The 118,781-nt window shown below is 37.3% G+C and overlaps 3 protein-coding genes across 5 annotated transcripts; 1 reads left to right on the forward strand and 2 right to left on the reverse strand.

Moving 5' to 3' along the window:
• Positions 1-31,357: 31,357 nt before the first annotated feature.
• LOC145995374 (allergen Tha p 1-like) lies at positions 31,358-34,237 on the reverse strand. Its single transcript, XM_083131979.1, has 2 exons — positions 34,051-34,237; positions 31,358-31,497 (listed from the first exon to the last, which is right to left on the reverse strand). Exons 1-2 carry the CDS (start codon positions 34,235-34,237, stop codon positions 31,358-31,360), a joined length of 327 nt encoding a protein of 108 aa, XP_082988105.1.
• Positions 34,238-36,827: 2,590 nt separating this feature from the next.
• LOC145994621 (uncharacterized) lies at positions 36,828-59,985 on the forward strand. Of its 3 annotated transcripts, none has more exons than XM_083130690.1 (10): positions 36,828-37,036; positions 38,892-39,474; positions 44,216-44,349; positions 45,356-45,524; positions 48,357-48,528; positions 51,827-52,101; positions 52,625-52,806; positions 53,745-53,943; positions 55,232-56,587; positions 58,082-59,985. In XM_083130690.1, the coding sequence occupies exons 2-10, from the start codon at positions 38,977-38,979 to the stop codon at positions 58,178-58,180; spliced, it is 3,084 nt and encodes a 1,027-aa protein (XP_082986816.1). In that variant the 5' UTR covers positions 36,828-37,036; positions 38,892-38,976; the 3' UTR covers positions 58,181-59,985. The 3 variants fall into 3 exon arrangements, with proteins under 3 accessions (XP_082986816.1, XP_082986815.1, XP_082986817.1); XM_083130689.1 differs by lacking the exon at positions 36,828-37,036 and adding an exon at positions 37,049-37,256; XM_083130691.1 differs by lacking the exon at positions 36,828-37,036 and adding an exon at positions 37,890-37,922.
• Positions 59,986-61,243: 1,258 nt separating this feature from the next.
• LOC145994622 (GON-4-like protein) lies at positions 61,244-101,148 on the reverse strand. Its single transcript, XM_083130692.1, has 16 exons — positions 100,889-101,148; positions 100,331-100,476; positions 99,562-99,709; positions 97,638-97,768; positions 96,352-96,493; positions 94,964-95,095; positions 93,053-93,218; positions 90,393-90,470; positions 86,597-86,769; positions 80,723-81,004; positions 78,483-78,619; positions 72,359-72,385; positions 71,689-71,853; positions 69,985-70,177; positions 64,168-64,320; positions 61,244-63,268 (listed from the first exon to the last, which is right to left on the reverse strand). Exons 2-16 carry the CDS (start codon positions 100,456-100,458, stop codon positions 62,108-62,110), a joined length of 3,216 nt encoding a protein of 1,071 aa, XP_082986818.1. The 5' UTR covers positions 100,459-100,476; positions 100,889-101,148; the 3' UTR covers positions 61,244-62,107.
• Positions 101,149-118,781: the final 17,633 nt, after the last annotated feature.

Raw genomic sequence — 118,781 nt, forward strand, 5'->3', positions numbered from 1 at the left:
TGTGTTGCTATGAACTTTGAATTTTTGCTTCTCAAGTCTACCTTTTAGTAATAGTGACTCGTGTGGTAGAGAGAGGGAGTGGATATTTGATTGTTGTTACTTAGCGTTGCTTTTCTGCCACATCTACCTAATCGTGACAATGAGTGATGACGTGAAATTGAAGATGAGACATTCAGAAACAGTGCCGCAGCCACAGGGGACATTGTCTCCCCGAACTTGGACGAAAGTTCGAAAGGGAAAGCAACCATTGAAGTAAAAGAAGAACAAGACTAGGAGAATCTAAGAATAAAAGGACAATTGAATATTCATGATGGAATTAGTTTCCACGTGTTCGTAGCATTTTTCTTCCAGACGGGCAAGGGCACTTGAAAGAGGCACGGAGGGGAAATTGCCCCCACCCCCTCGATTTCAAATTTTATACAAATAAAAATACATTTTGTAAAATTTTCTTGCTCCCTCCGCTCGCAATGTCTGCTATTCTTATAGTCCAAGTTCTGAGCCATAGCTATGGGACGGCAGGAGTGGCCCTGGGAGACAAACGATCTATATGGGGAAAAAATGTTAAAGAGAATGCCATGGCGTCCCGTAAAATTATTTGCTCCCTATTAAAACAATTTCTTTCTATGAAACTTAATATGAAATATTAATGATGACACTGTAATCCAAGAAGTCATTGATCAATCAAGGGATTCCTATTTGTTTGTCGGGTGTCAAAGACATGTATTTCAAAAAAGGTAAAGTGTTCCCCTGTGCTTAGCACCACGGCATGAAGGCGTATAGGGGGTGTGGGGACAATATTTTGTAAAATGGTTACCGTAACAAGTACGTAAACATTGTCTGTAGTGATGTAAGAGTCTTCCCTTTGAAGGAAATAGATTCCGTGGTGGACTAAGGGACCCATGTTTTAATGTTTTAGCAAGTACAAAAAAAGTATTACAAATTTTTACACAATTCATCAAGTGTAGATAATATGCAACCATTATTATATAATTAATTCGATTTTTCTTGCATAACAACACAATGGTGTTGTTGGATTGTCCTTAGATTCCTTTGTGCGTAAAAAATCTTGCGTACTGGAAACTAAAGGGAATCATTATGAAGCATGATTTATAAAGGGCTCCCAGTTCTGCAGAGAGGCCTAAACCTGTTGGTACACATTAATCGCCCATTAACATTATAGACCTGTAAATATCAAGTATATACAGTCCCTATTAGCTTATTTAGGTTAAACTTTATATTCTTTGGTAATCTGGAAAGGTCATTATCGAAATATTGCTATTTGATGTTGCTCGAAGTTTTTTTTGTTCGTTGGAGTTTCAAGATATCATCCCTTTTCTGTTGCTTATCTCTTTTATTGGGAGGGGGCAAGTGCCTCTGTGTACCCTGCTATATCTGCTAATGCGAGACAATATATTAAAAATTTGCCCCCTCTAGAATTGACTTCCCCTCCTACAAAAAATTCCTGGCTACGGGCCTACTTTGGATTTACATTAGTTTACCGAATAAGATAGCGAGAATCGTAGCAAAATATGGCGAGGGATAATACATATTATTAATAATTAATTATATTTCATATTTAAAACTTGAAGCATAAAACTTGTGATCGAGTTAACTCTTCTGTGACTACAAGTATGTATTATAATACAAGGTGTCACAAAAGTCATCACCTGATTTTCTTAGCCTATAGCTTGGGTTTTAAATTAAACAAAGTAGGTTTTTTTGTGCTAAACTTTTATTGATACTTGTAATGTCAAAAGAAAGGTCAGTTCAAATAGGATGATGACTTTTGCGCAACTTTTTATCGTGCACTTTTCCCTAGGTGGGAGTACAAAACATACAGGAAGGATATCTAGAAAAACCAAACAAATAAATAAAAACATTCACATTACTAGCAAATAAAGGCAGACAGTTGAAACTTTAGCAACTGTAAATGTCTAATTTTGGCGTAACTTGCTTTCCGAATCTAAAACGCTAAAATTACATTTCAAATGTTTTTGCTGCTAGGTTGCTTCACTCCATGAGGCATTAGGCCTTGTTCCTGTCCAAGGGACGGCGCTAGTTTCACGCATACTTCTTGTAGCCTGTTAGTGTGTTTTCCATTTGTAAAGAATTTGTTCCATATTTTTCATAATTGTCGAATAAATTAAGCAATATACTCTAATCTGCTACCTAAATGTCAACCTTTCTTCCACGTTACACTCTGGACTGTATTTTGCAGACTAACGAGACTCTGGCGTCTGTACTCACATCCGGTATAATCCTCTGTGGACCTGTTTTGTGACTGTCCTTTCATCTATTTCATCTTATCACAATTCATCCTCATCTTTGCGATTAGCCAAAAATTAAAGAAAACCGAAGTCAAAATAAATAAATCAATTAATCTAATCTATGTTATATATAGTCTATGTTAAATTTCTTCTTAATTGAAAGAGATAGGACAAAATATCCACTTACAAACCGAAGTACACAGTGAGCAGTTGAAAGGCGTGGGCAGGGAGATACAATGAAAGGAAAGTGACACAAATGAGAGAAATAACGAAGGTTATATCAAGATTGACACGGGGAAGATAGGAATAATAGCCAAGCGGCTTTACAACAGGTGACGACAAGGAGTCACTTCCTACTCTTTCCTAGATTGGAGTGGATAAAGGGAAATTTAATCAGAACATTTGGCGAATTACCCGTGCGCGCGCATGTATGTGTGTGAAAGCGCGAGAGGGAGAGAGAGTGAAAGGGGGGTAATACATTCAGAGAAAAATGGTGGAAAAAGAGAAATAAGACATTCAACAGCAAAGAGAAAAGGCGAAAGAAATACAAAGGAATGCAGGATAGTGCGAGAGAGTATACGTGTCTCTGAAAATCGTACATTTTCTATCTAATTTATCAATATTTGGCTCCTGCCCACCCAGACAAAATTTTCTGGCGCCGCCTCTGATTCTACATGAAAATTACACATGTCATATGTACATAGTACACAGTAAATAGTATGTTCGTCATTTTGTCTTTCAAAAATACAGTTTGTGTGCTTGTTTTCCATTATTAGTTATTGTGAAATTGAACGTGTTTAAAAAATTCCAGAGAAAAATGCCAATAATAATAATAATAATAATGCCATTATCATTATTATTATTATTATTATTCCAATTATTATTAATATTGGCACGATTATCCTCCTGGTACTTGCTCCCCCACCCCAGACAAAAATTTGTTGTTACGCCTCTGCGTGGTTGCATACAAATAGATTAGAAGATGTCGTTCTTTAAAGATTCGTAGCAACATTAATTGGCTGTGTCAAGTCCATTTTATGCACAGATTGACTAATCGTGAATTTACCGAACCGGGTACCGAACCCGGAACCCCTGGCGTTGTAGCGCGCTCTGCTAACCACTCCGACACGGAGGTCGACCACTACTACGCCATCGGGGAGACCGTCGAATATTGTCATAAAATAGGCTGATAACCCAGAGACTGAATCCAGGCGGACTCGAACCCATGCCGTCCCGCAATCGGAGTCCAGAGCCTTAGACCTCCCGGCCACGGAGGAAGACTAAAATAGAGAATAACTGATCACTAATTTCACAGTTTAGGCAAACATAGTACCACATTAGGCTTTTGTGAATATTTTTTAGGGAGTGTATCACAAAATGCTTGACGGACGTGTTAGTTTGGGGTTGATAAATCACTGACGTGGGTGAGTGCCGGAATAAACTTTGGCAAGAGCGGCCAGGCCGCTGGCAAAATTGATTGATTGATTTCTATATTATAGACATATCAGTACATAGGCTACTTTTGGCCGTCATACAATACGGGGATAAGCCCCTTAACTAAAACGAAATTGATGCCATACCTCTAACAAGTTTTAAAAATATTTTATTAACTCATTCATTATTTAACAAAAACTGAAACTAGACTGTTTCCGAGGATAAAATCCCCTTACCTATTTCTAAAGCTAAGGCCGCAAAGGGACACTCAGCACACACAAGGACAAACACAGGACAACACGACTCCTCAGAGTCCTTCTCCTGGCTGTGAATCTACTCGCCAGAGACTCGTTAGCCTATAAGAAGCAGTTACCGGAATGTACTACGTGGAAGTGAGGTGACAAAATTAAATAGTAGAAGTAATAAATACAATAATAATAATTATTATTATAAAATAATAATAATGATATATTATTTGTATTGTCAACATATTGTTATTATTATTAATATTATGATATCCTTGTGGAGAGATCTACATGAGTGATTATCTAGAACCCTTCTTTTCCTTATATTTTAATTTCTAATTCTTACAATTAATGTCCTGAAATGAATAGTTATTCTATTTTGTTATTGACTATTACACATCTCGTTCAAGAAAAATTGTTGGAAGTTAGGGGGAAAATTTAGGCATAGTGGTTAGGTTGTGTGACCTCTCAAATAAAAAAATGAAGTTTTGAATTTGATTTTATATTTGAAGGGCCAGGGGGAAAAACGATGAATGTTCATTCGAGACAATTTGCCAGGAAATGAAAAACAAAGTATTTCTTTCCATAAGAACGTTAATATATGCCAAAATAATAATGCGTTTTTCAGGCACTTCTCATCGTTTCCCAACCAAGGCCGTTCTCATTCTTATAGTACAGCTTCTGAACTATCAGATTGCGTTGCGATCTCAAAATGGGCGAAAAATCGACATTCATCGTTTTTCCCCCTGGCCCTTCATTTGCATATGCGGGGTTCAACCTGAAGCTGTTCTGTGACCTACCTCGTGTCAGTAACTTATATTTCTGATTTGCGGTTGCAATATTGATATAATATAAAATTTACTAACTACTGATCAAATAAATAAAATCATTAAACAAAAATGGTAAAAGAGACAAATGCAAAAAAATAAAAATGAAGATATAAATAAAAATCTTAACATAAGTTTTGCCGTAAGTTACGTCATAGTGTTTGAACACAATCTGTGTTCTGCTTACAAGAAATTATTTAGTTCATTTTTAAAATATTATATTTGAGATATATTTGACATACTCTAAAGTACGGTATTCCAGGTTTTTGCAGCCACAAATGAAAACGAGGACTGATATGCCTGTGTGTTAAAGAGTGAGAGAATAAATTTAAAATTGTTTTTTTGAATGGTACAATTACTATTATTTTTTTATGTAATGCAATATGTATGCAGTAATCCTATTTAGGTTATCCTTATCATTAATGAAAGGTAAAATATGCTCACTTAGGATTTAAAATATGAACAGCATGCAAGCATTCTCACAATTTTGAATTAATACTTACAAAAGTTTTATTTATTCTACCAGAGTACACTACGTAGATAAGTGTTTCAACTAATCTCTGCTTGATATTTGATGATAGATAATAGTTTGTTATATATACGGTATAATTGTTTCGAAATTCGAATAATTTATTAACTTGTCGGCTAACGTGCTCATCCCGTAACAGATGGGATGAGAACATTAATTCATTCAAATCATCAATCTGACAAATTGCCAAGTTTGTCCATTGACTATTTACTACAGCACAATGTTGTCCCGAACGAAGGGTATAATATCACTTTGCAAGTGGAAAAACTTCACTATTTTGTTAAATTGTTCTCATCTTTAAAAACATCATATATACCTAGGTAGTAGCAGAAGCAGTTGTATAGTAGCATTCTTGTTGGCTCATGATCATATATATATATTGGTTTTCTTTATTTGGATGAGTTTTATTTTAAGTCCACATTATGCACAGAAGAGCTCATCGGAACTGGACGTACAGTTTAAAGTAGGATCCAAACTACTATGTGTCTCCACCGTGTATCGAACCCGGCCCTCCTTGATTACAAGACAACGACGTTGCCACTACGGCATGGGGGAGACCCTCATGTAGGGAAATTTGGAGCAGAACGAGGTACCCTGCGTAAAAGTTCTGGTAGATGCTGCATTCTTTGGAGACTGCAATTTTCCTTATTTTGTTCTGTTGCATCATGGGAAGTCGCCATTGTAGATTCGTTCGTTTACGAGGATTGTGCTTTTCGCACCCTTTTTGTGATTTTTTATAATTTTCAAGAATATCTGCTTGCAGGTAAGCTGAATTGTGTTAATAGAATTGCAGGAGGTAAATCCCAATAGTTTTAGCTCTATATTATGATGATAAATAGTTATTAATAAGTTATTACTGATTTTAGTTACCATAGCCAAAGAACAACACCCGGGCCAGAACGAGGTAGGAAAGTAAGAATATGAAAGAATAGGAAAAGAATAAAAAACTTTTCCAAGAACGAAAATATAGAACAATTGCAAAATAAAACTGGTGAAGAAGAAAGTTCTAGTAGAAAAGTGAAGATGATGATCGGTAAGATACGGTATGTCTTTACTTGTACTCTACGTCGACGGAAGGCTGGGTGTCGTGCGTTCTACGTATGTAAAAAGTGGTCACACAGTTCGTGTGCTACGAAGCGGTACTAACTTGTGAATTGTGTGCATCATAAAAATGCATTTTTACATTATACCCCGTTCTACCTCGGTGAGAAAGCAAAGAGACAATTTGCATTGCGAGCAGTGCCGTGCCCAGGATTTTCTAAAGGGAGGGGTTACGTACACTTTTTCTGGTAGTCAGCTCTGATTTTGCTATCTTTTCCTACCTTTTACGTTCTTTTTTTAGGAATACTGGGGAAAAGGGGGGGTTATAACCTCCACCAACTCCCCCCCCCTTGGGCACGCCACTGATTGCGAGTGTCCCATAATTCATTTCATCATATCATCTCTCATCTTCGTCTTCGGGATTAGCCAAAAAGTGGATGAAAATAAAAGTAAAAATACACCAAATCAACCAATCAAACAAGCCCTTTTAGCTTAAAATTGGGTCCGAATTTCCCTGCAAAATAGAATTTTCTTACATGTGGCAACACTGAGATCAGTTCATCGACTATCGACAGAAGATAATATAAATGACCCTTCCTTTAAGGCCAGCAGGTTCGGGAATAGCTTCCTTTTCTCTACAAGCGTTTAGGGATTTCTTCTGGGTCACCGGATGACTTCAATTTGGCGGCTGCGAATCAACTCCTGAAGCCGGACAACTTCCGTTGACTTTGTTCATCACGCTCCCAAAGTTTCGTAACCCAAGGTTCGAATTTAGTGTCACGGATCTGTTACTGACCTCAGACAATATAACCTCTCCTGGAATGTCAAGGAGCTCTCCTCCTACGGAATTTGCCAGAATTAGAAGCCGTTATTTCTTGCACGGTACTCAAGTTCTGCGCTTTCAGACGTAAACCATCCTCGGTTAGCATCCAGCATTCTTGACCCAAGGAAAGTGAATTGAACCTATCGGAGGAAATTTCAAGATCCCTCACCAGGCTGCCAAGGTCGTGTTGTGTTTCCGCTCGACGTCCGCACTTGCGTCATAAGGTTGCCATACTGGTTTGGAAGCTAATATTTCTACTTCGTTTTGTTATACGTTCTTATTTGACAGAACCGCAAGGACAAGGTACGGATGGCGAGAGACAGGGAAAACCATGGCTGGGTGCAAGATGTTGCTGCTTGTTCGAGAATGGATAGCTTTTTCATGACTGACAGTAACCTTCTACTTCCAAGATGACAAAAGAAATGTGTCTTAAAGTAGTGTTAAGCAGTGTAAAAAGTTCTTGTGGTCCATGAATAGAGAAATGGGACACAATTATAAACACACACACCACAATTCATACTGCCAATATACCAGATTTCATACCATCTAAGTCATAGGTGTGCGCATGGGAGGGGGGTTGTCAGGGGTACCTGGGTACCTCATAATGTATCCTCAAGATATAAAAATTTAGAAAATACCATTAAAATAATGAAAATAATAAAAAATGTTTAAAAAAAGTGCGTAATTTCCTTTCCTTTGACATGCACTCTCTCTCTCTTTCTCTCACTGTCCTCCAAAAAGGTACGCTTTCGACTTCGTGCGAATGGTCCCGGGTTCTATTCCCAGTGGAGTCCCAAACATTTTGATTTTGACCCAGCATCCTGAGGAAAATTGGAGAGCTGATTGAAAAGAGATATTGGTATCGAAAGCCAGAAAGAGCGTTGGTGGAATTCGATGCGCTGACCACATGTCACCCAATGATTTATAGCATAATTTATTATTATCAAATAGTAGCCTACATGAAGCTTGAACATATCTCGTGACAAAAATTTCGAAAGGTGTTCTACATCTTGAGATCTGTACATATCACACAGTGACTAGTTCAGATTCCAACGCTATATTATCGGGTATTTTCGTATATTGGAGTGTATGCTACAAGAATCTGGTTCGAGGTTGCAAAACTCTACAACTGAAATTCGTATTCAAACAAGCATGCTTTCTAAGAATGTTGTATGCAATTTTTGAATAGCTGTGACTATTAAAGGTTTGATTTAATTGAATTTTGTTTTCTGAGTCTTTGAAAAATGATGGAACATGTATGTATATCCACTTCTTCAAAAGCCCCTTGGGCCGATTTACTTCCCGTCTGGGCAAAAGCATATAATAAGCAATCTCGCAACGTGTTTCGATTACACATTACTTCATGCACAACCCCTAGCTGCAACTTGTTTCATTAAAAAAACTCATTGTCAAGGGGTCATTAACTTCTCGCCAGGTCAAAGAGTCCAGAAAAGAAGTTGGAATTTCCCATCCGTAAAGAAAGTTGTTTGAGAAAATCTGGAAAAGATAGGAGGATAGAAAAATCATCAAATACTTGAGTACAACGTTTTTTTCTGAACCATTACTTTAGTTGCATCTTGCCCTTAATATTTTCATGCAACCTCTAAATCTGGAAGGAGTGAGTAATACTATGCAAATATACAACGATACAGTGAAGAGTTCGAAATTTAGAATCGACATGAAATCCTTCTCGGGAATTTTCTGTAAGAGAACCTTGACTTCAGATTCCTTTTCTATTTACATCAGGATCTGACATCAGACTACATCAGGACTGTGAATTAAGTGGTAGCATGGACCTCCGTAAAGGGGCAAGTGGGCCACACCAGTGGCGTACTCTCCCACGTAACCTGGTTTACCGCCGGGCGCCAATAAACCAAATATTTTCATACATAAAGAAATTGCCGGAAAATTTTAGGTTGTCGGACTTCTGGTTTTATTTTATTTGCATGCCTGCATTGCTGTTTTCTAATTATGTACATAGTAATATTGTGTAATACATATATACAATTAATATAAAATAAATAAGATTTGTTGGGGTAAACCAGGTCAAATTTTCATAATACGCCACTGGGCCACACCCACCCTGGAAAATGAAAGTGAACAATAAGTTATATATTTCATACATATACAGTAGAGTCTCGTTTATCCGACCTTCGCTTATCCGACATTTCGACCACCGGAAAAAAATCATCAATCGGCAACAAGAACTGCAAGTTGCGAGCGTGAGCGTAGTTTATTTTTAGTTCAGCAACAAGAATAAGCTACAGGAATCGACATAATGATGTTGCAAAGGTGGCGAGACTTGGCAGCGTAGAAACGGCAATCGTCAGGAAAGCAGACTACGGTCAAAAATTTATTTCAATCATTACAGGACTGAACTTTTGAAGTACTGTACGTACGTACTGTGTTTAACTTCAGACAATTCTGTAACTGTAAGTTCATTTTCCAGTTATTTTTTTCTGATTGTTGTAAAACATGATTACTGTATTAGGTTCGTAATGTGTAAAATTATAACATCAGTTTGACGTTTAACAGGCATTTTCTTAACACCTCCCTATTATCCGACATTTTCGCTTATCCGACGTTCTGTCGGCCGGATAAGCGAGACTCTACTGCAATGTATTTTCAGTCACAGTAATACTTGTATAGTTATATTAATTATTGCGAGGGCGTTGCAGGAACATGATAACTCCAAACTGATGAACTGCTTTTTGAGGGGACAAGGGTATGTATTTATTTTGTGGGAAAATGTGCCTCCCCTGAAGAAAATATCTTTGCTTTTCCCTCCGTGGAAGAAATCCTGAGGACATCCATGAGTGGTAGAATACGAAAACACATGGAGTTCTGACCTGTCTACTGCACTCATTTCTGTCTCTCTTTGAGTTACATTTTTTCTTTTTGGCTGTTCTGCTGGATTGCTAATTAACTGAACTATATTCCCGAGTCCCGCACACGCGACAAATAGATAGGCAAATTGGGACTGGGATCCGAACCATAGCACGGTACTCTCACGGAAATCGAACCCGATACCTCTTAATTTCAAGGCGGCAAGATATCCGCTACGTTTTCGGAAAACTCCCATTTGTTTATTACATTTCGCAACAATAAGCACCCCTTTTTTATGGAGGGCAGAGAAAGTTTCAATCATTAGTGCCAGAGGGGATGAACTGACCTCGCTCGCACTAGCGGTGTCTCATGTGAGTAGTTGCATTTCTGGATTGATCGCTCGCGTGTGTCAACATATGTGAAATTAGAAGGAAAACGGGTGTCGGACGGTGGAAATCATGCCCTTGCGTTCGCCGTCCGAGAAAAGAAACTCAACGTTTTTATAGGGTTGTGCAATTTTGTTGAGAAACGTCGAGTTAACCGAGGAAGACCAGGATTTTAAGTCTTGAATACCTTGAAATCAATCACTTCCTGTCGTCGATTCCATTTCATTTTGATGTCGCAACGAAAAGACATTCTTGACCACTATTGCCGATGCACCCAAAAATGTTAACTCAATCAATCACTCTCGCTTGTTTTCATTCCCCGTGTGTGTCTGTTGCTTCTTTATTTTTCTCCTTCCTTTCTCTCTGTCTTCTGCTCCTATTTCTCTTCGTTTCTCCATTCTTGTTTCCTCTCTCACTTATAATATTTCCTTTCAATGCCCGGCCCGATTTTCTTTACTTTTGACCTTCTTGGAAAATCTTCTGCCAGCCCCTATGAATTATATTTGTATTATTTCATTTAGAATCCAAAGCACTATGTGCCTCCAACAGGTATCGAACACGGGACCCCTTTATTGCTATCTTGCGGACTGCTAAGTGAAGCGAGTGTTACATTCTACTTATCCTTTTGTTCAGAAATTAGAATGATAATCGACATAAAAAAAACTAGCTCTGACAAAGTGACTACACATTGAACAATAGAAAGTAGGTTGAAAAAATTGCAGTACCTGCTTGCTACAAGGCTGTTAAGATTGAATTTATCGTGCCAAGGATAGGGAAGGACGGAAAGAGTGTGTTGCTACCAGACTAAGCCTCCTGGAGTTTTAATGTCAGAGTTAGTTGGCGTCTGTTTCCTGAGATGAAAATTTCATACACGATGATTTAATTCTTGACGCTGATTTTTAAAAGGCTAAGAAATATTAAGAAGGAAGACAATATCTTGTGTGCATATCATAACGGACAAAATTTGTATTTGTCTCAACTCCTAATTAGCTTCAGGTTCTTACGATTTCCTCTGAAAACCACAGCTTCATTGTTTTCTAAAATTTTCTCATGCTTTCATGTCAAGAGGTGGGTGTTGTTTCCCATCTACCTGCCTTAGAAAAGTGCCTTCCCTAGTTAGATATTCGAAATATGGTGAAATATAGTATTGTACTTAAATTAGGTAATACACCCTTCTTTTGCAGTATTCCTGAATATGTTACGAACAGGGACCGAAATCATGGAAGATTGGTTGGGGGGAAATACACGTGAATTATTATGATACACATATTTATTTTATTATTATTAATACATATAAAAATCAAATCAATAATTATTTAAAATATACCTGTATTATTATATATACATACAAAAGTACATATATCTCAGATATTTATAAAGTCGCGAATCAATTCCTTACCAACTGGTTAAAAATGTCAAATATTACAAAATAGTTCCATTGGATTATTATGTATATCATGGAGAATTTAGTTTTTACTTTCTGTCAATATAAATGAATTAGATATCATATTTATATTTGTCTTGCATTCTTGTTTTACTTCTATTGTGCATGTATTGTTATTGATGTAGATCGGTTAATGGTATCTTGAAAGAGAGAGATATAAAGAGGAAACATGCAATACTCACAAACACAAAGACACACACTATCCTTCGTTCTTTGTGTGTGTTTCAATATTATCCTTAATAAAGTATACTTCAAGTCAAAACTAAATATTTATCTTTGCCTCCGGAAATATTTGGTGGGGGCATTCTTTAGACAATATTGTTAAGGGGAAGGGGAAACCTCTCCTGTCCCCACAGGATTTCGCACCCTGGCTACGAGTCCTTATGACTCACCGCTTCAATTTTACAGAATGTGACAGAACAGGAGAGAAACAATACAATGGAGGACAACCGCAAAAACCTTGAGATTCCAGATTCCATTTCTTTATTAGCTAGCAAATAGTGGACGAGAGGATGAAGAGCACTCACCTTGGTCATGCTCCACAGACCAGGCCTTGAGAGAAAGACGCGAGTTCTCTCCTCTACAGTGTTATAGCAATGCATGTTCCAACTTCTGACGGAAATTACGCGACTATTATCCGATGTCATAAGTATAGGGTAAGATATCTTTCAGAATCGGATAATTTTAAGACAGCTCGGCCATAAATATGTAGCTAGAACTTCTTAGTCATGTCGTTATTGCAGCATCTCTTCGCGGATTTAAGTTGAATTCTCGTGCCGACCAGTTGTTTCCTCACTACTCTGTATTATCGAGTAACAACTAAAATACCTGGAATCGGTTCTTGATTATGACCGATTTTTATGTCAGGAGAAAATTGCTATTGCTAATGAGTCATTAAAACACACACTAAAACTTATATTATTTGTGCAGCGTGCTCATAAAGTACCGGGTGTCCCAGAAGTCTTTCCCTTATTACAAACTTTATTCATATGCGCTATGCAAGGTAGAGATGTGAAAGTGGTGCCAAAATGCTGGAAAACTAACAAAGTTTTTTTGTTGCAGGTTTGAGTAACGTGGCTGTAGTGTAGCAGTGTCAGTGCCCAGAAAATCGGAAATGTTCACAAATCAGGAAAAAGCTCAGCATGTCCTCTGGTATCACGAGACCCGGTCAACAGTGCAGAGAAACTTTCAAATGTACAGAATTCTTTCGTCTAGAATATCTGCCATCAATAAGTTGGTACTTAAAAAATGGAATTTATCTTCATTCCCAAATCCTGTCACGTCCAAGAAACATTGTATGGAAAGATGCCACCCGATGTCAAGAGTATTAATTCCGGATTCCTTGGCACTGACACTGCTACACTACAGCCACATTACTGAAACCTGCAACAAATAAACTTGGTTAGTTTTCCAACATTTTGGCACCACTTTTACATCTCTACATTGCGTAAAGCGGATATGAATAAAGTTTGTAATCAGGGAAAGACTTCTGGGACACCCGGTATTTCTATGGCAAGGAAAATTTGGAACTTGTAAACTGTAAGAGCTAGGAACAGGTGGTTTGCGACAATTGTGATGCAAGTTTATATTCCTGTACAGTATTTCTGTTGTCATATGTGATTGATTGATTTGATTAATTTTACTTCGCTTTTCTTAGACTTCGGTTGATCGCGAAATCGAGGATGAGTGATGATATAATGGAATTGATGAAGGGACAGTCACAAAGAACACCATGCCCAGGCCTGCCCGGGACGCTTGTAGCCGTAGTGTGCTGTGCTAACCTCTCCGCCACTGGCCAGAAAAGGTGGATTGGCTAACTTATTGAACTTGGATTGAATTGTTGTTTTAAGTCCACTTTATGCACAGTAAGGCTAATCGGGACTGGGCCTACAGTTTAAAGTGGGATCCGAACCACTATGTGCCTCCACCGGGAATCGAACCCGGGACCTCTTGATTACTAGGCGACGACGCTACCACTGGGCCACCGTGGAGGCCAACTTATTGAACTAAGGAAATGGAACTCTGAAATCATTGCTCTCCGTTTTCAACGACGATAGTAGAGCAGTATATGAGTACTCTACTTCCAAACAGTTGCAAAATATGCTTTTTCAAATCTCTATGCTGTCTTCAATGCCATTTCAATGTTTTTTAAGGAAAGGAGCATCTGCCAAGTGTTTGTGCCATATGCTGGTTCAGTATAACATGCAGGCAGTAATTTAACTACACATTCTTTAACGTTGCTCAACTTCCTTTAGCTATTTTCTGTAATTGTTAGAAAATGACGGGAAACTTTCAGGTCTTGCGTCTTGTTCGCTTTAATAACTAACCTAACTTAATCTTTCTTAGCTTAATTATGTTCGGTATTTTAGAACAAAAATAAAAGGAATAATGGTGGCATGAGTGACTTGCTGGGGGAATTACGTTCCGTGGCACTTAAGAGCGAAAAAATGCAAAAAAAAATTGAGGTATTGGGGAAGCACACACACACTGATTGTACCTCTCAGCAGTTTTAGTGTCCAAATCCAACATGCAAGAAAAATAACTTTGGGAGAGGGTAATAATTTACGTCAAGCTCTTCTATTTAAAGATTATTGATTAACATACTTGAACATCGGGTTCGTGCACATTAAAAATTTCCAACAAGTAAAACGTGTGGTAATATAATGTTCATATTTTTTTCAGTGTCTGCATTGACGTCAGAGATACCAGCACATATAAAAAGAAGGAAAAAAAAGTTGTGCCAAAACTTCTCCGTCTTGTCCTTGGAGTCAGTTTGCAGTCTCTGTAGAATCTTGTATGCACATCCTGCAAGAGAACGTGCACAAGTACGTAAAACACAAAATTGCATGTTTTACACTCCCCACTTCGGTTCTGGGAATTTTCGATGGTAAATCACGTAGCTTAATATCCGCAGAAGAAAATGAAGGGGCAGGGGACACGTTACACGCAAAATCCAGTAATTTCACAACGGTGGGGGACTCAACTCGTTTGCCCTGAGTTCCGCCAGCAGAGGGAGAGGGGAAGATCTCTTAAAAAAGACAAGGAAAAAAAGATAATACACCTGATTAAATATTTTCCGCACTGCTAAGACCAGGGTGTAATCGACGGGCCTCGTTGCCATTGGTCGAACGTAATGACGTCAAGGTCCTTGCATTGAATAGGAATAAGTGGCGATATATATTTGGAGAGGCTCTCCCTGTCCCCAATGCAGTATTTACAAGGGACAATCGCAACGATGAGGACTTTCGTTGTTGTTTTCTGTTTTCTCGTGCTGAGCTTGGCTCTGGCCTCCTCCTTCAGGCTTCGTCGTGCGGAGACTTACACTTCGAGGTTTGACCAGGTGGACATAGACAGGATCCTCAGGAGCAAGAGGCTGGTGCAGTATCATATACGATGTTTGCTGGGGGAAGGTCCCTGCAATGCTGAAGGCTCGGAACTCAAACGTAAGTTATTGTGCATCGTCATCATAAAATATCAATACCTTAAAACGAAATTCCAGTATACAAAACTCAACAGCACAATCTCCAAAACATTTTACAAACATATAGACAAAAACAGTTGTATCAAACTTACAGTACTTGAGGATCAGCATTTTAATCTTCAAACCAGTCTGATTTAGTGACACACACAGTTCGAAAACAAAACTTTCTGGTGTCCTGTCCTTGTGTATATTTAAAATGTCATTCTAGTGCTGCAATAAGATTATTTTAATAAGATTTCGACTTAGAAAAGATATTATTAATATCTATTTATCACACTCTCTAGTGTGCTCCCCTTAAACGAAAGAAAGATCTTGAAAAGAACAATAATCAACAGAAATTATGTGTAAGTTATAGTACATTGTACAAATGGACTATTATGAATATCGGGAAATATTTTCGTGAATACCCCTCCCCCTTTTCATTGCCTATTCTATCGTCCATTTTAAGAGTCACGATAGCTTCCTGCGGAGGGTAGTGCTCTGAACTATACTTCATGCCATTCGTGTTTTATATATTTTGGGAGAAACATGTGCGTGTGAGTATTGCAGATCTATGAATTGCATCACTTGAGATCCGAATAGTGAAACTGACCACAAGTCCAACCTGGGACCTCATTCTTACAAGATGAAAATATAAGAAAGTACATGAAGAAAAGAAGTGTTTCTACATCTGTTTGAGACACTGCTTATCTTGACTTTCACGATGCAAATTTTCCTGATGGCAAAAAAATATTATTATTTTTTATTTCAGCACAAAGCTTGCGTAAAAGTTATATTTTATTTATACCAGGCTATCATCACACGATCTGTATTTAGTATAAGTTAAAAGAAAAAAAACATACAGAAAGAAATGAATGTTCCAAAAGTAAAATATGTATTCAGTAAGTAGTAATAATACAGCGAATGTAAGTAACGTGAGAAAATCTGATACATCTAAAAAGTAATCCAAACTTGAATGAAAATACTCTTCATTTGCACGTATTTATCTTAAAGATTCGGATGAATTTGTTGCTCCCGGCACCCTTTCCACGCACACTCATACCAAAAGGTTATCATGTTTGTTTTCTTGCAATTGAGAACAATGCCTCAGCATTCCTTGGTGTTCTCAAGGTCCGGCAAAATAAGTATTTTCAGGTGGGAGCCTGCTAAGATTATTTTCCCGTTCTCTCTTTGTACCTATCCCTCTTGTTCTTCCTCTCTCTTATCTTTTCCCCTCTGTTTCTCGTTTTCTTTCTTTCTCACTCTCTTCTACTGCTTCTCTCTTATCGGTTTCTCTTTGCTCTTCCTTTCTCTCCTTTCCAACCTTCATTTTTCTTTCTCTTTCTTTGCATTTAATTTCTCCTCTTCCTGTTTCTCTTTCTTCTTTCACTGTCTCCTCCAGCCACTTGCTCCCATCTTTTATTTCGCTTTCTCATTCATTTTCTTTCTGTCTTTATCTCTCCTCGCACGCCTGTGTCATGGGTGTCGAGAGGGCAATTAAGCCTTTTGCTTTTGGGGAGGGCGATGCCCACTCACTGCTGTATTTGTGGATTTCATTTCCCGGGGGGGGGGGGTATTTTATTTTTAAGGTATACAAAATTTGTATGTTACCTGTTAGTAAACTCGACCATTGCCTTCCAGTTCTAAGTAGCTAGGACATTAAATCTTATGATAACGATTAGACGTAATTTAGAAGCACCCTTATATTTACATTCCAAGAAACCCCAAACCCACACACACAAAGAGCTATTAAACTAGTAACACCGAGAAAACTTGACCAAATATCTATTGAGCGTTCAACACACTGACGGCGTGCGGCGAGAAATGTGATCTACGTACTACCTCCAAACGAATCAAGCTGACGAAATCAGCTCTTCTTGCCATGGCGGTAGGCTTTCGTAGTTTTTTTTAAAAAATAGATAGAGCAACGGCGTTACTCTGGGAGCTTTTAGTGAAACCTCTGCACCCGACGATAATAAGTAAATAATCAATGAGCTATTGAAAAATAGAACTTCAGACGCGAAGTAGGATGCAATTGTTTAAAATGTTAATTAACTTTTTCCCGAATGATTTTCAGTGGTGTTTGTTTCATAGATGCTTTCAATTTGATTTTCTTTGGTGAGGATAGAAACATCCCTGGCAGGGATTAAATTTTTCTTCTTCTGCAGGGATAACATTTTGGGAGGGGGGTTCCCAGGCACCCCTTCCCCCCCGTTACTTCGCACACTACCGACAGGTGTGTATAGACCAGTGTTTCTCAACCTGGAGTCAATTATACCGGGCCTTGGCGTCAATTATAGCGGGCCGCGAGAGATTCTCCTCAACTTTGCGACTTGAAGCTCAAGCTGGCAACCACCTAGAAAGATGACCTTTGGTTCGGAGTTCACCAGCGATCAGAGGAAATCCATTCTTGCCAGTGGTGAGAAATCACCCGCTAGGAGCGGATTGTCACCCGTGCAGAATCCAAATTCGAATTTTTAACGGTTGGGTATTTCTAGAGCTTGAGATCGACTGCGATATCAGGAAATGGTTACGCGACAGTAGCGTTGAGCGATCAAATGATGTGGCCGGGGGGGGGTTTGCTTCCCGACTCCAAATTTGGAGGTTGACGGACAGGCACTGCGGTCAATTTAGTTTGGGCAACAATTTTCATTAACAAATATATTGAAATGAATATATTTTGATTAATTGGAATTTTTGGGGGGTCCGAAATACGTATAACAAGCCAGTGAAAAGCAGCACTTGCTAATTATACAGGCCGGAGGAAACTAAAAGATCCTGTCGTTGCCAACTAATATAAACCAAATTTTATAATTGTCAACAAGACCAGACGTAACCGAACTAATACTCTCTATGATTATGCCATAATTTATTTGTTAATATTACATTTCAATAATAATATTAATTAGTCTATGAAGTTAAAAGAAATGGAAACCCTTTTACGATTAAAATTGTTGGAATCGGGGAATCTACTTTTAAAAAACTAATTTACCGGACCACAGGCTCACGAAGGTTGAGAACCACTTGCATCGTGGGTGTGCCGATTTAAACATTTTGACCACGCTATTGTAATTATTCCGTTAACAAAATTTACCCAACATCAGAATTCTCCCTCGGGGGGTGGGGGTGCGTAAATATCTATTTAGGGGGTGTAAGGATAACCTCAGAGCCAAAATGACCATAAATTTGGTGTTTGAGGATAATTTTGAAGAGGTTTTGAGAGGAAATCTATCTGAGGTGTTATGTTGTGTGGATAAATCACTCGTAGCATATTCTTTTAGTAATTGCGTGCGATATTAACGGATTGAAAGGAAGCATGTTTCCTGCTGCTAATACTAGAAAAAAAAGCATTATAACAAAACTGGATTAGCACAGCCTTCGCCACCAAACGTCGGCACGTGTTGAAGACATGCGACAGGACTTCTCAATTAGCTTGTGGTGAAAGGGATCCTCGAAACCGAGGCCGGGGTATGAAGTTCAATGTCCAGTCACGTTTGGCGAGTTCAGTAACATGGCTCCATCCATTGTATTCCTTGGTGTCCACCATGCAGCCATTTTTACACGTTGCCCTTGAGCTACTGGCATTGAGGTCAGCGTGGAAGATCGGACACGCTTGGACATTATATTGGAGAAAGTAAGCCCCCTATTTTCAAATTTCTATGAGGAGCGGGATAAATGTTAAACACTGATCGTTTATTGTTGGGACAACAATTGACGGGTTTCGATAAAATCCGTGTGCATTACCCCCGATTAAATAGCAATACCAGTGGCATCGCGCCAGGCACGTATCTAGAAATATATTTGATGGGTCCACACAAAGTGTCTCACAAATAATAATAATATAATATAATTATTATATATAATATATATAATATAATATAATTATTATTATTATTATTATTTAAGTGATGAGCACCGTTTGACAACCAGGTACATTACTATGTCAAAATAGGTGATACGAAATTACAAAATTGAATACATAATTATAAAATAATACAATGGATCTTACAATCTTATATATCATCATAAGTTCATGTTGTAGTTTCCCACAAGTTCAGCTATTAAACCTCTGCCATTTTTTAGGTATGTTAAAATTGAGACATTCCTCTGGGAATATCTGGGAATTTTATAAGATATATTATTCAAAAAGTATTCACTATATTTTTGGAAAGTTAATACAAAACTGATCTTTTTGTTTTTCTTCTTTCTTCTAAAGTAGAATACTGTGTTAAATATTCAGAAAAATGATGTTCATAGTAATTCTTTTTAAACTTCGTGCATAGTAACCTGATAAGTAGTTTTTTAACTGATTCAACTTTTTAAAGGTGATTATTGGCTGTCAGAAACCATAATTCATTAGCATATTCAAGAATAGGACGAACTATCGTTTTATACAAAAATATTAAGGTGCTTTCTTTTTTAAAGACTTTCCATGAGAAAAATATATAACCAAACATCTTCTTGGTTCTTTTGCAAATTTCTGAAATGTGTTCATCAAATATGAGAGGAGTTAATTTCTATTTAATTTATCTTACACCAATATGTCATTCTATCAAGGTCAGCCTGAAGTTGAACGACATCATTATTTGTTAAATAAAACTCTTAAAATGATTATATCATCTGCGTATAGTAAACATGTGGAGGGACAATGTTGAGATAGACCTAAAGAAAATCGGTAGGGATGGACAAGAGTATATAGATCTTGCTCAAGATAGGGGCAGATGGAAGGCCTGTGTTGCTGCAGCCATGAACCTTCGGGTTTAAGAAGGCTAGAGAGTTATAGTGGAACCACGAGCAAAACAACCTGCGCAGACCCGGGACTCCTGTACACCGTACCCCCGCGAGTAGGGGAGGGGGAGAGAGGACCATGCTTTCTTATGGCCCTAGGTGGAGGGAAGAAGGGAAAGTTGCGCGGGGACTTTTCGTCCCAAGGTTTTTTTCCTTATGGTCGATCTATAGTTAGATTTAATAATAATAATTATTATTATTATATTATTATTACTATTATAATAATGATTACAATTAGTACGTTAATACGTTAATACAATTAAAGGGTCTATTGATTGATTGATTGAGTTTGTGTTTTAAGTCCACTTTATGCACAGTAAGGCTAATCAGGACTGGACCTACAGTTTAAAGTGGGATCCGAACCACTATGTGCCTTCACCGGGTATTGACCTCTTGATAACAAGGCGATGATGTAAAGGGTCTATTCATAATAATATTAATTAAATTATGTAAATTAATTAATATTGTTATTATCAACTGAATAGGTAAAAGACGATATAAGGATTGATATTTAAAGCACGTATTCATTATCTAGCTTACGTTAAGATTCCTAAAGTATGCATATTCCTAGCAAGGAGATTGATGTCAAAAAATAAAAAGTCGAATTTTTATTGAATAACAAAAGAGAATGTTAATGAAAAATAAAGTATATGTATACTTTATACATATCAATCTAAGTAGTAGTGTGCATAAATCTTTAATCCCAACCTAATCCTTGACTTCGTGTAAGTCGACCGAAATATCAGGTGGTTATAATTAAAGTGACGGTGTTCAGAGTGGTACAGCACGGGCTGTAATGAGAGTAGCAGTCTGAAACTTCGTAGATATGCTAATGAAGCAATGCGCTCGCGAATTATGAAAAAAAAAGTTCCAATTCTCGCCACCAGGGTAAAAATGGCGCTGTAAGCAGTCAAAACTTGGTATAGTTACAGGAAAAACACTATAAATCGCAGAAAACAATACTCTTTGTAATAAAATATCGCTACAATTTCACTATTCGAATTACATGAACATTACTAAAGGAAAAAGCAACAAGCGTCACCAACAACAACCAGGGAGCTCACACAATGGTTAGGCAATTTCACCGACTTTGACGTCAGAGTTATGGAAAATTCCACGTTTTGACTGCTTACAGCGCCGTTTTTTACCCTGGTGGCGAGAATTGGAACTATTTTTTTTTTGCATAATTCGCGAGCGCATTGCTTCATTAGCATATCTACGAAGTTTCAGACTGCTACTCTCATTACAGCCCGTGCTGTACCACTCTGAACACCGTCACTTTAATTATAACCACCTGGTTCCTTCGATTACGCAACAAGTACTAACCAAGTATATTTTGATAATTTAATTTTAACACTTGGTAAGTTTAAGTCTTTCGGGGGGAGCGTTCCTGACCCCCTGGACCACCCCTCTAAATACGTCCTTGCATAGCGCAGAATTCCGTCATCCTCCCGTAGGCAAAATATATGGAGCCTTTGGTAAAAAGGACACAATAGAAACTGATATAAAACATATGTGACGATGTGCATGGATGTAGCTAGGCACATGAATTGGGGAGGGGGGGGCAAATTTGCATATACATTAACAATATTCATTACTTAAAATATTAATTCCCATAGAGTAGTATATTTTAAATATTACTTTACTATTATCATTACATTCATATTTAACTTATTCTATATCTCACTAAAACTTTAAAAAAATATCTACTCTTCTAGCTACGTCCCTAACAACGTTTTTTTTCTCCTCTCTCTCTATCTTCTATTTCTGTTTATCTCTATCTCTCACTTGGTTGCTTCATCTATTTCACTCCCTTCCTATTTTGCTATTTCTCATTCTTTAGGTTATGTATCGCCTTCCTTTCTTTCTCCAAGAGTGAGTGGAAGTGTTTGTACTTGCACCGAAACAAAATGCTTATTAAAAAAAAAGTATCAGGGGTGACCAAAGGGGTAATAATGGGACGAACCGTGTCATCAAAATTTAGAGGGCGGAATTTTCTTTTAAAATAATGTAAATTAAACTGTATATACTTTTATAAAATAAATTATATGTACAAAAGGTTTAGCATGTGGCTAATCAAGCCTGGCCCAAACTTTTTTTGTGTTGGTGTTTTAAGCCCACTTTGTGCACAGTAAAGCTAATCGGGACTGGACCTACAGTTTAAAGTGGAATCGAACCACTATGTGCCTCCACCGGGTATCGAACCCGGGACCCATTGATTACAAGGCGACGACGCCACAACTGTGCCATCGGGGAGGCCTACCTGCCAGCCATCGGGTATCGAACCCAGTACCCTTTGAGTGACGTTACCACTATGCCATATCGGGCAAGAACAATGAATTTGCACATCTGTATATAAGTGTTACGTCCCGCATCGTGACCGTACTGTCTGGCTTTAGGCTTTGAGCTCGGGCTTCGGGACAGGTACTGGTTTGAGTCTACTGGGGGAAGCGTAAAATCGCAGGTAAAAGTATAATAATACGTGTGTGGGACCGGTGGACACCCACCATCGTGAGGAAACTGGGGAGCTACGAATGAGTAGCGTAACTAGGTCAAGGAAAACTTACAACAACGGCTGGGAGTTCGTCGTGCTGACCACACGTCACCCCGTAGCTGATTGGATGATTGAGGCGTGCTAAAGCATATGGGAGTGAGGCCAGCAGTCGTTAGGTAGGCCTTAGCCATCAAGGCCTGTTAAGCCATGGGTTGTTATTATTATATCAGTGTTATAATCTTTACTCATTCGGTATTATTTTCATTCTTAGGTACAGTCGCAGGCTGTGGCAGAACTTATTGAAAATTTGCTAATAAAATCTACTCATCGCCGTATAGTTAGGCAACACACATAACGCCTTGCAGAAATGCCATTTTTTTTTGTCAGAATCTATGTGTTCCACTTTAATTGGCGGTGACTGTACAAGGTACTAAGTAATTTTGCTAATGTTCACCTTTTGAACTCCTTTCGTCTTCCCTTCAATTTGTGTACTCTCTCGTCTCCTTGAGGGTTCAGGAAGAAACAGGGTGCTGCGTGGGTCGGCAATAAACTTGAATTGTGATTGCTGGTCATTGCGTGCGATTTATATTGCTGCAGGAAAACATAAGCTGCTAACTGTCGACCTCGCTCAACACTAAACATTATCATAGTATCCTAATATAGAGCTAAGTTTCATTAATTGTAATCAAACGCAGGAAGTCAGGTCTTAAATGCTGCATCAACAAAGATGTGAGTTGAATGCTCGTCGTCAAATTAGTCTTTGGTTGTAACGAACGACCTTTTTTCCTCGTTGTTAATCAATCTTGGCAGCTGTTGAAAGGTAGCAGGTTTCGCGCTCACATCTACCTAGCATTGCTCAACGCGCTCACGTACTAATTTTCCTCCTAAGTGCACAGCAAAATGTCCATTAAGGAGAAATTGCAAGAGCAAACCTTCGGACGACAAATTGAGTCATCTGTGTTTTGGGTAACTGTCATTAAATTTGTTTTCGGTACCGAAGACTTTGCCCGTTTTGTTTTTCAATTCTGACTCTCCCCACTACTTTTGGCGTTGTGTAGCCGAGGTGTTTACGAAATTCTAGTTAGTTGTTTATGCTGACAAAATTGGAAAGTTTTTCGTCTTGCGTTTCCATTTCTCGTATTGTACCTTGCTTTTCTGCCACTCTAAGCTATTTACGGCAATGAAGATGAATCATGATTATATGAAATTGATAAAGCTGTAACGTAGCAAATTTTGGGGAGGGCAGTGCCCGCGATCCCCTCTCAACGACGTTCCTGTGCTAAGGAGAGGCTCAAACAAACACCCATGTCCAGGTTAGCACTCGAAGCCGGAGCCTTTGTTGGCGAGGAAGAACATTGGAAACCTTGACAACATTGATCAATTAGGGAAAATTATAAATTGTGCAAGATAAAACTGCCACGTGATACAATAATAGCGTTGCATTACCCTTTTATTAACTGGATACAGAAGAAAGGATTTCATTGCTTCTTGGATATACTCTTCGGGATAGATCTTTAAACATGGGTTCTTCCCATTTGCACATGAACTGCTAATGAAATACTCGTCCCCTTACCGGACCAATATTTTGCGAACAACTGTTCCCGAGATGGGAAACCACTTTCTTTGTGTGTATCAATCTGCATCTCGAACAGAAGAATAGAAACATGTTTATTTTATGGAGAAAAAGATGGTATAGATGATATGTTTATATGAAAAGCCGCCTAATTGACTTTAGTTATCTGGGTAGTAATTTTTTAACGTTCGGGTTCCAATATTTTACAAGGCAAATATGTTTGTTCTTACGTCTAGTTCATCTTTATTCGCTGCCCCTTGCCACACCCTTAATGTGATATGCAAATACTTGTAATTCAAAACGTTTCCATATTCTGAGACAATACCAATATTACACCAAAATGCCAACCACGTAGTATACCTTGGGCTGCATTTTGCAGACTAAGGAGGTTCTGGCGGGCGTCTGGGCCCACAGCTAGTATAATCCATTGTTGGGCTCGTATTGATTGATTGATTTGCTTTATTTCACTTCGCTTTTTGTGCCACTTTTTGTAAATTTGCAAAGATGGGGATGAGGGATGATATGATGACATTCATGAATGAACACTCAGAAACAGCCATGGCCAGGCTAGGATTAGAACCCGGGATCCCTGGCGTCGTAGCGCGATGTGCTAACCACTCCGCCACGGAGACCGGCTGTTGGGCTCGTATTGTATACTGTCCTTCTCTATTTATAATTGTCCTCTCACCAATGCCATCTTACCGCCTTCCATCCTTATCTTCGCGATTAGCCAAAAGTGCCAGAAAGCTAGGTAAAATAAAATAAATAAATCAACTGCTAAATGCTGAATTCAATTAGAGGTTAATGAAAACGGTTAATTATTATTTTGTTGTTATTATTATTACTATTTACATATTGAATTTGACAGAACACATGAAAGAACTTTTCTCGAAGATAATAAATTTGTGGCAATTTATTACGCAGATATACCATTTGGGATTGACAGGTACTACCAACGGAAAATTGCTCGAAATCAAACTCAAGTCAACCAGCTTACTTTCCGTTTCAAACTAGTTTTGTTTCTGAGATCTTATAAAAGTCACTATAACCACAAGATTTTGAACAATTCATCTTTGAACTGTCCATAGTAGCTACGTATATGCCATGAGAATGCCCGCATTTAGACTTCCGTTCACTTAGTGTTCGCTTCCGCGACCTACATTCGATCAGTCCTCTTGCTGTGGACTTGCTGTCGCCTAGGGAAAAGGGGGTGACCTATTACCAGAAGGTTTCTTGGATGTGTAAAGACCTTGACACTTTCTTCCTTACCGTTTCCGCCAGCGGTATTAAATTCACTTTTATTTCACACGAACCGGTAAAGCTACGTGAAAAAGCTGCTAAGCTCAGATATCGTTGACAACTTCCGTTTCGAACTGGAGAAATTATTTTTGATACATCTACGAATGTAGACTCACTATATCAGAAACTGGAAGAAGTATATAGTGTGAATGGTAAGTTTAGATTTTGTTGTACGTACCTAAATGATTCATGACAGATTCAGTGTACGTTGTTAAATATAGTTGTTTTGTTTAATTAAACAGTTGGCCAACACAGAAATACACTTACAAGTATGTGTGGATTAGTCTTCAGGGTAACCCCTTACAGTGAGGCAATATTGCCTTAATCGCGACGATGGAGATGGATGAGTAACTCACGCAATGAATGATGGAACAAACAGAATGATGTATCCGTGTTACCCAGAGTTCAAACCTTGGCTTTATGTTGTTTTACATTGACAACTCCGTCACAGAGTGTGTTTGGTGATCTATCAATTGCCATTGCAACCAGAATTTCAATGGAAGCCGGAGTATTGACTGTCTGTCCTGTCCCACGCACCTTATTCCGTCCCCTTTTTTGAAATGCCATTCATAAAATATAGATCTCATTTTATTGTTCTCTGTCAGAACTAAGAAACACTATGGGAGAAGATATTGATAATTGTAATATGCATGACGCTAAGATTGGATGTGACAGGCGACATGGATCACGAAGTGACAATCGACAACCGACATTTTCTGTCTTTATAAGAAAGCATTCACCGCGCACCAGCCCGAGGCGACACGATGCGCGGTATTGAGAAAACAGCCCACGCCGAGTGACGCGTAAGCGACACTTGCAGCTTGTGTCGCTTCGTTTCGAAAAGTTGCATTTATATCTTAAGGTTGGTTTCCAAGAGAGACGTGTCGCTTGTCGCTTCGGCCTGAAAGCTCCCTGGGTTGCTGCGAGTCTGTCTTGTATATGTTTCACTAATTTTGAGCAGCTAAAATATGCATACGACAACTATTCTGAAACTAATTCTTCCCTTGCAGGTTTGCTGCCGGATGCTCTACAATCGAACTGCAGCAAATGCACCGACAGGCAGAAGGAGATCGGAAGGAAGACCATCAACTTCCTGAAGAAGAACAGACCCAATGATTGGGAGCAGTTGCAGGCGAAATATGACCCTGAAGACAAGTACACGCGCTTCCAAGAATCCCTGCACTGATAAGAATCATGTTAAATTATTAACGACTGTTGTTTGTCGCCGAAAGACTGAATGTTGCGTTTTTTGAGGTAGGAACACGCAACATAGCGTGTCGCTTCATACAATACTCGCAAAACATGTCACAACTCACCGTGTTTTTTTTTAATTTGTAAACTCACCATGTGTACCTCACAGGCAATAAATGATTTGCGCTTTTTCCTAAGTAACAATTATTCTTGGTTTATATTCATCCTTATCCTAAGTAAATATAGCGAGTGTTTTATCCAGAATCTTTCATCTGGGAGTGTGAAAGGTCGTCCGTGGGAAAGGTATAAAGGTACATTTGGCGTCAAAACTACCATAAATATGGCGCTTCTGAAAAATCTTGGAGTATGTTGGGTGTTGGAGTGTTAAGGAGTGTGTACACAATGCACTGAACGTAAGTAGTATAACTGTCACAGAAACCACAAGGCAACAACTTTAGCCGTGCATTTTAGGTAAATTGCAGAATATTAAAATCCTCCCTCCCCATCTCTTGATGCTGGCTAGGTATACTTTCTTTTTTGTATACCCTTTGGTTATTTTTACTTCGCTTTTCTACCTCTTGGCAGTAATTTATCTACACTGTCAACGTCCCCACCAAATTTTTCACAAAATCCCAATTTGTGGACAGTTTACCTCTAAATTTACCCTTATTTCCATTTATAAAGGCTTTGCACCTTCCCAGATGATAATTCTGGATAAATCTCTGGATCTTGGTATAATTCCGACGATGAGAAGGAACGACCGAATTGATTATGGAACAAACGCAATGATATATTCATGTCTTAACCAAGGTTAGAACCTATGATATCTGGCTTCGTAGCGCGTTACACAACTCTGCCACGGAGGCCGGCTGGCGTAAGGTATCCATAGCCAGACTTCAATCAGGTTTTCACAACCAGAAGACTGTAGAATAGATTTTAGGTTATAACTGTCTATTTTTAAAAATCAATTTTCCTAATTTGTCTCGATAACAATGCCTTCTTTCACTATAATTATGAGCAGTTTTGCAAATGTGACGAAGATCTCTACTGCGAGGGCCAGGGCGTTAACGCTCTGGTTTCAACACATGAGGTGCACCGGCTTGATCAACGATGGGTGCCAATAATTTTTCTTGTCACAGGTCTCTAGAGGAGGAGGAGGGGGATTACACGCGGGTGGCTTTCATATACTGCAGAGATTGAGAATGTGTAGGCCCTTCAAAGGTGCTAGCTTCTTAGGTAATTTGATCACTTACAAGAATTACACCCAAGAGACTTTTGCAGTGCTTGCAGTGTTGAGTAGATCGACTTCGAAATCGGCGAATATGCCATATAAACAATAAAACATCTAACAAGAATTATTTTTTTAAAAAAATCTCTAAGAACATGAAACTTGGTTTTGGGACAATTTGTTGCGTCTGCAAATTCCGACTAAAAAATCAGGTTATCGATTTATGTGGCTATGAGTGACAATGGAACACGCCCGTACCCAGTATTGTTTTTAGGGGGCGGGGGGCAAATCCAAAAATGTGGAACAAAGGTTTTTTTTTATTTGGTTAATTTTACCTAGCTTTTATGCAGGGTAGGAAATCTTTGAAGACTCTAGGGGGGGAGGGGCGAGATATCAATTTACACACACACACACCTTATCTATCTATCTATCTATCTATATATATATATATATATATATATATATATATATATATATATTGATAGAAAGATATCGATATATAGACACACACACACACACAGATATATATATATATATATATATACACAAGTCAATTATTCACTACATAAGTTACTAAATATAGCTATACAAAGGAATTCATTTGTCACCTTTATATATTTCAAATATTTATAAAGTAACAAAGTAATTCCTTTACAAACTGGCACTCGCCCGAGGCCCCCCGCTTCAGGGGACCCTACACCAGGTGAAAATTATTGTATGTGTGTGTGGTTTATTGCGCGTTTATGGACGCTGGCGCTTCCATAAAGCAATTATCTGATTTTTATTGACTTATTGTTTTGGCATGCTTAAAAATATCAAAAATTACGGAAATCATATTGTAAACACAGCGCTATATAAATATCACGTTAACTTTTTTCAATCAAAAAATGTAAATTTACAATATTCTTTTAATTATAGAATGAAAGCATGAAGTGAAAATATCATTTCAAATGAAAAAATGTAAATTCACTACAGCGTGAAAATTTAGTGTAAAGTAAACAAATGAGAATTATGATTTTGATTTGTTTCTTTACTTCCATTTTCTTCCACTTTTGGCTAATCCCGATGATGACGATAAGTGATGATATGTGATGGAACTCACAAAGAACACCGGGAGAATTGTGATAAGAACATTATTGGATATGATTAGAAATTGACACTTTGTTAGATATTGTATGTGTGTGTGTATATACACACACACACACACACACACACACACACACACACTCAGTTTTGTAATTAAATATAATGAACGTCGTACCACATCGGAAATGAAACACTAATTTAGTAACTTTTATTAGCCTCCTAAAATTCTTGTTTTTAACCTGAAACATGTTCAAGGAAATATATAAATTATTTGTTTATTAATAGTAATAATGTGGATATTGTGATAATGTAGGACACCTGTACTACAGACTAAGGAACAAAAATATCTGATTTTCTCAGATTTCTGAGAAATTTTGATTATTATTATCGGCCCCGCGTGTATTGTATGCCCCAGGCCTCGCATCCGCCTAGGGAGGGCCCTGCTCTGAACTGCCATGATAATTCTATGTTTAGAAAATGATATATTTATAAAATAAATTATATGTATTAGAAATGATTCTTGCAATGAAGAACATGCTTGAATGTAAGTTAACCAAAAAACCCGAGACATTTTCGTATCACAACTGCAGTTTGAAAAATATAGGGATAGGATTAAAAATAATAGGTTTTCCCGGCTAAATTGTGTCGTCGTCTGGTAGCCTTGCAACAATGGTTATAAAACTAAAATGACCTGATATTGCAGACTGCATAATTCTGGAACTTGCTTCTCCACAAACAACCCATTCATTTATGAAAGGGCAAAATCGAAAATCTTACAAAATCTTAAAAGTTGTCAATGTTTTTCGTAGTCTTTATAGATTAACATTTCAATATTTCATGGCTCGATGGGGAGCCATGGCCCCCATGCCCTCCCGCCCTTTGGTACGGGCCTGCAATGGAATATTTGCCTATTCGGTACTTACCACAACGCAAGCCTAAAATACTAGAATAAACGTGATAATTTCGCTAATCACATTCATAATGACGAATCGGTTCCGTTTATGAAGAATGTGTTCAAAACAAAGACAAATCAGGAATATTAAAAATGATAAGTTTAAATTAATAAAAAATGAAGCGTTTATACACTCTACTATAAACTAACGATTGTTTAACCTTGACGATGGGTATTAAACATGAAAACGGTGAGTGTATTGAAACTTTTATATCACTCAGAGTGAAAATGTATGATCTTCCCTAACCACATACATAAAATCCCTGACCTAACACAAATAGCTTCTAGGTTTTCAATAAATGTGCTTAGAACACGAAAGTGCATTGATAATGTTGATGTTTGAGCAAAGTTAGCTTATCTCGAGAAAACGTATGTTCTACTTACCCCATGCCTTCTTACCAAACTCCGTAACTATTCCATTTCTTCTTACATAAAAACAAAGCCTTGTTTTACACCACAACGGCGTTTATCTATGTATGTCTCGTTTTTGTTTATTCATAAACATAATGCCATAAATATAAACGGCACCAACGATTTGTCGACCCGCTCTGTCCTCGTAACAAAGCAGTTGAAGATATGTTCACATTTAGCTGAGATGCTAACGTGATACCAAGGCGTGATACCACTTGAACACCTGCATGTTTCATTTTCACTGTTGTCATTCATTACATTACAAATTACATCAATATGTTTACTTATAAATTTTTGCCTCTCAATAAATCAAAAATTCTTTCAATTCCTTTATTTAATTTAAACAAAAGTAATAAGTGTATTAGCTCAAACAAGACAGATTAATCGAAGTCTATCAAAATAACAGAAGAATGGTACATGATTAGCGATGCGTGTCTCAGAGCCATCTGTTGAGGTATGCATGCACTTAAATCTATTCTTTTTCTTTGTATTTTCGCGTTAATTTAGAGTATCGTTTTTACCTATTCAGATTGTTATTCGATACGATGAGATCAAATAATAATAATTATTAATTATAATTATTAGAACAAACTTGGAAATAAAAACTTCAAAGATGATATGCAGAGCCGAAAACTCAACGCCTTCAGCCTCAGCGGATGTGGCATTTTCGAGACCAGTGATGGCGTCAGAGAGGGCAGGGAGGGCGGGCGCCCACCAGTCGATCAGTCCACCTCCAGAAAACAATTAAAACTATATAAATAAATAGAAATATGCATTTTGTATGGTATTTACGGGTATATTAAATGTAACTGCTCCCTAGAAAAGTTTCCTGACCCCACTCGATTTTGCTGGTGCCGTATCGTTCGACGTACCTTATTCACGAATATTTGGACAACAAATCACCAGACTCCAAAAATAAAAACTAATAAATCCAGTACGTAAAAAAATTATTTAATCATCATTGAAGACGTTTTTACACGAATTTAAGATCTGTCTTAACTTAATTAACACAAACAACGTAAATGTATTTTAACATACATATGTTTACTGATATTAACCTCTGTATCTCTGCATAATGGAGGACCAGACTGACGGATAATTCTGCTGGATAAAACTGATCACTTTGCGAGCGTTCGATGCTTGGGAAGGGCTGCAGGCTCTACAGTTTCTGTTCAGAACTTCAGGAAGGGCAGCTGAAAGAAAAGTACAATAAATAAATAAATAAAATTAAGAAAGACATGGAGTAAGTATTCAACTGACAACTGAATGATGATTATGTAAAAAGTTTGCCTTTTCTAGATATTTTATTCACAGATCAGAATTATATATACTCTCCTCCGAGAAACGAACTAGAGATCTCCTGATTGAAAAAGCCATAACCATTAGGTTATCAGGAAACAATCAACGGAGGATAGGAGGGGGGTACTTCATTAAAAATTATCAGTATATCAACGTCATAAGAAAATTGGGTTCGAAATATCTATCATCAGCATATTCTTCAATAATGAAAACAATGATAATAGTTTTAATCAGAGAAATAACACAAAGGCGTAGATTTGTTCTCTTACTTTTAGGCAGACTTATGAAAAGTTTGCATGAATTGTCTTGTTTTATTTTCAAATAAAAGGCCAACATCTAAAATATTTTGAAAATCTAAAAAACGTATAAAGATTGAATGACAGAAATAGGGGAGTCTAGCAGCAAAAGCACCAGACTGAGTGATGTAATACTCATGGATCCCACTGTACTACAAAATCTTCCTGAGTGGAATTAGCTGCCAACCATGTAATTCTGTCCCTACGTTGACAATATCTGCGACGTTCTTCAACGCATCGTCGTCACCTTTATTCAGTGACAAACGTTTGAATCATCATGAAAATCGCCATGCACAGAGAAAGTAGAGACGTAATATTTAACGTTGTCGAAGTCTATAAGACAGCTAAGCAAGAGAGGAAAATATATACATATGGCAGATAGGAGGCACTCGGCTACAGGGAGCGAGAGGAGATAACAAATGACTGTCCACTTTAGTTCGGGAGCTTGATATAGTTTTTCTCATCTCGGTTGAGTTGTACATATTTTACCATTTTTAAATAAATTAAATGCTTTTGGCTACTTGAAAGTCTTGAACTATGAACTTTTGCATAATAATAACAATATTTTATTTTAGAATGCCATGGAAAGGTGGCCAAAATTCAGTACTTTGTCTATATAACACTCACAAATAAGCGCCGATGTCGGGGGAAAAGCACTCCCCACCATTCCTCAAGGACAGACATTACATACATGTATTGTATACATACGTAACTTACACACACACACACTAACACACACACATTTGCTTATTTAGTCCACTTTATGCACAAAAAGGCTTATCGGTACTTAACCTGCAGATTAAAGTGTGATCCGAACCACTATGTACCTCCATCGGGTATCGAACAGGGACACCTTGGTTACAAAGTGAAGACTTTTCCACTACGCCATTGGGGAGGCACCATGTCCAGTCTTGTTCTCCTCCAAAATTCAAAGTTGGCGCAAGCCTCACACAAATTTTGGTAAATTGGTTGGTTTATTTTACTTTTCCATTCTGCCACTTTTGGCTAATCGCGTAGATGAGGATGAGTGATATGGAGAAATTGATGAAGGGACACTAACAAAGAACATACATGCCCTGGCCGGGACTCGAGTCCGGGACACCTGACATCGTAGCATGCTGTGCTAACGACTCTGACACGAAGATCGGCAAACTATTTTGGTAAAGTCGGATATTAATGTTGTTATGGAATCATTAAGAACAAACTAACATTTTTATAATTTATATTTGTTTGGGTAAGTCGCTATCAATGACAATTTACACCTGATTTATACTCATAATCAGAAAGGATACTAATTATAGTCCTTTATGAGTATGCGAAATACATCATAGGCGTGCGCACGCGAGGCAAGGGGTGTGAGGGAGAGGGGCCTACCATAATATCTGATAGCAGCTATTGAAGAAATATCATTGAAGGACGAATGCAAAAGACTGCGCTTTCACTGATCAAAGCTTTTGAATTGAGGACTAAAAGTGGTAAAAGTTGTAAGTGCCAAAAGCGAAAGTGTTGGGAAATTGCATCGTTCAGCACATCAGACCGTACGAATGTTCACACCAGTGCCTTTTTACACTCCCTTTGAACTACTTAGAGGGCTACCAGCCGCTTTTCACGTTTACCACATTATCAGGCATGGCACATTTCGCAGTTTAACGTGGAAAACTGTGTTTGAATTTTATGTGGCACTTACAGCGTTTACCAATTTTAGTCTTCAATTCGTGATACGTTTAGATATACTACATCTCATTCGAAGTCCAATTGCTATAGTTAGCATTTTAGCAAGTATTTACAGTCATCACAGATTAACTTAGGGATAGTTCACAAAAGTCTTGTTTTATGCAATATTTGTGAATGTATATAGCTATTCATTCACTTCCCAAGAAAAGGCGTGAATTTTATTTACATTCGGCATTCCTTGACTTAGAGTAAATACGAATTCCATTTCCGCATCAGCGGTATGACGTATAGCCTCAAAATTACATTATCTGGTATATCCGGATCCACTCTGCCTATGTTCTGTGGTACGCATCAGTACACAATTTGTCAAACAATAAGACGACTGAATTTTCATCAAGGCTTTTCCCTCCCCCCCCGTCCATTAATCAGAGGATGCACGCACGCCTATTATAAATACATGAAATATTTATATCATACCTATGATTTGCTGTCCAGTCTTGTCGCAGGTGCCTTTTCCCAAGACGCAATTGATCTGCTTCTGCACAAACGGCGTGTTCCTCAGAAGACGATCTATATCGGTAGATCCAGCTGCTGCTATGTGGGATTGTCCATAGGTCACAGCGACTAGAGCGCTCACGGCGAAGACGACTGCGAAAACTTTCATCTTGAACTGTACCGTCTACCTAGATCATGCTCCGATATATATACACCTCGGCCGAAACGGTTTTCAGGAATATGCGTTGACAAATTTAGCCGTCAAAACAAGTTATTCCCGCACAGTACTTTCCTAGTGGAAACGTTGAGAATTTCTCTCTCGGCTTTCCGGGTCCTTGCGAAAACGAAAATATGGGTTTCAGAACGATTTTCCAGATCTGAGGAAATTCTCTCTCTTACCGACGCGAAGACAGGTTTCATTTAAAATGTTTAGTGGTGGCGAAAATATTAATTTCGTCAACACTGTGACAATTTATCAATCATGTACTAGTATTTGATCCTTACAGATTAAACCCAAAGCAAAAATAATGCCACAGGTTATATCAGAAATGAATTTAGTTGGGTTAAAAAAAATGGTGGAAATCAGAGAAAAACTGGTCAAATACGAGTAGCAGCGCACGAGTATGAATGGGCGTCGTCTAAAATATTGATAAAACTTGAATCATTGAAATAACAGCGATATTATTCTTATCATGAGTATGATTGTTATTATGCAATAAAACTATTTAAATAAACAAACTTTATTCCAAATATATTATTATTATTAGTCTATTATTACTTTGCTACTCGATCCACCATACGAGTGAATATCTACAGATAGTGTACTGAAATGCATAGCCATTCTATTTTATTAACTTTTACACTTCTCTTTCAAGGAAAAGCTGTAAAATATTAGGGGGAAATTTTATTCCTATAGTTTATATTGTGTGATCTCTCACATCAAATTTCATATTTGGAATTTTGAAATTCGTTGAACCGCTTGTTATTTATTAGAATATGAAAACGTAAACTGGTTCCTATATTTTACACTCAATTATTCGATTTAACACCGTTATTACTTTGGTTGTTCTGTTCGAATACTAACTAAATTATATTTCTGTTATTAAGAATAAACATAACAAAATGTTTGATTTTTATAAATTGAAATGAACGATGCCAATTTCCATGGAAGTCGAAGGATCGGTTCAACACTCCTCCACCCTATATTATTATACCAACCACTCTAGTATCTAGTTACATTGACAACCTGACTCCCTACAGGCTCATGTGGTTAAAAATAACATTTAATAAGATGGAAGGCCCTTATTTTTAATCCCTCTGTCCCGACTATTTTCTAACTGCAGTCGGACGTGAAAATGACCAGACTTTTGTGGGTGTACACATTCAGGCATCTTTCATTATAAGAATCACTGCTGGTGGGTATAATTTAATAATAAATTAACATATTATTTGTTTTTCCACAATTGATTGATTGAGTTGGTGTTTAAAGTCCACTTTATGCACAGTAAGGCTACTCGGGACTCGACCTACAGCTTAAAGTGGGATCCGAACCACTATGTGTCTCCACCCTTGATTACAAGGCGACGACGCTACCACTGCGCCATCAGGGAGGCCACTTGTTTTCCCACGAGACGCGAATATTACTGTCTAAACATTGTTTATTTAATTTGTCAAGCCTTCTGGGAATTGAATGTTTAACAGTAGTAGGCACCAATTTGTACAATATGCGGCAGAGCTTGTCACAAGTGCCACACAAAATGGGCCAATGGACTGCGTCCCGCCCAGAAAAATCGGCGAGCCTCATATTATCATACTCCTGTTCTGTATTGACAAACGATTTTCGGAAACTTTTCGAAACTTAAAAGAAAAACAATGGTCAGATCACACTGGAGTGAAAACAACAATGCGCACTGGCAGCTCAAATCCCTGCTGAACGTGTATAATCCTGAAATTATAAATAGTCCTTCCTTGGGCGAGGTTCAACAAATGCGGATCTACCACCTCATCTCACAAAAAAAGAAAAAATGTACGGTAGAGTACAGGAAAATTATAAAACACTTCATGGATGAAATAACAAAAAGGAACTTATAATGAATGTGATTGATTTAATTAAAATTGCTGTTTCATATTAAGTTTAACTACGGTGGAAAGTAAGAGGACGATGAAAGGAGGGAACGGATATCTGTGGCCTTCACTAACTGAACTATCCCATCATTCGCCTGGAGTGGAGTGGTAGGGAAATCAAGAAAAAAACCTGTTGTTTAATGAAATACTTGTTTCATTAATTCGTGCAAATAAATCAGTACATTTAAAAATCTCGAAATGTGAAAAACGTGCAGTAAATAAAACGCTTTTTCCCCCCCAATCGTACACTGCCTCCCTTCCTCTTCCCCCGAAAGTGTGGAGCTCCGTGTAGGAGTGATTACTGATTAGCACAGTGCGCTACCATAGGCGCTACGACGCCAGGGGTCCCGGGTTCGAATACCTGGCTTAACATTTGTTTAGTTTTGTTTTTAAGACCACTTTATGCACAGGAAGTCTAATCGAGACTGGACCTACAGTTTCCTTCATTTCTAGACCAAACCACTTGTGCCTCCACCGGGGGATATTTTTTTGTGTTTCTCGTCAATTTCATCATGCCATCACTCATGCTCATCTTCGCGATTGTCCAAAAGTGGCAGAAAATCGAAGCAAAATAAAGCCAATCAATCAATCTTCCTTGGAAAGTATTGTCGCCCCCCGTCCTCTCTTCCATCTCCAACGAACGATGCACAGATGACGTGACGTATGTGGGAAACGTGACGTATTCCCACAGTCCATGGTGTTTTGTTTTTTCTGATGTCTTCTTCGTCTTCTGCTGCTTCGCTTCAGATCTATCTATTTCCAATCTGTGTTATTTCCTTGAGTTCAGAATAGGGAGGATGAATGTGTGTTTCATCTGTGACAGTACTATGTATGCTGTGCTCGTGTATGTGTGTGATACTTCTAATAACCTTGTGTGTGTGTGTACACAAAACAAAAACAAATGTTTCAGATTCGTTTGCCGATGTTCATCGAACACCAGTGACATTAAATTACATTATCTTCTATTAAAGAGATATCATGAAATGTAAACAAATGCCATCTGAATGACGGCAGATATAAGCGAAGTGAAACAAATTAAATCAAATAACTGAATGGGAAACCATGTGAGAGTTTACGTCTAGTATTATTTCAACTTAAGTGTCAGAATGGTGTTATTTATGTAATATATATTTGTTTGTTTGTGTTATAGTTATGCAGGTTTTTGGAACATTACATGAACTTACCCTGGTTAAAGGTTTTATCGTGTTTTCTTGGGTGGTCTACGTATTAAGGCTCCACTTCCGATTGCTAGATGTAAATCTCCTTCTTGTACCTGCACCCATTCTACATAATTTGATATGTCCATATGGCTAAAGCACATAAAAAGGCATGATAAATACTGCAGCTTTCTTGCAGAAGAGATTTTCTATCCTATTTACATTTGTTTAAAACAAAAAAACACACTTCCAGCACATAACATTTTTGAAGGCAACATCAGTAGCCAACCTTGCACTATGAAATTTTGCAATGACTTGAAATTGACGGATTTGCGTGCTTTCCACATTCCTTCAAAAATGATCCAGCATACAGAAGTGATGTCAATATGAAATATACACAGAAAAAGAAAAAGGACAAAAGTAAAATATTTACTTTGCATTGAAATTAACTTCGGGATCTTTAATGTCATGGTATGCATGAAAATGGCAGTAATATTCCCACCAACAGTTTTACCTTACCACCAATTAAAAGGCATAAGGAAAAATACCATTCTAAATATTCCATGTAACTTTGTAAATATCAGTATGACTTTCAATTAATACATTAGGATTTGATAGTTTTGAGTAAATATAAAAAAAATCATGCTAATTATGCGATATCGCCTGCACACCTCTCACTCGTTTATTTCGTTAATTTTAGCATTGATACCTATTCTGCATTGCGGAAGATTCTTTAAGTTGAAGTTATGCCTATTTCCTTAAAATAGTGTCAACTTTTCATATTACGAGTCATTATTTGTCTTCCTTGTTCCACTTGGGTAACTTGGCGTGCACTCGTCATGGATCATCGCACGTCGTGCTTGTGTTTTGTCGATTTGGAGTGGGTATGCAGTGCTTCAACCTTATTCACTGAAAAATACCTACTTTCGTGTTCATTATGTCATCACAAACCATTGACAGATAGCCCCAAAACTTATTCACGATAGCCCCAAAAACCATTCACAATAGCCCCACGAACCATTCATGGATAGCCCCAAAAACCATTCACGATAGCCCCACGGACCATTTCCGGCAAGGTTAGGTTAGGTAAGCGTAGTTAGAAGAAAAAAATTCTCGTAAAAAAAAAAAGGCACGTTTGGAAACACTAGTGAGACTGCATGACTTTCTACGCTTGTGCCATCTGCAGGTACATAATGGAAACAACTGCATAATGTTGTCGCTTTACAGAAAATGCAAGTTCCTTACATAAAAAGTGATTATTTCTTGTTCTGCAGCATTCTATGGTGAAGTTTTCAGTTTCCGCGAAAGAAAATACCTCAAAGAACTTCGACAATGCTACAGAAACTGATTTCAGTAAGTAGTTTCTCCTGTAAATTTGAAGAAATCCGTTCGGGCGATATCGCATATTTACCAAAATGATGTTACATAGGGATCTTGCAGCAGTTAGTGTTGGTGAAAACTTTTTTTTTTTGTATCCAATAATTGTGCATTTATCACATGTTTATGATGCCATATATAACATTTTTATTCTTTATTTTCTAGAAATTATCATGAACTAAATGCACAGTGCAGAATTAAGTGCCAAAATTAGAAATTTGTGTCCAGTTAGAAATTACAAGAATTGAAAATGCTGCCAAGTATGCCATTGATTTCGACTCCTGCAAAGGAATGTCGAGATGAAACAAATACAGGAACTGATGTAACACAGGAAGACAAAAGGGAAGATACAAGTATTTCTGTAGCTGTTGTTTCATCTACTAGTACGGAAAGTGAACAGGGGACAGCAACAGTGAACCAAGGCATTGTACAGCCATATACAGTCACTCTAATAACTGAAGCTACAAATGTAGTAAATACATTGACCACATCAGTGCAAACTACAGCCCCTTCAATACTGTCTTCATATTTTATCACTCAGACCGCTTCTCCAATTCAGTGTCAGCAGAGCAGAAATGTATCACCGCATTGTGATGTTTTGCAAAGTTCAGGTCCAAATGGGAAGAAACGATCTCCATTGAAGCATGTGACTCCTATTTTAAAGAAGTATAGCACTCATCGAATTGGAAAAACTGGAAAGACAACTAAAGTTCATCCTATTTTACCAAAAGGAAGATTACCAGATGAGGTATGTTGCATGCTTCGTTTATTATAATGAAATTCTTGCACTTAATCTATATGTTTGTTGATAATCATGAGAAGTAATGATAAAGTGATGCCTCTGGGGAAATATGTATGTTAGACATGGAAACAGAGATGAAGTGGAATATTTCCCAGTTTTTTCCACATGTATGTTATATGATGATCCATGCAACATTTGTACTCATATGTTTTACATTACATGAATTTGCATGATGTCTACTGAACTATTACTATATTTTGTGTGTGAAATGATTTTTCATTCTAGCAAGAAGTTACTACAGTACAGAATGCTATAAAAATTATGCAATAGATTAAGGTAGGAAATTTAGGTGTAGTATGTGTATTGAAACGGAGCCATGCTGGTTTGGGGGCCATTTATCCACTGTACCCCCCTCGAGAATTAAGTCAATTTTTTTTAATTGACAGGTTTCAATGTTTTATGTAATGTAAAAGTGGTTCCAGCATTAGGAAAGCACAAATAATGGAAATATATGACATACAATACAAACATACAATTTCGCTGCTTTTTGTTAGTAAGAACTGTTTGTATGTACACTAAAATAGTGAAAGAACATGCCGAAAATAACTATCAGTACCAAACCTAACAATCCTAACCTAACTAAAAAAAATTATAGCTGCTGTTGTGGAAAGTCGTTTTGGATGCTATATTCACTTGCGTGAAGCCTTCAGGCTGTTCTGCTTCACAGTAAAGTAACATGCTAAGGTAACAGACATACTTTACTTCACAATAACACATTTCTGAGAGCTAAAATCAACTGAAAACGTTCATAAATAACAAAATTTTCATAAACTATGCAAGATATTTCACTTTCTCTAGGGGGTACAAGGGTACCCTGGTCTAGTCGGTAGGCCATCTAAGGTTGGAATTTTTCCAGCCTTGTCCCTGCATAAAGCGGCTCTGGGGCTCACCCAGCCTCAAATCAATGGGTACATGGGGGAGGAAGGGTAAAGGCTGCTGCATCATGATGCTGACCACATCACCTCCAAACTGGCTGAGATTGAGAATATGTGGGTCCCTGCCCCCACATCCCCTAAATGTGCCTCCATGGCAGTGGGAACTTTACCTTAGCTTTGTGTATTGAATGTTGTAAATGGTTTCTCCTTCTTTCCGTACAACTAAGAAATCAAATTGGAAGTCAGGCTACAAGCAAAAGATGCATAGTGACTGGAGTTCAACCAGGCCCGTAGCTAGGCAGGGGCCAGGGGGGGCTGAGCCCCCCCTGGCGTTGTCGTCAGCCCCCCCTGGCGTTATCGTCAGCCCCCTGGTATTAGGTAAAACTATTGCATAATTTGTTTGCCGTGAGAATGAAAATGTAGAGTGTGGATATTATTTGCTCATAACTTGATAGAAGGATAAATTCACAGTACATGAAGAGCAGCTATCACATTTGTTCATCTTGTTTATAAACCGAAGTTTAAGTAACGGGAAGTATTTAGAAGGTTCTCCAAATTTCTTCCACAGGGGATCTATGCACCTTCGCTCCCCCTCTTTCGGCTTTCCCTTGTAGCAGGTCCTTTCCATCTGCATCAAAGGTCATCGGCTCCCAAGTTTTGTGTTTTCAAAGTGACTGGTTTAAAAGGTTCAAATGGTTAGAGTATTCGCAATTTTTAGATGCAGCATTCTGCTATGCTTGTAGACAATATCGGCCTTTCGGATGCAAAGAAGTGGCCTTTACATCTAAAGGTTTTAAGAACTGGAAGGCAGCTCTCGATAAAACCAAAGCAGGGCTAGTGAAACATGATGCGACACTTACACACATAGAAGCAATGTCAAGGTGGGCAGAAAAGCAAAACCGTTCGTTGGTGGGAAAATCTATTTCTACACTAGTCAACCAGAATGTTCTTGAAAAGAATCAATATTATATCAAGAGCATTGCTGAAGTTATTCAGTTCCTTGCAATAAACGAATTGCCTCTTAGGGGAACGTACCACTTAGAAGAACATGAGGAACAAAGCCTGTTTCGAAATCTTTTCGAGTTCACGCTCTGTCATTATTGAAATAACGGCTGACATCGTACGTGAAAACATTGTTAGTGACATTAATAGTGCAGATGTTCCTTTGTATACTTTGCTTGAAGACGGTACACGAGATAAAAACAACAGAGAAAACGTAGCCATAGGAATCCGCTATGTAAAGAATGGGACAGTCATGGAATCAATTCTGTGCATAGAAACACTGTCAGCTTTTGATGCAGAGTCTTTTGCAGATCTGACACTAAATATTTTGCAGAAATATGGTTTGGATAGTGCGAAATTGCTCAGCCAGTGTTTTGACGGGGCTTCAGTTATGAGTGGGAAGAAAGGTGGTGTGCAAGCTTTAATCCAGCAACGGCTTAGGCATCTAATTCCTTACGTTCATTGTTTTAACCATCGGTTACATCTGGTAATTGTTAAATGTGTGGATGAAATTTCTCCAATTAAACACTTTTTCGAACAGAGTTCCATGTTGCACAATTTTCTAAAAAAGGGAAAAGTTGCCATTTTATACGAGGGGAGAAGTCTTTCGCGACTTTTAGAACAACGTTGGTCAGGACATTTAAAAATGGCGAGAACAATATTTGAAAACTACAGATATAATTCATGTTTTGCAGTTGGTGAAAAATGGAAATTTTAACGGGGATGACGTAGCAGCAAGTGTTGGTTTGCTTGTAGTCATTAGCAAACCTCAGTTTCGGTTTTGCTTAGTGTTCATGAAAAAGATCCTTGAAATATTAAGCCCAGTTGATAAAATGCTTCAAGCACGTAATGTTCATTTGGATGCTGGTAGAAAGATGATTGAAGCTGCCACAGAAACATTAAGGGGCATGCGTCAGGAAGATGTGTACGAAGGCATTCTGCAAGAAAGTAATGTACTGCTAGAAGAGGATGGAATTCATGAAGATATTGTTGAGCACCCCACAAGAAAGAGAAAACGAAATACACAGTTGCAAGACTTCGTTATCACTGACGTCTTAGGAGAGGAAAACCTCACATCTCTCACACAAATATTCTACGAATGTTTAGATCTTGTGCTAACAGAAATAAATAGACGTTTTACCAATAACGACGACTTATTGGAGACTATATCATCGGCTGAGTCCCTTCAATTTAGCAACATTGAATATTTATCAGCCTTTGGAATCACCATTCCGTCAAAAGAGGAACTAACTGTTGCCAATGCATATCTCAAGAAACTGGATTCCCCTGATACTTTTAAAGAACTGTACAAAACTAGAATGGCCTACGAAGACACTTATGCTCTACTTGCTGGCATAAGAACTTTTGCATGCAGTACAGCGTTGTGTGAATCCACTTTCTCTGTGTTAACCCGCATCAATAGCCCTCAGAGACTGTCAATGTGCAGCAAGTGCCTGGCAAATCTTGTTTTTCTGGCATTTGAGAAGAAACGAGCATCGAACATAGATATGTCGAGACTGCTTCACAGGTTCAACAACATGAAGAATCGCCGACTCCAACTTTTTTAAGGCAGAGGTATGTACTGTAGTCACTATTATTGAATATTGTGCATTTTTCATATGCTAACTAACTAACTAACTAACTCTCTAGCCTTCTTAAACCCGAAGGTTCATGGCTGCAGCAACACAGGCCTTCCATCTTTCCCTATCTTGAGCAAGTTCTACAGTATATACTCTTTTCCATCCCTACCGATTTCCCTTAGGTCCATCTCAACGTTGTCCCTCCATCTTCGTCTTGGCCTTCCTACAGGTCTCTTACCATCAGGTTTCCCAACAAGAATCCCGTAAACTCCTCTTTCCTCTCCCATTCGTGCCACATGGCCTGCCCACCTAAGTCTTCTTGATTTAATCATTCTAATAATATCTGGACATGAATACAAATTATGTAGTTCTAAATTATGTAACCTACTCCACTCACCTGTCTCCTCATCCCTTTTAGGTCCAAAGATTTTCCTAAGGATCTTATTTTCAAATACTCTCAATTTATGTTCCTCTTTCAATGTAAAGGACCAAGTTTCACATCCATATAATACTACAGGCAAAATTACTGTTTTGTATATTTTAACTTTTAGTTTCTTAGATATAAAACGAGAAGACAAAAGTTTATGAAGAGAGAAGTAACATGCATTTTTCATATGGGATACAAATATTTGTGTAATCAAAAGTGTATGAAGTGTTTAGTAAGGAATGAGGTCAGTAGCATTCAATTAACACTTCGAGAAATGACTGTGTTTTAGAAGATATTGAAAAAGAGGATATTATTTGTATTATATTTCTATTTCTTTAATGTTTTATATTAACTTAATGACCCCCTTAACACACACAAAACAGCTTACCTTTATTCAATGTGAAACTTCTTTTAAAAAAAGTCACCTGATAAACCGTGAGCCCCCCCTGATAAACCGTGAGCCCCCCCTAGAGATCAATTCTAGCTACGGGCCTGAGTTGAACAAATTCTCCACTTTTTTGTATTGGAAATAACATGCAAAATGTTGCACATCTGGATTCTTTAATATACTTGTGTATAATAATCACAATATATAAGTGATGTTCCTTTGTACAGTTTATAATATATATGTACAATTGTTGTATTAACATGGATAGGCTGTTACTTAAAATACAACAATTCACTTCATAGGCCCTATAGTTCTGAGTAGAATAAAATTTGCTTTCAATATTATCATTATGAAAATTTTAGACTGTAATGTAATCTACCTAAGAAATTAATGAAAATATATTTATTTATTTCAGGTTGAGAAGCAACCACAAGTGTTTTCTGTTATTACTTCAAAGCCATCAGTTTTTATTCTACCTCACCAAGATATTTTGCCTTTTAACTCTATAAGTGAAACAATCAGAAATGAAAAATTAACTTCTTGTTTGACGTAAGTATTAAAACATTTTGTATCATTAATGTTAGCTTTGTTTATGGTTTTTGCTTACATTGTGTGTATTGAATTTAAAACAGTTGGGTTGGTTTCCAAAACTGTCATTTGCATTACTACGTACTTAAAAATATTCATGAAGATTAAGGAATAGTATGAAATAGGGAGTGCTAAAAGCTAAATGCCAGTAGCGGCGATTGGGTGCCAAAACTGCAGGAGGAAAGACAGTTTACTCTTGGTAGACAAGGCTTAGTATTAAGATGCCATAGTGCAGGCAGTTGCCCCTCTCCCCCACTATCAGAATTAGCCTTTCTGTGCATAAAGTGGACTCAAACTAAACTAAACAGGAACAGAAATGTTTTGCTTGAAATTTAAAAAATTCTTTTAGATCATGTTTTTCTTATGATTTTCATATATCATCTTTAAAAAGAAATCATCATAAATGTAAACGCTGTAGTGCAAATATCCCATTCTCTCATTGAGGCAAAGGCCTACCAGGCAGCTTGTCAATGGGTGGTGCACGGGTTTTTATGCATTTTTGACAAAATTTCTAATTTTTTTTAGAGAGAGGTAAAAAAAAAAAAAAAGGTAAAGTGTTCCCCTGTGCATAGCACCACGCCATGAAGGCGTATAGGGGGTGTGGGGGTAACGCCCCACACTTTCTTGATCCGGTCGTGAGTGGGGGTGATGTGATCAGCATCACGCCCCTGACCGCCTTTACCCCCCAGGGTTTCCCCCAGGTACCCATGTTATTCGACGCTGGGTGGGCGCCGGGGCCGCTTTCACCGTTAGAAAAGTTCCCGGATTTGAACCGGCCAGGGATCGAACCCGGGACCTTGAGCATGGTAGTCAGACGCGTTACCGACTGAGCCACCGCGGCCACTTTTTTTAGAGAGAGAGAGAGAAATATTGAGAAAGAAAGAGTGAATTGGAAAAGGCAGAGAGATAGATACGTTAAAAGAAAAATCGTTCCTCTGTGATATATTTAAGATATTGTTTCTTACAGAAAAGAATCAGAAGGCAAGATTCCCAGGAAGCAAGTCCAAACAGCTGATAGCTGCATACAAGTCAATATAAATGAAACCCAGTGTGATGTGAATGAGGACAAAGACAGTGAAACATGTGAGATGAAATTCAAAGGGTTAGAGCAGATTTCTTCAGTGCATCACCGACAAGTATGCTGTTTTTTTTAAAAATTGCTACTGTTTTCTTTACAGCAATTTGAAATTATTCAAAGAAAACACAACATTGAAACATGTTCGTACCATCTTTCATTGTTGACACATAAAATAATTCAAGTTCTATCTATGCCTTGTGCCAGCATGATGTATGATACATATCTTAGACTACTACATTTAATTTTTAACCTCTAACTGGTGTGGTGCCAGATTGTAACGTAAAGGGCATGGCATGGTCCCGTGGACCACCAACTTGAATTCACTATTTCCATAAGTAATCGAAACAGTAGAGAACTTTTTCACAAATTATTATCTATTTTGGACCTTCTTTACGGACTTATGATAAACGTTTGTCCACTATTTCCATTATTGCTGTTTTTATTACTCAATTTACGTAATGCTACAAAAATCTGTCCGTTTTTTGAAACGGCGCTGCAAATACATTTTCATGCGACTGTAAGATACAAAAAATCATTTAGTTGTTCCATTATCACAGAACATACATGTAATTACCCAAAGAAAACAAAATCACACAACAAAATTGATCGATTGATTGATTTGCTTTATTTTACTTCGCTTCTTGTGCCACTTTTGGCTAATTTGCGAAGATGGGGATGAGTGGTGATATGATGAAATTGATGAATGGACACTCACAAACATCCATCCCCAGGCCAGGATTCGAACACGGGACCCCTAGCATCGTAGCATGTAATGTCAAAATGAGAGAGAAAAGCTAATTGATCGTAGCGATAGTCAGTGGAGATAAGTACTTCATTATGACTTTTATCAGACTCCAGATCTGCTAATTCACTTCCACTTCCAAGTTATTCAAGTCTGTCAAGCATATTTTCACTAAAAAAACAGATCATGAACTCTGATTCTCTCACCAGGTTCCTTGCCGAAAGACTTACGCAAATGGCGTCACGTGGTCCGTGGGATCTGCGAGTGTCTATTGCTCTGAAACTAAAATGCAGCTAGCGAAGTGGTGCCAGCAGGTTGCATAATATTCCAAAATATGAAGCTACCGAAAAGGAGAGGGAAGTGCGTGTTATTGATTCCGAGAGCGATAGCATTGTTCTAGGCCGCGGGTCCCAGGGACCACACCATGCCAGTTACGGGTTAAGTTCTGGCACATATTTGTGCTCTACACAACATTTCATCTATTTTAAATAGTTTTTGTCAGGTGATCAATAGCAAGGATTTGATCTTTGTTGAAGAATTGCATAAAAACAGATGTGTGAGTTAAATATCAATCAAACAAGATAAGATACTTATTTTATTCATCATGAATTTTTGTGTGTGTGTGTCAGTGAGATTTTTTTTTTCAAAATGTACATTAAAATTCACAGTATAGCTAGTGTAATTACGTAACAAAATAATGTAAGCATGTGTATTAAGAAATGTAATTAATAGGGCTGAGCCGATACCACTTTGAACAGGTACTGATACTTGTATAATTCCAATTTAAAATAACAAAGGCTATTATATATATATATGTGTGTGTGTGCGCTCTGTTGCAACGATGCATCTCAAGTTTACAGTCTTTTTTTTAGATCAGTGACATCGATCAGATGTTTCAAATATGAGAGAAATATTATAAGAAGCTAAGAGCGAGATAATCGTGTCGTCGTCCCCCCACCCCCAATGTTGAAAAATGAGATCATTCCTCTTCAACCTCCTCTAAAACTAAAGGATCACTCTTCCCAAACTAACATTAAATTATATCCGTGAACACAAGAAAAATTGGCGATTTACCAGCCCCGGCCGGACACGAGATCTAAAACTAACAGTAAAGCTGTCAATCTAGTCTCCTTTTTGTCTTTTAAGAAAGAGAATAAAAATTTGTAAACGAAATGGAAGGAGAGAATGATAACTAACCAGTCTCTTGCTTCTATATCAGGCGATTGACTTCAGTAGTGATATTCCGACGTGACTTTGCTTTCAACATATATACTTTCGGCAAATGATTTCTAAAAAAAAGTAATTGCATAGTTCTGTCCATTGGCATGGAGGAAAATCCAAACCCATCACTACATGTACCTGCCATCATCTGCCATTCAGAGAAAATTATTCCCCTGCTGCGTCCCTGTGTCGAAACATGCCTGCTGAAACCCAGTTATCCAGGTTGGGACAAACAAAAGTCTAAAGTTGGAAAGGAAAAGGAATATATTGCGTACTATGTCTGAGACACGTCCACCATGTGGACGATGACTGTTTTGCGGGAGGTCTCTAAGGGCAGAGATGTCCACAATACATCAGGTGCCTTGTTAGCAACGGGACTGTGGGAACAAAGCCTGGTAGACTTCGAAGGAACTCCTATGAGGATAATTTCACGTTACCCTTGATTTGCAATATACTTGACCGCAAGTCTTATCTGTGTATGGATTCTTTGTCACATACTTGCCGTTCATGGAACTTGAGTCCACATTCAACTAACAAATGCACAAATACGTATTTTTCAGTTTTTTTAAAAGCAAAAGGTAAGTTGGAAAAGGTGAATGAACCTTTGAAAAGGAAGAAATTTTGGTTTTGGCCACGCTTCTAGCGACTCAAAGACAATGGTATCGGTGCAAAAATATCAACCGGCTCAGCTCTAGTAATTAATAAAAATGACATACCTGAATTTTGGCTTCATTAGTAAAAACAATAACAACATGACAGAATATATATTCAGTTGAAAACTATGTATAGATATATTTTATCTGCAAAATCATCGGCAATTGCATTGATAAACTGATATTCTATCATCGAGTAATTGCAATATAGCAGTCCTGTCTGTTAAAAAAGTCTTCAAAGCATTAACACTTCATTGTGCATTTCTGTTTTTAGGATAATGAAGAAGAGTTAGCAGCATTAATGTTGGCAAGTTCAACTATAAATTCACCTAAAACAAAAATATCTAGTCTTGATAGGAAGAAGATAAAGCATATCAAAGATGTGGAATCAACTTTAGCTCTCTTGGGAGGTGACAGTGGGGACAAAAAAGAAGAAAGGGACTTTGGTATGTTGTAAGGAACTATGTAGTACTGTTTTGTACATAAGTTCCTTTTTTTGTATTGGTTTAATTATTTCACACACAGATGCTAGCATAAACTGTCAGATGTTACAGGTATAATGTTTTATACATGTTCTTTGTGCTTGCAATAGAACTAAATGAGTTCAGAATAAAGAAGTGTGTGCTAATTTTGTATGTCATTCAAATATGAGTTTGCATAAATTTGGTGTATTTGTGAATTAATTAACCATCAGCATGTCTGGGGAAATCTAGGAAGGTAAATATGGAATTAAAGCCCATGCGATCAAAGATCAAACTTGGAATTATATTTTGCGTCGGAAGGCAGGGAGGATCACATGAACCCCTGAACCAATCAGGTTGGACCAGTTGCCACAGTGACAGGAAATTCTTGTGGTATAATGCATTGACAATATACGAGGTGCATCCAGAAAGTAAGTTTCCCTATTTAAAAAAAAAAAAACAACAACACAGTTTCAGGAAACCATATATTGGCAACAGGTACAGCAAAGGTTCAGCTATTTTTCAATATAGCAACCACCAGAATTGAGACACTTGTTGTATCGTGGTATCAACTTTTGGATCCCACTGTCGTAGAACTCTGCCGCCTGTGAATGGAACCAGCGTGTGACAGACGTCTTCAGCTCTTCATCGTTGCCAAAACGCTCACCGAAGGACAGGAATTTCTTGAGATGCAAGAAAACGTGAAAATCGCTGGGAGCCAGATCAGGACTGTAAGGTGGATGATCAAACAACTCCCAGCCAAATTCCATCAAAACAGCTGCTGTGCGCCGAGCCGTATGTGGACGAGCATTGTCAAGGAGGAGCACAACACCTGCAGTAAGCATGCCACGCCTCTTGTTTTGAATGGCACGTCGCAATTTCTTAGTGTTTCACAGTAATGGTCAGCGTTCACCGTTTCACCTCTGGGGAGGAAGTCAATGAGCAAAATGCCCTTCCTGTCCCAAAACACGGTGCACATCACTTTCTGTACCGACAGGGTCTGTTTGAATTTCTTCTTGACTGGAGATCCACTATGCCGCCAATGCATTGACTGCTGCTTGGTTTCCGGGGTGAAGTGCGAAATCCACGTCTCATCGCCCATGACGATCCTGTCGAGGAAATCATCGCCATCATCATGGTACCGTTGCAGGAATGTCAGTGCTGCTCTTCAACGTTTCATTTTGCGTTCGGGTGTCAGGTTTTTCGGCACCCACCTGGCACACAATTTTCAGCAGGCGCTGCGTGACAATCTCATGCAACACGGATCGCGATATCTGCGGAAAAAGGCTACTCAACTCCGTAATCGTGAAGCAACGGTTCTCTACGATGCGCTGCCGCACCAGCTCAACCAGATCATCAGTGATGAGGGACGGACGCCCACTGCGCTCTTCATCATGGACACTTTGACGACCTTCCGAAAACTGCCGACACCAGCGACGCACCATCTGCTTACTGGATGCACCTCGTATATGCCTCAGTTCAGTGTCCTCGGTGCAGCCAAGCCTAACAATCGCTGTCAGTTGAGAATTGACCTGGTCTTCATCCTCTGCCTCCCCCTTTGAGCAAAGGGTGCATATTGACAGCAGAAGGTGTGATTTACAACTGAACAAAAATAAGGCATGTGGTAACATCTCTCTTTGCAGTTGGAAACTCCTACATCTGGAAACAAAAAGTCTGGGTATGTTCTTTGATTGTTTGAGCTTTAGTGTCATTCGTATACTTGAACGTATTAGTTGAGATTTGTCACTAGTAATTCAGTATAGTTCAAATGGTAATTTTCGTGCAGTGTATATGTATATCTATCTAGACCAGTTTTCAGACAGAATCGACATGTTGCCTGTCACTTGGACTGGGCTATTTTCTCAATATTATGCATGCGTTGTCTTGGTCTGGTGGTTATGCATGCACAGTGAATGGTTGTTCACAGACTGGATATATTGGTTTGACATGCGATGCTTGCTGTTTTTTTGGTTATTTTATTTTGCTTTTCTGCCACTTTTGGCTAATTGCAAGGTTGAGAATGAGAGATAATATGATGAGATTGGTGAGGGACATTTACAAAGAACACTCATACCTAAGCCAGAATTCTAACGTCGGACTCTTAGCATCATATCATGCTGCTTGGAAACAAGTCAATCAGCAGTAATGTTTCACACCGTAGCAGCATGATAGGCTGCACAAGCCTGTTCAATTGGTGAAATCCTCAAGAGATACGAGGTGTGGGTAGAAGAAAACTGGACTGTTGCTACAAAATCTTTTATTGATTATTTTGTACAATACGAATATTATCCCTTTCAAAGTACTCCCTTGCACTATCGATACACTGCTCCATACGAATCTTCCATTGCTGGAAGCAGTGCTGGAAATCATTTTCTGAAACAATGATCATGACGTCCATTGCTTTTGTTTTCACAGATTCTATGGTCGTAAATCTGGTTCCTTTCACTGCTGATTTGACCTTTGGGAATAAAAAAAAAGTCACATGGAGTGAGATCCGGCAAATAGGGTGGATGTTCTAACACTGGGATCCCATACTTGGCCAAAAAAGCATTCACTGACAATGGGCAGGAGCATTGTCCTGATAAATAAACCATGATTTCCTTTTCCACAAATCGGGTTGTCGTCTTCTTACTCGCTCATGAAGGGTCGTCAGCACCATAATGAAATACTGTTGGTTTACAGTTTGACCTTGGGGTACCCAATTCGAATCAATTCGCTGATATTTGCAATGTTTGATTCAGTTTTTGACGTGCAAGGCCGTCCAGGACGCGAGTCGTCCGCAATCACTTCTCGTCCCTATTTAAACCTTTGAAACCACTCAAACACTGGAGTGAGTGATAAACACTTATCTCCGTACACTTCCTTCAACAAAACATAAGTTTGTGTGGCGGATTTTCAGAGTTTCATAAGAAACTTCACATTGATATGCTGTTCCACTTTCACACTTAACATTTTTCCGACACAGCACAGATGTACGGTTCACTTCGTCTACAAGCTACAGCCGGACTGAGCACCACACACCCTGGGCAATTACACAGTTGATAGGCAGGATATCACGTTATACAATCATGCACTGCTTGACCTTGACATGCTTGCCGTTTGTTGACGGCAACATCAATCCTTTTTTTTTCTAGCCACACCTCGTATGTGTCGCCTGTCGGTTCAGTGTGAATTCTCCCTTAGTGTTCACAAGACTATACAGTCACTAAGATGAAACAGAGATATTCATAAATTTATTCCTTTATTCATTGCAAATAATTAACTGTTATTTGTTCATTGACAGCATTTGCACTGGCATATTTTACGAAAGTGAAGGAAAGATTAGAAGGCAAGGAAGATGAAACATATCAAAATTTCCTGCAAGCTCTGAGTGACTTTGAAGAGAAAATGCTTACACCTGTGGACCTGTACCACAAGATTACATCTATTTTGAACAAACATGAAGATTTAGCAGATGAATTCATTGCATTTCTTCTACCTGAACAGGCTCTACATTGCGGAAAGTTTATGGAACATCTCTTAATGACAAAGATGTGTGATTTTTTCAGAAAGGTTGACGTAAGTATGGGTGTATTTACACACTTTCAACTATAATACATATGTTATTAAAAAAGTTGTAAACACTGAAGGCAAGTGTGTATTTTTTATGTTATTACAGTTAATATTGATTAGGTATGTAATGAATCAATCAATAGAGATTGTCACCTGATAATGGGGATAGTGTACTAGTGCGTCAGCTGCTATTAAAATTGTCTATAAATTGATCCTTAACAAACAATAAACAATTATATATATTTTTTTTAGAAAAACTTTCTTGTCTGTTGTGTTTTGAAACAATTTCAGAATTTACTGAAAAGTATAATTTATATTTGACTTTCAAATTCTTTCAGTGTATTTTTGCATATTGAGCTGGTGTGAATTGATAAACCACTTATTTTTTAAAAATAACAAGAATAAGCTTCAAAGTGTATTTATTTATGGCCCAATGGAGTGCGTATACCATTCAAGGCCTGTAGCATACGTTTGCTTTAATATTTGAACTTGAGTGAAATATTCATGAAGAACGATATTTCTGTTTCAGCTCCACTTTTCAAAGCAGACTCAGCATGTTCAGAAGATAATCAGCAGCTTGACAAAATTAGCTGAAAAGCCCAGTGTCACAACTTCTGACATCAGAATAACCATAGTGCCATTGCTAAAAGGCAATTCCCTTCTCATAGACAGTTTTCTGCAATTGATTCCAGATGAACGACCTCCTGAAAGGTAAGGAGGATTTTCCTTTGCATTTTACCTATCTTGTGGAGTAAAGTAGAGTAAATAATTACCACTTATGAAACAGCTACTGAAGTAAGATATTACTCAGAACAGTGATTATTAGATCATAATGTTAACTCAATTATGTGCAAGTTCTTGCTTTTATCCGTTATTGTTATCCTGGCAACGGGAATGAGATATCACCAAAGCATAAATGGCTCTTTTTGGCTTTTTCTTTTCACGCTGTTTTGTTCGTTTCCTGAATTTAATGCAGGTAATACCATGAGCATATTTTCACATTTGAACTACTGTTATGTCAATGTATTGGTACAAATAGTTGGGAAGAAATAGGTTGCTTGGTACTCTATCAGTATCAGCCAAAAAGGCATGTTGGTAAAATTGCCAATAATTTTACTCATCCAATATTTTTCTAAATATCCTGTAATTTAGTGCAAAGTTATGCTGTTGGTTGTTATTTTTATGACTATAAATGATGTTTTTTTAAAGTAAATATCTAGAAAAAAATTATTTTTCTAAATGAAAACTCACTGCAAATCACCCTAATTGTAATTACACAATTTAAGGTGAAGGAATCATTAGTATTTTCATATAAATTTTACAATAACAGTCAACTCTCGATTCTATGACCTTTCATAGTTCCCAGGTAAATGTTATGGGAATTTGAACTGAATTGATCTATGCCCAATCCTCCATATGCAATCATTGCATTATAATTGTACTTAGGCTGTTTTTGAACAGCTCTCATGGCAAAATTACACATTATATTAATTAAATAATGTTATGGACAAAGGTGGCTAATGTCAAATAAGCTCGAAGAAATTGGAAAAAAAATGTAGTTTAATTTATTTCAGAGAAAGATACAAATGAAATTTCCTTAGTGTATGAACTATCCATGCCCAAATCTAAAGTGGATTAATATTTTTCAGTTTGATGACAGAATTTGAAGATATAGACTGTGATGAGGCAGACAGTGATCATTCCTGTGAAGAAGACTCTTTTGAAACTTTGCACATTCCTGACATGGAAGATCCATATGGTGGAGATAACTGCCCTTGCAGTTGTCATGATTCAACAAATCAGAAATATAAATGTCGAGCTCTTCACTGTGTACCATGTGGTACAAAGGTAATTGCAATTTTAATGTGAGATAATGATAATGTTAAGTTATTTCATTTTTTAATGAATAATCACGTTGAAGAAGCAACTTAATCCGGGAGCGGTGGTTTATGCAATAGTGACTTGAGAGTTGGTGCTTGAGTGTTTTAGACCCGAAAACCTACATGTTCCACACTAGTTTACTTAAAATCTCTAATGTCTTACCAAACAGAACAATGTAACGGAGATTTCACACCAAAATGACATGTGACACATGTCGCTTGGGAACAAGCCAATCAAAAGCAATGGTTCACACTGTAGCAGCATGACAGGTTGCACAAGCCTGTGTTCAATTGGTGAAATTCTCAAGCTATACATGTCACCTGTGGCTGCGGTGTGAATTATCCCTACAGTAAATAATTTTTTTGAGATTTAGTGGGGATTGGGGACACAAAACAAATACGACACTACAATCTAACAGCCACAAGACAACCCCCGATGTAGTCAGTGTGACAACGAGATGGTGCTTCAGCACATAAAAGTTATGCAAAGGGGTGGATAGTACCTGACAAGAGAAAGGGCTGGAAATTCTTGTACCTATGGCTCCAAGGATAAAAAGTGTATCCTAATGAGGTGATAAGGGCAACCCTGGAAAGTACTGAATAGGTGAGGGCTCTAGCATGCACACCCAATGATTGATTTCAATTTGTTTTGGCACTGGGTCCAAATGACACATGCACCACCTCTTGATGGTTAACAGAACTGGGATTCACTGTGTAAAATACAGTGAAAGGATATGTTTCATTATGTTAACAGTAACAAAATTGTTTTGTAATAATGGTAATCTCTGACTTACCCATTTTATTTATAAGGGTAGGTAGCACATCCTACAACAAATCACAAACGATGATTTTCTTATTGTGTTTGTGTTATCTCTATTTCTTTTTTAAACCAAATTTTGCCCATATTTTTCAGTTTTTTTCTATCTATGGCAGTGACAGTTTATATTTCATCTCATCACCTTGCACTGCAAATAATGTTTCTTCATATTTCTGGGGAACTTTGCAATATCACATTCCTTTTCCAAATACCTTGTCATATTTTTCAAACTTTTTCCATGTCTGTAGTGTTTTATCTTGTCAACAAATCAAATCTTCTCTTGACTTACTAAATATACACACAATATCTGAGTAAATTGGACTTTCACTCAACCACAGTAAGGCTATTCTATTTTTTTTTTTCAAGAAGAAGAAAACATATATGTTGAGTAAAAGCCATATTTGAGAAAGGTGCTTCAATATTTTTATTTTCATTACAGTTTATCCATGGCAAAGTCTTTATACAGACAGGCAAGGGTCTCCGGCCAGCAAAAATTGTATTTGAAGATAAGGATGTTATGAAGAATTGGGAGAGGTTGTCAGTGAAAGATCGTCCAAAAGGCAGAGGTCGAAAGAAAAAGAATAATCATGTGGAACACAAAGTAGAGAACAAAGAAGTTTCACCATCAAAACCTGTTGCGCAGTCATCACCAAACTCTATGCATTCTAGTCAAACAGAAGAAATGAAAACTGAATCCGATGATGATATTTCTGCTGAGCACCAAATCACTAACAAGTCTGCTCATTTAACTTTGTCCCCCAAATCCAGACAAACCAAACCAAGGTCTGGAACTACCCAGAAGACTTCCGATAAAGCTGGTAGTGCTACTGGTAATGTACAAAGTGCTAAACAGTTATCGTTTCAAGACATTCCAGTGATTCTTGCGAAACGTCAAAGTGAAACTAATAAATTCATTGTTGAATTTTCCAAAAGTTCCTCTGTGGAAGCCATTCCAAGTTTCAGTTTGTCCTCTCTGTCTTCATCAGTTCCTGTGGAAGTGTATGACGAAAGTGCTATTCTGCCTCCAGATTCTACATCAGGAACTGTTCCACTTTCAGACTTCAGTTCACTTTCAGAGGTTTTGCGTAGAGAAGAACTAAAAAAGGATTCATTAGAAATTAAATGTGTTAACGTGTCCTCAGGATTCAGTGATCGTTTGCTAAGTGAAGTGTCTAAAGTTCACGAGAGGGTACATTCTCAGCGAATTAAATCCTCCAATATTCAAAATAAGCCTCAATTGGATGGCAACTCTTGGATGGCAGAAATGGACGGAGAGTTGTTCAGTGCACTTCGTTCATCAGTAATGCCTCAAGAAATGTTCAGTAAAATCAGTGACAGTATAATTGAGAGTAGTTCTCAAGCGAATCCATTACATGAAGAACTTTTCAAATTTGAACTGGAGAATAAGAAGGAAGAGAGCATGTGTAACTCAAATATTCTTCCAGCAGAATCTATCCGCGAACTTAATATGGATGTGGAAATGGACTGCATGCCAATTGTGAAGGATGAAAATATTGATGCACCTGTATTACGTAACAAAATAAGTCTTTGTGCAAGTGGTGATCCTGAAGGAACTGGAACTCTTTTTGCCAGTGAAAGTGTAATGGATGTTGATGAGCGAGATGCTGCATATGCAGATGAATCTCAAAGGTCGGAATCAGAAGTAGAAGAGATTGTGGTTTCCTGGACACGGGAGGAAGATAAAATTATACTTCAAACCTTCCAACAAGAGGGAAATTCAGAGCAAACATTCATCAAGATTAGTCAGCAGCTACCTTCTAGAAGCTTAGATGAGGTAAGTTCCTCTTCTTGTTGCTACTAATTTACATCCGTAATAAACACACGGACCTCCCTGTTAACGTGACATTTTAAGCACATAAACACAATTTAAGATAAGTAGTCTTGAGTTCCATATGCTATGTAAACTTTCCATATTGTAAGGGAAGAAGCGTAACAATCACAAAATTGGAAAAGAGAGTTAGAAATTATTGTAGAAAACTTGGAAATGTAATTCAGGGAACGGTAGGTGTACTTGTAACTGGCAGCCATTCAATGCCTTTTTGTGTGTGTTAATGAATATTCTATGCACGCACAGTACAAAAGGATACAAAATATTAGGTAGAGTAGAGCCATGGTGGTCTAGTCGGAAGGGCGTCTCACTGCCACACGGGAGACCCAAGGTGGATGATTTAAGGTAGGAATTTTTCCACCCTTGTCCCCACATAAAGTGGCTCTGGGGCTCACCCAGCCTCAAATCAATGGGTACCTGGGGGTTAAAGGCAGCAGGAGCATGGTGCTGATCACATCAACTCCAAAATGGTCGAATGTGTGGGGCCCTACCACCACATACCCTAAATGTGTCTTCATGGTACGGTGCTATATGCATGGGAAACTTTACCTTTACCTTACATGAAACTATGAATGTTTTCACTGTCACAGGCGCAAATACAAATTACCAGGTTGCATTTCTTTAGTAATAATAATTTAAAAAAAAACATAAAAGTGAAATTGCCATTTCTCATTATTTTTCACTTTGTATCAGGGCATTTTGAGGCACCGTGAAAAGCAGCACCATTCTTTTCACATGAGATGCATATCAGTGGAATTTGTCGAGCGAGAAATACTAGAAAATAAATTCCTGACTGCTGCAAATCCATAACGTAATTTTGATCTCTCTTCTTCTACTACAGAATAAACAAGGTGGTTACAGAAGAGAAAGCATTGGAATGTTAAACACAGTGGAGGGAGAAGGGGAGGTAGCATGGGTTGGAGACTCATTGAATAGGTATGATGTCATTTGCTCTTGATCAGCATAGTAACAGCTTTACAACCAATTTCTTGAACCTGAAATGAACTGCTTATTATATACGAGATATAATTGTTTGTTGTTTTTCCCTATCAAAAATCAGGGTGCACATTATACATGAGTGTGCATTATACATGCGTAAATACGGTATAATCTTGATATACACACCACAGAACTGATACACTGTTTCAATTGATGTGCTGTGTACAACTCATGGTATTGTGGAGGATTATTTAAAATTGTTCGGGATGGTTCAGTCAGAATATAAATATTGTATTGCAACAATAACAGTCAACTAGTTTCTTCAAGGACCATTTCTAATTTTATATCGGATCGGTAGAATATCGGTTATCAGTACCGGTAAATTTTATATCGGTACTTTATCGGTATCGGCCCATCCCTAAAATATATATAATCACAATTCACAATGTTTTATGCTACTTTTTCTGAATGCAAATATTCAGTAAAATTATTCCTTTTCAGATTATGGGAAGATTCCAAATTCTTATCAATTTGCTGCAGCAGTTTACTGGTGGTACAAGGGAAGAAGATAGCAGCACTCCAAGCCCGCAAGAGATGTGAATTATTTTAAGTCTAATTAGTGCCTGAATGTAGTCTAGCCTGATGGGGACAGTCTGTTCATGAAGATATTTGCATTTACATTTTATTACCTTTCACAGCACACTATTTCCGGAAGAAAATACAGTAAAGGTCAAGAATTCTAAATCTTGGAATTTTATTTCTGCAATGCTAAAAGTGCCTTTGGTTTTATATTGTTAGTTTCTTTTTGAGTTTCATACACCAGACTTGAACACCTGTTACTTGGCACCCACAAGGAGATGGCCTCTCATACAAGACCTCTAGTTATGCCTTTCATTAACGAACAGCTCCCAATGTTGTGTAAATAATGTACACATTTTAGAATAAATGTATAGTCCCTTACGGAAATTTTGTTTTTGTTTTCGAAAGCTATAAGAATCAATTCATTAGTTAGGAAAAAACACATACCAAATTTGAATTTTGTAGTAATTCAATATTGTTGAGGATAGCTGTGCAGATTTACACTTAACGTTATTCCATACCAGTAAATCTCCTACAGAGCAACCGATATACCATTACTAGGGCTGAGCCGATACCAAACATTTTCAGTGGCTAGAAAAGTGGGCAAAGGCAACAGCTCGTCTCAACATTTGTCCTTTTTAAAAGTTTGTTCATCCTTCCTTGTGACAGATTGGGAGACCAGCACAGGAAGTTCCAGAGATTTTCCCTAGAAACACTGGATAAAACTCCACCTTCCTGGGAAGCAGATGGCAAGATAGATCAAAGGCATGGGTAAGTGAAAGCTGAACCCAAACGTGACCATGAGGGCATGGAACTGCTTAGTTAACAAATAAACCATTCATTGCCAATTCTTGCTTGAAGCTCATGGTGGTATGATAGGTGGATGTTTTTAAACCACCCATCGTGCTAATGCTGGATCAGGTAGTCGCGGAGTTCTTGGAAAAGAGGAAATTAGCTTTGTTTTATCTATGTTCAAAGGAGAAGGGAATACAGCAATTTCTTCTTGTCCTCTATCCTTCAGTGTCAGTCTTTTGTGTGACTGGTGGTATCGGCCAATGAGGTTTATTTACTTCCGCAAGTCCATTTTATGCACAGATAAGCTAATCGGGACTGGGCCTAAATTTTAAAATGAGACCCGAACCCCTGTGCGCCCCCACTAAGCATCGAACCCTGGATCTATTGATCACAAGGTAACAGCGTTACCACTACACCATCAGGGAGGCCTCTCTAAAGATTCACGTACACCACTACTTACAATAATGTACATAAAATATTATCAGGAATTTTTTTAAATGGATGTACCATCATTCTTTTTGTTATTCAATAAATATTCAATTTTATACTTTTTTTTTTACATTAATTTCCCTGCCATGACAGTTATTTTTTTCACAAACTTTAGCGGTCTTAACTACATGTAAGCTAGATGAATATTTGCTGTTTTATATCTGATTTTAGAGCATCCTTTTACTATTTATATAATAACAATATTCTTTAGTTAAGAAACAAAGAACAAAATACGTATTAAAATTGTCTTCCCTCAGTTTCTTAGTCTGTGGTTACATACAACAATACTCCATAGCAGAGGAGGATACATACAAAAAGTTGTACATCAGGAAATGTCACAATCTCGTGTTTGGTACGCTTGACACTTTACAAAACCCTACAGAAAGAAATCAAGCGGATAATGTCTGGAGTAGTCTCCAGTGTACCAAACAAGAGTTTGTAATCTTCCTGAACTACAATGTTGCATCCGGAATGTGACTCCAGTAATGGTGTACATATTGAGGTAAATTAGGTGTGCAAAAACACTTTTTGAGTTACTCTATAGGCAGAAGAAAACTGTATAGAAATATCTTAATAAACTTACAAGCTATTAATTTTTCTTTTATTATATTTATATTATATTAATTTTCATTTTGTTCTTCAGGATCAAGGTCAATACAAATAAAAACCATGATAAAGTAGTTTGCAGTTTTCTATTATTTTCACATCTCAAGTTTTTTTGAACATCAAATTATTACAAAAATATTTATATCAGTCTTATCCTTGCCATCACACTGCCTTTTAGCAATGAAAGTATGCATGATGAAAAAAAAAGTTTATGAAAATGCAAGTTTAAAATACTCAAACCATAATATTCCACATTTTGCCTTCTTAAGAAAAACATTTGAATGTTTCATGCTTACAGTGAAAAATTCTCAAAATTCAAATACAGTGGAACCTCTGTTTTACATTTTCAGGGACCAACGTGTAAGAACTTAAAATGTTGGAAAATGTAAAATACGGGAAAAATTTATAGCATTTTGTTCTATTGGGACCATGAAGATTGAATGTATAATGGGGAAAAATGTAAAATCTGGGTTTCACTGTATTTACTACAGTAGTAAATAAAATACAACTGAGACAGTCGATGGCAATGGAGAATTCTTACAGGTTCTCCCTGGCATACAGTGGAACACCAACTTTACATTCCCAAATTTTATATTTTTCCACATTGCATTTAATTTTCATGATCCCAATAAGGCATGTTACGTTTTTTCACCTTGATCCTCTGAAAAAACAAACTCAAACCTACATATCAAAGTACCCAAGATTTGAATTTTAAGTATCCACAGACTGACAAACCAAATCATCAGTATATTAAAAATACCGTGCATTTTGGACAGTTCCCAGGATATTTGACTAGAAAAGAATCAGAATAAACTTAAATTTGAACTGATGTTTTTCGATAACACCAGCTGATACAAAATCATATATACATACAGGAAACACTTTTTTCCCTATCTGATCAAAAAATAATCAAAAACTTGAGAAAATGTAATATGCTGGCAACACGATACATGAAACATGCGATGTCATGTTCATTTTGCCAAGTTTTAATGCAATGTATCAACACTAGCAACAAGAAATATTCTATCACCAAAAAAGAATGATGCTCTTATTCAACTGACTTTTATGATTTTGATACTATATAAATATGCTCAATCTATACTATTTAATATAAATATATTAATAACTTACGTTTTGCGAGTATCTATGTTGCTCCTGCGACATTTCGGGATGCAACTGCTCCCTTCCTCAGGCTGTTCACGTTTAGGTTATAATTAATTCATAACCAAGTCGACCTCTCCATAGGTACAGGATATAGGATTGGATTGGTAAAAGGTGTTCAAGAAGTGGGATGGGAAGGAATACGTAAAAATAGGATTTAACGTAACCCCGGAAGTAGCATGCCAAGCTCGAATGGAAGAGGAGTGGAAGGGAAAATGGAGGGGAAAGAGAGGGGAGGTGCCCGACCTCACGCTCTACGAGGAAACTTTGGAGTATTGCAATTGCAGCACATGCAGGTCGTGGCTATTCACAGTTTTAAAGTTTTAACATTCCAAGGAGCAGTTTCTAATCGGGGAAACAGCATGGTAATATGACGTGCACCTGTATTGAGTTTTAGATTTTTATTGTTTTTTAACCACACACCTTTTACCAATCCAATCCTATATCCTGGACCTATGGACTTGGTTATGAATTAATTATAACCTAAACGTGAACAGCCTGAGGAAGGGAGCAGTTGCATCCCAAAACGTCGCAGGAGCAACATAGATACTCGCAAAACATAAGTTATTAATTTATTTATATTAAATTTGTGAATAATTCGCACAACTTTCATCATGAAAACTATACTATTTATAGATTATACATTAAATTAATAGTAAACAGATAAATTGCTCTCTTTGCTTATCAAAAGGTAAAGTGAAAGGGGTAAATATCACAAAAGTAAGCTTCTTTTTTATATCTGTTCTGTTTAAACCCCAAAGTTCATTGCTTCCATGCTTATACTGGGGAAAAGAATCAAATTCAGTAATAAATAATATGTACATGGGGTAAAAGTTACAAATATAAGAATAGTTCTCACTCAGAATCACAATGAATGTACATTCACTTATATTTACCTTAACAATTCTTTGGCACAATACTGACTGGTTCACTGAAAGGACCTCTGGAAGAAGAGTCTATGCAACACACCGCAAAATGATATCTACAACCTATTGCATATTGTGATACTGTACAGCCCATTGGCAACCCTTGAAGTTCAACATCACCAACTTTATTCCACACTTGAGGCTCCGATGTGTCATCTTCCACAAGGCTATACAACTCGAACTTTTTTACATCATCACACATGTTCTTGTCTTCAATGTCCCACACTAGTTCAATTCCGGTATCATTCTGACTGATTTTCATAACTGGCTTTGGTAGGTTTTCGTTTGTCGTTTTAGTTTGGTCCTCCACCTGGAAGCTTACAGAAAAATCACTTGGTTTCACTGGAGTAGGTTGGGGTGTTTCACCACCGCTTACAAGAATAGGTAAGCTTCGAGCAACTTCCTTCGGACTGGACAAATTGTCAGAAAGTTCTTGTGAATTTGTACTGCTCACCTCAGATTGCACACTGCTAGTAGTTTGACTTACAGGTTGTGGGATGTCCCAAGGTATTATAGCTTCGGGTTCTTCAGATGCAGGCATCACCATTAGTGTGCCAGGAACAGGGTTCTTATGAAACGGAAGTTGGATATAAGGCCGCAAGGTCTTCAACTTATCTGCTTGCGACAAAAACGTCTCTAGTGTCATCGGAGGGAGTGCGATTATTGGTTGAATCATATCTTGTAACTTAACACCTCTCGTAGATTTAATGTTTTTATGTCTTACTTCGCAGTTTGTGTCCGATTCTGTACTTTCCCACGTCATAGGTACATTGGACTCTTGGGTGTCATCGTAAGCGGCAAAATTTGATCTACCTTTTTTTCGTTTACATCTTCTCATTGCCTTTCTGAATAATGTCCTTGACCTGCTACTTGGCTTCAAGAACTCTAATATATCAGATGCGGCATTACTACTCGCATCTTGCACTTCTCTTGCACTGTCAACTTCTGACGTCGGTGTATCACCCTCTGCCGAATTTACGTCGCCGTTACCAATTAATAAACTGTTACTACTTGCAGATTCTGCATTGTCTGCAGGAATAATTAACTTGTAACGTTTCTTCGAACTGCTTTTTTCTCTCTGTGTGTGAGCAGGTTTTTCTATTTGTGTGTGAGCAGGCTCGTTCTGGTTCGACTGAAAAGATATTAAAAACTATTAATTAAAGAAATATGATTTGGAGAGTGTATTTCTGAGAAAACCATTTACGAACTTTGATGAAGATTTATGTGATTGAAATGTATTTTGTCATATTGGAGGATGAACTGCACATTTGACCTTTACTTTCATAGAATTAAACATATTAGGGGATGGAAGGAATGCATGTGCACACACATACATTAAAAGCAATTTAACCCTTTTTGTGAGGGAAAAGGGCCTGCCTTACCTTTATCATTCACTTGTTAGGATTGTAAATAATCTACAGATAAGCATCTATACTACTTCAACCTCCAAACCTCTCTCTCCCTCTCTTTTCCCAGGCCCCCACTTTGTATTTCATAGTTTTGTATTTTTATAACTTTCTGCTACTTTTGGCTAATTGCAATGATGAAGGTAACTGATGATTAGATTATACTGATGAAGAAACACAGAGAACAGCCATGCTGGGATTTGAACCTGAGAACTTTGGTGATGAGTTTAAAAGTTGACCACTTAACATGCTTGGCTATCAAGCCAGCCTCGGGGCCCTAACAATCAGTTAATTTATATCACTGAGAATATCAAAATAACCAGCTTTGTACTGCTTTATAGTTTACAAGCTCAAAAAGACAAGAATGATTGGCAAAATTTTCTACAGATCCCCACCAAATTTTTAAGTAATTCAGGTACTCTTACAGATTCCCATCGATACAAATGACTCTTTTTTTCCTTCTTCTTCTTCAGATGCTGTGAAAGATCAAACCACTAGAAAATTATTGGTAAATAAAATCTAACTGATACTTTCCAATACATCGTGATCAGTATTTGCTCAACCCTATTTAAGTGATACATGTGCTTGCAACATGCGATATATTACATAGGAAGTACTTTGGTACCTGTGGGGTATCCAATTCAGTAGTGGACTTGGATTCAATGTGTTCCCTCCATATTTGTGGAAGAAGATCCTTGGCCTGTTGGCAAGGTGGCTTCGGATTGCATTCAATCATGTAATGAGTTGTTGGAGGAGCTGTTCCATTAACAAGGTAGTACTGGAAAGCAAAGAAAATTAACATCATTTACATCAATTATTTTGAATGTACAGTATTGTAGTGTCACCCTTTGCTCACTAAAATAATGCTAAGTTAATACATCTACATCCAGACTGGTATTGTTAATTCTTATATCAATGAATGAATGTATGTATGAATTACAATTTTTGGGTGTGTCGGCACTTTAGGCCATTTTGCACCTTTGAATGTATATGGGGAAATATTCCCTTACCTAAAATTCTTAAATACTATGGAAAAACTAGTACTCACTTTATCCGCGAAACTGTTTTTTCTTCTTTGTTCTATTAATTTCAGTGGCCACTGCCACCATCTTTGTTGGAACTCGCTGTACTGTTGCTTGGCGTGCATCTTTTGTTTGTAGTTCTCCGGCTCCCGCTAGGTAGACTGTTGTTAACTGTACGTCTGCTGCTATTTCCCGGTGTTGACTGTTGTAGTAGGGGCTCGTGCGGGAAGTGCATTATGGCATGTGTTTCCTTGATTTTGGTGTCTACGAGTGTATGGGCAGTGTAGTGTGTTTGACCTGTTTTTTATAAAATTCAAAAGGTACAGGTCAAACACACTGCCCACACACTCGTAGACACCAAAATGAAGGAAACTCATGCCATAATGCACTTCCCGCACGAGCTGAACATCGATAGCGGACAGGCACACCACACCTGGATTCCCCTACTACAACACCTAGAAGCGGCCGGAGAACTACAAACAAAACATGCACGCCAAGCAACAGTACAGCGATTTCCAACAAGGATGGTGGCAGTGGCCACTGAAATTAATAGAACAAAGAAGAAAAAACAGTTTCGCGGATAAAGTGAGTACTATTCTGTTTCCAAGTTTAAAACGAAGTGGGTGTGGCCAATAAGTTACCGAAATTTGTATTAATGCGCGCAGGTCCCACTTTCTATTCGCCAGCACTTGTCCCTCCCTCCCAGCGCACGTGTTAGCTTCAGTGTCAGTATTTTCCACAACGTTTCGAGACTAAATTTAAAAATGTGCAAATATTAGTTTTTAAAATGAACACTGTTGTAAATACGAGAGATGAAGAAAATATAATAAAATAGACGTAAACACTTACCAACGATGTCAGTTCTCGTCAGTGGTAATATACCATGTAAGAATAATTTACACAGCTGTCCGTTGTAGCGGAGTGGGTATCACTGTGCGCTACGACGCCAGGAGTCCCGAGTTTGAATCTTGGCCTGGGCATGGATGTTCTTTGTGACTTATTTCATCAATTTCACCATATCATCACTCATCCTCGCGATTAACCAAATGTAGCAGAAATGCGAAGTAAAATAAACCAAATGAATCATGCAATAATATAACCAGCGTAGACAAACTCATATCCATGAGAAAAAAAAAAACATCCACTTTCCTGCTAAGGGCAGCAAGTCCAAAATCGGCTAAAATGTGCCATCCGCTTTTTTGTTCGGCTGAATTTCCTTGCGGACCGCATAAATGCTTGTTTTTAAGACACTTGTTCAGAAGTTAACGATTCAACACAATACTCTGGATCCACCGCAATTTTGGTATCTTGACTTGTTCAAAGTTTCAAATATAGATATTTTGTAACACTTGCTGTTGAAGCTACATCAACATTCAATGATATTTACAACCTATAAAAACTACGCAAAATCTCGAGAACCACCACACGGCAAGGAAGAGGAGGGCAGGTTTTGCAGGGTCGAGGGGAGGAAAGCTATAAATAGCCGTGCACTTGAGGGTAACAGTGTTTCGGAAGATTCTTGACCACGAGAAGTAGTGTCTCCAACTATGTTATTTTTTCCCTTACGAATTAGATACAAGAAATGTAAAGGTCTTATTACGTACACCCGTGTTGGAAGAGTAATAAAACTTTGTAGTTGCGAAATTGGCTATATAGCAATTAGATACGATAACATCTTTGGAATATTACCGAATTGTAACGATGTTTCTATAAAGGTCGGATAGCAACACTGAATGGCACAGTTTGCCCATCTGTAACGCCAAAAGCTTGTGTCCCCGCCCTCTACAAATTCCTTCTTGGAAGCAGTTGCCAGTGTATGCATCTTGCATTTTTCTTTGACAAGCTGGGAGAAATCAGGTTCCTGAAATCTGAGCATGTTTTATGTGGGAAGTAAAGGAAAGGAAGCGTAGGTGGATCATTTAATAAATGCTAAAGTAACATTCCGTACGATTTTAAGCATCACTGCTTGTATTTGCATCAAGCACTTTGGCTTTTCTCAAAGGTTTCCCTACAATCTTTTGCAGTGTGTTGATTTTACCATTCTAGATAAAATGCATGAAGTTGAAAGTAGTGTGTGCGTGTTTGTGGTATATACACCAACACGTGTGTAATCTAGAGATTCCCATGTCGGTCACTGTCAGTCTAAATCATGTTTTCTGATTCTGTCTAGTCCGGTGTTTCAAGATTATAGACTTTACTTAATATTGTGAATTTGCAACACTGCACAACACAGAGTGACGGACAAGTAGCGGGAATTTCGTTAATTTGAATGAGTGAATGTCACCGTAGGTGCTTTACTAAAGGATGATTATGAATTCATAAGCAAGGATAAGGCTAGTTAATGCTTTGAACGGCATATAATGCTGTATTACTCTAGTTTCAAGACTGCATTGAATGGACTATCTATCAGGGTGCAAAAGGTCTGCGGAGGGACTACTGCCAGAATCCACCAATAGGGCTCCATTGGCTTTCTCTAGAACACGTGCTTTTGTTTACATCCACTTCGTAGTAGAAAAAAATGGACTTTAGTTTCACCATATTTATATACTATCGAGTCTCTTTTCCCAATTATGAATAAAATCCTTACTTAAAAAAGTTAAAACAAGAGGTCTGCACAAGACGAACACAACTTATTGAAAAGCAAGAATACACTAAAAGCTTCCGCACAGACAGTGGCCGCGGTGGCTCAGTCGGTAACGTGTCTGACTACCATGCTCAAGGTCCCGGGTTCGATCCCCAGCCAGTTCAAATCCGGGAACTTTTCTAACGATGGAAGCGGCCCCGGCGCCGACCCAGCGTTGAATAACATGGGTACCTGGGGGAAACCCTGGGGGGTAAAGGTGGTCAGGGGCGTAATGCTGATCACATCACCCTCACTCATGACCGGATCAAGAAAGTGTGGGGTGTTACCCCACACCCCCTATACACCTTCATGGCGTGGTTGCTAAGCACAGGGGAACACTTTACCTTTACAGACAGTGGAAGAGACCAGCTCTTCTCAAAAAACTAAAACCATTTGATAAAAGCAAATGCAGCTGGGAAGATTAAAAGTCTGTTCGAGGAAAGCAAAATCTTACATCAACAATTTACCATTTCAAAATAATGTAAAGTACGATCAGTCCATTATGCAACAGCAGCACCATCCTGTACAGTACTTTATAGTACAATTTATTTAAATTTATGCTTAATGTTGATCATGCACTCTTTTTTCACGACTGGGTTGAATGGTAGGGTACAAACGGAAAATCAGACATGCATACATTTTATGTAAGAGCTGGCATATACAACCTTAGAAATGTTCCTTGGCTGTTACACTCAAGTTCTTGCATTCCCTTTTATTCAAAGATGGGACATGCAGTCTACATTCATGCATCTTTGAAAGTTAGTTCAGTTCCATTGTGCCATGTGACGGAAGGATGCCTTGAAGCATGTATCTGAATGGCAGATTATTTTTTTTTTGGTTAACAATCGACAGAATGGGAATAAAGAATGAATATCAGTTATTGTGTAAACTGGGAAAAGACTTGAAGCTTTTACAACAGGCCTTGTGTTTGAATAGCAGGGATAGGCTGCAAGAAGAGCATCACATCACCATACGCGTGTTGTTTGATGAACTCAATACTTTTACTGTGCACCAATTATATAGAGCATTCGTTCATCAGTTCGTGTTGCATGATAATGCCAGACCACGCACTGCTCCTGCAGCACAAGAATTACTTGGTAAGCACCAAAAAATTTAATAAATAAAAGCACTCACATCCTCCTTACTTACCCAGTCCCTCAGCTTGTGATTTCTTTTACTTTCACCGACTGAAGAAAACATTGTTAAGGAAGCATTTCAACAATTCAAACAGCAGCTACAAACTAAGTGATGAGCATACAGAAAACGAACTTTCTCCAGATGTGACTACTTTAAAGAACCTTCCCAGAGGGCACCTGAAAGTCAACCTCGCTTCCACATAGTACATCCAGTAACTACGTACAATGCTGCAGGCCAACGAACCTCTGTAGGGCTGTGTGTCAGCCTTTTGTTCTTTGTGCTGAGTGACCCTTTACAGCCTCAGCTTTTAACCTAAGTAAGGAGATTTTAGTCCTCAGATACTTGTGCTGATTTTAGTTATGGTAAGGGGCTGGACCCCATATAATGTGATGGGTGCAAATAGCTTAAGCGTGAGCAAAATTTTTATTTCAATTAATCAATAAATCAAGTTCTTGTTAAGTAACACATTGAATGAATTAGAAAGTTTTCAACAGACATATTTTATTTCTTGTTAGGGGCATGTACTCAATTTTGTTCTACTTAAGGAGCACATGCCCATATTGTGTGATGGGCGAAAATAGCCTGTGCTCATATGCCCATAATATAAAAAATTATCAATCAATTAACTTTAAAGGAGACAGAGATCCTAAGTCGATAAGTTAAATATTTTATTTTTAATGCCCTGAAACTTTTTAACAAGGGTTGTATGAGGGTCATTAAAAAAATAACAAGACTGCTCCTAAAGAAAGAATGCAAATAGAGAATGCCCAATGTGTGTTTGTAGAGCAACATGTCTGTAATTGTTTTTAGACATGTTTCTCCAGTAATCCAATAATTCAGTATTCCATTAGAGGTCGTCAGCTGAATACACATAGGTAGTACCCAAGATTGATTCGAAAAGAAAAACACAATCAGCCATTAAGTTGTGTGTCAGATTCAACACCACCGCAGAAAACACTTAATCAAGAAGTCCAGGGTTTGATTCGGTTCCACTTTAAACTGTAGGTCCAGTCCCAATTAGCCTATTTGTGCATAAAGTGGACTTCAAAGAAGAATTTTAACAAATTAAATTCAAACCACGGAAACATCCAAATTGATATAAGGTGGGGACAAATTGCATGCACTGGTTTTTGCTTGTCACAATACATTTTGTGAGGAACAGGACAGTGGGTGGAAGACATGCCTCAGGAGAGGTAAACATCAACGCCATCGAGGCCATGCTGAGAGAGGACCAACAAATAACCACACACAAATTGTGAATGCAGTGACGTGTTCCGAGGGTCTGGTGGATGACATTGTCAGAAACTGGTTGTGGTGCAGGAAAGTTGCAGAAAAGTGGATACCTTGTGTGCTCAGTGATGACAAGACCAGTTACACCATGACGTGTCATCTGTGGAAAGACCACATGTAATACGAGCCAGGTTTCCTAGCTACACTTTCCTCTGCCACTTTTACCATTTCCCCGAGGTAAAAAAGTAGCTTAGTGGATACATATTTACTTCCAATGATGGACTGAAGAATGCCCTGAGGGATATTCTAAAAAATTGCCCCCAAAAGGAGTTCAAAGCAGTATTTCAAAGTAGACACAAGAGCATTCACATGCAAGAGGATACTCAGTGTTATTAACACTTATCCATGACAAGCATTCATACACACATACCTTGATTGGATTAGGTTCAACCTCCCTCTGTTTCATGCTCCGAATATGCCATAGAATGTGATTCATTGTCTTGCAGGGCATCATTAATGACTGTATCAGGGCCACCGCTCTTAGGATAGGTGTCCTTCCACTTTGTAACTCTTGACTGTCCTTCACAAGTGGCATAAACTGTTCCAGTCCCATAGCTATTAACCTAAATTATAAAGTGGTTGAAAGAAAATAATTTTGTTTCTCACACCAAATTTAGTATCTATATTACCACACTGTAGAACAGTATTATTAATAATAATAATAATTACTTAACACTCCCAATTAAAAGGGAATGTGCCTTTCAATAACCTTATTTCACATTTTTCAGAGCACCAAGGTGTAATAAACTTGTAAGGTGAGATAATGTAAAATATGGATAAATATTACAACATATTGCTCTATTGGACCATGGATACTGAACGTATAATGCCGGAAAATATAAAATCGAGGAACATCCAATCAGATTTGATTAATTGGACAAAAGTTGTAGTTCCATTACAATGCACAATTTATCTTAAATATTTTTATTTTCTGTTGTATAAATCTAGCTAGAGTGGGACAGATCTTACCTATAATTTTTCTCCAAATATTTTTAACACATGAAAACATTAAAATACTTCACAAGGTACTGTCAAAACTATTCTCTTCTGAGATTACTGAGTATACAGGATTAGGAAGGACAAATACCTGTTCATTATGTAGCAATGGTAATTCTGGCAGTATGAACAAAACACTAGTGTGCTCCCAACACAGGTACTAGATATTTATTATTTATTGGTTCTTACATAGCTCTCAAATTGTTTGTCTTTTGCTAGGGCAAATTGATACTGACGCTTATGTATTAATTTTAGCCAATAACTGAAAAATTTCTTGAATACTCTGAATTTTACATATATTACCAATGGTATTGGTATCTGAAAGTATTACTTCAAATTTAACCACCAATACCAGCCAATGTTTTTCTAAACCAAAGGAGCCCATAGGGTCTGAAAAATGGTGTGCAACACTTTTGCAGAGTCCAATTTTGCTAATTAAAGCATAATTTTGATGAATTTTGCACTAATATTGTGTAATTTACTCTAAAAAGTTAGTTTCATTTTTCGGCACAGTTTTTGTTTAAGATCAATTTCACCACCTGTCTGGTGTCTTCGACAGGCGTCACGAACAAAAACTGCACGTAACCGCCAAACAGATATCTTTAGATCAAGTGCCAATATTGTGTTGTAAAAGTGAATCATATTTAATGAGATAATATTCTAATTATTTCTTGTGTAATAATTTGACCATTTTAAAGCAAAACTGGTGGAATGATGTGAAGTAATTGAAATGGAATAATTTATACAGTGAAACCTCGATTTCACATTTTTCAGGAACCAAAGTGGAAGAAAAACCTGAAAATATGTGAAAATGTAAAATCTGGGAAATTTTTTTAAAGAATTTTGCTCCATTGAACCATGAGCGTATGCATAGTGCACGAAAATGTAAAATCTGGGTTTCACTGTATATACTACGCGTATATTCTGAACAACTGTTGTTACAATGTTCAATAGTGGTATTTATGTAAACTGTTAAGAGCATCAGCATCAGTTGAAAGTGGTTGGCTCAGCCGTATACTTTACCTTATAAGAAAGTGGGAGTAAAAACTACATGAAAATTAATGAATTTTGTACTTACTGATCTTCTGGTGGGAAAAAATATAGTCGTTTAAGTCCATCAGTTCGAAATGGATTATGGGGTAATAAAACTGGATATATGAAAACTTCACTGTTGCTAATAATATCTAACAACTCTTGAGGAAATTTTTTAACATACTTTGTTCTCTTTTCCTTCTGCAACTTCCTAGTAAAAAAAAGAAAAAGTTACTCTTATTTATGCTACAATTTTACACACATATATTTTATTATAATTCTCTGAATGTTAGTGACAATGGTTCTTTATTATCATTTAATGTTAATTGGACATTGTCCACTGTCAAAAGAAATGGTTCACCTGAAGACAAGAGAAGAGGTGTTCTCTCAAAATATAGTGTTAGAATAAGTTGCATAGGTAATTAATATTGTATGCTAATTAGTCAAAAGCAAATAAAAATATTCATCTAACAAATTTAACATTCATATCGATATTGTTATATTCTATATAAGATCCTGAACAAAAAAAAAAAAAAAAAAAAAAGAAAACAGTGCAATAGGAAAAAAATGTACACTCTAAAATTTGTAAGTACTCTAAAACTTCTATAAATTTTTTGACCTGGAAATAAAATACCCTTACAGTTATGTGAGAAAAAACATGTAAATTCTGAAAAACTGTCTCCTATACTTAAAGAGAAAACAAAAGCATTACTCACCCTTTCACTGACTCCTCCAACATGAACCTGGAATAAAGACACAGGTTTTTAGAGTTTTCATCTATGAGGAAACATCTAATACAAAGAACTACTTTGGATATCATGCTGAAGCAAAAAAAGAACTCCAATTTCCAACATACACACAATGTGTAATGTTTGTAATGAGAAATATAATTCCATCCATCACCCAGGTACTACAGTATAATTGACTGATTGAGTTGGTGTTTTAAGTCCACTTTATGCACAGTAAGGCTAAACGGGGATGGACCTACAGCTTAAAGTGGGATCCGAACTACTATGTGCCTCCACCAGGTATCGAACCCGGGACCCCTTGATTACAAGGCAATGACGTACTGCAGTATGAAGTGGTACTTGTATCTTGGGGAGGGGGTGTGCAGGGCTATTGTAAATGATCTTCCTGATTTCAAAGTTTAATAACTCACGTTCATTTATTCACAGTGACATGCAACTTATGTTACATGAAAGAAAAACTCAAAAAGTTTTAGTGTCTGGCAAAGCTGATGTTTGGTTACACATTCCGCCGCTAGGGCAACAGTAAATCAAGATGGCTGGAAATGAAGACAGGAGAGCATTTTGTGTCATGGAATTTCATGTACAACAGTCAGTTATTTGTGTCCAGCAAAGTTTTAGGACGAAGTTCAGGTTAGATCCACCAAGCGGGCACTCAATTCGGAAGTGGTACAGACAATTTAAAGAAAGTGGGTGTATTTGCAAGAGAAAATCAACAGGCCGACCAGGAGTTAGTGATGAAACAGTTGAGCGTGTGCGTGCGACTTTCATCAGAAGCCCCAAAAAATCAACGGTTCATACAAGCAGAGAATTGAACTTGAAGCAGACAAGTGTGAAAGATTCTGCGAAAACGTTTGAAATTTCAACCTTACCGATTGAAATTGTTGCAGGCAGTTACACCTACAGACAAGGATAAGAGACTTGAGTTCTGCGTTGCTATGCAAAACCTTATGGAAAGAGATGGTTTCATTGAGTCGGGTGTCTTCAGTGATTACCTTCCACCTTTCGGGGAAAGTAAACAAATAAAATGTGAGGATCTGGTCTTTTGAAAATCCCCATGTTTACGAAGAATACGCCCGTGATTCCCACAAGGTGAACGTGTTTTGTGTGGTTACCTGTAACAAGATGTATGGCCTATGTTCTTCGAGGAGGACACTGTAAACGAACTTTCTTACCTTCACATGTTGCAGACATGGCTTTTTCTGCAGCTGGACGAGGACATGGAAAATTTTATTTTCCAGCAGGACGCGGCACCCCCACATTGGCACCGGGATGTCAGGAGGGAACTCAACAGAAGGTTACGAAATCAATTAATAGGTCGAGCTAGTCGTGAGAATCAGGTTCTGCTTCCTTAACCCCCCATTCGCCAGATATAACCCCGTGCGACTTTTTTTTTTGTGGGGTTATGTTAAAAACCAAGTGTATGAGCCATGCCTACCTAACAACTTACCTAACTTTGAATACGCATCCATTGACTCTGAGATGTTGGGAAGAGTGTGGCAAGAATTTGACTATCGGATTGATGTGTGCCGAATTACAAAAGATGCTCAATATGAGTATCTTTGACGTGGAACATAACACGTATGTATGTAAAAAAAACTTCTTGAGTTTTTCTTTAATTTAACAAAAGTTGCAAGTCAATGTGAATAAATAAACATGAGTTATTAAACTTTGAAATCGGGAAGATCATTTACAATAGCCCTGTATTTTGTTGCTTATGTAATCAGACAGCCTTGGGGTGAGGGGTCAGTAAAACTATTAAGAAAATTTGCAATGTACAACTGATTTTGTTCATGAAGCGTATCATAATTATTCACAGGTGTCATCATCACAGCTCAAATTTCATTACTGGTGTATTAGTTATCAGTTTATATTTAATTACTGATATCAACCTGCGGCGGCTCAAAGGCCAGAGCAGCTGTGCCATGGCACTACCCTCAGAAGAAACGCATACCTCGCCAAGTTATTGTTAAATTAATACATTTATAATTTACAGACAAGGAGATTCGAATCTCGCAATCGGTGAAGCCCATGGTGGAAAGACTTGAAGCTCATGACCGCCCCAACCCCCTTGCGGCAAGGCCAGCTGTTTCGTACCTATGGAAAGGAAAACAATCTCTCGCTTATTGCAAGCGAAACTCGAAGAATCTTGACACCAGTCAGACTGGCGTCAACAAAAGTTAACTGGCAGAATGAAGGTTGGAATTTATACGGGTCTACTGGAGCATTATCTGTTACAAGATTAACTGGTAAGATTAGATCTCTCTGGAGAAACAACACAACCTTTCTAGGGGGAAAAAAAGGGCGGGGCTGTAAATTTTGTTCTGGTTCGGCAGTGTAAAATACATCGTAAAAAGGTCACAATTTCTTTGCTTCAACCAACTTCATTCACCCACCCTCCCTCATTCAAGGGAGCAGTCCAAACTCCTTCCTTGACTTGCAGTGTAATCCAGCATGAAAAAGGAAACGCGCAACTTGCAATTTGTTTTCACCCAATGCATATTCTAGGACACGTCATTAAACAGCGTCGCAGTCGATAATCATTCGGGTTCGGAATTGAATTTCACTTTAAACTGTATATTTAGTCCCGATTAGCCCATCAGCATAAAATGAACTGAAAACAAGCTTTATGAAACAGCGCATTTTCACATATCAAAATGGTAGATCGTTATTTACTCTCACGTTAATAGACGATTTAATGTTCGATTTAGGAGTATTCTCGATGACAAACACCCACTCCTTCAAAAGTTTTCCCCTTGAATAATGTCTTTTTAATCGGTCTCAGCGAACATTCCTACATTGAACACTTTTTTTTTTTCACATGAATGGTTCTGAAGAAAAGGCTGATGCGAATTAAATTTACAGTTTTGCTTATCAGAACAGAAGGCGCAGAACATGAAGTTGTTTTAACTCTTGTTTTCCTTTCTGGAGATCGAATTTGGTTATCGTCAAATCAAAACAGCTTTGAGAGATTCAAAACAATAACTTTTTCCTTCGCACTGGATGAGTCATTGCTGTTATCAGCAAGCACGAGCCTTGCAGACGCTAGACAAAACACTGGTGCCAGGTGCAGCGTAAAAACAAGGAGACTGGCTGGAAGTTTGAGCAACAGGTGGCGGAAGAGAAAAATCCCAGCATTTTAAAGATAACGCAACTGTCGAAGACGGAACTTTTAACAGCAGTGTAAAGAAGAAAGAAATGACCCTTGCTTTACGTTTTACCATGCAACAGACAATAATACGGGCAACATTCCTAGGCAGACAACAGCATAATAAAAATAGGACCTGAATTCTGCAATTATCAACATTGCCGTGCACACCAGTGGCGGAGAATGATCTGGGGAAAGGGGGTGGGGGACTTTTCTTTTTTTACTTGTTTTATGGTTTTTATTAGTTTTCAAGAATATATCCAGAACTGGTTGCCCCGTTTCAGACGTCAAAGTAAAGGAATAGGGGTGGGTCCACTTCCACCCTCGCCTGTAATCAGCCCGTGTGCACACACAAGCAAGAAAATCATGGCTGAAACAATCGGCATCGCCCCTCCCCCCACGTTTGCTGACAGGAAAAGAGGGAGAAGTCAGTCAGCTAACAGAACATTTTTTTGGCAGATATATTACATCGACAGAGTTAGGAAAACGTATGAAATGGGATTATGATGGACGTAAGATCGAAGTAAACTTTTATGGAAACCTGGATGACAACGCATTAAGAGGGTTGACGATCTTTAGTTGGCTTATGTGGTTTTGATTATCTCTAACAGTTTCGCTTTTTTATGAAGTGTTACAGGGAACAAAGACCACGTTTTGAATGAAAGTGGTTACCGGAAGTTGTCTGCTACAAGGCCAAGAGTTGCTCACTCACGGGAACCTTCTGAACTCTAGGTCAGAGCTGGACAGATGGGCCAGACTTCCAGGTGCCACGCGCCTGTATTTTGGAACCTTCCTGCGATCTTATCTATCAAGCTGGTGTATTTATCGATAAAATGTGCCATACACATTGGCAAAGACTACAAGTCCAGCGGTCATTTCGGTCTGCTCCCCCCCCCCCCCCCCACGAGTTTTCAGCAGCTCTTAGGACAAGGAAACAAGTCAAGGTTGATTTAAAATAACATCGAAGCACATTCGATCTTCTCTTCTCGCGTATCCAAGAGCAAGAGTGGCAAAACAAGCCTGGCACGTTGGGTAGTGGCCATCGGGGTAACATTGGTGCACTTGAGGGAGGGGAGGGCAGAGGTCAAGTGCTATTGGATATCACTCAAGCATGTGTAGTGGTGTCTATTTCTAGTTCAGACCCAATTGTGAGCGGTAGAGTGCTCATGAAGGAAATGAGTGAAAGAAAAAACAATGCATTTTTCGGCCCATTTCCTTCAATTTTTAAACTTTTTTCTAAATTTTTCACGGTTCCCAGGAAAAGGGTCATTACTTCGAGAGGGTCGTTATACCCGGGGTCATAGAATCGAGAGTTGACTGTATATCAAAATTCAAATACTATGCAAATTATTAAAAATTGATAATTTTAATTAATTTTATGCTACAATTGTGTAGCCAGTGATTTATTCACATACACACACATCCTGTCCACAATAACAGGACCAATAGATAGTCATTTTTGCTCTAAATTTGCCTTTACACCCACTCTCTAGATGGAAAATTCTGGATAAAGCCATGTTTGGAAATGTTGAATACAAGAAGACAAAAAATTGAACTCATAAGATGTAGTTTGACTTTACTGATTAATTCTTAAAAACTTTATCATGTCGGAAGATATAAAATACAGAAGTTTGTAAACTGTCACCTTTATGTTGTAAAATTTGCTGTTTAGGGTTATAAATAATAAACAGAATGTATTTTAATATCTTATGAATTTTAGGAATGGGACAGATTAAATGGTTCACTATTGATATCGACTGGCACAGTGGATCAGTTATCATTAAAACCACTGATAAATTTACCAACCTAATATAGACTGGCAGTTGGGAGATAGGCCAAGGCCCTTACGAGCTGTAGAGCCATGGGTTATTATTAATTTAGTGAAAAATTATGCCATTTTGTTTGAATATAATTCATATATTTGGTTTTGCAAAGTAAATGTCTTAATATGCAGCTCCTTTTCCCAAGTAAAACCTGCTGCATTCATCTGGTTAAATTAATTAATTAACCCTAGCAGGACCAAGGTCTGACCTGTTACATGCTGGACTAAGGGTGGCATTTTGTGCCACTTTACTATTCCGCTACATTTGTTAGTTATTTTGCAATACTAGTATGTTTTGTTTAATATAAGTCATAGTTTGAATATTTTTAATGTTTGTTAAGTATTTTTTTTTTTTTTGCAAGATAAGTAAGTCATATTTTGTATATTTTTAATGTATGTTAAGTATTTTTTATTTGGAAATGTACATCTGCATATTTATTATTAACAATAATAGAATAAAACATTTTAACATTATAACAAATTTCAGTTCTACATTGTCAGTAAATTACAGTTCCTCAGCATTACTCACTATTATTAGAAATTACACAGTTGTCACAGATCTGAACTTTCATGCAGTGTCTTCCACAGACACATTTACCACAGTCATTGCATGAAATTGTAGTTCGTGAGAGTTTGTTTCTTCTTTCTCCATTGGAAATGCAAATGTAACACCTATTTCCTTTCCTCGAAGCAGTTGCATAAGTAGATATATCTATGGGATTGTAAACCGTTGACCTAATTTTCCTTTGAAGAACGTTTTCCATTGCCGTACCTGTATTTGCATTCAATCCCTCAATGTTCTTTGCTCTATCTGCTACATGTGGCTCAATCAACTTCAGTTTAAAAATTAAAATGGATAAAATTTTATCTTGAATTTTAGCAAATATGAAAATACACATCTGAATTGACAATAAACAGGATTTTTAATTCAATTGCTCAAGGCAGTTTCGATTACCAACACAAAAACTTCAAAAGTGGTACTTTATGCCACACCTTGGTCCTGCTAGGAGGTGAATGAACCATTTAGGCCTTGCTTGCAACATTTGCAATTTTATCAATACTTTACTGGGATCAGTTACTCAAATATGAAAAGAGAAATCTTCCAGTTGCTATTAACACCATACCTTTTAATATCTTTGGATTTTGGGTTGCTATCACTCATTTGTTTCTCCCAGTCTTGCACCACCTTGATTGCAGCTTCCAAATTGTATGGTCGAAAAGCAGATGCACAATTATCTTTGCTTAAAAACTTCAAGCTCATCTGTAAAAATATAATTTATAATTTAAGAGTAATTTTATTAAGTTCTTTTTCTCCACTAATTCTGACATTTAACTAGGAAAATACAAAAGAAACCTCATAAGCAATATCCTCAAGGCACAATTCAGGACATTAGTTTATACTCTTTCTTTACATTTAAGCTATTAAACATTCAATAACCTGAGAAATAGATATTAAATATTGAACTTCCGGTGTGTCTAGTGAAGTCTTTAAATTCCATTTATTGGATTGTACTTTTCTAGTCTCCCCTTTTAAATTAATCTACCTTCATATCAAGCAAATTGTAGTGCATTCATTGCAAAAATAACTTGTTCATATACTCAAGTAATGGTTACAATAACAACAGTGTTACAATTTTCAATTCATGGTAAGATCATGACAAGCAAAAAAATCATGCAAGCTGAGATTGCAACTTGATACCTTCCACTTTCTAGACAAGTGTGTTATTCTAACAAGGGAAGAAATCTGCTAAATAGGGTGCACCAGAAATATGCAACGGAAATTGATTTTTCACAGAAATGAAATGAACAAACATTAAATTCAGCATATATATTTTTATTTAATGTACGAGGAGTGTTCAAGTCAACCCGGGACTTTTTTCTTTTTACAGGTTTAAAAACAAACCCCAAGGTGGAGGTAGTGCATGCAGTAGGAACTGGCAACTGTGTCCTGTTACTGGTAGGCGGTGCTCATTGTACCAGAGAACAGTATTCAAGATGGCGGACAACAGTGTGAACGTTTACATGGAACAGCATGTGGTGATGAAGTTTATAAAACCAGCTGAAATTTACAGACTGCAAGCACAGTACAGTGATGAAACACTCAGCGTCAGTAAGACATCAGAATGGTGCAAGCGCTTAAAAGACAGCCATAAGTCTGTCACCGACAATCCCGGTCATGGTGGTTCCCAGCCCACAGCAGTCATTCCTGGAAACATTCAGCATGTGGAACAGGTTATCATGGACAATCGTCGCATAACCTGTTGTGAAATTGCTAAGGTGTGTAATCTTTCGGTAGGAACAGTAAACACAATAATTTATGACATTTTGCTATTACGAAAAGTCAGTGCACACTGCGTACCAAAAGAGCTTTCCGCTTTTGACCAGCACAAAAGAGTTGAAGTCTGTACTGAACTGAAGGACTCCTAGGTCAGGGAAGGCCAGCATTTCCTGGATCGCATCATCACATGTGATTAAACATGGGTTCACCATTTCACTCTGGATTCGAAAAGAGCATTGAAGCAGTGGAAGCACATGGACTCACCACCACCAAAGAAATTTTGAACAACTGCAGGTAAAGTGATGGCATGGCAAGTGTTTTCTGGAACAAACATGGGATTATTCACGTGGAGGATTTTTTACCCTGTGGTGTCCCTATCAACAGTGAATATTACTGTCGTGTTCTGCATGTTGTGCATAAGAATCTGAGGAATAAACGGCCTGGTTTGATCACAACCCTGTCCTGTTTTTGCAGGACAATACAAGACCTCATACTGCTTAACACACAATGCAAACATTCCACGAAATCGGCTGGGAATTATTGCCACATCCACCTTACAGTCCAGACTTAGCACCACGTGAATCCACCTTTTGGATCCCTAAAAGAATGCCTCGGAGGTTAACATTTCAGCAGTGATAACCAAGTAAAGCAGGCTGTCCTAGAATGGTTCAAACATACTGATAAATCTTTCTATGCTAAAGCTTTCCAGGCATTAGTTAAATGATGGAATAAGTGTATAAATGTAGCAGGGGAGTACATCGAAAAATAAAAGCAGTTTCCACCCCTTGAAATTTGTTCCTTTATTTTATAAACTCAAATGTTCCAGATTGACTTGAACACCCTTTGTATCTGTACAGACACTGCTCTCTTTCCAACAAATGCTCTCTCCAACTATTTTTTTCTAATCTCCTGTGGACAATGATCATTACCATCTTTTCATCCTAAATTTAGTTACATCCATAATTTTCCTTTAGCACATTTTCCCCCTCCAAGGTTTAAAATGTTCCTGGAATTGCAGTACACATTTTAGGAACATTCTGTACACAATTAATTTTATCCAAAGGATTACATTATATTATAACATACCAAATGTGATTTGAATTCCTTAGCCCTTGAGTTCAAATCTGGATGACCATATGTTTGAAGGAAATTCTGAGTAAGTAATTGGACATGCTGCATCATTTGCTTCTCAAAAATTGATTTTTGTTCTTGTGCTAACTGCAAACCATCAGTCGTCTGTCGCTGGGTCTCCATCAAGTTTATTGCCCTTTCAATGTCTGCATTTGCTCTTTCCTTCTCATTTGGAGAAAATATGAGATCACCATGGACATCACACAGGGCCAACTTTGCAGCCTGATCGACTTCATCCTGGCAACAGATTACAAAATAAATTACGTCAGTCTAATCTTATTTTCCCTGACTTTTCCACGTTTTCCCGGCCAAGAACAAAAATTTTCAGATCAAGTCATGTATTTAAATATGTGCGTAAGAAGTCGCTGCATTTTAGCTAAACACCACACTTATAATTCCACTTAATCACGTTTTTAGAATATTCACTTCACATGCTATAATAGGAAAACTGAACAGAAATTGACTGTTGGGTTGAGGCATCAGCGAACATATCATGTATTGACTAATGGCAAACAAAGAATTATTTTTTAACAAAAAATCATAGCAATTATATTATAAATAATACATAATTAGAGTAAAATTTAGTAACATATGTACTAATCCTAATATCAACAAAACACAACACCAAAAATTGAAACAAAAAAAAAAGTAAATGCCAATAGCCACTCTACTTAAATATAATTCAAAACGTGACCTTTTCCTAGAATATTTAATATGCAATTTGTACAGTAACTACCGGCAATACTCAATACACCAAACTGAATCCCACAACAAATTCAAAATTTCTTGCTTGTTCTTTTTTTCTTTCTTCAAAACCTACTTTTAGTGCACTACTACAAACATGTTGATTTTTCTAGAATCACAATAAATTTCCCTGACATTTCCAGGATTTCCAGTTTTTCCAGACCCTGATAACTAGATGTAAGTTAAGCAACAAGATGATTTCAATATAAATCTCTGAACTGGAGTTAGTGATCAGATGAGTACCAAGTTTCCATGAGATTTAACCAAATACAAAATATATTTTTCACACAATACTGTGCAAAAGAAATGAACATTTTGAATTGTGCACAATTTCTAGCATATTTAGGCTTCGTAAAAGTATCAGCTGATATCTGTGATTAAATCTGACCTAATACTTTCAGTTATTAGTTAACAGACTATATCAATATCAGCCAATAGAGGCATATCTGTACTGGTTTAGTGGTAATATTGCCAATAATGACCCATTATTTCCATGATTACCTATAAGTCAGTGCAAATTCTGCTAGTTAGTTATTTTTTATGATTATGAAGACACACTTCATGTATGCCAGTCTATGAAGTAAATGTCAAGATACATACTGTCTTTTTCAAGGGCAAAGCTACTGAAGTCATCTTGTTATGTACATTAATTAAGGAGGAGAATGAACCGTTAAGGTTCTTCATAATTAATAATATATATTGGATTCGCAAGACATCGTTATCCAAAAATTCTACATTGGTATATCAGTATCGCAAAATCATTCATGTTGGTCCATCATTATGTTGTGGCAAAAAATCGTTATTCATCATCATGTTTCTTATCATTTTCAAAATGAAATTTCAATGTTCTATTGAATGACATAAAATAACAGGTTAACCAGTTTGCAGTTGGTGCAATCTTTTTTTAAAAAAAGAAGAAAAAAACATGCAAAAATGTTCAGCAAAAAGTAAAAGAATGAACTACATGATTATACCAACTTGAAGGAAATACAGCCACACATATGTATATAAAATACAGTTATTCATGCCAAGTTTGGTTGGTTACCAGTTATAAACAGGGCAACTGGGACTGATCTTACAATTTTATACGAGATTCACACTACAAAACCATGACAGGGTATTGAAAAAATATCATCTTGATTAGAAGGTGACAATGTTAACCACTAAGCTGACACAGAGGTCTGAGATATCACAATGGATACGATGTATGGGAAACAGAACACTTACTTGGTGTACGTATGTCAGTGAGTTTCTTCCTAATAATTTTGGTGGGCCACAGCCACCATCCTAAATAAGACATATTGAATTATTTAAATATTTCCGATCTGATAGTCTACATAAAATAGGGGAAAAAATAAATAATGTTCAGAGGCACAAAGGGTTCTAATTTGAAATCACTCAGCCTGTAAAAATATTTTGATTTTCCTGGCAGGCAGATGCTTGAATAAATGCCACAATGCTTGTTGGCTCCTATATTTTTGTTTTTCATCAATACATATTATGAGCAAATTGCAGAGAGATTGCATCTTGAAGAATCTTCTTCTGACACCTTAAAAAACAACCCACCCAACTTCATCAAATGCAGTACAGACACAACAGGTGCACTTAGGATGGGACAGATTAAATGGTACTCTATCAGTCTTTCAGTATCGGCCAATATAGGCATTCAGTATCGGCCAATATAGACATATCAGTGTATCGGTTTATGGGTAAAATTACAGATTTTATTAATACAATATATCTATAAATATCTTATACTTTAGTGCAAAATTATATGATTTTGTTATAATTTTATGGAGTCTCCAGGCCCTATTTTTTTAAAAAGTAAATGTCTAAATATGCAACTTCCCTTGCACTGCAGTCACCTCAAGACACACATTTATTAAGAAGGTCAATGAACCACTCAGGTCTTCAAGGACCATTTGGAATTTTATATTGGATCAGTAAAATATCGGTTAACGGTATCGGTAAATTTTATATGGGTACTTTATCGGTATCTGCCAAAATTTCATATAAACTCTTCAGCCTAACTACAGTATTGCCTATTTTTGTGGGAGCAAGAAAATGTTTATTATTCATTTGCCTTGACTCATCTCAGCCAACACGTTGTTAGGTGCCGGGGCTTGCCCCAAGTTGATGACTTCCTGGAGATGAAGCTTGCTTGAAAAGGTTTATTATCCAGGTGCACTAATATTAAATTACAATTACATCGTATTAACTGCTGAAAATTTTGCTTTACAATATTCAGTGAAGGATGGACCCCAAAAATCAGAATCAGATGATGCAGCCTTAACAGTGCACTGACTAATTGGATAAAATTGCCATTAAGAGGTAAAGGAAATATTAAAATAGCTATTACTGAATCGTGAAATTCACAAGATAATTACTATAAGACGTAAATGAGTTACTAAATATATATCCGCGAAACTTACTGGTAAATGTCCTATTAATTTCGGTGGCCTCTGCCACCATCCACTTGGGAACTCGATGCTTTACTGTTGAGTTGACTTCCAGTTCCTGTTTCCTAGTTTACCGCTAGGGGTGCTAGCGCAGCCATTTTGTCTGCTGCGCATGATGGGTTTGAGATGTTGTAATAGCGGGAGCCAAACATGATGAGCCTGACCACTGTCGATATTCAGTTCGTGTACACAGTACATCAACTCTCTACATGGTGCAGCAAAGCGGAAATGTAAATACGACAACCTAACCTACACCACCCAGCCGGAAGCAGTAAATCTAAATGATTTGCCTTCCCTTACCACCAGGCTGCATCCAACTGCCTAGCCAAGACCCTGAAACAGTATGACATCAAACTTGCACACTAACCAGTTAACAAAATAGCCAGTGCCCTAAGCAAACACAAGATCTTTCCTATCACCACTGGATAACCCAGGTGTATATGATGCCCAGTGTGAGTGCAACTCACATTACATTGGCATATCCATCAGATCCGTCAACATTTACTGTGCACTGTAAAAGGGCAGATGCCTGTTGTGTGTAGGATAATAAATAAATAAATAAAAACATTTACAAGTAAGTTTCGTGGATATATCTTTAGTAACTCGTTTAAGTCTTATATTATGAACCGCGTTGTTTGTGAAAGTATCAGGTGGCATTATTGTGGACCTTATGGGATACCTAAACTCAAGGAAATATTGATTTGGCTCAGTCACAGTTGCACTAGATTTCATTTTGAAGAATTTCCATTCCACACGCAAGATTAGGATTTTTTGCTATGGTATCTGGCTATATCTTGTAAAATATCTATACTGAAAGCTTCACTTTTAAGTTTCTACTTGCGTAAATGTTTGCATCCAAAAATTTGGATAACAAAAAGGATGATACTTGTAAGTAGTCTGAATTAAGGTTTTTATTTATTATTGTTAAAAATTCACCATAGCTCAAAGTATATTTATCCAAAAACCAAACCAAGTAATACATGATAAAAATTAATACTCCAGAGAGAAAAAGCCAAAAGAGAAATTATATAACATATCAAATAAAGTGGAAACATTAATACATTTTCACATTATATATTTTAACTTCAGGTATCAATAAAGCAACATTTTCACAGATTTGACACATTTCACACAGCAACTACAATGTGGATAACTCACAATCAGTAGTGGCGATCAGGTGGAGCGTGGGGGCAGTTGCACCCCCAGTTTTTGCTACTTTTGCCCCAACACTATGCTAAACCTTATGTATAAAGGGAAAGTAAACTGTTCTTGCCCTCCCTCCCCTTCCCAGTATCCACACATTGCCCCTGCAGTTTTGGAACCTAGTCGCTGCCACTGTCCACAATCAATGTTCTACTACACTATGTTGCCATTCGTCACCGGACACCCCATACCAGTACGTTAATCCGGTCGCAGCACCACATCAGTATCGTGTAGGGCCACCTTTCGCCGCAATGACGTCCGCAACCCTTCGAGGAAGACTTTCCAAACAATTTGCGGTACATGTCGACGGAAATCTTTCCCCATTCCTCCTGCAAAGCGGCAAACAGCTCAGTGGTGCTTTTTGGGCAGCATGACCTGGCTCTCAAGCGACACTCCAACTTGTCCCAAAGTTGTTCAATGGGGTTGATATCTGGACTTTGGGCTGGCCAATCAAGTTTTTGCACACCCATGTCCTTGAACAACATGTTGATAATGCCTGCCGTATGACATGGGCCATTGTTGTGCTGAAACACGTATGGGCCAATACCGAATTGTTCCCACAATGTCGGTAGCGCAGAATTGTCCAGAACGTTTTGGTATGCATCGGCATTCATGTTTCCCCGAACTAAAACAAGAGGACCAAGACCATACCATGAAACGCAGGACCACACTATGATGCCACCTCTGCCGAATTTCACTGTGGGTACGATACAGTCCTGTAAACAGCAATCACCGGGCATACACCACACCCACACCCGTCCATCGGACCGCCACATCTGGTAGCACGATTCATGACTCCATAGAACGGATTTCCATTGTTCAAGAGTACAATGGCGGCGTTCCTTGCACCACTGAAACCGACGGGTTGCATTGCGGGCTGTGATGTGCGGCTTGTGAACTGCTGCGCGACCATGAAAACCAAGTGCGACGATCTCCCGGCGGACAGTACGATCACTTGCAGCACCACTGGAAGCCGATCGAAACTCCTGTGCCACCATCTGTAACGACGCCTTCCGGATTGACTTCACATGTGTCAAGCATCGACGGTCACGATCTGTTAATATTTTTGGTTTACTGAGTCTGGGTCGGCATGTCATGACCCCCTCTCGCTTCCACTTCACGATAACATCACTCACTGTCGACCGGGGTATCTGAAATTTGTTGGAAATCTCACGGATCGAATGCCCAAACCTGTGGGTTCCAATGATCATCCCTCTTTCCACCTCACTCAGTTTGCGTCGTCTGTCCATATTGACTGCTGTAGCTGGTATGAGTGTATTCTCAACCGGCAATGCCTTTTATAGGTTGTATGACGTGTACAGACGATCCCAAGCATTTTTTGAGGGGTGTCCGGTAACGAATGCTAACATAGTGTATATGTAAGATTAAAATGTGCATGTACAATTCCAGTATGTACACTAACCTCTCCTCTCAGCTGTTCAAGATTTAGATTCCTCGTCTCCTTTGATTTCTTTGAACCAGATTCATCATCACTTGAGAGATATCCACAAAATTCAAAAAGCTCTGCCATTAGCATATTCAACTCCTTCTTTGACACTTTCACTGCTTTATCCACACGAAGCTCCTCCTTGTCCACTAAAAATGCAATGGTTTAACATAAAAATTAAACCTACAGAAAGATTTATTACTTTAAAGAAGATGCGTTAATATTGATCAAGAACAACTATGATGGGAACGACTTGAGATGACCGGACCCCTCTCCGATTTTCTTCATATTTGGCATACTCACTAATTGCGGCCTCCTAATCATGAATCTGAAGTTAAAATTTGTCGGAAACGTCTAGAAATTACAAAATAAGCGAAAATAAGGTGTTAGTTTTTGGAATAGAAACTGTCGATTTTCGCAAAATTTTTTGTTTCACAACCAAATATATATATATTCCTGATACTACCACGACACCAAACTTTAACTATGTTTGCCTAACCTAACCGAACTAACCTAACCACGTGCCAATGGTTTGTGGGGCTAGCGTCAATGGTTCGCAATTTCTAGACGTGACTCACAAATTTTAACTTCAGATTCATGATTAGGAGGCCTCAATTAGTGAGTATGTCAAATATAAAGAAAATCGGAGAGGGGTCTGGTCATCTCAAGTCATACCCTATGATGTGATCAGGGTTGTTTTGTTCACATTTGTACATCTTTTACTATTAGTGCTGAACCAATAGTCTTACCGATTCTCACCAATACTGATGCCTGAAAATTGTAACAATTAAAAGTTGTTCAATTATTCAAGTCGATTAACACGCCGATCGGCATCTGGGTGATTTCTCCCAATATGCATTGGATGCCGATTGGCGCATCGCGTTCACTTCGTGCAGAGTTGATTTTGGTGGGAGATCAGCCCGCCAGTTTTACTGCAGCCATTGTTGTACTGAATGTGGCGGTACATGAAGTTTAGATTTAGTTCATTGTTGCATTCGTTGCGAAAGTACTGCAGAAAATGAATTGGCCTCTTACTTCATCAAGGGCTAAAAATATTGATATCGAGAGCATGACGATTAGTGAACTGGATAATATATCTGTAGGTTCGAGTGATTTATTTGAACATTCTAGTGATGAAAGAGAAATGACTGAAAATGATCGTGTTTTGTGTGTTGATAGTGAGCATGGCTCATCAGAAAGTGAATCTGCAACAGAAGGTGCCAGTGATGCCTATTCAAACGAAGCAGACACGACCATTTGGACTGATGATCCTTCACGTCTAAGGCTAATTCATTTTACTAAAGGTAATGTGCTTCTAGTTCCTCTGCCTGTTAACAATAGCCCATGTGATTATTTCCAATTATTGCTTGATGATTTGTTTCTTGAGGAAATTGTCAGACATACAAACAACTACGCTGAAGAGATATTTCTTTCAGAAGGTATGAAGGTTAATTCACGTATTTCAATGTGGAGGGACTTGACTGTGGAAGAACTAAAAGTATTTTTAGGTCTTCTTCTACATACTGGGACAGTCGCTATGCCTCGTTTACAGGACTATTGGAAAGTTGATACCTTATTCTTGAGTTGTTTTCCTCAATTTATGAGCAGAGACAGATTTTTGATCATACTGCGCTGTTTACATTTCTGCAGAAATCCTCGTTCTGATGAGCCTGAACCTGATGATCGTTTATACAAAATAAGATCAGTGTTAGACCATTTTAACAATAAGATGCACTCAGTATACTATCCAGGAAAGGAGCTCAGCTTAGATGAAGCAATGTTTCTGTGGCGTGGTAGGCTTTTCTTTAGGCAGTACATAAAAGGTAAAAGACATAAATATGGTATTAAAATATATGTACTAACCAAACCTGATGGCCTTGTACTAAAGACTTTTGTATACAGTGGTGCATATGATGAACTAGGTGGAAAGGGTCACTCCAGTAAAGTAGTCCTGCATCTCATGGAGGGAAAATTATACAATGGACATTCCCTCTACATGGACAACTTCTACAACAGTCATGAACTATCCCAGGTTCTCCTGGAGAAAAAAAACTTATTCCACAGGTACCCTTAGGGCTAACAGAAAAAACAACCCACAGACAGTCACACGAGCGAAACTCAAAAAGGGGGAAAGCAAAGGGAAATACTCTGATGGAGGCATCATGATTGGCAATTGGCGCGATAAAAGAGAAGTGCTTTATATATCTACAGAATTTCCAAATGAATTAGTTGAGATCATAAATAAAAGAAATGAAAAACACATGAAACCACTTCCGATTGTACAGTACAATTGCTACATGTCGGGAGTAGACAAACAGGACCAAATAATGGCTTACTACCCAATTGATCGCAAGACAATAAGGTGGTATAAAAAACTGTTTGTCCACTACGTACAGCTTATGGTTCTAAATGCTTTCCACCTCCACAACAAATACACTGTAAACAAAACAATGAACCTATATGATTTCAGATTGGTTATAATTAGACACTTGCTGTCCTTCAAATCAGCCAGACCAGCAAGGACCAAAGGGAAGAACACTGCGGAAGAAATGTCAGGAATGCAAGAAAAATGGAAAGAGAACCGACACTATTTACAACTGTGTACTCTGTCCTGGTACTCCTGGACTGTGTTTGCATCCATGTTTTTATAATTATCACAAACAAGTAAAGTAATGATTTGAAAATAATGTCTGCATGTCATGTAAAGAATACGTAGAAGTTTTGATGTACCAATATTTTGTTTGCTGTATGTACAAGTAATAAATATGTAAAATTTTTATCTCTAAAAACAAAAGCAATTATTTGTATAACATTGAATAACATAATAAATAATAATTTTTAACAACTCCCTCAGAATTGAATGTTGTGAATGTAGATAAAAGCAAAAGTATCAGTGGCCGCCTTTCGGCATCTTCAGCACAGAGCAAGGAAATTTGATGCTGTGTGCTAATGGCACCGAAAGGCGTCCACCGCCATATTTGTTTATGATGACTTCCATAACAAAAAAAAACGTGTTTTATGTTGTCTAGTAACTGCAAGGAACCATAAAAGTACATAATGTGGAAAACAAAAAATTCAGCACCTGGAGTGAGTATTCAAATTTAGATCAGCAGTGAACGTGTTAATATAAGTGGGTGAGTATTCCACTAATTACAAACACTTACTTATCACAGTTTTGTGTTGAAATATTAGAAAATTACATCAGAATATAAAAATACCATATATGTAGTCACAATATATATTTTTTTCACATAATATTGGTACAAAATCAATGAAAACTTTGAATTTTGTATAACCTTAAGAATAATTACTCTGCAAAGTGCCGCAAGGGATTTTGTGCTATAGAAGTGAAATCAAACAAGTTGGTTGCCTGGAAACTTAGCCTACAAGTCTTAAAATCAGATAGCATCAGAAATTGAACTTCATACACTGACCATGTGTTAACCAATTTTGAAAAAAAAAAACAGTGAATACTTGCAAGGGACATTGTAGCACAGACTTTTGCTATAGTTAAGTCCTAAAAGGACACATTTGAAATTTCTTTATGCTGATTTTTATTAAAGACAATGTTTGACTAAAGGACTGGTTGATTATCATGGCACAGGGATAAATGACAAGTGGAAGACTACAATCTTAAAAATTCCACATATTTTTAGAATTTCATGGCAAAAGCTATATTAACATTAAAAAGTCACAAATTTAAAGTGTTTATCTACATTAGAAGGCACTGAAAAAATACAAATTGTACGAAAAAACTTAGAAATCAACTTACCAGCTTCCTCTTCTTCATCTTCCAGTACATTGTACTCAGGATCAGCCTCATCATCATAAGTATCATTTAAAGTTGTTTCTGGAAAAGTTAAAACAAATTATCATATTCTGCCCTGAAAACATTTTTTTATAAAGATTAACCTTTAGCCGCCAGATGGTCAAAATTTCGACCGGCACATGTAAACCCCTTAATGGTGGACGGTCGATATTTCAACCAGCAGCATGCCGCAGTAATTAACGTACAATTTATCAAAAACTACACATGATATTTCAGTTCTGCTTTTTTACATCTTTAGCATACATACGAAGGTATAACATACTCGAATTACAAGACAATTACAATCTAATTACAGGGGCTGTATGCCAACTTTTTTTTTTTAAAAAAAACATTCTTCTTCTTCGTTTAACACTAAAAGCCTTGTCTTTAAGAAAAAAAACAAATTTCATCTGTCTATGACAATTAGTTCTTGAGTTACGATTTTTTTGTTCTTCACAGCAAGTTTGAAAATCACGTGCTTGAAAATAAGCCAGCATGAACGAAAATACAGGTGCGCGAGAGGTCTGGCAGCTAAAGTTTAAAATACAAAAACAAGAATATGCATTAACATATTGTAATCAAATACTTGCTGTGTCTGGGATGTTTAATTCAATAAATAGTTTTGCAGATAAAGTAACTACTTGATTCTAGTACATTGGTTTAATTCTGTATTTTTTATTTCCTGGCTATAAGAGTTCAGTGGTAACAAAGATGCCTTGTAATCAAAATTGCTTTGATACCTGGAGGTACATAGTGGTTCAGATTCCAGGTCCAGTCCCTATTAGCCTGCCTGTGCATAAAGTGGATTAAAACAAACTTCAAACTTCCATAAATTTCTTTCTTATTCTTTAATACGAAACTTTACAGATGGAATCCAAGAATGTAATATGCAGACAGCATAGTGAAATTTCAAAGTTTTGTTGCACATTATGAATACAGGTAGAATGAAGGTGAGCTGTAAAATACAAAGCATGTTTTTGCTGGAAGAAACCACACTTTCTCTGTGATAATCACACTTGAAATGTCTTATATTCCATTGAACACACGTGAAACAGCTACAAAAAATATGTCTTAAAAGGTTAATGATTACAGCAGTGGAATCCCAATTTTGTTTCCCGACTTTACATTTTCCTACATTATACATTTAAACTTTATGGTCCCAATAGAGCAAAATACTATAAAAAATTCTTCATTTTTACATTTTTTCCACATTTTAAGTTTTTCCCAACATGGACCACTGAAAAAAACATATTATCAAGATGTCTGAATTCAGTTGCTCTTGATAACATCTCTATCCTCTACATTACAAATTATTCACAATGCTGATAGAAATTTAGAACTAGAACTATGATTCAATTCAAACAAAATATATATTTCTTTAAAAAAACAGAGATTAAGTTGTAGGACTTGTGCAGAGTCAAAATAACAAACATCTGCACATTCCACTTAATGTTTTTATGTAATGTAATATAACTCTTTGCGACAACCGCTATACTCACACGTTACTTTCAGAAAATATTATGATTATTAAATTTTAAAAGTACGGTAGCAAATGCATGTTTTTCATGACAAATTATAAAATAAACCTTAATTTATTATGAGTTACTGAAAAGTTAGGCAAGATTGCATTTTGTACAAAGCTCTACCATTTCCAAAGAGATATTTTCCATCTCTGATTTAGCCGACCTCAGAGTGGTAAGCACATCATCGTGTTGTTACATGTGAAAATTGTTTGCATTGTGTTACATCATAACTTAGTAGGGATGGGCAGATATGAAATTTTGGCCGATACCGATAAAGTACCGATATAAAATTAGAAATGGTGCTTGAAGAACCCTAAAGGTTCATTGACCTCCTTAATAAATGTGTGTTTCAAGGTGACAGGTGACTGCAGTGCAAAAGAAGTTGCATATTTAGACATTTACTTTTTTAGAAAGTAGGGCATGGAGATGATCCATAAAAATTACAACAAAATGGCAGAATTTTGCACTAAATTATCAGATATTTATCGATATATCGGATCGGTAAAGTAATCGCAATACACTGATATGCCTATATCGGCTGATACCGATCGAGTACCGATTAATCGGTCCCATCCCTATAATTTAGTGTCAACATTCAATTGTTTAAAAAGTTATGCAAGTATAAAAATGTAAGTTCAGACATGTTGGAAATTGGTCTGTAAGTTAATACACAGAATCATTATGAATTGTCATTATGAATCTTCGTGATACTTATTCTATGATGAACCTATATGTGGTCATAAATTAACCACACGTATATACACAACAGAGATGTACAGAAGGCAACGAAGATGGGATCCAAACCCATGCATGCTAAGCACAGCTGTGATGCCAGAGCTCCCAGGTTCGAATCACCATCTAGGCATGGGTGTTCTTTGTGAATGTCCCTTCATCAATTTCATAATATCATCACTCATCCTCATCTTCGCAACTAGCCAAAAGTGGCAGAAATGCAAAGAAACGTAAACCATATTAATAAAATCAGTAAATCCATCCCTGATTGAGAGCCACAATCTACATATAAACTTTTCACCAAGTTATAGTATATCATGTATTACAAGCTGAATTAAAGAATATCCTCCTATGAACAATATGACATACCCAGAGGCTGTGTGAATTCAGTCAAGAAGTTTTTCCAGTCATCGTCATCACATTCTGAATCATACATGTCTGTAGTAATGTCAGGTGGAACAAATGAGCTCTCGATTACTTCTAATGGAGTGTCACTCAAGGACAGCTTTGATCTTGTTCTCTGGCCAATATTTTCCTTAAAAATAAATAAATAAATCAGAATGTTCAGACTTGCAACCTTCTTAGAAGTACACAGATGCATGTAAGAAATTCAGAAAAATGCTACAAATGGAACTAATGAAACATAGGGTCCGGCAATATATATGTACCATTTTAATATATTTCCTACAGAAATACAATGCAGCTAATGTAAAGCAAGATAGTAGTAATTGATAGATAATGCAATGCCATTTGTAAAACAATAACACAAGACTGTTCACTTAGTCTTATTTTTTGAAAATCACATCCGGTAGATAGTCACCATTCCTTGTTGTACACTCATGGGGTCAACAAACAAAATTATCCATTACAGACACCAGCATTGCGGGCGCAATTGGCTTGATTCTTCTCTTCAAGGTCTCTAAGCTAGGGATACGTGTTCACAAACCTGGCTCTTGAGGTACACCCAGAGAAAGAAATCACAGAAATTCAGTGTGTGCCGTGCAGCTACCATACAATGTACCATATATTACTATTAAAATAAGCCTCTACCACAAAAGCAGCGTGTTCAGGGTCCAACACTCCACTGCTGCAGAAATGGCATCGCTTCTGCTCTTAGGAAATAAAAACGTTAGATAGTATTCATTAATTTAACAACTTACGTGAGTGAGTATGGAGTCTTATTAGGACAACGTTTCGGAGGTCAAACTGACTCCTTCATCAGGTTCGTGGATGTTTCTAGGCACAGAGCTTAGTGATGAACCTGATGAAGGAGGCAGTCTGACCTCTGAAACGTTGTCCTAATAAGACTACATACTCACTCACTTAAGTAGTTAAATTAATCAATACTATCTAACATATTTATTTCCTTTAATTGTGAGTAACACGCACAAACCTACAATTCTGTTCTTATCTAGCATGCACAGTTTCATCCCTACTGCGGGGCTGTAGGGAATACCAACATTTGAAAGAGGTAGATATATATATTGCTGGAACCTGCACAAATAAATTTGCGACATTAACCACATTGAAGGCACATACAGAAGAAACTATTATGCATTAACTGTTCATATTACATGTGCAAGTTTTCTTACTAAGTTTCTAATTATATTAAGTGTGTAAAATTGAAGATTAAGTGGCGAGAGTGGCAAACTAATTTACTGCAGTACTGTAAAATTTATAATGCAGCTGTCAAGCATACCCTCCCTCCCAACACACACATGTGTACATTGTCAAAATAATTATCAAATCACAAGGATTACAAAGCACTGTCTAGTCATCAATAGTTATTGCTGTAAAAATTGTGGACTTTTGACTTTTCAATGTGTTCATTACAATCAAGAAGTGACTTTACATGTTTTGGAATTTTTCTGTAAACTGCTGGGGTGAAAATGCACTGGCAGAGATGGCAAATTTTCTCTCATTTGCTGAAGTAATAGCAACCCCATTGAGCCAATCTTAGTAATTTATTTGCTACAGAAGATCAGCTGTATGTGTGTATAATGTCACACTTTCTCAAATCATTCGATACCCGGTGGAGGCACATAGTGGTTCGGATCCCATTTTAAACTGTAGGTCCAGTCCTGATTACCCTTACTGTGCACAAAGTGGACTTAAAACACCACCAACCAACCAACTTCCTCAAATCATAATTGTTATAATGTCTTACTTATAACTGAACACATTGTAAAACGAAAACACATCACACATAGACTGACTAGAAATCAAACCCTGGACTTCACTATCAATCTTATCATCATGCATTTCTGGGTGTACACTTACTTGTCTGGCTTCAGGTACTTTGAAGACACCATCTTCCGACCAAGATGTTTGAGTGGCACTGTCTGTACTTGTTGCAACTGGTTGAGGTGATCCTACATCGCTTGCAACAGATGACAGCTTCTCATCATCACTCTGAAATGAGTAAACATTGCAAGTTTGTAACAAGCCATTTATTTTTTAAATGAAGCAAGGCGCCATTGTCTATGTGGGGGGAGGAGGGGGGAGGTGCAAGATTATATTTTGGAATTAGAATTACTGAACATACAAACCATATTCAAGCATGACACCATAGCCTGATCTATGTTGAACAAATTGAGCTACGATCCTTATAACTCTTGCTTTGCAAGATATTAAATGGTAATATAATTAAGCCTTGTTTCTATACTAATAACACTAAGTTGCTGACCAAGGCAGTTTATTAAGATTTAAAAACACTTTACATGTAACAGAGTTCTTAGTCTGAGGAAGGCCCTGATAGAGAGTAGAAACGTTACATGTAAAGTGTTCTTAAATCTTAATAAACTGCCTTGGTCAGCAAGTTTAGTGTTTTTAAGATATTAACTTCCATATACACAAAGTGTGTTTTCTTTTTATTTCACAATTATTTTTTTGTCAGAAGGTACTAGTGAGAAGTGGTTAATTTATTGTATGAAAATGAAGTATATAGCTGCCTATATTTAATTATCATTTCCAGCACTCAGATAGGAGGGGGGGGCATAGTGGCAAGTTAGCTTTTTTGAGAAAATAAAAATTCTATTTTCTTCTCCTAATTCCTGAAACATGTGGAGTCTTTGTGAGCATGGTCATTATATCCTAATATATACTCAACAAAAAAAAACAACATATGATTCATAATTCTATAATTCATACTCTCAGAAATATTAAATTTTAATTACAAAAGTGCATAATTTAAAATTTCACACTGAAGGCTACTTCACTGAAAAACAACCTTATGGTGTAGTGGTAACATTGTCGCCTTATAATCAAGAGATCCGGGGTTCAATATCTGGTGGAGGCACATTGTACAGTGGTGCGGATCCCTCTTTAAACTGTAGGTCCAGTCCCGATTAGCCTATATGTGCATAAAATGGACTTAAAACTTAAATTCAAATTCAATAATGAAAACTGCACATTTTGCATACTTTTCAGGATATTTAGTTGACAGTATTGTTGGGGTCCTTTAATTTCCAGATTCCAGACACCTGGCATTTGCGTCTAATTCATACCAATACTTTCTGGTCTAATTCAGACCAATACTTTCTGATAACGGTATAGGTTCAGCTATAATTTTATCATGTGTTTTAATGAATCCACAGTGTTAAATTTCTCCTGAATGTACCATTATGCAGTAATTCATTTGTTAAATAACTTTTGAGTACAATATTTACCTGGATATCCTCATTAGGCTTATACTCCTCATCACTAGAATCTTCAGATAGTTCACGTTCAATTAATGCTTGGCACTCTGTGTTTGGTTTCTTGGAGGGAGTTATTGGCCATGGCACAGTTATTTTCTTCTCCAACAATTCTCTAAAAATACAAACATTCAGCATGGATGATAAAGAACTGCATACAAAATATGAATGGAGTTATAATTGAATAGATGAGGATTTTTCTTAAAGTACAGTGGAACCTTGATTTTATGTTTCACAGGGAACCAAACTGAAAGAAGCTAAAATGCGGAAAAATGTAAAATCGAGGAAAATTTTATAGCATTTTACTACGTTGGGACCATGAAGATTGAAGAGGGAAAATCAGGGTTCCACTGTAATTACCTCATTTTCTAAATTGTGAACTGAAGTTTGATTGAATTGAAATTGAAGAGAATAAAATAAATTATAGTATTTCGGTCCAGACATTTTATCAGCGATACAGATATGCTTACAAAATCAATTAACGTAATAAATGATATATGTTCTCGATTTTCTTGCTCAACATTTTGCGAAAGCTTTTTGAGAAGAGTGGGCCATTTACAGTTTTTGAGGAAGTTTCAAGACTATCCTTACCCTTTTTAATGTGTTGTGTATGTCCTGTGCAGGTTCCTTTAGAACCTTGCACTTTTAACCTTTTTTTGAACATCAAGGTAAGGGTCTTAGGATAAAAGGATTTTTCCTTGTATACGTAGGGGGCAAAATGGCTCTAGGTGCCAAAGAACCCCAAAAAAAATTAACTCATTCATTGCTCTGGAGTAAATAGGCCTTGTTATATGTGTTAGAGTAGGAATTATATGTGTTAGTGTAGGAATGACATGTTTTGATGGGTTCATGCATCTGGAAGTGACTTTAGCATTGCACAATATCAAGCAAGAATATATCAATAGGAGAAGTCTTCATTATTATATTAACATGTGGACATGTAGCATTAATGTTTTCAATACTATCAAGTAAGACAGCAAATGACAACAACATCTTAAATGCAATTCATCCGACACCAAGCTGCTCCAAATATGAAACTTTATTAAATTCTGTTCTTCTGGAATCAATATTGATATTATCTAAGTAACTGTTTGTTTAATTATAAGCATCAAAGTCCTTTTACAGTACAACTTATATGCATCATTCCAAAACTATAAAAAATATCATTTAACATTTGAAAATGGACTAACAGTTTTAATGTCAACTGAACCACTTCATAACTACATTTACTTTAAAATTTATAAATTCTATATTATTACCTGGTTTTTGCTCTAGTAAGTTTAGGCTCATATACAGATGCTTCCTCCTCACTGTTGCTAATGTCAATTTCTCCTGAGTCTTTCATTGTATTTCGAACCATAGCTAATACATGTTCATTTGAAATAACATGCTGAAAAATATTAAACATGATATAATTATGATATTCAAGGAATGTTCTGGCTTTTAAACACATACGACTAGCAACAATAGCATATAGCAAGCATAGTAAAAGTTTCCAGGCATGGCAAGTGTTTTGGTTAAAATCTACAAGGTAAACTTTTTCTTTGGCTTGTCAGAAATGGGTTATAAGTACAAAAGTAATACCTCCTTACGTATTATTACAAGCTATATTTCTAGTCACTAAATTTTACAAAAAAAAATGTAACAGGCATCAACTTTGATTACTGTTAAAATTGCAAAGAAATTATAACAATATAACAATAAAAAAAATCCTAACTTTCTGAAACAATAGAAGGATTGCATCTTACAAATGACTGCTTGACGTTACATTACAGGAATTCTGTTTCAGACAAAATATGTCTTGTGTTGACAGAAAATCCTCTCATTCTTGCAAGTAGGGATGGGCCGATATGAAATTTTGGCCGATACCGATAAAGTACCAATATAAAATTTACCGATACCGATAACCGATATTCTACCGATCCGATATAAAATTAGATATGGTACTTGAAGAACATGAAATGTTCCTTGATCTCCTTAACAAATATGTGTTTCGAGGTGACTGCAGTGCAAAAGAAGTTGAATATTTAGACAATTACTGTTTTAGAAAGTAGGGCATTGAGATTGTTTATAAAAATTACAACAAAATGGCAGAATTTTGCACTAAATTATAAGATATTTATCGATATATCGGATCGGTAAAATAATCGGTAATTTTACCGATAAACCGATACACCAATATGCCTATATCAGCCGATACCGATAGAGTACCGATTAATCGGTCCCATCCCTACTTGCAAGATAAAAGCAAAATACAATTGAAGTAGTTTATACTTGGTTCTAGTTGAAATTAACGTTATCTGAAAAATCACAATGCAAGACCAAACCTGAGAACACAATTTCTTGCACTCCTTCGACAAACTATTCAATTTCTCCTTTTAAAGACTAAGCACTGATTGAGGCATTAATGATCAAACTAGACAATTTTAAGAACAAGAAAATTTGCATACAGTATGTACAGTACATACAGTAGTGGTTGTACAGTTGTACAGTTTCTACGTTCAATACTTTTCACACTTGTTCATGCTACAACAGGGCCTTCCTGGTGAAACAGTAGTAAACAAGTAATCCCTTGTAATGAAGGGCTCCCATATTTGACCCTAGGTAGAAGTTACAATCCCATTCTTCTCGTTTTACCACTCAATTAAAATCTAAAATGGGTGGGATGTTTGATGATATCTGTGCAGTGGAAGAAAAATATACACCTCTCTGCAACCAGACAGTAATGTTACCCACACAGAAATCAACTTGACATCATCAGAACCCTGCATCACTCTACGCTTATAAGCACACTGAATATTGGGTTGGAACTCACTTAGAACTGTAAGTTCAGTCCTGATTATGGTGAGCATGGTTTAAATATTGTATAGGTGATGTACTGTATTTTCTACGTTACAAACTTAATTAACAGAGGTTATGGCAGTGGTACTTCAAAAATTATTTAGGAAAAAAAAACAATTAGATTTGTAATGTGGAAATTCAGTACATTGCCTATACAGTCCTGATTTGCCTAAATGAGCATGAAGTGGACTATTTCGCAAGTGAATAATGAAAGGTTACAAAATCAAATATAGATCATACCGAATGGATGAAAGAGATTGAAGTATTTGCTTAATTAGCTACTAATATAGCAATAAGGCACAGATTATTTTAATGTTTAGGAAAAGCATCTCATGTACCCACCTTGAGTATATTCTTCACATTAACAACAGACAGATGGGTTTTCTCGGCCTTGGCTTCCAACACCCTTTCAATTTCTTCTTCCATATTGTGCAGCACTGATGGTACCTCATCCTTCTTGTTCTCCTTGAGACCACTTCTCTTTCGCTTCCTGTTCACGAAAAAAGTAAAGATTATCCAGTGAAGAAAGAAAATCTCCCCACCCTCTCCATTCTATTTTGGAATGTGTTTCTCATAAAAACATCACTTAACAAAAAACTTGAAAAATGATATCATGGGAGAGAGAGAGAGTAAAAGGTACTTTATTGTTATCAGTATATTGAGGTGACGAAAAAATTACCGGAAAATTTCCCTATTCAATGTTTACATAAATATCATGTATACCGTGTTTGTTACAACCTGTCCCGGTTAACGCGCTAGCTGATCGCTGGCTTTTCTCCGTGCTGGGGAAAGTCAAAGCCTGGCAGCCAATTAAAATACGCAACGTGGCAACAGCGTCTACGTAAGCGCCTCTCTTCTGGCTTCCATTCGCTCCTCGCTGTCCAGCAGATGATTTTTTCCTCGTTTCTCATTGGCATCGAAACTGTCGAGCGATCCCTAGCGTGGGAAACGGGACAGGTTCTAACAAACGCGGTATAATGTTGGCCAATATTTAGAATTTTGTTCTTATTTTTATTATAGTTGAGCCAATACCACTTTGAACCAATTACAATAGTCTTATCGAATTACACACCAGACAAAATTAATTGTTCATATATTTTAAAAGACTTACCTTTTATACCTCCTTTCACTGCAATCAGTTTCTGATGTTACTATCTCCAAACCACTAGAGCATGAATCAGATGAATGTCCATCTTCCATTTCCACATTCAATGTTATGGATTCACCTTGCATATCCATAATCTATGCAATTAATAGCTATAAAGAAAACACACAAAAAAATTAGCTTCCATATTAGAGAGCATACCGTCCTAACTACTTCAGTTACTCGGTATGGAAATTTCTAACATCACATTCTTTCGAGACTTGGAACCTAACTGCCTAACCGAATAAGCAGCGCAAAAATAATGAAATATCTGAAAAGATAACGTGTGTTTTATAAAAAAAAATCCACGTAGTGATGAATCATGAACCTGGTGAAATTAGCTCAAAAACCAAGTTCACCGCCTGATAAAGAAACCCTTCACAGTGGTTCTCTCATAAATGTATATGCTCTTTTCTTAGGGTGAAAAGTAAATTTTCCACTCGATAGAACTTCAAATGTTTGGTAATTGAACCACTACACAATATTCAGCACAACTCTGAAGTCATTACTACCTGTTATACTTACGACTTCTATTTCCTGTGAAAATCAGATGGGCCTATGTCCTACATTCAAATCTGTCGAGAACTACCGCGCGCAAAGTTGCGAAAATAAGATAACTAAATTAAGCTCAATGAAACCGCGTAATTCCCTTACAAATTTGTGCATTACACGTTCGATTGAATCTAAAACCGGTCTATATGGTTGCATGAAATATTACAAAACCGAAATAAAGTTTATTATTAATATGTTCAGCTTGCCTTTTGTCGATCTTGTTTCTACAATTGATAAACATGGTGGTGGACACTTTGAATATATACAGAAATCTGTCGGCGGCCGAAGTCGAAGGTAATAATAGGCAAATTGTCCATTGTTGTTTTCATGCCTTAAATTCTACATCGTGTTTCTTGAAGTAAAGGAATTCTATTGATGCACAGCAGACCTATTCTGTGCAGCAGACTCTCCTCTGCTTATTAACTTTTATTTTAATTCATGCTTATCACATTGTGTACATTTATTTTCCGCATCAAAGGAGGGCCAGGGGTGGGCGTATGCCCCGATTGTACTGTCCGTACAAACTACAAACAATAAAAACTAGTTCAATAAATGTTTCTTATTTCAACCGTGTATCTTGGAAAATATTCCTGATCCGTTACTAATTTTCTATCTGGTGTGTCAGCATATTCTATGGTGTCAGGAGTATGTGCGAGACACCAAATTCCGGAAGGAAAGTTCTAGGCCGGAATCCCGATTTCTGATTTTGGAATTTTCGAATTTTATGCATTAGAAGCGGGTACAATGGGATTTATTTATGGACTAAAATTATATCGGTGAGTTCCATGCAATTCTCTATTTAGTGGGGATTAGGAGCAGGAAAGGATTATCTCACTCCCTTGTTTTCGTCAGGAGCCTAATTTTCGTAGCTTGCCGAAATGAGTCCCTGCTCGAGAAAAGATGAACATTTGGGTGCGTTCCGAAAGTCTTAGGGCCGTATTCATAGTTAAATCTCAAGACACTGTGTAAGAGATTCTTAGCCAAGACGATCTTGGGAAGGTAATATCGTCTTGAGACAGTGTCGTTTCATAGTCGTATCTTGAGAAACTCTTGGCTAAGAGCCTCTCTTCCCAAGGAAAGAAACTTTCTCTTCGCCAAGACGACGATCCTGAGATACGATTGCCTGAAGTGATACCAACTTAAAAGAACTGCAAGAGAAATTGTCAAAAGAAACAACAAAACACATTTTGAAATACATTAATAAATTACGTGAAGTTATGAACAGAGTCGTAAAAGTACATTTATTTCGATAAGTGATGATTTTGTTACAGAAGATGAATTACTTTCCTGGCTTTGTATGTTTTTCTTGGGTTAGCGATAGGGTTGTATGTTGGTAGTAAAACAAAAGAAAATCACGCAGCGGTGTGCAGTCAAGACGTAAATTCACAGCAGGCGCTGTGCTGTAGCTTTATGTTTTGTTGTTCATATGCGTTGATGAAAGAGAAACAAGAACAACAAAATAATTATCTACTCACGGATTAAAACTTATAGATACTCGAGTTTGGATTCAAATTAAAAATTAACCAGTAATTAGTCTACATAGAAACGAGTTACATCAAAACTCAGCGTACTCAATTCTGCGTTAATCTATGCTACGCAATTTTTTTTGTCTTGAGAAAAAAGTGTCCCCCCCTTTTTTTTTTGCATACGATCGCTCTCTTTGAAATTATATAAAAAAGAAATGGGTGGTCCGATTCTAATGAAATGTTATTACGGTGCAACCAGGAAGGTTTTAAACAATTCTTAATTTTCAGATTTTTAAAATTTGACAAAAAACTATTCTTATCAATTTTTGCGAAACTACTTCTCTTATAGTATTGTAAGGTAAAAAAAAAGGTAAAGTGTTCCCCTGTGCATAGCACCACGCCATGAAGGCGTATAGGGGGTGTGGGGGTAACGCCCCACACTTTCTTGATCCGGTCGTGTGTGGGGGTGATGTGATTGTATTCCTACAAATTGCATTGTAGTCCTACAAATACAATTTTGGTCTTGCTTTGAAGGTCTTTGCATCTGATTTTCAAATCCATTATCATTGTCAATTCACATTGCAAAACAGATTGTTAATCAACGGAGTACAGGGTGTCTACCAAAATAACAAATCCAAAATTCTTGATCTTTCTTCCCTTTTTCTTAACCTATTTAATCGCTCACTACTTAGGCATAGTTGCAAATTTAGATATTTTTATTCAGTGAAAAACCCTTACCAGAAGGCCGGTGAAGATGAAAACTGAAGCTGTGCTTGACTTGCTTTAATTATTAATGCATGTAAAAATTAATGCTCCAGATATCATCTTAGATGGGGAATGGCCACATTACGTTATGTAATATTTTTACAAAACTTTATGCATACAAAAATGTAACTCTTAAGAACCAAAGTAAACAAATTTTAAACACAACTCAATATAATTTAAATTTTCAAATATTCAATATTATTAAATCCCAGAACAGCTATATAACAATTTAACTCGCTACACTGTAAAAAAAAAAAAATAGCAAACATTCTTGACCACAAGCATGATTTCTTGACTATCTTGACTGGTAGACAGCCTGGAGTAAATATGTACATGGAACGTGTCCAACACTGTTAGCACTAAGAGCCTGCAGTTTCTATGGTTCAACGGACATCGCTGCATTGATATGTGCGAGAACCATTTCAATTCAACTTTTTTGGGACACAAATTTGATACATTATATATTAGAAAAATCAATTCATTTGTGAATATATATCCATAAGCATAAGATAAAAAAAAGAAAGTTTTAGTTGAGCAAAATGGGCATTTACAGCTGCAGGCATGCATTTGAGGAATCTTATGAACTTGAAGGTTACCAGCCTTACCACTCTTTCACTGTAGCATAAATCTGTTTGAACATAATTTCCTTACATCAGTCATATCCATAAGCATAAGATAAAAAAAAGTTTTAGTTGAGCAAAATGGGCATTTACAGCTGCAGGCATGCATTTGAGGAATCTTATGAACTTGAAGGTTACCAACCTTACCACTCTTTCACTGTAGCATCAATCTGTTTGAACATAATTTCCTTACATCAGTCTAATACTGGGATGCTTCTCCATTTTCTACCCAAGTATCAATTTGCAACAAATGAGAAAGGGCTATCTAGTCCAAACTTACCTGCACATTGTCATGTTCTTTTCAGAAAACCATAGAACAGATGTTGTTCACTTTGTTAATATTTACAATTTTTTTCTGAAATCTACTTGATGTCCTCTTTCCACATACATAAAATAGAAGAAATCATGAAACAAACTTAAAACTTCAGTAAATATCTGATATTCCCCGGACACCTATAACTTCTTCATTTTGTCAATTTTTGACATTTGTATTTACCTATCTGCTTCGCGGAACATTCTTTAATTCATTCACGTTTTTTTGATCAAAGTAATTGTAATTTTTTTTAATAAAAGTGTTTTTGTAACTGAAGAACGTACGTTTCCGCAAATGGTTTGTGGGGCTATGTGTTGATGGTTCGTGGGGCTATGCGAGAATGGTGGGTGGGGCTACGCATATTTCTTTCGAAACCAATTTTTAACTATTGTAACCTAAACGTGACCCTACCTAACCTAACCTTACCTGGTTCATGGGGCTATGTGTCAATGGTTGAATTTCCGCTATGAAACATTCCCACATCACACAAAACACCTTCCAGATGTTAAACAATGCTACAGGAACTTATTACCGTTAAGTAGTTTCTTCTGTAAAAATGAAAAAATCTGTCCGGGGAATATCAGATTAGTACCAAAACTACTTCTATGGATTCGAAATCCCAAGCGGAATATTCATAACGAATTTCCACAATGTGCATATAAATTGTTCACTCCTATTCTCAAGAGTATAAGCGAAATGCAATGACATAATTCGACACAAGTACAAGTAATATACATCAACGAAGAAAGCGTAACATCTAGAAGTTGGAATTTCAAATGGGTGGTTACAATACACGTGAACAAGATATGCGGAGCGATTATAGCCTGGCATTTATGCACAAAATGAGTGTATAGCAAAGGACATCAAATATTCAGAATATGTTAAGAGCTAAACTTTTCACAGAAGACAAAATAAATCTACTGTCATTTAATGAATATCTGAGATGTATCAAAGTTTAATGCAAAAGTGTATAACAATACACTGGGTGTGTTTTTTATTCCATCATAAAACAGAAGGTACAAGATAATGGGATTCTCACATATGAGGTGATGCACAAACATTACCAAACTAATTTATCCCACTCCCTAATCACAGCCTCTCTGCCTTTGCTCATTTACGCTGTACCATAGGCTATAGAAACAAAGTGAGAGTCCATGGTCACAATAAAATGTTCCAGCGATCTATGATCAATTGAAGGGCTTGGGTGGAAAACATGGTAAGTGACATTTTGGTATTTTTGAGTTACAAAGTAAAATGTGCCATCCATCAATTTTCGAGTGAACTTGCCATGTCATACAATTTGCATTGGACTCGGTGAAGCCTTCTGAAATTGGTAAACACAACACAAAAACAATTTATCTACAGTATAGCTTCTAATAATATTTTTTCATAATGAACTCTGAAATGACCAAGGTGTCACTTAGCATGTTTTACACACAGAGACCTTCAATTGCTTCCTATGAACATTTCTCTTGCATAAGTTACTCATTATTTTTCAAATCGTATAAGGAGTATATATATTTTTTTACCCAGTCAATTAGAGTAACATTAGCTTGATGGTACACTATCATCAGGCCTTTTCCCATTAATGAATGATATCAAGATAATTTGATGCACTTACTTACCTGAGTAACTCTCAACTGTACCAGGCTATACTGAATAGTTGAAAGCATATAATTCCTGTTGTAAATAATTTTTGGTGTGATACCACAGATTTTTATGTTACTTTTTTATAGATTGCCTGTGCATGTGTGCACATGGTGCATACATACTCCCTCCCATGGCTTCCAAGAATATCCACATGATACAAATTCATAAAATTGATTGATTGATTTAGTTTACTTTACTTCGCGTTTTGTGCCTCTTGGCTAATTTGCGAAGATGGCGATGAGTGATGAAATTGATGAATGGACATTCACAAACAACCGAGCCCGAGCGGGATTCGAACCCGGGACCCTTGGCATCGCAGCGCAATGTGCTAACCACTCAGCCACAGGGTCCGGCACAAATTCATAAAAGAACCAAAGGAATTAAGATAGTTAATTTTCCTAGACACATGGACATCACTGAGAAGTTAATTTTACTCGACACATGGACATCACTGAGAAACATTAAACTGTGTAATAAATAAAAATCAAAATTAATTTACAGGTAAAGCACTAATTTATTTTGAGAATAATCTTGTTCACTGGTCATACATAAAGGAAGGTCACATTTCATTATTTTCTTTGACTCTAAAAAAAAGGGGAAAGAACATAAGTTAAATGAAATTATGTTGTCCACGTATACAAAATACACATGTTTTGGTGACATTAAAACCATGTAGTAAAATGCATGGTTTTAAGGAAAATACAGTTTTGCAGGATAACTTTTTGATATTCAATCAATAGTATCAATGCACACAGCACTTGGATGAATACGAATTTAACGTCATGGAAAATGCTAAAACAGCGTTCACAATAAAAATCAAACGAAGAGATACCCAGGTGGCATCTCATAAAACTAGGATTCCTACGACTATAATTCACTGTCACACACACATGCTGATGCAGAAAATTGTGTGCGAGAGAAAAAGAGAAACATTGAAAACTGAGTGAATAGTCTTTGACAAAGTATAAGTTGACCACATTGTTATATTCATATGAACAGTCTATTCACAAGAAGCTCCTTTTTTACAATGCACAGGTGTAGGCTCTATTTCTACAGACATGATATCTGAGGTTCCTTGAAAATTTCAACATCGCCACTGTATATGATACCCATATTGTGGAAAACTGCACACTCGATAACAATGTCTCGAACTGTTTCCAAGTCTTCTGGACAAACATGGAAAACGTCGCTTCCATATTCCAAAGGTACTCTCCACAACATTCCTCTGCTGAGCATGGGCATAGTTGTACCTCTTTCAGGATCAGTTGGTGGGTCTTGGAATGGACTGTAGAGGTATGGTCGAGCTGAGCTGAATATCCCTTGCCATGAAGAATTGCATCTTGTCCTTTGGAATATCGAATTATCATAAATACTTCCTGCCCATCTAGCCATGAAGTCAAGAACTCACTTTTGGGACCTGCACTACCTGAAAAAATAACAACAAAATATCCTTAAGACTGATCTCACAATTTAAAATAAGAACATGGAAAGTTGTAAAGAAAATTCATTCCACATAAATTAATGCCTAACCACAAATTAACCCAATACACATACCTGATTATTAAAATGTCCATATCTTGTGCATTTTGAAATGCAGAAAATACTCATTGCTGAAGTTAATAACATGAAAATAACTGTGTTTGTAAAAGTTTTTCAGTATTATTCAAATCTAAACAATTGCTACATACCTGCCTAAACTACTTGCATAAGTGCACACCAGCAGGATGGTAAAATTATTCTCATCAGAAAACCTGTTCAGTATTTGCTTATAGGCACATGTAGAATATGATTTATGTAAATGCACCTGTGTACTATGAGAATATCGAAATTACAAAAGCAGAGTTTGGACCTAAATTAATTTATGTCAAATAAAAATTATCTGAAGGGATACAGCCTCTTCTGTGTACACCTTTGGAATGGAAAATAGAAGAGAAATATTCATGATTTCACAATTATGCTTGTTCAAATATGTTCATGTTAAATCATATATTTTTGTGTAATCATATATACTGTAGTAATAATAATAAAAAAAAAATCAGCGACTACCTTCATTCACCAGGTGATGAACCAAGCTTTGGGGCTATTTTCACCAGGTCTCTTGATTTGTCACTGTGGAAATTTATTTTTAAGACACAAATATTTTCTTGTATTCTATCTTTTGCACTGCATGTTAGGGAGGGCAGTTAGGTATTCCATTTGTGTATCTAAAAATAATCAGAAACTTCTATACTGCACAGGTTACGTAGTTTGATTAACTGTTATTGTCTTGTTCATTTTCCCAAGTTAGTGTGAGTAATTTGACATACATACATTGAAAATGTGTGAAAGATATATCTGGTCTCACCACATTGTGCCAGTAGTTGCCCAAAATAGAAATACTAGGTACCCTTAACAATCTGTACTCCCTCAAAAAAGTAAATGCCTTGCATGGTTTATGTTAAATGTTGAGGTTTTTCACTATTTTTAGCTCGCACAGATGTGTCATTGTGAAATAAAGTACGTCTGTTACCTTACTGTGAAACAGCCTGAGGGCTTCGTGCAAGTGAATATAGCACCCAGCACGACATTCCACAACAGGAGCTAAAATTTTTCGTCGTTAAGTTAGGAGTGTTAGGTTTGGAGTTGACGTGTTCTCTCGCTCTTTTTGTGTGCACATAAACTGTTTTTTACTAATAAAAGGCGGCGAAAGTAACCGTAGATGGAAGGTTTTAACTTACGCCGGTCATACTTTGGAATCAAATACATCCGTTATTTGTGTTTTCCGTAAGTTGGAACCAATTTAATATTACGTAAAACATCGAAATCTGTCCATTAAAAAGAAAACAAAACAATTCTTGAGGGAGTACATTGGGTTAACGGCACCGAAATCCTATTGTATTCCATTATTTTGCTACACAACTGAGTAACAAATCGATGCACTACTTCAGAATCAAATAATGTTCATGCAGAAGCAATATTATTATAATACAGGATTACACTTTTCTTTATGAATCAATAACCCGAAGAAAGAGAGGCAGTACAACCAATTAACAAGGTTTATGTTTCCTCAAACTAAGATAATTACGTAGAGAGTAGTTCAATTTACATACCTGATGCAAAACTGAGGCATAAAAACTGGACAAAACAGCTGTTGCAATGAGAAAATCTTCAAAATATCCATCCTCTTCATCATAGTTTCTAACTGCAACGTCCATTTTTATTTTCTCAAGAGAACATTCTGTATCTCAAGAGACCTGTTTCGTTCTCTTGGCGAATACCGGATCTTAAGAGACCGAATATCGCTCTTACGCTGCCAAGAAGTGTCTATGAAACAGCGAATCTTAAGATGGATCTTGAGAGAGAACTATGAAACGCCAAAAGTGTCTCTTGGCACAGACTGTTCTTATCCAAGATGGTGAAGTAAACCGTCTCTTGGCTAGTATCTTGAGATACGTTTATGAAACAGCATGGCGTCTTAAGAGAGGTCTCAAGACGCTTTCCTTTCTTGAGAAACGACTATGAATACGGGCCTTAACGAAACGAACGCATTCAACGAAAATAATTGGGCTCGTGAATCTTGTGAAATCAGTTATTTTTACAGACTTATGGGACACACTAGGCCAGTGACGTGCCCAAGGGGAGGTTGATTGGGTTTATAATCCCCCTTCCTTTTGGCCTAGTATTCGTAAAAAAAGAACATCAAAGGTAGGAAAAGCTGGCAAAATGAGGGCTCACTACCAGAAAAAAGTATTCGCAACCCCTCCCTTTCGAAAATCCTGGGCACGCCACTGCACTAGGCGGAAGCGCAGAGAAACTTTTCACATGGCGTCCAGCGGAAATAATGTCCTTACGGCAAAAATAAACTCTACTGTGCACACTTTTACTAATTTTAATTACATTCTAAGAACGGTTAAGGCATATTCATCTTGTGCAAATTATAATGCATTTTCCAGTTTGAATCCATCAGCACGCGTTGTCTGAAGGCAGCAGACAATTCTCACCCAACAAACCAGCCTCCTGGCCTGTGCGTTTGGTGAATCTCGTTCCCAAAGTGATCAGCATCACGCCCCTGACAGCCTTTAGCCCCCCCCGGGACGTACCTACAAAAAAAATATTATGTCATTCGACGCTGGGTGGGCGCCAGGACCGCTTCAAACGTTTGAAAATTTCCCGGATTTGAACCAGCCGGGGAGTTCATTCAATTTTGGTGATCCAAGATTGAAAATACTGAGCAGAGTTTACGCTGCTCACAGCTGGCGGAATGCTATCACCAGTGGCGTGCGGTGCTAAATCAGGCAGGGGAACAGGTGACCTGCACTTGCCCCCTCCCCTCCCCTCCCAAACCTGTTGTAATATAATACAGTAAGCCAAGTAAAATTCAACCCTTGTTGAAATAAACCAAATAAACATACGAAACATATGTTAAAAATTTTCAGAAGTGACATACATGAAGCACGTTAAAATTATGAAAATACCAATGTTAAAGCAAATATGATATAATGTAAACAAAACATTAAAAACAAAATTGTTGATGCGCAATAAAGGAAAAATTAATAAAAGCAATTTATGATTGATAAGAAAAAAAATGTTTTGTCGAAACAGATTTCATCTCTCCATTTGTAGATTAAGTTGACATCTTTTTTTCTAGTTGAGCATTGTATTTCAAACGTTCTTAATGAAATAATGGCAATCAGATGGCCGAGTTTTTTCATGACGTCCGCTAGATTTGTATAAATTGTGACCAAATCCGAACTGTTCCAAATTCCCTCTCGGGAACAAACAAGGACAACAAAAATTTGCCACTGGAAGAGTATCCAGTTAATCATTTTACAGAGTTGTAGTAACTTGTTTGAAAATGCCTTGTGTACAATTCGGTTTTAGTTTCTAATTAGGTTAGGATAGGTGTATGTCTGCTGTCTTTTCTGTAAAGTTCAATATACTAAAAGCTTTCGTCTTCAGCTGGTCGATCATACAACATTCGCAACATTCGCTTTCTTGTCCTGCGCTGCGCTTGTCTTGCTGGTGGAACAGGTGGATGCGAGCTGTTCCCTCGGAAGCTATTTCGCAGCGTTTAGCCAAGGCATTTAGCAGACGCTTAGACTCTAGAAGATTTTTCCAGTTCGTTATGACTGGCAGACGCAATTTTGCAATGAGATTAGGAAACTATAGACTTACTACACTCGAAACTATCACTACGACGCAATTAAGCTTTAGCACATAGCAAAAACTCGAAGGAAAACGAATTCGCTGTGTCTCGTAGGGAACAGCTTGAGAGTTTAGCTTCCGCGGTGGGATCCATGATCGCACGTGGTCGGAAATACTCGGCGTCAGAGCAGAGGGTGGGACGACGAGGGTACGTGAAGTAAACAAACTTCCAGTCAGGGTGAAAGTTTTTCTTCTGCGTGTTGATTTCGGAAGAAAGAAGTGTTCTTATTATGTTATTATAGATAATTTAAATAGCTGAAAAGGGCGATAAGTAGAAGGGAACAGCCTGTTCCCTCTGTTCCATGGAGGGACCGCCACTGGCTATCACCCATGTAAAGCATCCATCCAGCTAGGATAACTTTCACAAGCATCTCCGCACCTAGGCACTTTTACTAGGAAACGCCTCTGTTTATGACTAATTAGATTAATTTATTAAGTCCAATAAAACTTTGTTGAGTTGAGTAGATTCATTCATTCATACATTATTGGTTTTAGCTGTTATAGTGTCCTAAAAATAAGTCATGCATGTAACATGATACTGTCACATCAAATTACAAATTTTGAATATATAATTTTCATATATCTACATCAATATCATACAAAATCTAAAATTGATAATAAATACAATTGTTATATCTGGTGTCTATATCAAGTTACACATTTTGAATATTTACAATTTTCATGTCTATATGAATATCATGGAAAAATCTAAAAATGATAAAAGCAATTGTTACATCTGGTGACGATATTAAAGAGGATATAGAAGTTGGGAGAGGTATTCCTTTTTTTTTTTTATTAGATTATTGAATAAGATCTCCCTTTGAGTGGTATAAAGTGGACATTGAAATATAACATGCTGAGCATCTTCCTGGTCTACATTGCATTTGCACATAGGTGAATTAACTACAACCAATTAGAATAATGTATGGACCATGGAGGTAGGAAGGGGGTGGAGTAAGCCCTGCCTGCTGTTTTTGAAGCTGGGTCATGTGACAGCACAGGCAAAGTCAGCCCATTTTCTATGGTCAGACCAAAACATTTTGAGAACTCCATAAGAACTTATTTATATCTTGCCCTTTGTGCTGTTAGGCATCGTGGTCCTTGGGCCATCTGCTAAAACTCTTCCTATCGTGTGCCATTCTTTTAACATCCATTAATGTCTTCCCTCTTTTAGTAACCATTTCCGACAGGTATTGTTCCCATTCTATCCAAGGACTTCCTCTTTCTCTCCTTCCTTCTGCAGGGTTCCCACACACCTGGAAAAACCTGGAAATCTCAGGGAATTTGAAAAAAGGAAAAAATCTCAGGGAAATCTCAGGCAAAATCACCTAAATGATCAATGAGTCTCATTGAAGCACATCTTAAGGGCTAGAATATTCTGTTTCTCGAAAAGTGTGAAAATATTTGTTCTATATGTGGTATGTTCGGAATGTCATTTTGTGCACTGAAATACAGTTGGAAAAGGTGTTAGCTCAGACAAATATCTGTAACCGTAGACCTTAATGTATACAGGGATTCTTAATTTAGTTTGATTTCAGAAAGTGAACTGATATGAAGTATTCCCCAGTACTGATAAACTACTGATATAAAATTTACAGATTCCGATAACTGAGCCAATGCAAAATTGGAAATGATTCTTGCAGAACATACGTTCACCGCCTCAATTAATGTATGTAACCAAGTGATTCAATATGATTTACTTTAATAAAGGATTGCTTATTTAGACATTTACTTCACAAAACCATGACATACAAATTGTACTTTTTTATTCATAAAAGTAATAAAAATGGCTACATTAACAGTAATATTACTGTTCCACAGATATGCCCATACCAATAGAGTAACAATTAGTTTGCTTCTGCTGGGTCCCCAGTCATGTAGGCATCAAGGGGAATGAAGGAGCTGATGCTACCGCCAAGTCCGCTGATGCAGATGGCCGCCAAGAATAAGTCATCTTAACTCTGCTTCGAATCTGACACAGCCGTCTCACACATTATCATTTGATGCAAGGGCTGGACCCTCCGCTGTGCTGTACCTGTAACATTGTATTAAGTATTCGGAATATTCTTCTCGCCTGTGTTAATTTAGTTTCCTCAGACAGAGTTTTAACCTTCCCAACGATTTTATCATCCATCCATGTTCGGAGTGATGACAGTGTTTTTTTTCTTTTTTGAGAAGAGCTGGCCTTTTACACTGTTTCTGAGGAAGTTCTTAGACTACCATTGCCTTTTTAAAATTTCGTGTTTGTCTTGTGGAAGTCCCTTTACAACTTCCATTTTTAACCTTTTTTAATTTTCAGGTAAGGTATTTTTAGATAAGGGGATTTTCCCTGTATACTTAGAGGGGTGCAAAATGACCACAAAGGCCGAAGCACCCAAAAATTTTAAATCAATCAACCAGCTAGTCCATCTCATCTCTAATAACAATAATAATAATAATATGGTGGTGATATTATGGCTATGAGGAATATGGATGATATAGTAGAAAAAGAAACTGTTCTGGTCTCATTTCCATTACTCATTTTGGTTTTCTTTCTTCTTCCATTCTCATGACATGGCCATACCAGACCAGTGTTCTTATCTCAATCATCTCTTCAATTGATTCTACTGATTTTAGTGTTCCTGATTCTATCTCGTCTGGTTTTTCCTACGACTCTTCTGAGGTATTTCATCTTCGTTGCTGTTAATCTACTTTTATGCTCATTTTGGAGAGTTAAGCTTTCTATGCCATAGAGCATTGTTGGTATAATTATGGTTTTATAAATCCTTAATTTAGTATTTTCTTGTGCCTCCTTTTTTCCTACTATTGTATTAGTTATTTGGTAATATATTTTATTTGTTTATAGAACCCTGCTATTTATTTCTTCTACTTTTCCATCGCATGTTATTATTGTTCCCAAATATTCATATCTATTCACTTGTTCTAGCTGTTTTCCTTGCCATTTTATTTCCAATCTCTCTTCATTTTGAGGCTTTGATATATGCATTACTTTACTCTTCTTTGGGTTCACTATCATTTCTCTATCTTGTATTGAGCTGGCCCATTCTATTACTGTATGTTGTAGTTCCTGTTTGCTTGATGTTATTAATGCTATGTCATCAGTGCATAAGTGATTGTACATAAACTGGTTTCAGTTTCCTATTTCAAACCTTACATTTTCAAGTTCTTCTTCTACATTGTTTATGTATTTGATCCATTAGTATTATAAATAATAAGGGGCTGAGGCTATCTCCTTGTTTAACTCCTTTGTTCATGTTAAATTATTTTGATTTCTCACCTCCTATTCTCACTATTCCTTTAACTGTCTTGTAGACACTTTTGTATTCTTCTTACTAGTTTTTCTGAGGCTCCTAGTATTTTCTGTAATGCTAACCATAGTTGTTGTCCTTGTACTGTATACTCCATAAGGAAGCATGTAATTTTGTGTACCTTTGAATAAGACTTGGGGAAAAATAAATTGGCAGCCTGCTTAACATGTGACTGTACTACAAGAAGCGACAGGAAACCTGAAGGAATAACATTTCATAAGCAAATAAAGCTAGTTTTTGTTTTTGTAGTATTCGAGTGTCAAGTAAACCTCTAGTTTGCATTTGCAGTCGCAGCCTACGTCAATGATACTTACAAGCCTGTGTGTGCTTGCAGCACACGATGCAATGTTCTGTCAGTTGAAGTAGCTGCAACCATCTTACACTGACCAACTTAATCTCTACCCACTGGCTTCAAAACCAAGGCATTGAGTGATACAGACACGGCAGGGACTTGGTACTGACATTTTTATGTGCCATTAGTAGGAAGTTGGGCAAGCCACAGCTCTTAACTGGACTTTTATCTAAGCACTTATATTTCTCTTGAAACAGAAATTTTGCTAAGGTCATTTTGCTTGAGATGAGAGAGTAATCAAGGAGGTAGAAGTGTGAAGTCAAGTAGTAGAGTTGTTTATGGAAATAGAATCTTGCAGGAACCCAGGACATTCTCAGAAAGTGAAAATGGTAAGTGTTTAATTTCTTGTTGGAGAGTAAGAATTTAGCAGCCAATATTTTGATACAATTTGAAACATGGAAGTCCCGGTGTTGGAGATGCTAAGTAGTTTCTTCCATTCAAGAGTTATTTCTTCTTCCAATTCTTAACACATTTACGCCCTTGATGGACACAATATCAGTCTAATCCATATTGTACACTCCAGGTATTAATTGTTGAAAACAGCTCCGACATTTACTGCGTCTCATTCGTGGGTAAGGCTCCCTTGGGTATGTACTTAATTTTACAATTTATACCATGGCTACATATATCTTAATCTCAGGGTTCTTGGGTTCTTGGTGCGAGAATGCAAATAAGAAAGCGTTTATAGCCAAAGGATATGATTAAAGGCGAGTCTATATTCTGAGACTTAACAACATACAGAGAAATGTATAGCAGGATTGAATATACATAAGTTATATTCTTCTTATATGTGAATGATTAAGCTTCTTCTCTTCTTAATGGCTTCTTCTTCTTTCATCAAATTCTTCTATGGTGAATAGGAAAGGCTTCTTCTTTTTTCATCAATAGGAACGGCTTCTTTTTTCATCAATTTCTTCTATGGTAAATATGAAAGGCTTCTTCTTCTTTCATCAATTTTTTCTATAGGAAATATGCTTCTTCTTCTTTCTTCAATTTATTTTATAATAGGAAAGGCTTCTTCTTCTTTCATCAATAGCGAAATAGGAAAGGTTTCTTCTTCTATCAACAATTTCTTCTATATACAAATGATTATCCCCTTTTTATTCATCGCTGTTCTCATTTCCTCTATTCATATCAATTCTTATTTCTTCTTTCCGCAGCAATTCTTATTTTCTTCTATATTCCGCCAAGATATTCTTATTTCTTATATTCTCGATAAATTCTTCCATTTATTTTTTCCACTGTAAATTCTTATTTCTCTCATTTATCGCAAATATTCTCTTTACCATATCTCTTATCAATAATATAGAAAATCATTATGCTGCATTCCTTGTAGAGAATTGAACCAAAGCTATAGAGGATTTTTAGGGGCATCTAATCTGAAAATAGCACCTCCTCCTAAAGCAAACATCGAGGGAAATAACCAGGATCGCTAATAACAAGCGCTGCCGATGGCCCAGTGTGACTAATAAGGAGCGCAACCGTAAAGTACTTTGGGGTATCTAATTTGACAACAGCACCACCGGGGACATACAACCAAAACCTGGCGACGTTCTCCTCCTCAATTCCAATCTAAAAGACCGGGAAAGGACACATTTCTGTAATCATCTCCTCGCTTATTAACTTTCCTTAATCTTACGTATATGAATATATCCTTTATCATGATAGTTTGCTATTTACAATGTGCATTTATTTCTTACATACATTCTTGTACACTTCATTTGCTTATATTCTAATTATTATAATTCATATAATCATTTTTATCCTCTCCGATTTTCACAATCAACCTTCTTTCTCGTTCTTTATTGCGCTGCCATCTATTGTCATTCCCGCTAATTATTTCATCTCGCCTTCGTGATTGTGTCTGCCGATTTGGCACGTGACACATTAGGGCCATATGCTCATAGATGGGGCAGATAATAATCTCTTGAAGGGACTGGAAATCTGCAGTCAAGGCTTCCAAATTAAAATAACTTTATAACTCTTGATTCTGTATACATCTTGCTTGCTTTACGATCCCAATCTAGGGTGTAGACTTCAGTAGTGGATGTCCACAAGGCTGGATTGTTTTATTATCCTACAGGAATCTGGCCCATGCTTTCAAATGACCCTGTGCAAAGTTGTAAGACAAATGTCATAAATCACGAGCTCCGTGCTTTTTAACAAAGCAAACGGTTCTTTTGTGCCATCTCCTGAGATGAGGTACTAAGCAAAGAGAAAGATGCTATGTCAGTTGCTTTTACCTACATACAAGGATGGTTATAGTTAATTTCTGCCAAGTATTGGTCCATCTGCCATCTCGGACAGTTCTGGCATCTAAGGATTAATTCAGAACTGACTGTGATTGGAATAATTAAAAGTCGCTACACCGAGATACATGTAATCCACACGTGGTGACAGTGAACCTCCTAAATTACTTGATAATCCATGTGGATAGAGAAAATGAGGATGACCAGTTTAAGGTGGGTAGAAATAGATGGTAGATTGTATTGATGAATATGCACAGAATTTAGTGGAAAAATCAAGAATGATTGCCCAGAATGACGGATGGAGACGAATTAGACCTGACTAATATTGGCAATAGGCTGTATTGCCATGATGAGGGGGACCTGATGGGACTACAACCCCTCTCCCCCCCCTGAAATGTTGAGAGAAATCAAAATGAAGTCTAAACAATTCAGGAAAAACCAAAGTGGTAAATGCAAAGTCCCTTTAAAAAAAAGGTTAAAATGGTAATTACAAAATATTGTTTAGTGTATCCTGCCCCCTAGAAAGCAGCTTGTCAAATTCACCTTTACAATCCCAGACCCCTCTGACAAAGATCCTGCATATGCTACTGCCTATGTATGATCATAGGTGAACCTCCAATCAACAAGAAGTATTGGTTCCAGACATGTTGAATATTGTAAATTTTGCGTGACTTTTTGGAAATAGTTAATATAAATTGGTGTGGCTCATCTTCGGAAGTATGAAAAGTTTCAAATAATTACGTGTAGCAAAACTCCAGCAAATCTATGTTCTGCATCCTTCTTGCACAGAGTAAACTGTAGTTTCTGTCGCAGACAGCTCCAGTTCTGACCATGAGTTTCTGGTATAATTGATATTCCCAGATTTCTCATTATTGTTGCAACCAGGCACCCGTCAAGTATCTGAGCGATGCTAGCTGAGCAAGGTTTTCGCTCATTGAGCAGACAGATCATTGACACAGTTTGCTCATTGATCAATAATATATGGTCAATGTGGACAAGATTTCGGTATTTGAAATGCTGTTAATTATGGAATGGAAATGGAATAGTTGATGTGAACAAAACTGTCGAAATTTTCATTTTCACACACTTGCACAACTTTCCAAAACTACGGTGTATATTTACATTTGATATTTATTATTTGCAATAAACAACACTATCATTTTAATTCAATTACAAAAACTGGAATATTACATCACCTTTTGTTACTTGAACTTCCTCTCTAATTACGCTATATCGCAAGCCGTTCATCATAAATATTTTCTCATTGGTCGCCACACCATTTGCGGCTCGCCACCTGCCATCCTCATACAGTTTTCCTCTTCTTCCCTTTGACTCAACATCGAAACACAGAAACGCTTTATTCTGTGGCTCAAACCTGTGGCAAGCAAGGTTCAAGTTCACTCAGCGATCAAGAGAGCAGCGCTCGCAGAGCAATGCCTATTTGGCCGTCAAGTAGCAGAGCATCACGTTGTTTGCCGAGTACTCAGATACTTGATGCTCCCCAGGTCAGTGTTAATTTCTTTGGAGCAACAAAACAATCTTCTGTTACTTCTTCTCCTTGTACAGTGACATGTGGATGAAAGGTGAGCAAATCACTATGAAAGTAACCAAAGAAATAACTAGGACTGTGCCGAAGCTGATTATAGATATATGAAAATCGGCAGAAATTTGACATATCGGCATCGGCAAAAATCCGATATTTAAACCAGTACAGATAATACTAGAGTTTTACCTTCTAATAAGTTGTATATTTTAATTTTGTAAGATTTATTGAAAATTAGGTTATGATTCTTCATCATTGTAGAGTTTTTGTAATAAAATTATTACAAACTCTCATTCAGAGTATCAACCTACCTCAAATTCAGAAATAAAACAGTACATAGTTGAACCAACTATTCCATGTGACCAGGATCCGCTGTTGTATTAGAAACTCAAGTGAGTATCCAAACCTGAAGCAAG

Source organism: Lepisma saccharinum, chromosome 11, assembly GCF_977018435.1.
Source record: "Lepisma saccharinum chromosome 11, izLepSacc3.1, whole genome shotgun sequence".
NCBI lineage: Eukaryota > Metazoa > Arthropoda > Insecta > Zygentoma > Lepismatidae > Lepisma > Lepisma saccharinum.

Bases quoted from the DNA above. Each gene is read 5' to 3' on its own strand.
- LOC145995374 (XM_083131979.1), bottom strand. From the start codon at position 34,237: ATGAAAGTTTTCGCAGTCGTCTTCGCCGTGAGCGCTCTAGTCGCTGTG. The intron at 31,498-34,050 runs GTATGATATAAA...CTTTTCTTTCAG, and splicing joins GACTGGACAGCAAATCATAG to CTGCCCTTCCTGAAGTTCTG.
- LOC145994621 (XM_083130690.1), top strand. From the start codon at position 38,977: ATGCTGCCAAGTATGCCATTGATTTCGACTCCTGCAAAGGAATGTCGA. The intron at 48,529-51,826 runs GTATGTTGTAAG...GTTCATTGACAG, and splicing joins AAAAGAAGAAAGGGACTTTG to CATTTGCACTGGCATATTTT. The intron at 56,588-58,081 runs GTAAGTTCCTCT...ATTCCTTTTCAG, and splicing joins CTTCTAGAAGCTTAGATGAG to ATTATGGGAAGATTCCAAAT.
- LOC145994622 (XM_083130692.1), bottom strand. From the start codon at position 100,458: ATGGATATGCAAGGTGAATCCATAACATTGAATGTGGAAATGGAAGAT. The intron at 95,096-96,351 runs GTAAATATTGTA...TACTCATTTCAG, and splicing joins AGCCTAATGAGGATATCCAG to AGTGATGATGAGAAGCTGTC. The intron at 81,005-86,596 runs GTTAGTGTACAT...ATCTGTTGCCAG, and splicing joins TTGAACAGCTGAGAGGAGAG to GATGAAGTCGATCAGGCTGC.